The 144,179-nt window shown below is 38.4% G+C and overlaps 2 protein-coding genes across 6 annotated transcripts; both read right to left on the reverse strand.

Moving 5' to 3' along the window:
* Positions 1 to 2,932: 2,932 nt before the first annotated feature.
* Positions 2,933 to 46,630, reverse strand: LOC129730142 (neither inactivation nor afterpotential protein C). Its single transcript, XM_055689225.1, has 13 exons — positions 45,961 to 46,630; positions 31,511 to 31,861; positions 31,150 to 31,453; positions 30,810 to 31,090; positions 30,479 to 30,754; positions 30,030 to 30,418; positions 29,408 to 29,956; positions 5,737 to 5,887; positions 4,668 to 5,679; positions 4,360 to 4,610; positions 3,931 to 4,304; positions 3,485 to 3,875; positions 2,933 to 3,431 (listed from the first exon to the last, which is right to left on the reverse strand). The coding sequence occupies exons 2-13, from the start codon at positions 31,799 to 31,801 to the stop codon at positions 3,063 to 3,065; spliced, it is 4,638 nt and encodes a 1,545-aa protein (XP_055545200.1). The 5' UTR covers positions 31,802 to 31,861; positions 45,961 to 46,630; the 3' UTR covers positions 2,933 to 3,062.
* Positions 46,631 to 59,417: 12,787 nt separating this feature from the next.
* LOC129731716 (protein Wnt-10b) lies at positions 59,418 to 106,184 on the reverse strand. Of its 5 annotated transcripts, none has more exons than XM_055691939.1 (6): positions 106,087 to 106,184; positions 94,774 to 95,020; positions 85,335 to 85,561; positions 60,862 to 61,241; positions 60,440 to 60,800; positions 59,418 to 60,374 (listed from the first exon to the last, which is right to left on the reverse strand). In XM_055691939.1, exons 2-6 carry the CDS (start codon positions 94,836 to 94,838, stop codon positions 60,187 to 60,189), a joined length of 1,221 nt encoding a protein of 406 aa, XP_055547914.1. In that variant the 5' UTR covers positions 94,839 to 95,020; positions 106,087 to 106,184; the 3' UTR covers positions 59,418 to 60,186. The 5 variants fall into 5 exon arrangements, with proteins under 5 accessions (XP_055547914.1, XP_055547912.1, XP_055547913.1 ...); XM_055691937.1 differs by having other exon boundaries at positions 94,774 to 95,133; positions 106,087 to 106,179; XM_055691938.1 differs by having other exon boundaries at positions 94,774 to 95,206; positions 106,087 to 106,175.
* Positions 106,185 to 144,179: the final 37,995 nt, after the last annotated feature.

Genomic DNA, 144,179 nt, shown 5'->3' on the forward strand with positions numbered 1-144,179 from the left:
AACTGTAATTTGGCGATATTGGTAGGATAGAAAAGAGGCTCGGTGTAGTAGAGCAGTAAGCTTGAAATGAAAAGGGTAAACTCTCACACACAAGCACGGATATAAATGAAAAGCGTATCATTCATTTCAATAGTGATACTGCCAGTAATATGAAGTGCGGAATACAGAAAACACCTGGGCAATATCACAATAGATCAAAATGTCTCTGGTCGCAGTGATGAGTCCACACAGAGAAGAAAAAAAACTAATGAAATAATATGAGTTTTTTTATTTCGGTTGACCCGCTGAGTTTCTATCAGGATAACCGCTAGCCTCTGCAAAAAATAGCGTTTCGGGGAAACGGCCATTACTCCAGTAATTATTGGTATATCTCAAAATAAAACGTATTTTTTTGTTGTTAATAAACTGTACTTTCAGAAAAATACCGCTTTGATGCAATGTAAATGGTGCTATGTACTTAAAAATAAGTTCAAACTTCTCTCATTTTTCTCTACCAAAAAGGTATATAACCCCTTAAAAGTTCAATTTACAGCAAGAAAATATAAACAGGCCATTTTAATCTGAAACTTTCCTTCAGTGTTATTTTTTCGCGAGCGCCAATATCACAACTACATCATAAGAGTACACCTTGGATTCTCTTGGAATGACACACATAAACACACCATTTGAATCGAACCAGCGCGCATGGGAGGTAAAGCAGAGAAAGAAAATAACCCACAAGTTTTTTTTAATGCATTGCTGCTTAGGGGTGGGCGAAACGGCCCTTTTGCAAGAGCGGCTCAGAACCGCTCACTCACGGTTCTGAACCGACTCATATGAACGGCTCAAAGTTCACAATTATTCACGAGCGTTGGCAGTTCGTGTTGTCTCGGTAAACCTCGGGTTCGCGCGAACCAAACAGTTTTGGTGCGCTCAAAGAACCGTGGTTGTTTTTCGTGAGCCGTTCGTTCTTTCGCTTTTTTTTAAGAACCGGTTCATATGAACGGCTCGTGAGCCGTTCGCCCATCCCTATTGCTGCTGCCCGAATAAGGGATACCAGATGTGCTTTGCAAAATGCAGATTTTCAGAGTCCGTGTGCAGATTTTATTGACCTGCCGATATGTCTAGTTTTTTCCCAGTTTCTGTAGATTATTGTCAGGGTAGCCTTTTATTTACGCGGTGTTTCTCTAATCTGTATCTGTCTAATATCTCTTAAGTTTTAACCAATTTTTTGGTAACTTTTCAATAACAATTAAATGTTTTTAACTCGTTCGAAAAAAAAAACGGTTTTGTTTAATTTTGGGGCCCCCACTAAAAACTGGGCCCCGGGCCCCCACAATCGTAAATCCGGCTCTGGTTAAACGCATGTTTCAAAAAAACATCTCCAAAACCAGACAAACTTTCGATTTCGAAATGCGGTTGTATTACTGATGAAAAACAACTTCCAACTGTTACAATTCACTTGCTTCTAGTTGCTTTTTTTCTTCCCAGCTTCGGGTCGTTACTTTGGTCTCCTGTAGAAAATTCAATTGGGCGGACTTTCAACCCACCTCAACCGTTGGGAGCGAAATTCACACATTATACACTAATACTAAGCGGAAACAAGTCAAAAGGACTCACAATTATTTTAACAAAGAACAGCTTGAAAATTACGAGACCATACAATAGTTTTATTATAATTATTTCCGCGGGAAGGAAGGGTTAGTAGGAATAATTTTACTTGCGCTCTTTTTCTTTTTTCATGGTAAAACGTCCGTCGGGCACTCCGCTCGCTGGGGGTGTAGATGCTGATTGGGTGGCTTGGCTGCGTTGCTGTTTTAGAGATGCGGTGGTTTCGCTGGTCGGATCCGGTCTTCTGGCCAACTGGGCGTTATCGTATCGGACGCAGCGGCGTCGGTGGTCACCGGTGGGGCGTCTCAAGGGTAGCACCGGCTTGTCGATCGCGCGGGTAACCCGTGTCACTGTTGCACTATGGATGACTTCAACTGGCTTCAACTCGCCTTTCACCACGACCGCGGTTTTCAACGACGCGCCAAAACTTAGCGTGCAAAATGGCCTTCTAATTTGGCCACAAAAGGTCTCACTTAGGGCTTTATTCCGCCAAAACTTCAACACTGAATCTTTAACGCGCGACTACACTCCTCCGGGTTATAATCAAAAATTCTCCCGCATATTTGCTATCCGACCTTTTTATTTACAACCTATCCGCTTTCCATCGTAGACCCTCCCTGCCGCGTAGCGCACCACCCCGTTGTTTGTACCCGACGACTCGAAGCTTTTATAAACTTATCGTTTAGTATGGTGCCAGGGTTTCATTTATCATTATTTGATTTTTTTAATACAATTTATTGATTTGACCTAATCTACGACTTGTTTTCTCCTAAATATAAATTTTATATGCATGCAAAATACAACAAAATAGTTTAAATAAATAATTCATATAAACAAACAATAGAAATACTTTATATACAAAAACTAAGCAAATGATCTTTGGCACATGGCCTTTCAACTTCCGCGTGTCCACCGTCATTCCAACTGCGGCTTGATGTGGATTAAATAGCAGGTACATCTCCTCCCCCCCCCCCACTCCGTGCATAATGTATCGTGATTGAGTTCAATTTAACCGAGCTTCATATCTTGCGTCATTCATTCCGTCAATTGAAACAGTCATCAGTTTCATTTGAAATGAACCAATGAACACTACGCGACTACGGAAAAGAAACCCTCAATCGAAACACGTTTTAATGCGAAAATGATCATCTATCCATGTAGTCCTAGTAATTTCGCATTTCTTGTCATTTAGCTTTATAAGGGACCTCGAATAGGTTTGAAAAAGTGTTAGAGTGCAAAGTGTTAGAGTGCACTCCCCATAACCTTGACTTCCGCAATAGAAGCCAAAATAAATGAAAATTAGTTCAATATTTAAATCTCGAAATACCAGTGAAAACTCATATTGGCGAAACAAACAAAGAGCTTTAATCTTGCGAAACAACTACAAACTAGTTAGCTTTTGACAATATATGAAGCACGCAGCGCATCTTGATTTCAAAGTGAGAGAAAAATACCTCTCCACTAAGGCACAATTACAGATCGGCCACGTATCCTTCCACGAAAAGTCCCGGAGCGATTTCCTCCTGCACGTAGTTGTTTCTGTTCACGTCGAAGGTCATATTGGAGGGGCCCTTGGACGGTCCGGCTACAGGCTCATTAAACACTGTCTTCGAGCTGCTTTCCTTTGCCTTACTCTGGTATACGACGTTTCCTTCCGATCGGTGACCATTGTCCATGTAATAATTGCTACTAACACTGTTGCTGTTGGTGTCCTCAAAGTTGATGTTAGTCGTGGACATACGGTTATCGCTTCCGGCACGCTTCATGGATGCACGATTGTAGTTCGTCTTTCTTAACATTCCCTGGAAGTTGAATGGCGGTTCGTCATCTGAATTATCATTCTGAAAAGTAAAATCGGTTACTGCTGTGTAAAACTAAAATAAAAACATTCAACCTCGTCATAATTTTTTCTCCCCATCATCTGCATCTCTTTTATCGGATTGATTTTGGAAGGCGTCATTTTGCCTTCGAATCCGTACTCATGTCCGGACCTTGGTTCCCACGATTTGGCAGGCTGCGGTGCGGGACGCTTCTTATACTGTTTATTGTCAAAGGGTGGGGACGACTCTTTAGCCATTCCACCGGGGGCCTTCGGTGCTGGCCGCTTCTTATAAACAGCGGTTTTGGTGGTCATATCACCCGGACTGGGAGAGTTGAACCTATTTCTAGTGTCGTCTACGTTCTGCCTACCGTACGAGACAGGGGAGTAGAGGGAATAATTACTACTAGGCGAAGAAACTTGACCCCTTCGAACCGCGAAATCGTTATTCTGGTGAGGTGATATCCTGGTAGAAGCAAATTTATTATCGAAAATATGTTATTGCATGCCTGACTTCCTACCTTCTGATAGGCAGAGTAGGGTCACGATGGAATGGTTCATTGGCTAGGCTATGATTTGCGGAATTGTTCTGAAAACCACGGTGTGCCGACCGAGCGATATCTGTGGAAACAGTTTTCCTCCTACGTAGCGGTGCATCCCAGTCTTCCGTTTCCGAATCGTTCCCGGTATAATTGAACGTCGCAACCGACGGATCGCACATGTAAGTCGTATTGAAGAACGGAATATCGTCCAGCCGGAATGGTAACTTCCAAACTGACGGCTTGATGGGACCCAGCAAAGCTCGATTCCGCTGGTTGGGATCAATTTTCTCCAACAAAATACAGTTACTACAAGTCGTTGCGCCAGCGGCGAAACGTTGATTAAAAATGTGAACCTGATAAATTACCGATATTTAAATGTCTGCTAAGGTCAATGAAAAATCGACAAACCTGTTGCGAAAAATTCACGAGATCTTGGTAGCGAGCAGCCCGATATCTCAATAATATCTGATAAATCGATTTTTTTCTCCAACGATAGGCAAATGGTCTCAGGAAACTAGCTGTTTCCGGATCCAATTTTCCGGTTTTTTCGTTTATCAAGGGACTGTATTTTCTACGAGCCAAGTGTCCCCGAAACGCTGTTTGAATTTTAGTCGCGGCCTGCTCCTGATTCGGAGCCGGCTCTTGCTGTTGCTTGCGAACTGGAAAAAAAAAGAATTCTTCATGAGATCACGCCTTTATACACAAGCAAAACTCACCAGACTGACGGTGGAGATTCTTCAATTTCGATGCAATATTCCGTTTGGCAAGAAAAGCTCGCATCATTGCCTGCACTTTGACAATCTTCTTGACCTGTGTTTCGTACAATCGTGACAAGTATTCCACATTGTAGTATTTGAGAAAAACTTTAGTTTTTCCGATAACCCAACCCTCCAACTTCAGGCGGATCAACAGCAACCGACAGTTATCCCTAGTCAGTTCGACATTCTCGTCAAACTCGAACGCCAAGAATTGATATCTTCTAAGGAACTCTTGGAATGGAATCCTGTGCGAATATCCTTTCTGGCGTGCCTTTGCCGTATCCAGGATAGCCATCGCACGGACCTGCTGACGTACCATCTCTTTAGATAATCCGTTCGGTTGGTATTCTAAATCCGAACGGATGCAGCGAACAAAATGAGTTCCACCACTGTTTGGCCCAATAGCTAAGGTACGAATCAATTCCAAGCTGGTTGCTCGGAACACATTTGCAATAGTTCGCATCTTGTGTACCTGAGAGTACATTCCGCGTGACAATGTGTTCATCATTTTTTTAGCCTTACTTTTTTCCGCAACCAGAGCGGCACCCCAACGTTTCTTATTACTCGGTTGAGCCGACTGCGTTCCCGAGCTCTCCTCACTGGCCATTGTTAAGTTTCCTGTTTTTGTCAACTGATTGGAGAACATTATTTTTATCATCGATTCGCCGGAGTTTCGCAGCGTTTCAATCATTTCCGGTGGAATAAAATCCCGATTCCTGTCCGGCATATCCCGCGCATCGTAGGCAATCCGGCCGGTGTAGTGAGCTACGGTGAATTCATGCGCACTGGCACGCTTGATGAACGGACTGTTGTTACCGTGGATGGAGTCGATTATGTAACTCTGGCTGTGCCGGCCTCGACTGGCGTCATCTAGGAAGCTGAAGACGCCCTTCGGTTTGCTCATAAGGTGGTCCACGGCTAGCTTGTTATCGTAGAAGTGCAGCTGAACTTCCGGGACTTGTTCCTCTTCCTAGGGGAAAAATGCGAACGTACAGTTATTGTATAATAGATGTGCTTCGTACAATACCTGTTCAATCATTTCGTACACAAAGATGCGTTGATTGTACACATACTGCATCTGTTCATTCAATGAGTTGACGATCAACTGGTCGATGTGGTTACGATGGAAACATTCAAATCCGAAGTGGTCGGTGATGGTTGTTGAGTGCTGATCACCGCTGAAAAATGAAGATGGGTCTAGTATTATTTCAATCTTCACACAATATGCAATAAAATTCGAATGAATAACTATTTTCTTTTTTATATTTATAAACAAATCAAAAAAATTCAATTCGTTTTTGTAAACCTAAATTAAAATTCGCAGCTTTAACCATTTAACTATTTTTTTCGCCAATAATTTACCGTTCAGTGTCACGCTATGGACTCTAAAATATTTAACATATAATCCCAATACAAATACTTTGAACTTCAATTTATTTAAGGCAGACAAAATATGATATTTATATATGAATATAAATTGTATGAAGCCGCCAGTGGCAGCAATATTGGTGGGATCTGAAATCTTAATGCGATGAATCATTAATTTTTAGTATACTCTTAACAAGCGCCAATGTCAGTGGTCTAAAAATGCTTCGCGCTAATGACATAGTTCCTCTGCCAAAGATCATTACCTATTATGATAATTGGTCGGCTATGCTTATAGAGGTACCGAAAAAGATCTCTTACAAGACATTCCGTGACCACCAAATCAATTTTATCATTATATTTTATTCGAGTTTTAATTGAGAAGAACAAAAAAGTGATTTTTTATAAAAGATGGAACTGCAACTGTTTTCGGTAGTGTTACATGTAATAACTTTGAGTAGTATAAATTAACTAGACCTAATATTTTCAGGTATGATAGGCCATAACGGTTATAATTCATGTTTGAAGTGCGTCGTCGAAGGAAAAACTTATACGCATTTAAAACTATGTTGTTCCCTGAAATCAATGCCACTCTGAGAAATGATGCAGACTTCCGTTCCAGAACCTACGAAGGACACCACAAGGTCGATAGTGTTTAGGAGTCAATTCGTGATCTGGACACTCAATAGATTTAGATATAACCAAGCGGTTGCACAACGGATGTAAGTTGAATCTCTGAATGACTACAATGCCAAATGGTCAGCCAAACGAGTAACAAGTATAAGCATATTACTGAAATTATGTAAATTACCGAGAGAGTTTCAACGTCCTGTTAGAGGATTAAACGAACTTCCCCGTTGGAAAGGTACCGAATTTGGAACGTTTTGTTGTGTTCCGGCGTGCTACTACTGAAGAAATTTTTCGAGTCAAGAGAGATTGTTGAGTACTTTTTAAATTTTTTCTGTGCAATCCAAATTTGTATTAAGGTATGTTTAGACTATCTGATTTTTTCATCTGATTCGAGCTGATTGCTCGAAAATATATCGAATGCAATGCTGGTTTACGTTTACACGTATTCGATATTGTGATTCGATACGCCGTTCGATATGTCGAATGGAGTAGGAACGTTTCTATTTTCGCTCGAATCCAAGAACATAGCAACCTTTGTTTTTTTTCGGTTTTTTGTTTTGGCTTTCTATAACGTACATCATTTTCGTTTTTTTGTGTGCTGGCAACTATTGAAATGGAGAAAACAAAGGACCAGACTGGAGCTGTAATCAGCAATAAGCTAAGTTCTCTGACTTTCCATGCAATTATCATTATCATTGTTTTGGACGTAGGACTACGTTTAACCGCCAGGGCTGCTGAATATCACTTCGTTGCATTCGTATTCATTCATTATTGCCGAAGCACAACAGCACGTGGCAACAGTGTATTCACTCGGGAATGGAAACAACGCCTATGGTGAACTGAACTGTTACGAGTGGCTTGTGGGCGATGAATAAATATTAAAACGTAATGTGATTACCTTCGTGTTTGACTCGTATTGGCTACGATTTACTCAAGTCATCCGAAGGGATATTGAGCGATCGGATGGGAATACATCGTTTCAGAAGCCTTGTCACTCAGATCAATTCCGATTAGTATTCACTGTGAATGGTATTACCAATCGCAATGATGCTTCGGGGCGAATCCAAACGAAAAATAAAAATTGCCGAGGAAGAAACCTATACCGTCGTGGGCTAGGATTTTGAATTAAGCGCCAAAAGCACAAAATCGCTACAGAAGCGATTTAATCTGAATCGTTCGCAAATTAACAGAAGCGCTTTGTTACACAATCTGATCTCATATAATCTGAGTAAATATGATGAAAAACGTACCCCATTGCTTTAACACGTTTATTTATGTAAATGCATTGAGTTCTAATGCCAACGTCACTTCTCTTGCAAAAGCGCAAAAACATTTCAACGTTTTGCACTAAAAGTGACGTTGGTACGCCTGAATAGCCTAGTTTGCCATGCGTAGGGGAGAACTGTACAAAACGCACCAGTTGGGTAAAATGGCCCATGCTATTGAAACCCTAACATACTTACAAATGTGGCTTTAAAAGGTGAATTTATTCGTTTATTTCATATAAACCCCGCTCTCCTAAAGTTCTCATATGAAAAAGTACACCATAATGACTAAAATACTGGAAAAATTGTAGAAACGTGTGGGGCACTGCCTAACCTGTAATTATTCATGATTTTTATTTAAGCTTTTACCACTAACTGACCTGCAATATATAATGAAACTGAGGTTCCTCTAACTCTAACAATTATGGAGTTTATAAAACTATAAATGTTTCAATCTATTTCACTAATTTTTTATAAAATTTACCTAAAACTAGTCAAAATTAAAAATGGGGTAGAATGCACTATGATGCGCTGTAACGATTGCTTGACAACTTACTCAAAAAGGCGCATTCATAATTCTACACATGTGTTATTTGAAACAATATTGCGTAAATTTCCATGTCAGAATACGATACAATTATTGTATTACAAGATTATCAAAAAATGAAACTTAAATTAATGAACCGGTCCCTAATATGACATAAACCAATATAAAATACAATATAAAATATATTCAATTTTCATGCCTCCTCCCTCTTCGTCATATAGTCGAGACACAAAAACAATCGAGAAACGCAAATTTCAGAAACCAAAAAGCTTCCTCTGGTAGGGATGAGCGATTCCAAGTATCGACTGATGGAGTTTCGATACTTGTAGTACTATTGGTACTCGGTTTGCACTTTTTTCAAATTTTAGTAAAAAATAACAAAGCAGCTCTCGTTCCTGGTGCAATGCCACGCGATGTGAGATTCGACATGTTCAATATTGCGTGACCAACATTCAAAGCCAAAACGAACTCAACACGGAATAATGCGCATTCATGTGCATATTCATTTCAAGATGTAAATAATGTACAAAACAATAGCATGAAAACTGAGTAAATGCAGCAAAATAGTATTTAATACTAGGGGCAGGACACTGATGGTATAAATTGAAATATTTCCAATATTCAATAATACGATAAATATCGTTACATTTTTGGCACCTCTCTGTCTATATCAAAACTTCTTGACATCACATTTCCGTCGATGTGAAGTCAATGTGATCAATATATATCAACTAATATCGTATATAACCGAAATATTTTTCATGAAAATAAAATTTTCTATTTCCTAGATTAAATATATGAGGTGGTTGACGGCATCCCAACAAATAAATTTTGTTAGATATCGGCTTGTTAGGCTATAGTTCACCGAAATTCACTAAATAGGCGCTTACTTAGCTGCAAATCAACAAAATTGTTTGTTGGGTAGTCTCTCGTAACGAATATCGATGCTGCAAACGAAAGTATCGAGACCATCAGTATCGATACGAGTATTGCCCATTCCTTTCATCTAGCTGTTGGTTTTGTTTTTCTCAGTGATATATTTATTTTCGTTTGAGAAGAAGTTAATTAAAATTGAAAATGAGATACGTGCGGAAGACTACGCGGCAGTCGTGGACAAAAACAAGCTTAATAGCGGATATCAATGCAGTCAAATTGGGTGCATCAATCCCTGCTTCAGCTAAGCTGCATGCTATACCTAGAAGAACGTTGCTCCGCTATTTGGACACACAAAACGAAATTGGGAGACTGGAACTCTGTCAGATGGACCGGTTTAAACCCGTATTTACCGAAAACCAGGAATAGGATTTTGTGATTCACATCGTTCATATCTCAAATTGTGGATTTGGACTAACACATAGACATCCGAAGAAGAACATACCAAAAGGCCGAGAAACACCACATTGCACATCCTTTCAACCGAGAGGAAAACTAAGCTGGTTGGTTACGATCTTTCCTTGGAAGGCATTCGGGTCTCAGCCTACGAAAGGCGGAAAATACATCGCTAGCTCGCATTAAAGGGTTTAATAAAAAAGCGGTCGACTCGTTCAATCAGCTCCTACGAAAGATGTATACGGAATATAATTATTCCTAGGAGAAAATTTGTAATATTAAAGAAACTGGCTTTAGCACAGTATGTTTAATACAGAAAAAATGAAAAATAAATCATAATCAAATTTGTATTTTTAGGTTCAAAACAAATCCGTCAGAGTGTTCGCTGAAAACAAAAACATCAGATAGCGGGAATTTCATCTGTGTTTTGTGTTTGCTCGAGCCAGAATGAACAAATACTTCAAAATTGGAGCCCACGAGAACTCCTTGTTTATGTGCCATCCCATCGGCTGGAGCAACTCCTATACCCGTAGTTTGTAGTTTGAGCACTTTCTGGAGTTTGTAAAACAAACAGCTGATGCTGTTAATGATATTTTTTGTTTCACTTGTGGAGATTTGTTCAGTTCATCTGGAAATGGCAATGGATGGAATAGATGCCTCCGTTGCTATTCTTGGTTCTATCAGGTTACCTTGAAACACAGTACATGTTACTGAAATATGAAATGTTTCTTCGCTAAGAAATAAAATATTGTTTTTTTTTCATGGAATAAATTGATTTTGATATGACATAACTCTCGATACTTGTTTAGTTTTGAAATTTGATCGTAATCATAGACATCTTGCTAAAATTGAAAAAAAAAATAGATGAAACTATAAGTTCAATTCAGACACTTAAGGTCCGAGTAGACACACGGCGTAATGACACCTTCTCCATACGAATTAGAAAGCGTAATCGTGGCTTCCGTTGGGATGCTTCGCTTGCCTGGATGGTTGCCCGCCGTCTTCTACTGCGCACTTGATTGCCTTCCGTGCAAACGCGACGTGCTTTCACACGGCCTTGCGCTGCTTTCAATTGGCGAAGGCGATAGCAACGCCGTGTTGTATCATTTTCCGCCTGCTGGTGTTTTAGGAAGTATGTTGTATTATTTTGGAATGGTCCCCGTGGCTCTGTGGTTAGCGATGTCGTTCGGCTAGCCCTCCCACATGCTTGTGACGTCGGGTTCGATAACCGATCGAGTCTAGGATCTTTTCGAGCTGGAAATTTTCTCGACTCAGCACTGGGGCACGGTGTATCGTTGTACTTATCTTACACATGCAAAATGTGCCGAAAGCAATATTGATAACGAATTCTCTCAACTAATCTAGTTGATCGAGACCGCTATTAGCCCCCAGGCTAAGCGTGCGATATTGTTTGTTGTTTTAATTTTTCCTCCAATAAACATGAATAAACATAATTTAGGAAGCACGCCAACAAGAAAGTGTGCACACAGCGGAGCTCAAGAAAGTGCGATTGTGCCTTTCTGAGTAGACGAGTGGAAGTAGGCAGTAGCTAGAAGGCACATTGGGAGGTTTTAAGAAGGTACTGACAATTTTCGTCAGGAAGGCGTTGAGTAGTCGGGCCTTTACTCTCACATGGATTAACTCTTGGTACAACTCAATAACGAATAATGATTCATTATCTTTGATTGCCAATGAATTCTTACACTTTAAATTGACTCGTCACCAGAGAAAATTAATTATGAATTGGATTTTGATCCAACTATCTTTATTAGGGCATAATGATGTTCAGGAAAATATGGTTGAAGTTCTGTGGTTGCGTGGATTGCTTTGTCTCTATTAGCATAAAAAATGCTGTTTGCTTCGATTTGTCCTAAAATTGTTTACATTAACAGACTTAATGTTTATTTGAAGGTTGTTGTTTATGATTGGGTGCATTTTACCCATTTGTTTTGATTCGTTCTACCCTTTTGTTGTGGTGCGTATTGGCAACGATTTTGGGCATTTTGCCCAATGGTAGGTTTTGAAGCAATGGTACTTTTTATCAAAAATAACATTGATATCGAGTATTTTAGAATGAAATTTAGTCCTAAACATGAATTATAAAGATCCTTCGAGCATCCTACACGTTCAACGGTGCTTAAAAAAGATTAGAAGCACTGTAAATTGCGTAAATGCTTAACTGGTGCGTTTTGTACAATTCTCCCCTACTGGTCGGTAGTCAGCAGCAAGGATATGAATAAAATTATGCACTCCACAAGCATGATGCACTATCGTATCCGTAAATCGACGTCACTTCTATGCAAAGTGGCGCTAACATCACTTCTTATTTTTGATATTTCTCAGTTATTTATCAAAATTTTTGGAAACGACAACAAGCATTCTGAAGGTGGTTACATATACACTGGGGTCTTTTTTACGCGGGTTATTTTTATGCGGTTTTTTTATACGCGACTTTTTTTACGCGATTTTTTACAGTAACGCGGATTATTTTTACACGGTTTTTTTTAAATAACGCGGATTATTTTTACGTGATTTGGAAGATTATTTTGGTGGTATTGAATAAGTTTAGTATAAGTAAATCCAATAAAGAAAAAATCAATCGTATGGTTCATGACAATAAGATATTCTGTTTTATTAATCTAAATAATGCATATTTTTAATATATTTGCTGTTATCAAAAAATAGGTAATTTCCGTTAATTCGGGAAGAAGGAACAATAATACATTAATAATTGTACAACGATACGAGTCAGGGTCGTTGCGATTTACTTCCGTTTAAGAAACGAAAGCTCAAACATGTAGCAAAATTATTATAAAAAAGTTATTGTCATGTTCTTCAATGAATTTTTATTTCAGAAGCACTAAATGTTTTCAAGCGACACAAAGAAACAATCTTTTGTATTTTTTTAAACGTAACTTTAGAGGTGAGAAAAAAACGAAGAAACATACAAAATGGCGACCATGTTCACAAATTCGTAATGATGCAATTCATAATCATTGTGAAAATCTGTCTGTCTGTTCGCTACTTTCTAGCAGTAAAAGTATTGAACGTTGAAATATTTTTTTCCCAACTGTGGTAAAATCCCGTCCCCGTGGTGCTGTGGTTAGCGATGTCGGTCGGCTAGCTCTCCCACACGGTTGTTATATCGGGTTCGATTCCCGATCAGGTCGAGGATCTTTTCGAGCTGGAAATTTTCTCGACTCAGCACTGGGGCACGGTGTATCGTTGTACTTATCCTACACATGCAAAATGTGCCAAAAACAATATCGATAACGAATTCTCTCAACTAATCTAGTTGATCGAGACCGCATAAGCCCCCCAGGCTTGTGTGCGATATTGTTGTTTGTTGGTAAAATTAATATGTACTTCAATTGTCTTTGCAACAAATGTAAATTTGTGTAAATAACTTAAGTAATTTTGCTATACACAAAGTCGCTTTTTACGCGGGGGATACGTGCCGCCGAAAAAAACCGCGTAAATTCCGGAATTCGCGTAAAAAAAAACCCGCGTACAAAAATGCGTAAAAAGCGACCTTAGTGTATTTATGCACGCCAATCCAGCACACAAGATTGTTAATATATGACATTTTGCGTTTTTCTTAATCAACTAGTTGGCCCGTAGTGGCTAGCCACTTTCAAATGTATTTTAAACAATAGATGAAGAAAAAAAATGCATTTTAAACTCTTAAAAGTTGGTATTTAATCTAAAATGAAAATTTTATTTAAATATCGAGTTGAAGTTCAAGATGTAACTATGACACTATCGACAATTCGATTCAGATGGCCAGCGCTGGTTTAAAACTTAGTTTCTAACGATTTTTTTTTTCTAACGATTTTTTTTTTAAATTTCATAACATAAATATTATTTTATTTTCTCAATTGTTTGATATTACATAAGTTATATTCAAACTAAACTTACAAAATAACTAAAAGTGAATGTGATTGAAAAAAAAAACAATTTACAAAAACCATAGCTCATGAAAAAATACTGAATTGCTAAAAAAACATTCACACATGCAAAAGTTTGTCCCTGCAATTTGTTATTAATAATAGCAAAGCTTGGAATAGCGAAGTACTGTCCTCTTTTAATCATTGATGGGTAGTTCAAACCCCTCTCTAACACTCCGATATATCTTAGCACATGATAAATGACGCGCATCTGTCATCTGCGTTCCATCACAGAAACCTTTTATAGTGTTGCGTAACAACATAACAATCCCATCACCACCACCTTTGTCTACTTCTTTGTTCTGCGTCTTCTTATACATAAGCAAACAAATATTATTTGATAAAAAATAGAAAAAAGTTGGCTTACTGTAGCGCATTTGCAGGATAGTTGATAAACCTATGTTTAATTTTTAAAACTTTGAAAATTTTATGTCGATATATCAAAATATCTTAAATCAAAACTGTTGATTAGATTTTACATAATGTTCAAAAATAATGGCCAATAGCTTAACCCGATCCAGGTCTCTCCGCCATCAGTTTTTACCTTAAAAAAATGAACTTCGAACTCTTATTACTCATCAACTATAAACATAATTATCACAAACTGTATTGCAAATTAAAGATCAATCTGTACCTTACTGAATAATTTCCTCGTGAAAATTTTCAAGCATAATTGTTGAACTTGAATCAAAGTTTGAATGTCACTCGTCGGGAATGGGTTTATCTTATACTCTAAGATTTTTTGAAACAGCTAAAATTTTCACGTATTAGCAAAATAATTATCCCTTTCTCCATACATCTTGAACGTCGCAGTATACTTAAAGAATTAATTTGGGGTACAATATGTGCAGCATGTCTAGTGTAGGTTAAATGTCTTTTATATTTTTGAAAATATCGAAAAAAATCAAGTGCGGCTTGTCACGCGCCATAAGCTAAACTTGAAACTCGATATGATGTTTTGCATAAAATGGCTTTGCTTATTTTCTCGAGCAAAAAGGTTTATAATCCCCATTACTTTCTTGACTTTTTCATAGTCTATCCTAAATGAACTACAACAGGTACTGCCTTATTCCATCACCTGACAACCTAATTTTGATGGTAATGCCATGGCCCATGACATTACAGAACTTATTGAACATGTAACTATGAAACAACGTTCATAATCAACCGACAGTGGTTTGGCTAACTTTAGACTTCATTTACATGTTTTATATCTTTGGTACTATGTCTTTCTTACATCTTAAAATTGCCTTCCACTCTTTATAACGTTTTGGCGGTTTTTGTCGATGCACCTGCATCAGAACCTATAGCCATGTGCTAATTTAACACGTGTGCCGAATATTAGTTAAAACGCAGTTAGCTTTGATTTCCTTACGACTAGTTTCATACCAGGCGAGAGGAGGTGCGTGGAGGACTAAAAGCAAAGGTAACTTGTAGTCAGAACAAGAGTGTTTGCGTTGGTACCCACAAAAAAATAACAAACTTTAGTGTACCTCAGCTTCAGAGTTTGCTTAGGAAAAAGGCAATTTGAGTAACATTCGTTTGTCGTGCGCGTGACTGAAAGACAAGCAAACTATAATGTACCAATCACATCCGAGCACGTCTGGCACAGACTTTATGAGTAGACACCAACTGCCTGCTGTGATATCCTGATGATATGACGATGGCAAAAAATGGTAGAATCTCCCCGTCCCAACGTTTTGACGTCTTGATGGTAAAACTTTTCCGGAAAGTTCGTAACCACCTCCGCTTTCAGACAGTTTTGCGTTCTGCTGTTAGAATGTTATTAAAACTGACGTCTTGCAGAAAAACATGCTGGCACAGGCAACAATACTTCACCGAGCAATGTCTGAATAGAGCGCTGGTCACTCGTCGTCTATCAGTGCAGAAACTCGATATACATTTGTGTGCTGCCAAGCCAAGTGAAGACTACAAAGCCGCCGTGGTTTCCGCGGTCCGAACCGGCCGCCGACTCGCCGTCAAACAGGTTTTCTTTCCCTTAGTTAAGTCCGAACGAGCGGTGCCTCTACAATATTCTGCCTTTCGTTATTCTGCTTTTTGTGATTCCGCCTTATGGTTTTCCGCCTTTCTTAGGAGACTCCGTTTTAACGATTCTGGTCATCCGCTTCGGCAAAATAAAGAACCAAAATACCTTTCCTCTGGAGGATATTGAGCTCAAATCTGAACATATAAAAATGCAGCTCTGTCTGTCTGTCTGATTTATATAGGCTTGAAAACTACCGAATCGATCGGCGTGAAATTTTGTATATAGAGGTTTTAGGGGCCGGGAAAGGTGATTAAGATTTTGCAAGGGAGAGGTCCCATACAAATGAAACACAAATTTCTGCACATCTCGAAAACTAGTTTTTAGGAGTAACAAATATGTCCATGTTGATTCGACACCCTTCCCTATTTTGGAAGGGAGGGGTCTCATACAAATGAAATACAAATTTCTGCACATCTCAAAAACTAACCAAGTAAGTTGAACCAAATTTGGCAGGTGGATGTTTTTACGGGTAACAAATATATCCATAATGGTTTGACACCCCTCTCTCTTCTACATGGAAGGAGTCCTATACAAATGAAATACAACTTTCGAACAGCTCGAGAACCAATCAACCAAATACAACCAAATTTAGCATGAGAATATTTTTAGAGGTAACAAATATGTCCATAATGGTTCGGCATCCCTTCCTCATCTGTAAAGGAGGGGTTCCAAACAAATGAAACACAAATATCTGCACATCTGGAGAACCAACCGAATAAATGAAACCATATTTGGCAGGTGAATGTTTTTTTGGGGTAACAAACATGTCCATAATGTTGTACACCCCTCCTTCTTCTGGAAGTGAGAGGAAGAAAAAATTTCATGGAGGTTCGGCACCCCTCCCTTTTTTCGGAGAGAAGGCTCATGAAAATGAAACTCAAATTTCTTCACAACTCAAGAACTAATCAGGTAAATGGAACCAAATTTGGCATGTGGAAGCGAAAAATATTTTCATGATGGTTCGACACACCTACCACTTCTGGATGGGAGGGCTATTATATATATCAAACACAATTAATTTTTGATACTTTTCAATAAGCGCTTTATTATATTTAACAACTTTGTAGAAGAAAATTTTTCTCTAAATATTGCTATAGAGCTCTCGACCCAAATTTCCCCCAAAATTTGGTTTCTGGACCATTGATGAATACCTTTCATTCTGATACAGCGAATTTCTTTAATACGCGAAAAGGCAACCTTCTATAAAATATTTATTTGAGTACGATTTAGTAGAAATTAAACTTCCTTCTATATGGGTCATTCCATGTCAAGTGATCAGGCAAATGCAACGACCCTCTCCGATTCGCTTCAAAATGAATAAAACGACTTGTTTTAGGTCGAAACTGAAAAATCCAGAGTTTTGGGTCAATCGGACAACCCACCTCCAATTGCGGGGCCCTTCATTTTTGTATTTTTTGACAAAAAATCATTTTTCATATTTGTGAAAAACATCATATCTCAGAGACCGTAAGAGCTACAGACAATATTAGACACTCTTTTAAAGGTTATGGCATCATCAGATTTTGTAAACAGTGTTGCCAATATTGATATTTTTACGTTTAAAAACTAAAACTTTGTTTATCTCAAAACACCCCCAATTTTTTTTTTAAATCTGATGTCACCAATGTGTTCAGCGGAAAATTTTAGATAAGAATCACCTACCCACAAATGCAATATGCGCCGTTGTGGAGATATTCAACTTTTAAGATAACGAGTTCGTTAAATTCACACAACAAATGTGACAAAATGTTGAAACTCACTCGAAACAAAAGCACTATTTCACATCCTAAGTATGGGTTTCTCATGGCCTTTTTGGTGATTTATTCCTTTGCTTTCATAAAGTGGTTTCTTTCAAAACATACGCAGGTTGATTTGAGTTTTCACGACAGTGAAAAAAATGGTGTGTTCAATAGGTTGGAAAGTGTACAGCTGAAAATCACCATCGATCGCACTTAACGCGTGCTGAGATACGGGAACACAATAGAGGGTGATTCGACTTTGGTTTAGAACTTGTTATACCTTTCCCAGTAGTTTAAATGGCAAAAAACACCTTGCCGGAGACAACGGAGATTGCGGGTTCGAGTCCCGTCTGGACGAGGGAAAATTTTTTCTGAGCCTAAAAGTCACACCTTCTATTCCCGTTCATTTTCGCATCCTCGCAAACTGCATACATTGCCCGCTTTACTAAACTTAAAATGTAAGGCATATGACAAAAATGAAATTAGTTCGTAAAGTTTAAAAAAATCTCTTGAGGCTGTTTCTAGTCAGCAGAATGAAGGTCTAGAAAGTGCTGGAAAGGAAATGGTTCGGTAACTCAAAGAAAAATTTCATTTTTTAATAAAACGAGCGATGAAATCCGCCAGTTGTCAGTGTTGCCAGCTTCGATTCAGTTAAATCTGTTCCAGGAATCCGAGGAATGCATTCGGCGACACCTCAAGCGGACGCTACCATTCTAATGAAGACATTGTCAAGCTCTGATCGGGTATTTATTTCAGTTTAACTCCAGAAGTTAAACAAAAATCAAACGTTAATTTCTGACAAACTTGTTAAATAAATATATTTTATGAGACGCACGTTATACTCTAATGGCAATTCAGGTACCATCAAGTAGAATGTGAGAAACCAGTTTTTGAGATTTGAAGCGGTGATTTAGTTTGGGATGCGTTTTAACAAGGCTTATCGCATTTGTAGGCGTATTGTTGGAATTTAACGAACTCGTTATATTAAAAGTTGAATATCTCCGCAACGGCTTATATTGCATTTTGTGGATAGGTGATTCTTAAGTAAAATGATCCGCTGAACACAAACGTTTAAACGTAAAAAATTCAATACTGGCAACACTGTTTACAAAATCTGATGATGCCATTCGATTGTAAATTTAATAACCTTCAAAAAGAGTGTCCAATATTGCCTGTAGCTCTTACGGTCTCTGAGATATGATGTTTTTCCAAAACACGGAAAATGATTTTTTGTCAAAAATACAAAAATAGAGGACCCCGCAATTGGAGGTGGGTTGTCCGATTGACCCAAAACTCTGGATTTTTCAGTTTCGACCTAAAACAAAGCAGTTTATTCATTATAAAGTGAATCGGAGAGGGTCGTTGCATTTGCCTGATCACTTGACATGGAATGACCCATATCTATTTGCCTTGTTGAAGTTGGTTCACTCACCGATCACAAAAAGGCAAAGATGTCACATAAATTTTTTTCCTGCAGTTACAAGCTCGTGGAAAAATATCGATGACGAATTACAGTCTTAGTAGAAAATGTATATTCACAGAAAATTTGTAATTGAAAGTAAAGCACTTAGGCACTATAGAATTAAGTTCGCGACATTGCTATTTTAAACCACTGTGCCATGAGTTACATTCTACGAGGGCGTATGCCTTTTGGCATAGGTTTTGACGTTGGACTAACGTCTATATCGAAGTTAGGCACCTGAATTTGAAAATCTAATAATTCAACCAGGGAAAACCAGGAAAAAGTGGTCAGGTTTTGAGCGCTTATATATCAGTCATTTCTTTTCAGAATTTCGAGGTTTTGGCATCAACCGATCAGAAATTCTTTTACGGTTGAATTAATGTAACAAAAATAACCTATTGTTCGAGATACACTATTGAAAAATTGATAAATCACATCGATTGTCTAAATCATACCGAGCAACCAATCACCACCTCTCTTCACAAGCACAGTCGACACTAACGGATACAACCGATCTGACTTTGTAAACAGTCTCGCAGCTTTCAACCAATAACGAGCTCGCTTTCGGTAGCTGCAACAGGTGTTTCAACACCATTTTAAAATGCTTCTTTTATCATTACCACTGAACAGATTCTAAACAGGAATGGCTTGATTGATAGGGAAAATATTGCGCAAGATTGTCATATACTAATTTAAATATGTTTTCGATACTAAACTAGCTAAAAGTTGTGGTAAAAGTCGTGCACATTCAACCAATCACAAGCTCGCTTCCCCTTTGCTCGCGAATGGATTCTTGCTTTGGGCTATATAATAACCTGCGTCGTCTCATAGTAGTCATCAGTTAACAAGTGGAAGGCCACTAGAACGGTCTTGAATAATCAGCAGCGGTGGCTGATTCCAGTGGCGAAACTGAGCTGCAGCAGAACCAGAGCGGTGGTATCAGGCAGCAGCGGCGGAGGTAGTGGGCAGCTGCATTTCTTCATTCTGTTCGATAGCTAGAGCTGTTGCGTGTATATCTTCGGCGTGTGTACGGATAGTTATAGCGTGTGTGTGGATAGCTGCTGCGTGTGTAATGATTACTTATGGCGTATGTATGGATAGTAATAGCACATGGTTGGATAGCTTATGCGTGTTTATAGATAGTTGTATCGGATGTATGGATAGGAATAGCGTGTGTATGGATAACTTTGGCATGTGTGTATAAAAAACTGTAGCTACAGCGTGTGTATGAATAGTTTTAACGTGTGTATAGATAGTTATAGCATGTGTGTGGATACCTATAGCGGGTGTTTATCGAAGATTATTATTGTCATTAAAAATATTAAAACGTCTTAACGAACACAGTTGTGAATTTGATTTTACAGCAGCGATTTTAACTTCTTCAGCCAGTCTTTATTCATCGAGAAAAAATTACTGCCTATGAATGATCAACACTTATTTACTAAAAATTTCATTTAGATCAAAACAGGTTCTTTTGAGTGTCATAAATTATTGGTAAAAAGAGTTGCAAGTTTTCTCAAAAAGCATTCATTAAATTTTCATTTTTGTTTCTCGGTCCGCGGTTTTGATTTTGTTTCTTGCACACAGAGAAAGAAACAAACTTGTCGCTATCGTGAAAAATAACAAAACAATTAGAAATGCTCTAAATCACAATTGAAGAAGTTAAGATATTTTCCTGTCACTCGCCAAAACCTTAATAACAACTACCGAAAAACGTGTAATCGAGCTCTTGCTGTATTAAGTTATTGAAATAAACGTATTTTTTGTTTAAATACATGAAGTTATATGCTGGGCTGGAGCTAACCGAGTATGAGTTTTATCAATTTAATGTCAAACAATTTTTAAATTTAAAATTTTCGTTTGAATCGTTCTGGGCTCCAATTTCAGATAGTTTCGTTAAGTTTGCTTTTTGCTTAGATAGGAAAATTTTACCAATTCGCTCAATTAAATGATTGTCTTGCTGGTGCAGCTACGAACAAAGGTTTGATTCGAATATGTATGAAATGACAGCGATTAAATAAAAAATATCCATTCTTCTAGTAGGGTAGGGAACATATTCTAAGCAGCTTTAGGAACCGCCTGTGTATTCAGACGAAATACTCGAAATGTGCTGGGTGAAACTCAAACAGTAGTATATCAATCTGCTCTCTATCGTTTCCTCTGTCAGAACTTGTTTTCGGATTGTAAAACTAAGTTAGCAAACTTTGACAATCATCAATCAAATTAACCAATCGAGGGACACTATTCCAATCACCCCGAACCTATTTTAAGCAGTTTCCATCTGTTTTGCAGGCGTTTTTTTTTTTCAGCACCTGAAGTGGCTCCTGAATGGCTGCAATATAGGTCGATTTGTTTCAATTGCAATTGTTCACAGATTTCTTTGTGATTAACGGTATTTCTTATATTCGTAAGACAGCTAGACTATCAAAGTTTTCGTTTCCATCATTGAAATTGTCGATATTGGTCGAAATGCAGGAGTTTGAGGCCTGTTTCCTTCGACTGATTAAAATAGGTGCTACTGCTTAAGCCGTTCCCTACCCTATATATTATTATTCATAACGTTTTAACGTCTCAGCATTCAGAAATGCACTAGATAAAATTGCAGCAAATACTAGAATTGCAATTCTCTCTATTATTTGTTTTAATGGAAAATAAGAATACCGTAGTCCAACGTCATGCGGTCGTGTCTTGAATACCACCAATACCATTTTTTTATTCGAAGCATTGTAGCCCAGAAACCGTTGGTTGTATAGAAAAACTGTCTGGGAATGAGTTGTAGCGAATCAAAAATGCACCATAAAAAAAATATACACTGTACAAAAAAAATTTTTTTTCACCAAAAAAAATTAAAAATAAACATTAAATTTCAATTTAAAATAAAAGAGTTGATTTTTTTTATTTTTTTAAAAGAAACTTAATGTTAATACGCAACTTTTAAAAAAAAGTCCAGGACGGAGAAATGAAAAATATTTTTTTTATGGTAGATTGATTTTTTTTATGAAAATTCTAATTCAAACATTTTTCAAAATATTTCTATTCTAATGATTTTAAAAGATGCAGAGAGTCATTTTGAATCAAAAAGGTCTTGTTAGTAAACATTCTAAAGGCATTGGTTTTCGAGTTATTTCTAATTTAAGCTCGAAAAATTATTAATAACTCGAAAACCAATGCGTTTAGAATGTTTACTATCAAGAGCTTTTTGATTCAAAATGACTCTCTGCATCTTTTAAAATCATCAGAATACAAATATTTTGAAAAATGTTTTAATTAGAATTTTCATGAAAACAAATAATCTACCATAAAAAAATCATTTTTCATTTCTTCATCCTGGACTTTTTTTTAAGTTGACGTTAAGTCAAGTTTCTTTAAAAAAAAAAATAAAAATAAAATTCAACTCTTTTTTTTTAAATTGAAATTTAATGTTTATTTTTAATTTTTTTTGGTCAAAAAAATTTTTTTTTGTACAGTGTATATTTTTTTATGGTGCATTTTTGATTCGCTACAACTCATTCTCAGACAGTTTTTCTATACAACCAACGGTTTCTAGGCTACAATGCTTCGAATAAAACCTAGGCCAAATGGCATACGCCCTTTTAGAATGTAACTCATGAGTGTGAAAAATCTCTCCATCTGTGAAAAATGCTCAGTTTACTAAGCCAAATACGTGTGCAAAGTTTCATTCAAATCAAAAATGGTCGATCAAATTTTCGCGTATTTCCAGGCGATTTGAAATGATTTTGCTCTAATGTCAGAACTCTCATATCAAGATGAAATGAATTTGGTTTTTCTTTTAAACCGCCACCGCGGGATTCAACTAGTATTGTCATATTGGACTAAATTCATTTGGCTAGTAAAATAAAAATCATCAGTACAGCTCGTTTAACTACCTATTCAAAGATCTGTACGGAGCATTTTGGTTTTCTATTGTCTTTCAAATACCCTATATTCAGTTATTTAAATAAATCTGGAAAAAGCTGAGTGTAGAGTTCAAAAATAAACAACGTATTTTGTTATCCCCGGCGGTGCAGCGTATTTTGCGGCACCCGAAAAATCATATTGAATTCTATATTTGCTGCTATACGAAACAAGAAGAAGAAGAAGAAGAAGACAATTCAAACGGCAATTCGATTGTATTCTACGCCCCACTGTGCGTCAACAGCGGCAATGTAGTTTTAACTTGGCTTGACTGCACAAAAATGAATATCGAGTTTTTCTGCACTGATAGACGACGAGTCACCAGCGCTCTGTTCATACATAGCTCGGTGCAGTACTATTGCCTGTGTCATCATATTTTCCTTCAAGACAACAGTTTTAATAACATTAACATATTTGTTGACAGCAGAACGTAATACTGTCTGATGGTGGAGGTGGTTACGAACTTTCCGAAAAAGCCAAGACACCTAGGCTCATGGAAGCTAACATTTGTTGACCTATTGGGACGGGGAGATTCTGTCAATTTTTTTTTGCCACTGCTATACAGGATATCACAGCAGGCAGTTGGTGTCTATTCATGAAGTCTGTGCCAGGCGTGCTCGCATATGATTGGTACATTGTTGGTGAAAATTCGACCTTGAAACTTTTATTCAATTTTCACTGTTTAACAATGAAGTGATAATGAAAATTGGAGAATCACAAAACTGTCCATTATTTTATCAATCCAACGACATATTGATTATTGTGATCCATCATTTGGTTACAGCAGTATAACCGTTTGAAATCTTTCATTCCAACGTTACATCTTGGTTTTAGTTTTCGCGGAATGTATCTCGATATAGTGCGGTTAGACGTAGTCCTACGTGCAGCTACAAAACAATATTTCCACAGCATTTTAAAAAAATACTTTTTTTATGCGGTGGATAGGGACTGCATAAAAAAAACCTGAATTAATCCACCTAGCGGTCAGACCCAGCCTTTCTCATTCAAACTTTTATTTTTAAAAATAGATTTACATGAACGCTTCAATCCAATATATGTATATTCACTCTTAAAGTTCTAAAATATTGATGTTGTAATCTATACATATAAAAATGCAGTCCGGTCTGTTTGTCTGATCCATATAATCGAAAACTACCGAACCGATCGACGTAAAAATTTGTATGTAGGGGTTTTTGGTGCCAATAAAGGTTCCCCTCTCTCTTCTGGAAGAAAGGGGTCCCACACAAATGAAACGTAAATTTCTGCACATCTCGAGAACTATTCAACTAAATGAAACCAAATTTGGCAGGTAAATGTTTTTAGGGGTAAAAAGTATGTCCATAATGTTTTGACACCCATCCTTTTTTTGGAAGGGCGGGGTGCCATACAAATGAAACACAAATTTATGCACATCTCGAGAACTAACCGAGTAAGTGGAACCAAATTGAGAATGTGAATGTTTTTTGGGGTAACAAATATGTCCATAATGGTTCTCTTCTATAAGGGAGGGGTCCCATACAACGCGCGAACTAATCAATTAAATGGAACCATATTTGGCAGGTGAATGTTTTCAGCGGTAACAAATATGTTCCATAATCGACCTCAGGCAACATTTTGGGTTGTAAGATGGCAACTTCCGGTTTCTGGAAAACATCCAAAAATGGCCGTTTTCCACCGAATATAATAATAATAGAATCTAGGATGATACACAGGAGCTAAAATCGACCACAGATACCATTTTGAATTCTAAGATGGCGACTTCCGTTTTCTGAAAACAGCTGAAAATGACTAAATACCACCCAATATGAGTATTTCTTTCACCAGAATGACGCTTAAAGGCCAGAAATTGTATCCAAATGCCATTTTGAAATCCAAAATGGCGACTTCCGGTTTCTGAAAAACAGCGGAAAGTGAGCAAATACCACCCAACATGGGTATCTCCGGAATCGTAATGATGCACTGGAGCCACAAATCGACTTCAGACAACATTTTGAATTGTAAGATGGCAATTTCCGGTTTCTGGAAAACAGCCTGAAATGGACGATTCCCATTGAATATGAGCATCTACGGAACCAGAATATTGCAAGAAGCTAAAAATTGACCTCAGACACCATTACGAATTGTAGGGTGGCCACTTCTGGTTTCTGGAAAACAGCCAAAAATGACCGAATTCCGTCTAACAGGAGTATCTCCGGATCTAGAATGATACACAGCAGCTGAAATCGACCACAGACCCCATTTAAAATTCTAGGTTGACGACTTACGATTCCTGGGAAACAGCCGTAATGATCGAATAACACCTAATATGAGTATTTTTGGTGTCAGATTGATGCCTGAAAAACAGCTGAAAATGACCGAATACCACCCAATATGAATATATTCAGAATTAAGGCGATGTACAGAACCCAAAAGTCGAGGATTTGTTATTTGACTTTGATCATATCCTATGGCCGATTCGTCGTGCATTTGCAGATTTTAAACACATCGCAAGGCATCAAAGAATTTGGAACGTTCAAATAGTATGATACCACATTTAAATTATGTTGAGGCCACATACATCGATCAAAGCAGGTATAGTTTTAAATAGTCTTTGAATTTTTTTTCTTTCCATAACTTTTGAGCCACAAATCAAATTTGTTATGAATTTGTTATTTGTAGGTTTGAGAGATGACTCGTTCGTATGACACTAGTTATGTTCAAATAAGTCATGTAATCTTTGAGATAATAGACTTTCGTTGCTTTATTAACAATTTAATACATAACGGTTGCTTAAGTTCAATTATAATCAAATGAAATGGGAACGTATAGGGCAGCCAAACTTTGAAACCACGTGTTGAATCATAATTCATCAGTTGACCCTTAACTAGCCCGCTCATCTGATAATAATATTTATCAAATCGGTTGTGTAGTTTCTGAGATAATGAAGTTTCGTGATTTTCATATTTCGGTACATTACAGACGAAGTTACAGTTCGATTACAGTAAAATTCAATAGGGTGTTATGAGGCAGCTAGACTCATTAATTGACACTAATTTTGTTAAAATCGGGTCAACCATCTCTGAGAAAAGTGAGTGAGGCAAAGTAATAGTCCGATTGCAAAACAAATCATTAGGGTCTTATGGGGCAACTAGACCTTCCATTTGACACTGATTTTATAAAAATCGCATCAGCCATCTCTGAGAAACATGAGTGAGATTGAACAGTCTTCAGAACACGTTTCTTTTCATAACTTTTGAACCACAAGTTCAATCTATATGAAATTCAAAAGTTAAGGGTATTTCAGGTAGCCTGTTTATTTGAAACCAATTTTGTTTAAATCGGTTGTGTAGTATTCGAGATAATGATGTTTCAAGGTTTTTACATTTTGGTACATAACCTTCAAACTGAAAATCCGATTACAATAAAATTGAATAGGGCCTTATGGGACAACAAGACCTTTCTTTTGCAATTAATTTCATGAAAATCGGACTAGCTATCTCTGAGAAAAGTGAGTGAGAATAAAAATCTGCACATACACCCACACACACACACACACACACACACACACACACACATACACACACACATACACACACACATACACACACACATACAGAAAATGCTCAGCTCGTCGAGCTGAGTCGAGTGATATATGCCATTCGGCCCTTTGGAGCACTTTTATACTTTCGGTTTTGCAAGTGATTACTATACCTTTCTAGGAGAAAGGCAAAAAGTTGCTGATTCTGTATTAGAATACCTATGAGAACAATTTTAAAACATCGGATTGATAAACGAAACTTTTTTAAACATGCTAATCCTATCAACCGCTTTCCTTCGTAGGCAGGCAATTCGTGACTTCTCCTACGTAAAACTGGTTCAAATAGTAATTTTTGGACGCAACACTTCTGTAATGCGTTGGAATTCATTCCAATAATCGGAAAAACTAAATGGTTAAAAATGTTGTCGGAAGTGGTCCTTTTTCATATGCCGCACAAAAAAAAAATCGCACAAAAACAGTCGCACAAAATAATAATCACATAAAAAAAGTCGCACAAAATAAATTTCGCACAAAAAGAGTCGCACAAAAAAAAGGTTTAACTGTACATTGTCCACATTAATGAACTAAATATGTAGTCATAAGACAAAAAATTGAATAAGTTCGTAAAGTTACAGTCATGGAGAAAAAAATAAATACACTTGCAGTTTTGGTTAATATTCCATGTTTTGGGCACTGATTTTAGTTGTTCTATGATGTTATGTTACGTCATTACGATCTGCAGACACTCTTTTTGAAAGAGGAACGGAGAAATAACTGGAATTTTTCTGTGTCGGTGATTCCGAAAAATATTTGTTTTTAAGGTGGCGAAAAAAATAAATACACTATTGAAATATATGTATATATACAAAACCTTCCAAATAAGCTTTATTTCTCTACATTTCGTTAGCAAAGTGACCTTTTACGTTACAAAACTCACTTTCAATGTTTCGTGGTCTGTCCTTTGTTTTGTAAAACCATATTTATTATTCGTGGTTTGCACGTTCCATAAGTCTGTTTCATTCTTCAGATGATGCTTTGCAACGTAGGACTTAACAATCTTCCATAGATATTTGATATGGTTTAATTTAGGAGACTATGCTGGCCAATCCAACAATTTGATATTTTCCTCTGAAAACCATCTTCAAGTTTTCAATGCTGTATGAATAATGTTATAAAATGAATGGGTCCCACACCAGCATCAGAAAACAGCACCACACCATTTTGTAGTCAAATTTTACTATTTTCTTGGTTGATTGTGCGTTGAAGGCAGTATTTACCGGTCTTCTCACCAGCTGCTGGCTGTTTAGATTAAAAAGGTTCAATTTAGACTCATCCGACCAAGACACAATGTGTCATTTAGTTGCACCCTAGTCTAAGAACTTTTTAAGAAAATTTAGTTCTTGCCAACATGTGTCGCTTTTGAAGTAGAGTAAAGTTTCCTTTGTACCTAGGCAGAATGGAAGATTCTACGGAAGATTGTGAAAGTCTAGGTTGCAAAGCATCATCCAAAGAATTAAACAGACTTATGGAACGTCGTAAATACACCGTAAAATGCTAGCCCAGCTTCTACTCGTGAAAACCTAGTGGTAAACATAGGGTAACAACGGGCAAGCCGGTCACCCTAAGAAAATCATTCATTATTCTGCTCAGAGCACAACATTTCAACCAACGATATTCATAATAATCGACATTGACTAGTGCTTTTTAATTAATAATGCAAACCTTTCCTTTTAAGAGTGATTTTATATTAGTTTTCACTAAAATAAAAACAGTCTCGAAAAACCACTATTTCACAACGTGCATATGAAACGGACCGGCTGTGCTGGTAAGACAGACCTATGAAAGACTATAGCAAATTTCTTTTCTATACGGGACGACGCGCTGCGCAAAAAAGCACGTGTTTAAAGCTTACCGTCCGCTGCGCCGATGGAATCATTCACATCATTTACATGTAGTATATTTACAGGTTTTAACAACGTTTCTAATGATGATTTTTATTTCAAATGAGAGTTAATGACTCTAGGTCTCATCTCGCATGCTAAGAATGCTGAAAAAAAATAATAAATGGTGCTATCGTCGTTTTTTTAGACTGCCCTCTTTGCCCACACAACAACTGACCGTTTTGCCCAGGAGGTAAACTATTTTTTGATTCGATGTGATTTCCAAAAAAATAATATTTTTACTAAACTATCTTCACCCACGTGTCTCAAATATGCTTAATTAATCCAATGCCATTGAAAACTATATTTTTCTGATGTTTTACCGCAGCAGAAGCTTAAATTCGGCACGGCAAAAACTACATCACATTGCTTTGCTGTTAAGAGTGAGCTTATTTTTATTTTTTCTAAATAACTAACTATTGTTTCAATCTACATAATATCTCGAAACTCCCAGAATCCTATTGATATGTAACTGGCCTAAATGATTTGTGTTAATTTCGAGGGTTATATATAGAAATGAGCAACGGTTCATCTTGCCCACCCTGTCCGTGTTGCCCGTTGTTCCCCTACCACGAAAATTGAATATGGTTTTACAGAACAAAGGGCAAGCCACAAAATATTGAAAGTGAGTTCTGTAACGTGAAAGGTCGCTTTGCTAACGATATGTAGAGAAATAAAGCTTATTTGGAATGTTTTGTATATATATTTCAATAGTGTATTCATTTTTTCGCCACCCTCACGCAAAAAACTTTCGGAATTACCGACACAGAAAAATTCCAGTTAGGTATTTCTCCTCTTTGAAAGAGAGTATCTGCAGATCGTAATGGTGTAATATAACATCATATAACAACTTAAATCAGAGCGCAAATATGGAAAATTTACCAAAACTGCAAGTGTATTTTCTCCATGACTGTATTTCTACATGTCCTACTTATGCAAAAATTCAACCCTTATTCGATAACCAAATTAACATTTATAACAAAATCGGTACTTACTAAATAGCTCTGCCAAACGAAAGCTTCTGATTGATGGTGTTTATCAGCCAGTCCACCAGCCGGTTGTAGATGGTTGCCGCCAGCACATCTCTGGCATCCCGAGCCTCATCCGGCGTTTGGCGCCGCTTCTGCGCTGATCCTTTCATGATAACGCAGTAATTCAGCAATGCCCATTGAAATTTCTTCTCGTCCAGCTTCAGCAACGAAGCCACCTTACTGGGAGTAACGAAATCTTCCAATTCGGTGCCATTATCAGCATCCCTAAACCGAACCTCTCCAAGCAACAATATTGCCGCTAGCGTCCGGTACACTGTTTCGAGCAACTCGGGCGAAAATTCCAACAGAAGCAGCAGCTGCTCGAATTCTCTAAACGCCTGAATGTTTCCCTGCACGTTGTCACGGTTGTATTTCAGTTTGGTTCCACTGTAGGACTCCGGTATGCGCAGATAGCGATACTTTCGCCCTCTCTCAAGCGAAAAGTCTCGCAGACGTTCTTCCGCCTCCATCGTATCGTAGAAGTAGTAGAATATGTGAAAGTTCGATTGGTTCCTGTTTTGGTGGGAGAAAAAAGCGTTAGTGTGAGCAGAAAGCTTTCACTTCATCCGTCAGAGCTTTCGCTTACATGTTAGTGGAGGATATGCGAAACTTTTCCAACAAATACACCCAGAAAATAGCACCGGAAAGCTTGCCGGATGGACCAAACGTCATCTGGACCTGCATGATGCTTCGCGTGGAGTCCGGGTTGAGCGGACTACCCGCGTTAACCAACGCCGTTATTATTTTGTAACTGGATTCAATCCGATTGTACACCCCCGGATTGCCTTCACCGAGAATGGAGAGGTGCTTCATGCTGAGCTTCACGTTGGTTGTCTTTCCCGAAAAACTTTCTCCCGCCATGATGATATGCTGCGGCTCCTCGTGGTGCAGCATATCCTGATAGGCGCTGTCCACGATGGCAAAGATGTGCGGAGCGTTGTCCGAGCGCGATTTGAACATATACTTGGTGTGGAACTAATTGGAAGGAACAAATTCAAATTGAACAATCATTAAAGAAATGAAAACTAATCTCACCGTTTTAGGATATTCCGGCACTTGTTCATTCGTGTTCATTGAAACTAGTACGTCACCAACAAACGTGTAGCTGGAGCCGCGTTTGTAGCGATGGATCAACTCTTCCAACACTGTTTCCTCGGTAATATTTTCCAATGCTGCCAAATCTTCGACGTACATTTTTTCTGTTCTGTTATCCGGTTTCTGCAGTGCGCCCTTTATGACTTTAACCTCTTCTTTCGGCGGTACTGTAGAGTTCATGACCGAAGCAGCCAGCATCTTCAACTCTTGGGTTAACTAGAAGAGTTCAAAATAAAATATCACGAATACAAAAAACACAAAAAAAACTTACGTGATAATCATTCTCCGGCAGCTGTGTGAAAAACGGATGCTCGATGATTTCCATCATGAAAGGACGATGGTCGGCGTTCTTCTCCAAACACTCGGCAATAAAATCGTTGTAGTTCTGGGTCCAGTTGGCAGGCCGATACAGCGTGGGAGGTGGATTACGCACAATTTGAAACATTGTTCTCGTCGGATGCATATCGGCAAACGGGGGTTTACCATCACCTAGCTCGATTGCGGTAATTCCAAGAGCCCACACATCAGCTCTGCTGTCGTAGGATTCGGAATCTGATACAGACAGATCTTTAAAATAAGACTTTTATGATGGAAGAAACAGAAATACTAACCACTTTTAGAGCTCGTGATAACTTCCGGTGCCATCCAGCAGGGTGAACCAATGCAGGTTCCTCGTTTGCCCAGCGTGGACTTGATTTCTCGTGAAATTCCAAAATCGCAAAGCTTTACCTCTCCCTCTTTGGTGAGCAAGATGTTGCTACCTCGAACGTCGCGATGAATAACATGATTTTCATGCAAATAAACCAAAGCTTTTGCCGCTTCTCTTAATATATACGCAATGTGATCCTCGATTACACGCCGATTGCTGTTGTGTATCTTCCGAATTATGTCAATGACCGGTCCGTTATCGCAATACTAGTAAATTTAAAAAAATAAAAGTCTGGTCAATGAATCACTTACTGAAGATCTTACCTCCAGGATAAACCAAATCTCATCCACGTCTCCGGAAGTCTTCTTCCGATAGACTCCATAGAAATCCAACAGATTAGCGGGATTAGAATAATCCCGCAGCACCCTGTACTCCTCCTGGATAGCGATTCTCGTGTCGCCATCGTACTTCTGAATCTTAACCGCTACATTTTTGTTGCTTGCGTTGGTGTCTACGGCTTTGTAAACCTTACCGTAGACTCCGTTCCCAATGATCTCACCCAGCCGATAGCGGGTGCCTGGATCGGGTAGAGTATCGATTTTCAAGTGCGTCATAGTGCTGGTTACTTTTTTATTGTTTCGAAAGTTCCATAGGCCAGTTTATCAAGTAGTATTCTGATAATAATGAAGAGAAAAGAATATTATTTCAATAGAGGGAAACACATAGTCGTACTTCTTATTTCATTTTTCGCTTATAAAATAGAGTTATCCTGCATTAAGATCGAGAGCACGCGGGGCCTGCGAACCGCATACCTGCAGCTGCACTCAAATCAATGCGTGATGTTTACATTCCAATCGCCACCTTCGCCTACAGGCTATCGGGCGGTTGTCACGCCAGTAAAGTAACAGAGAGCTCTCAAGGTCTAGAAGTGTTGCGGTCAATCAAAACTAATTGCTTGCACACATTGCGAACATTCGTCACGTGCGGCGGCAGTGCGTAATCCGAGATGTGTTTCAGCTGGGTTCAGCAGGAATGGAGGACTAGCACGGGGGTCGGCTGTGCGGTTTTGGGTAGTGCTCGTGCAAATATGCGCGCTGTCCCACTTCCGAGGTTAACCACAGGAATTGATGGTCGAAGAGCACTTATTTTGTGCTCGAATAGGTTTTGTGTAGTAAATTTGATTTAGATACCTTTCAGAGGTGGTGATAATTATAGGGAGCGATGGAGTAAACATTAAAATAGTCAGTGCTGGGAACTGATAGTCAAAAATTAACCGTGGCTAACTACGTAACAACAAACTCAGAAACTTAACGACGTGATTGATTAGGGTAGCAAATGACGATGTCGTTAGAACTAAACACAGATGAAGCCCAGGATTAAATTAGAGAACGGCTAAGCTCGAATGCGACTGGGACTGAAACTTTAATTCAGTGAATCTGAAGTGAGATAAGATCAGCGTTACATAACAAAAAAAAAAATCCGGGGAAGCTACTGCGTTACGTCATTTTTATGAGGGAGTAGGTGGCGGCGATACGTTTTGCGGTCGAAAAATTAGGTTATTTTGCGTTACGTAATTCATGGATGTCGCTTAAACTACAAACATATCCTTTGAAGATGAACGAGTGTGATTTTTATACCGGAAGCCGGAAAACGGAAAAAGATACTTCCAGTCTGTTCAGTTCAACATCTTATGAAAAAATTTTCATACGTGTCACCACGGAAATAATTATCAATTATAATGCGTGCATGGGCGCAACTAAGGGGGGGCTAGGGGGGGCTGACGCCCCCCTTGGAACGTGTTTAGCCCCCCCTAGAATTTCCCAGAGAATGATTGTATTCAATATATATACACCCCATACTACTTATCAGAGCATCAAAATCCACACAAATTGAGATGTCGTCATTCATTGGCTAAGAACTAGTTCTGCACCCAGGATCGATTCTCAACCCTTGCTCTCTTACTCACCTTACCAGTCAGACGAGAGCTGTAGTAACTCGTGCTGTATCAAGTAGTCGCCAGTTTACTCGGTTTTGGGCTGTGTTTCACCAGTTCCCCAGACGTCTCATCACTCGCAAGTCTCTTTCAATCTGGTCGAGCCATCATGCACGCTGCGCCCCTTAATTTCTTGTGCCGGTAGGGTTGCTGAAGAGAAGTGATTTCACATGGTTGTCGTCCGGCATTCTTACGATGTGACCGGCCCACCTTAAACTAATGTCTTTCGCCAGATGTGCAATGGGGTTCTCTCCAAGCAGCGCTTGTAGCTCATGGTTCATGCGCTGTAGCCATTATCCGTCGTCCGCTTGTGCTCCACCGTAGATAGTCACCTTCTGTTCGCCGATAGGCACCTTCTGTTCGAAAATATCAAAAGGACTTCCGTAGAGGACTACCGGTTATCAGGGTTTTGTAGTTTTTTGTATCGAAGTGGTCATGTCCGATCATCACCGTGATTGGTGCGTACGTTTGTAATGTCTGAGAAGAACGGGCCGTCGTTGAGAACGTGGTCAATTTGTTTTGCTGTACGTTGGTCGAGGTAAGAAGGGACTTTTGACTGCTAATCCGCGGGAAGCTGCGAAGTTGGTGCAGAGCAGGCTGTGCGGGCCGATAACCGGCTTATATAAGTCTATCCTTCCGTTCATGTCCCCAACGACGATCTTGATATCTCTACGCGAGCAGCTATCGTAGAGTTTCTCCAGCTGTGCGTAGAACGCTTCTTTCCCTGTATCAGGTCTTCCTTCGTGAGGGCAGTGCACATTGGGAATAGTGTAGATGTGGAACCGGCCTTTAATTCTCAACAAACACAACCTGTCGCTGATTGCCTGCCGCTTTGGTGGTACTGTGCCTCGCGGCCACAAATCCACCGTACCTTCTCTCCTTTCAGGCAAAGCTCCTGGAGCGCAACGATGTCGAAGTGGCGGGGTTCTAGCTGATCTAGCAGAATCCGGTCGACATCCGGGTCATTAAGCGATCTACTGTTACATGTACTGAGCTTCTTATCGTCGTCCTTATTTCGTCGGCTGGGTCATTACCTATGTATGTTTATTTCAGTATGCTGCCTTACTAGGGCTGCGATGCCTAGTCTTGCGACGGAGCTGCCGCCATGGATGTAGCCGGCGAGACACCGCATTTCATAGTTCAACCGTCCGGTCCGGATCAGTCGCTGTTTGAGCCGCCCCTAGCCTGTGGGGTAGACGCGCAGACAACCTGCTCTCTAAGGAGAACAACTACCCCACCGGGTAACCGGTTTTTCCTTGGTTGCTCGTATCCCAGTCGGTACCACGTGGAGGTAGGAATAGGGCATTATGCCTTGAACCACAGTGGGGTCTATTTTATTCTAACTAGTACGGGTGAACTGTGAAAAAGCACTGCCCAGCCGTTTACCAAATCTAGCTCTCCTCAATATCGAATCATTGTTGCTAAAAGAGCTTGGCGTTGACGATGTGTTCAAGATATTCAGTACATCTTCGGAGATTCTATCCCGAAGTGATTTTTTCTGCTTTTACGATACTATTTTAAGCGTCATTAAAAAAGCATATTCAAACTCTTTTTTCTCTTTTTTAAAATGACATACATGAAAACAAGCCCCCCCCCCCCTAGAAATTTTCCTTAGTTGCGCCCATGAATGCGTGTTATCCTTAAGAGATGACACCAACAAAAGTTATAAACATTTCCTCCCATTGGTTGCAAGATAATTTTATTGTAACCTAGGCGGTTGACACCCAAATTTTCCACATGACAACGCCGACGATTGTTAACGGCGTCAAAACGTGTCTGGTATGGAAATACTGAAATGGGACGTCCTACCTAACCCTCTGTATTCTACTGGCATCGCTCAATTCGATTGCCACCTCTTCCGATCAACGACGCGTCGCTTTGCTGGCCTAAAACTGAAAGTAATAACAGACAGTGTCAAATAACAAGCAGTTCTCCCTATACGGAACTCAAAAGACAAAAGATGGAAAAAGTTGTGCCTAGCGATGGACAAAATTTTCACACATAAGAAACCCCATGTACTCTCGATTCACAATAAAGTCTCTAATTATGGAAAACACGGCGGTTTTAAATTTGTTCACATGCTAAAAAGTTGCGATCAGCAAAGCTGTTATTATATTTTGTTCATACGACCACTTAAAAAGTTGTCGCCTTTAGCAGAAAGTCGTCTGGTTTTATTTGGTGCACAGTTCGTTTCCAAATTCAACCACAACGCAAAGTTAGTGTGCATGTTGTTTTGATTATTAATAATTCAATTAATATTAGGAGTATAAATTATCTCGTGAATCGAACCACTCAGAAAGCTGCGTTTTGCAAGAAAGATGTTCAAAACATCTAGGGCTTTTGGTGAGCTATTCAGTTCTGTCGCAACCTGGTGCTAGGGCTCATGAAGTTTCCGTATTTCCTAGTTACTCTATTTCGTGAATTTAACTGCTTAGAAAGTTGTGGTTTTTGGCAAAGTTGTTCAGGAGATCAAGAATTTTTGGTTTATGGACAGTTTGGTTGGAAATAAGATCGCTTTGGGCGCTAGTATTAATGTTAAGAGAAAAAATTTATCTCGAAAACCCAAATACTTAGTAAAGTTGCAGCACTGATTGAAATCACTTTTTTTTCAATTTTCACTTACAATTAACACAGCACCCTTCCAGATACACAAGAATTAGCCTGCTTGTATACAGAGTGGCACCATGTCATCTAAGGTAACGCTGGTAATACTGGTAACACCACATGTGTTCAACTGAATAACCAAAAACGAGACAAAATCTCTTTATTTTAGGTATCGACATCTAGCGGTGGAGAGAATGCATTTTACACTCGAAATTTCATTACGCTTATATTCCATTCATTCAACAAAAGGACTGTATGAGCTCTCGCCGCTTTGTCATCGAGAGAATCCTTTGTTCTTCCCGGTACTGGTATAGCGAGGGTGCCTTTTCATGATAAACGTACAGTACCACCCGCATACGTGCAACGGTTTTTATGTAGATATATTTTTAATGAATTTCATTGTTGCCCAAGTTGAAAACTGAATATCTTGACTAACGACAATATTTTTTTACATTGTACCTAATGTCGTAAGCAGTGCTGGTACAGCGCGTCTGATATGCATTTCTAGCAATGTTAGGTATGAAAAACGGTTCGAGAAAAAAATATTGTTGATCGAGAAATTCGGTTTCCAAGTTTAACGAAAATATTCAAGTAAATCAACTAACAGGTTAAAATAGTTTTAACAGTCGTGAAGTGTACGATCCAAGAAAATTTGTTAGACAATGTTTGAATGGTTGAAAGATTTTTAGTTTAATTTGTTTTATTGACGTTGATTGTGAATTGTTACTGAATTTCCACTTTAGAGATCTCTCGAATGCGATCCTGTCTTAACTTGATTTTGATAGATTCAACTATTCAAGATTACCTTTTTGTCTGGTCATTGAAGCAAAAAAAAATAATTTTTTAGTGCATGTTTAAACTATTGGAGCGAATTGTTCGAACGATGCACTGTAAAATCAATGTAGGATGGAACAGCAAAAAATGAATGCGAAAGCTTGGGCACCGATTTGCTGCAGAGTTTTGTTCGAAGTTGCATATCTGTTCTGTGGTAACACTGAATATCCCTTCTCTTTTCTTCGCATGAGTTCAATAGGTTGTTTACTCGTTTGGAATGACATTGACAGATAATTTTTGTTCCAATTTTGACAGTGTCGCCACTCTATATACAAGCAGTCCAACTGGAATTACAGTCACGGTTTTTTTTATGCGGATTTTCGGATTGACGAGGTTTTTTCACGGGGTATTTATCCACTCGTAAAAAATCTGACTGTACATCTTGGTTTAGAGCGGATGGTGATAAAAAAATAACTAAGACAGATAATTGATATTTTACGCTTCGGGTTTGCCCAGAAATCCATGATGGGACGCAACTTCGGGACGTTGGGCGGGTTCGCCAACTTGGGTACCGCATCGATATTGAGCCACTCCATCTCCTCCAACGAACGCTTCGAATGATGGGCCGACGCCAGATCCGGCCAAAACACCGCGTTTTCGGCCCTATGTTACTTTTTGATGAACGACTCCACTTCCGGCAAGCACTATAAATCGTATTATAAATTTCCCCGTTCATGGCTAGTCCGGAGGGAAAGAAGAGCGGTTTTGACATCCCCTACTCGCTGATTGTCAGCCACATCAACACCTTCTTGGTGAACGCGGTGTGTGAAATGAATTTTTCCTCGATGCCTACTCCTTTCGTGGGGGGACGAAATACCCTGCCAGTCTTCGCCATTCAAGGTTAGACTGGTCTCGTCGTCCATCACCATCGCCGCGTCACGATTTGCCGGGAAACTCGACTTGATCATTTTATTTAGGCGCCATTGCCTGCAGCCCGAGACCAGCGGACGGGACTGCTGCCTCCTGGCATGTATGTTCATGTTCGCCACGTACTTTTTCACTGTTTTTCCGGTTGCACCGACCTCCTGGCTAAGCGTACGCAGCAGCGATGTAGCCACTTTTTCCTCGGTCTCGGCCTCTTCAGCATCCTCAGGGTCGTTGGCTGTCTGGAACCGGGCTTTCTTTCAAAATTCTGATTATTGGGGAGGGTTGGGGGGGGGGTGTGTACTGTTTATTCAACACGCAAACTTCTGAACGTAGTAGCTTAACCGTTTTCGCCATCATGGTTAGAGTTCGACTGATAAAACTGTCAAAAACTCATGAGTTACTATGATTGATGCTAAATGGGTATTGTCCATTTTATTCACCGCAAACGTTAGTATTTTTCCCGTATCTTACCAATCGCGTAATGCCACTGTACAGTACACAAATTGAATTTAAAAAATTACAGTTCACACGACAAAACTCAGAGTAATAAGTTTTTACTGTGACTAACACGTTTTTACTGTGGCTAATGAAAGACTTGACGTTCTTCTTTTAAGATTAATAAAAGAGGAATGAAGAAAGAATGAACCTTGCATGATAGTTAAATAATTCCTCGCCATGGTAACACTCTAAACAGAAAAATAAAAATACCCAAATATGCGTATTTTTTTACGTAAATCAGCCCGTCTGTGCGGGAAAGTACTTTTAGGTAAAAGTGATTTACTTACTTCAGTGCAGGTGCACGGAAGTCATCTTTTAGGTAAAATTGAATAACTTGAATCATCAATATCAAGATCTCCATACAAATTTTTACCCAAAATCAGGTATTCGCATTAATTAAGCTATTGCATTTTTTTCACCATTTTTTATGCGTATTATTTACCTAACAAGTGAAACATTCAAGTTTAAGTAAATTTACGTTGTTTTACGTGATCATCAAAATTGGACCTTCCTTGTGCCTTAACAGGTATGTACCAAATTTTATCCAGAACATATTCAAAAATACAATTAACTTCCTGCTACACGCACAGCCGTTTCCACTCCTTGCGCACTTTCGGAAATCGATATTAGTGATGATCCAAACGGGATCTTTTACTTTGGTATTTGTACGCTTCTCAATTTATTTTGAATGTTCACCTGAGAATTTTATATAATTACAAATGAAATCATAAATAAACCATAAATTAAAACCACAAAAACATATTGTTCAGCAGTTGCCAAATAAAATTTAACGCACTGGTGGCTTTCAATTTCAACCAATCAGCGAATGGTTCCCAAAGTGGATGCAAATCTATACCCAGCTGTCTCCCGTTAGGTAACACTGACGCAAAAGCGCTAAAAAACATCAGCCCTGCTGGGCACACGCTGAGTAAGTTTTTCGAGCTTTTCTTATGCAAGTCTGTAGCAAGCACTTCCACAAATGGGACCCTTCCCAATCGATTAAGTGAAAAGTTGTCTTCAATACTGCATATCGCATGACACATCTGTTTGCAGGCCAAAATATTCAATCTCGATTTCGTCAATGTTTCTTCACTGTGCATTGAAGGGTGTGTAGGCTGACCAGACGTGCCGTTTTCTTGACCATTTTGTATGCTCCTTAAAATAAATTCAATAAAAACTCAGCGTTAAAATTATCAATGAATTTGAACCAGTGTTATGCTCTCCTTGCTGGCCGCTTGCACCTCATACACAACATTTGAAGCGCATTTTAGTCACAATTGGGTCCTAAAGTTTTACACGGTTTTCTGATTTTTATGTATTAGGTGAAAGAGCGTAATTTTATAATCGAAATGTGATTTAAAAAAATGTTTAGCATCATCCTTCGGTTTTTAAGTGAAAATAAAGAACTACTCGAAATGCCTAAAACGACAGTTCGTCTATATACCGTGCATGGGCTTAATGTCATTTAAGACATTTCGAGCAGTTTTAATTATTCATTTAAAAATCGATAGATAATGATATTTTTTTTTAAATCAAGTTTTGCTCAGAAAATGCAGTTTTTTTTTCAAATGATTTATAAAAATTGGTATAGCTTTAGGACCCTTCTGATATAATTGAGGAAACTGTTTTTTTCCAAAAGTAAACACATTCAGATGCGTGCGATGGTCTATGGAAGAGCTTTTTAACGATACACTACATTCTGATTCTGATGAAATTCAGAAAGATTCTTTTTTTCAAACGATTACCAAATTTTACGACACAACAACAATATAGCTTTCCACGAGCGGGAATGGCGGACAGGGCACGCATCTCATTTAAAGAGATGAATCTTCTTAAGTGTCCCGTTTTTCACCCGAGAAAATCAGGTCAGCCAACTTGTGTGTGTGTGTGTGTTTATTTTGAATAATTATGAATCTTCATTTGAGCAGGGTACAATATTTAGCATGAAACTGTATCAAAAAATAAACTATAAATCGCGGAATAAGTTAAAGTTATAATACTACTAATTGTGTGCCCGCTAGCATCACGTAGCCTTGACCTTTGGAACAAGTTTGCTGAAGACTGGGTGTTGCAATACTCAGTTAGGCGATTCAAAATTATGGCAGGTACTATACACCCACATATTGAACCTGTGTATTGAAGTACTCCGTCAAAAGCTTTTTTTCTTTGTATGGACCTATTACCGCGACCACAAACAATTAGTCTATTGTGCTATTAACCAGGTGTAATCTGTGTTTTACACTTCATAAATATGATTGGAGTGTAAGTGACATGCTTATCATTTTATCTGTGTATGTGTGTAAATTTTTACCATTCCGTTACAAGCTTACTACTAAAACTGCTTTAACTATTGATCCATTATTGGGTTATAGTAATTGAAGTTTTAAATGAAGATAGCTTAGCGTGTATTTGGACACTTGGTAGGTAAAGCGGAGCTAGCAATGGGCGATCTTAAAAAAAAATCGATTCTCCTGCATCGATTAATCAAAGTTGTTAAAATCGATTCATAAGGAAATCGAGCCTGAAAAATCGATTCAACAAAAAATCGATTTTTGTTCGGTATAAGCTTTTTACCAAGTTTTTTGGCTATATTTATGGAGATTTTGTTTTGTTTGCGTTTTCTGATTTATCAATCATGTTCAACGAGTTTTCGTCCACAACATCTACTAACGATACGGCTTTTTTAGTTTATTGCCATCTTCTTTTACCGCGTGTACTCTTTTGGCGGTTTTTTTCTACTAAGAGTTTTTGTTGTCGCTCATCCCATAGACCATTTCACGAGACGTTTGTGAACTTGATTCATGAACGAAATTTTGACAGAAAGTTTGGAACCGCTGACATAATGCACGTGAAAGCATCATCAACATCAGCAGGAACCATGACACCTGTCAGTTCGTGAAATGGTCTATTGTTTCGGATGCACTAAGAGCAATCCAAACCTGTATAATTGGGTTGTTTAGCTATTCACGGATTTCCGATTTTTATATATCATCCAAAAGAGTGTAACTTTCTAAGTAAAACGTGATTTTTTTAAAACTTTATATCATTTTCCTTCGGTTTTTAAATAAAAAACAAAAATTCGCTCTAAATCGCTACAATGACAGTTGGTAGATGGGCGAACTGTCATTGTAGCGGTTTCGAGCAAATTTCAAGCAGTTTCAAATCGTAATTTAAAAAGCGAAGGACAATGATAGAATTTTTTTAAATCACGTTTTACTTAGGAAATTCAGATCTTTCAGGGATAGAAAAAGCTGATATAGCTGAACAACCCAATTCATAAAACATCCGCAGCACAAACTCAAATAAACAAAAATGGCGAGCGCGACACCCTGCAGAACAGAATGCTGCACGGTATATACATGAACATTTAATTCAACCTTTGCAATATTTTTGTTTAACGAATACCCCGCTACTCATAGTTGAAAAATAAGCGCATATGCATTTTCTACCGAAATCAAAAAATTGGTGCTTGATAGTAAACACCCACAACGATAGTGAACAACGTCCCTACGTAAGCCAATTTTCAAAAAGTGCACTTGCAGAGGTAGCAAATATGAAATAATGTTGGCTAATATCCAAAATGGTAAATTAAATATCCAATGCTATGCAAAATTTCAGCTCAATCGGAATTCAGGAGTATTTGGTCTAAATTTCACTTTCTCGACTTTTGAAGAAAAGCACAGTTTGTAATAGTTTTTTTTTTGTGCCAAATGTCTTATGCCTTGTTCACTCTATAGCAGATATCACGTGATATCGCGTATCTTGAATCATACAAACATCTAGTTTTCACGGAAAATTTGGAGTATGGGATTTGAAATCAAGATGAGCAATATTACATCATATGAACGGGTTATTAGAAATGTATAAAACGTCGAGGTCGGGTGTTATCCAAAAAATCGAAATTTTGCTAACTGTTCGTGAGGGCGAAACATTGCCATTGCCACCCCAATACACACCAATCAGTTAGTAATGATTGTATACATTATACACTAAAGTCGCTTTTTACGCGGGGGATACGTGCCGCGTAAAAAAACCGCGTAAATTCCGGAGTCCGCGTAAAAAAAACCGCGTAAATTCCGGAATCCGCGTAAAAAAAACCATCGTTAATTTTCAGATGATAGAAAAAACTGATAAAAAATTCCGGAATCCGCGTAAGAAAAACCGCGTAAATTCCGGAATCCGCGTAAAAAAAACCGCGTAAATTCCGGAATCCGCGTAAAAAACCGCTTAAATTCCGGAATCCGCGTAAAACCGTGTAAAAAACCGCGTAAAAGCAACCTTAGTGTATGTCAAACTTTTGAGGCGGTCTTGTGGTCGGTAATTTATATTCAGTTCGAGGTGCAAACTTGTCTCGTCATTCTTTTTATCCTCGCTAGGGATGGGCGAACGGCTCACGAGCCGTTCATATGAACCGGTTCTTAGAAAAGAGCGAAAGAACGAACGGCTCACGAAAAAAAAAAACCACGGTTCTTTGGGCGCAGCAGAACTGTTTGGTTCGCGCGAACCCGAAGTTTACCGAGACAACATGAACTGTCAACGCTCGTGAATCATTGTGAACCATGAGTCAGTTCAGAGCCGGTCTTGCAAAAGAGTCGTTTCACCCACCCCTAATCCTTGATATATTTCACAACGCATGCGTATTAGCCAAATTTCATACGGGTTTGTCTATTGATGTCGCGTTTACAAAGGCAAAAAATGGTTACTGCGTTAAAAATACTAGATGGACTTAATTTGGCTGCGGATTGTTCTTTTTCAACTCGACGACAAGGTTATCCAGCTTCCCTGACCTACAGAAAACGTCTAAATGGGCAGCGTGCCCTATCCGCCATTATCGTTCGTGGAAAGCTGGATATTCTGGAACCTTGTGGGGGTGGTGACATACTCATGAAAAAAGTTGTCATGGACGTAGACAATTGTTTGAACCAACAAAAACATTTGAAATGCGTTTTTCTCGGTTTCATGTCTATTGAACTTTAGCTCATTCTTCAACTATGGTCATCCCGGTAAAAAATTGACACATTTTTCAGATCAGTGTCCGAGTTCCGAGCACACACTTCTTCGGAGAGAAGAAAAAAAATTTGTATACTATCAATGAAGAAATTTTCTTCTCTTCAAAAAAAGTGTTCTCGGAATTCGGCCGCAGATTACGTTAGCAACAATAGATGCAATCACTATTGTCTTCAATCCGTTTTGCACACATTTATTTTCTCAGGCGAAAAAAAACGATCTTGCCATCCAAAGGATCGATTCAGTAGAAGATCGAGCGCAAGAAATCGATTCAAAAAATCGATGAATCGACACGAAAAGATTGATTTTGCAAAAATCGGATCGATCTTGCCCATTGCTAAGCGGAGCATTTGTCCGAGATGTGGCGAAAAAAAGCTTCATCTGAGAGTAACTTTCGTGCAGGATGCCTGAACTTGAGCTAGATTTCAGGTATATAAGGTTTTTTTATTCTCGCTTATTTCACGTCGGTCTAGTTCCGCCTCTGTTTTTGCGCCAACCACCGACGCCCGGGGAGGCGACTGACGAGACCACACTCCTGCCCAATGAACGGCGAAACTTATATTAAGGCAGACTTCAAACAGATTACAGGGAGACTGTATTTCACTGCCAAGGAAAAGTTTGATTCACCAGAGAACTTCCGAGCACAGAAGATGTCCAAGTTTGCTAAGAAGTTCTCGATTTGGTAGGCAATTTATACCTCCGGAGGGCGGAGTGTACCTATCGCTACCTCAAGCACTATGGAAAGATGTATTTGAAAGAGTGTTTTCAAAGGCGGCTTCTTCCTCTTCTTAAGGCTCACAACAGTTTAACTATCTCGCCCAATTAAGAAATAATGAGCTGTTATGAAGGAGCATCTTCTGAAAGATTCTAAAGTAAAGAGTGAAGTTGAAAACGAGCGGTTTCGCATACTCGATCTGTACTTCGTCAGCGACGAACTTTGTGTGGTCTGCACGGTTTCTTAAACTCCATCACTGATGGTTAAACTGTAGACCCACAACATCGTTTGCGTGATACTACCTACAGCGTCTTCTACGATTTCAATGGGGCTGATTTTGATGGTACGAATGACTTCCTTCTGCATGTTTGGTGGAATGATGTTCTTCGAAGCTACGATGTTAACCTTGCTGCGTCAACTGTCTCCGCTATCTTTCTATATGCTATCGACCATTTTTGTCCATGATGACCAAGCGTGTGCCACCCAAACCAGCTTAGGCAAACGCCGATTTTGAATACCTCAAAAAGATGAAACGCGCAGCCCTCCAACGACATAGCAAGTATTGTACGGATTCTACCTGGGCCAGCTACATGTTAGCAAACGCTGAATATAAGCATTTGAACGATGGTCTTTACAACGCTCATCAGCACCATCTGGAAAATAACCTCAACAATAACTCCGAAGGTTTTTGTTGGTACGTCAACAGCCAACGGAAGGAAACTGGATTGTCCTCTACGGTGACTGATGATTTGTTTGAAGCTGAATCGACTACAGATATTGCCGATTTTTTCGATCACAGTTTAGCAGCGTTTTAACCAACGAGCTTCTAGATCCGCAAGACGTGACTACCGCTACCAGAAATGTTCTCCGACAGACGGCAAATCGTTATCACCGGTGATATGGTTAGGGCAGCAGGTATGGATCTGAAGCGTTCCACCGGATGCGGTCCAGACGGGTTCCCTTCGCTTGTCTTGAAACGCTGTGTACATACAGTTGTAACACCGCTAACCACAGTATTCAATCGCTCTCTGCGCACAGGGGTGCTAACTACTAGCTAGAAATACCCGGTCTTCAAAAAAGGCTGTAAGCCAAATCGTCTCGAATTATCGCGGTATAGCCGCGTTGAGTGATGTTTGAGCTGACATTGCTTCGCTTACTGGCTCAGAGATATGTACAATATATATCACCAGATCAGCACGGTTTTATGGCTAAACGTTCGATAACGACCAACTTCACCTGCTTCACAAATTTGACAAATTTGGCATGAATGATAATTTGCTTGTCTGGCTCAAACCGTATCTAACTGGCAGAAATATGTCCATCAAATTCAATGACCACATTTCATCACCCTTTCCTGTTTGGTCCGGTGTTCCCCAGAGAAGTCATCTTGGACCATTTGAAGTTGTATCACAGAATAAAACAACCAAAGGACGCATTGTTCCTGTTGACAGTGAAGGGCCCGGGGATCCTGCTCGATACCAAACTAAACTTAAAAATCCTGTTGCATACATCGTTTCGAAAGTTTCGTCGCAGCTAGGATTCCTGCTTCGCTTTACCAAGAAATTTAAAAGCGTCTACTGTGTGAAAGTGCCATATTGTGCAATTGTTCGGCCGTTATCAAAATATGCTTTGTGGCTGGGCTCATAAACTTTAATCTTCACTAAAAGTAGTTTGTGGAGGATAATTGAAGTGTTTGAGATACAATTTTCTGAAGATTTCGTATACTAAAACACACACACACGTACGTTTGAAACTTGTTTTTATCACCGTTTGTTTTATTTCGCGGGTTTGAATTGATTCTTTTCGGTGATACTAAAAAACCTTTTATTTATTTCTTCACGTTTCGACATACTTTATTTCTTTCGGTCATCTTCATAAATAGTTCGCGCACCTTGATGGAATAACGCAAGGCAGCGAACTATTTCTGCAGATGACCGAAAGAAATAAAGTAGGTCGAAACGTAAAGAAATAAATAAAAGGTTTTTTAGTATCACCGAAAAGAATCAATTCAAACCCGGAAAAAAAAACACACACACACACATAAAAGTAACGCTTAAGAACGGTCCATCGACCTGTGGAAAAATTATGTGTTCTTTAGTCAAAATCAAATGATAAGTTTTACCAGCGCCAAATATATTCTGTTTCTAAAAACCAGGCAACATTTATTTCAATCTGTTTGACTGATTCTTAAAATAAATTAATTTTAGGCTGAATTTGACTTTAACCGCTATCAATTCGATTACAAAGCTACTTACCCAGCAGTTCCAAACAATATTTAACTCTAACTAAACTGTTTGCACCCTCTCAAGCTGATAACTCTGTGCACTAACTGATAACTCGTTTCGATAACCACCGGCCCAACCTTGGCACTTTTGCTTCCTGCCACACTCGGGAATGCAGTAAGACTAGATTATACCACTCGAGGATCCGCGCTAACATGCATCGATCGCATTTGATTGGCTTTTAGTAACTTCATTGGTTTGAATCCTATTACCGGTATCGATTTTCTCACCCACGTCTAGGCGTTGTATCTTCCTCAGGGTTGCCACTTAATAATATCTTGAGGTGAACTTTTAAACGGTTTACCGGATAGGCATAGGTAGTATGTAGTAACGCCACGTAAGATATTGTATTTGCTCAATCCAAGAATCGATTTTCTTCACTTTAATTGAATTATTCGCTTGGAAAGTGCACTGGTTACGTTTTTTTTTTCAAACCCGTTACGAATGGTTTGCTTCCTTATTCAACAAAAGAACTAATTGTTTGAGTGATAATTTCCAACACTTTTAATTCAAAATCCAAGCAACACACGATTAAATTGTAATAAAACACCACAATTTTGGATGATAATTTGATCCAAAAATGAGCTTAAACTATACTAGTTCAAATCAATGAAATTTTCCGACCGAACTGCTCAACAAAAAAACCGCAACTGGCATTTTCCTTCCAGTCCTACTTACCAGGAAAACTAGATTTTCCGATGGAAGAAACCTGTGAAGTGCCTCGTCGTAATCTAATTGTCCCGACAGTGGCCGAACTGGCAGCGAAAGTGAGCCGATGTTCTCTCTAGCTACAGTATGACAAAATGCATTTCCGAAGGTTGACTATTTCGAGTAGTTTCAAGTGAAAAACCTCTATGATGGCATTGTGAATAAGCTGTGGACCTGATAAACGGTTCCATAACCTTGTTACAGCTTCGGTAACTTATTTGCACTTAAAATTTTATCACTTCCGTTTCGAAAGCCTGGGCATTCCAATGTTCCGCAGTTGAAAACACGTTCCGTTTTTCGTTAGTTACTCGTGCATGACGAGCTGCTAGAATGTGCAAACAAATGTGTACGACATGTGACTTATGTAATTAGGTTTAGATTCCCACGCGGTTTTGCCTCATCCCTTGTTTAGTCGTCTGAGCCGTAGATTTAATGTAAGCCGAGCCAGCGGAATCGAACTGTCCTAACAATCAACTTCTGACCCTCGTGCGTAGCGGGGTAGCGAATGTGTGTCCTGATGTATGTCAAACGACAGCTGTTACGGTAGGACAGGGAAACTCACTGTCCGTTAAATCTTTTCCTGTCGATCAAAAAAAAAATCATTTCACGAAAGAGCAGGGAACAGTTTCAATGTTATATCTGGCAGTCGGTCAGAGCAGTCATTTCAAAAGACGATGTTAACAAGTTTGTTAAAGATAATAGCAAAACAATAAAAAAAAATCATGAAGAGATACCAATCACACAACGAAACGTAAGCCGAAGCGAAAAAAAGGACGAAGATGATGTTAATTTCTAAGTGCGTGCAATCAAGCGAATAATTCGATGATCAGCTTAGTTTAGACGTTTGTCGGCATTGTTCTTTTGTTTGACGTCAAATTCCTAATCCGATTCCCGGCGCATCCATTGGAAACATCAAAGCTGTGTGAATCGGTGGAGTAGATCTTGTACATCAGAATGTCGCAGCGGATGATGCGTTCTGGTAGATTGCATACTAATTGTGTTGGATTGGCACAGAAAGTGAGACTCATTCATAACACGTTATCGGTATCAAAACTTGGATGAAGTTCAGTAATAATGAGAGTCCTTTTTCCCGTCTAAAGGATTTGATGATACTATTGATACATCTATTTGTTCGATTTTCGTGCAGTTCTTAAGAAGATATTTCGGATCTCTCTCTCTCTCTCTTTATGTAACTTTCAACTCAACAATCATTCTTATGTTTTGTTTTGTGTTTCCGGAATTTGTTTTGAGAAGGGCAATTTCACACAACTATTTTTGATCTTGTTGGAATTTTGCACAGAGAGCTAAAGGTGTCTTTTTTGCTATTAGTAATTAATTTTTTTAATCGCTACTTATTTTTGAAAAGCTCTTATGTAATATTATTGATGATAACGAGTAGTTTTAGAGTTCAAAACCATTCTGATTTGTTTTACTGCTGTGACGTCTCCAGCAATGTTGTTGATAATAATTTTGTCTTTCCAAAAAAAAAAACACATACAAAGGAAAAAAAAATTTTTTTAGAAGAAAATATAAAAAAAATTGAAAATGTTTAATTAAAAAAAAATATCAACGTTTTTTACTATTTAATTTTCCAATTTTTTTTTATTTATTTTTTTTAAGACAAAATAACTATCTACAACTTCGCCGAGGATCAAACAAACCGTCCTTACTTTCAAAATATTTGTAACCTGAATACTTTCTTTACATAAATCCTTTTAATAATTAGTCGAGACTCAAAATATAGCAATAGCACAGTTAAGACATGTTAACATAACAAAACAGAAATCAACGCAGTTTTTTCTAGAATGTAGATTCTTTATGTCCAAATTCAGATGCTTCATGTGGGCATCCAATTCAAGCTAAGATAAAAAATAATACTCGTATTTATTTGATAAAGAGGTAACTTAGGAAAACAGTACGAGATTAGATTAACTAGGATTCACAGACAGAGCAAGTAAGATAGAGTCCGGTCCAGTCCAAAAGCAGTAGAACTTTCCCAGACCTCTTGTACTTGAACCACTGCTACGTGGCACTGCGACATCGCCATAATCTCGGACCCCTACCGTATTCCTTCCTGGAATGGTAACTTCCTAGTTCAGGAGGTAGTGTCAACCTCAAACAAAGGATTCGCGGTTGCCAGTGTGAACGGAGTGTACTACTGCAGCTGATATGCTCCGCTTTGTTGGTCTATCGAGCAGTTCGCAAGGATGGTCGCCCGAGCCACCATGGCAGCTGACCGTTCTAACACCGTTGGTGGTGGCGACCTCAACGCATGGGCAACCGAGTGGGGAAGTCGACGCAAAAACCAAAGAGGTCGGTTCTTGTTGGAGGCTTTGGCAAACCTCAACAACAACATAGATCTGGCCAACGTCTGCCTGAAGAGACCTTCAGTAGAAACGGCACGGATTCTACCATCGATGTGACGTTTTGTAATCCAGGATCATGGACCGGGGATAGACGATGGCTACACTTATTTTGACCACCTGGCGGTCTGCTATAGTGTAAACACTAACACGAGCCAGCATGCGGCGAGTAGAATTAACATTTCAGCCTCCCGTGGATTTCGATGCTGTAGTATTTGCGGAAGCAATTAGACGAGAGTGAGAGCCGAGCAGAATTCGTTGCCAGAACGCGTATCAACTTGTTGCCATACTTTCGTGGGCGTGTGACGCCACTATACCTAGAAACCGCCTGACTGGGCATGGCAGGCCACCAGTCTATTGGACGAAATGAGGAACTCATCGTGATGACTACTCGCTAAAACTGGCTATGAAGAAGGCCATTAAAGAGACCCCCGGACTATTTCGGGAAGTCATGCAGAAGTGTTTAGATAACTGTACATTCCCAGAGAGATGAAAGTGACAGAAGCAGGTCTTACAGCCGAAGGCAGTTAAACCATCTGGGTATCCGTCGGCTTACAGACCGATATGTCTGCTCGATACGGCAGGTAAGGTGCTCGAGAAAGTTATTCTCAATAGACTGGTTAGGTACACCGAAAGTGCCAACGGTCTGTCGAGTAACCAGTTCGGCTTCCGGGAAGGTAAGTCGACGGTGGATGCTATCCTGTCCGTCACCAAAACAGCAGAGATAGCACTTCAGCGTAAACGTTGAACGTGAAAAATGCATTCAGTAGTGTTCGCTGGGGTGCCATATCCGACTCGCTTCGGAAACTAGCCATCTCGATGTCGTTATACAAGATTCCGGAGCTGGTGCATCATAAGATGGAATTCATAGTTGTTAATAACCGCAAGTCGAAGAATTGCACCATCGCCTCTGAGCGCTCGCTGAAGCTGCTGGGGGTGATGGTCGACGACTAGCTCACCTTCGGGAGTCTTATCGATATGACTGTATGATGTCCAACAGCAGTGTATGGCAACAAGCGAAAACTTCTAGCTAGTGTGATTTCGTCCATACTGAGTTACGTGGGTCAGCGTGGTCCAAAAGACTAAGTACTAGTAAATACCAAAATAAGTTGGAAAGTACCTGCAGGCTCATGTGCCTGAGAGTTGCGAGCGCGTATCGCACAGTGTCGTACGAGGCAATATGCGTCCTTGCTTGCGTGATGCCTATTAGCACCATCATAAAGGAGTACGTAGAGTGTTTCGGTTTACGCCGCACGAGGGGTATACGACGTAGACTAAGACCATCCACGACCACGACGGCAGAGTGGCAGCAGGAGTGGCCCGCTTACACGAAGGGGAGATGGACGCACCGCCGGATTCCGGTGCTATCCTAATGGATCGAAAGACCCCATGGAGAGGTCAGCTTCCACCTAATTCTGCTTTAGACAGGCACATGGAATCCTTTATGTGTCCCGAATGTGTAGACACGGAGGAGACCGCTGAGCAAGTCTTCTTCGTATGCCCTCGTTTCGCACGCGAGAATCGACATGACGGCAGTAAACGGGATGGACACTACCCCGGACAACCTAGTGCTAAGGATGTGCTAAGATCCTAACACATGAAGTGCTGTAAAGGCCCAAATACACACGCGGCATAATGACGCCTTCTCCATACAAATTATAAGGCGTGATCGTGCCTTTCGTTTTGACCGAGCAGTATGTTCTTCTTTATTTTCCTCCAACAAACATAAATTCAAAGCCATGACGACAAGAGAGTGTGCACACGGCGGAGCCCAAGACAGTGCCATTGCGCTTTCCATGTAGACGAGCGGAAGGTGGGCGATGCTAGAATGTGCATTGGAGGGTTTTAAGAAGGAACTGACGATTTTCGTCAGGAAGTCGTTGTCACGCCGTGTGTGTATTCTTGCCTAAAGTTCTTCCGCCTCCCAAATAGTTTAAGAGCTGCAACACAGGCGTCAGGTTAACCACCAAAACGCTGGCGTTAGCTTACTGCCAGTCTCGAGGCAGTTAGCTGAGAGGCTTGAAAGTACCAGGATGATGCTCAGAGCATAAAAGCCGCTTTCCGAAGTAATACCTATCGGTGATACTGGGGATTATTATGGACTGGAGACTGGAGAAGTTTTAGTTGGTCGAACTTCACACTGTTTGAGGCTGGTTGCTCATTCGTCACAAAACTACCTCTTGTAATTTAAGGGTACAACTTAAAAAACTTCTTCTTCTAAACTTCTTCCATCCATCCAATAATTCATGGTTTTGACAGCTGGTTGTTTACTATTGACACGAACATAATTTACGAAGCAGTTTAGTCAACTTTCCGTTTGTGGTGACATGTTTTTGAAGCTTCCGGAAAATAGGTGGAAACTTAATCTCAACTCAAGTTCAAAATATGATTCTATGAAGTGAGCCGTGGTGCGATCCAGCTGGTCATTTGAACGCATCGGATGCTCAGCAGCGACCGGAAAGAGGACCAACATGTAAGACTGGTGCGAGAACGGAGACTCTAACTATTCGGGAAAAGCAGAAAAACCCACAAACAACAATTCGGACGATTAAAGAACGACGTTTGTAGAAAGGGACTTGAAGAACTACTTCCACAAAACAGCGACCGACGATCGGAAAAAAACCAACGAAAAAAGCGACTTTTTTGCCAACTAGCCGCTGGAGTTCTGAAAACGCGTTATTTAATCGAAAGTGTCCAAGTTCAAAAAAGGCGACTCCAAGTGTGGCGTAAGCGTGACAAGGGCCGCCAAGACTGGCATCTATAACCGACTATAAATGATGATGTGGGGCTGTTTCTTATGGGCTGGGGTGGGGTACTTAATGCTGGTGAATGGTATTTCAACTTCCGATGGTTAGATCGACATTTTGTGCGAGAACCTAAAATAATCCAAGTAATTCTATCAACAGCACTGCGAAACTATAAATTGAATAATGTTTCTACACAAAAATAAGGAAAAATATATTAGGTGCGCAACTAAATTCTCGCTATTTTTCAATAGATGACATAACCATTAGGTGCTGGTCGTTTTTGACATATGTAAAACGTGATGAACCAAACTGAAGCATATGTCAAACTAACCGCTTTGACACGTTAGAGATTTCATTGTGGCGTTATTTACTTTTAGTGGTGTGAACATTTTTGATTTTGCGCCGTTATTTCCGGGAAGTGTTACTCTTTAAAAAAAAAAAAACGGCGACGCATAGAGAGTTAAAACCAGTTACGAAAATGTTGCTTTAAGTGAAACAATTTACTGTTTCATAGACGTTAAATTCTATGTTGATTGGGCGCGTAGAGAAAGGCCAAAGCCTTCGAAGATGCTGAATTTAAGGAAATGCTCAATTGCTGTATCCATGCCCAATGCAAGAACAGCTTGCTTCGATCTTAGGAGTTATCTGCCAAGCCATGTCCAAGCAATTACATTTTATTAAAAATGACCACAAAACGACCAGAGGCCCCAAAGAGTGATTTTAATGCATGACAACGGTTGGCCTCATGCTGCCAAAGTTTTTAAAACTTACATAGAAACACCAGAAAGATGGGACAAAGTTCTCGCTAGCGATGAGGAGTACTTTGAATGAATTGCCAGTTGCAATGCCTGGGGAAGGAGTTGATTACCAATCCCCTTCCTTTCGAGCCATTGATCCTAAATTTTTATTTCAATATTAGAATTCTTCGGCACAGCGGTCAAAGCATCACTTTCACGACCAATGAAAATATGCACAGATATTGGTTATAGTGAAATTCAATTGTTTTTCTTGAAATAATCGAAATCGATCTTTTTAACCCAAATGTCTTAGAAAAACGATTTTTTTTTAAAATAATCGACTTTCTAGGAGAGTCATCCATCTCGAATGCACAACTTTTAGGACAATCTGCTTCCGGAAGTCCGATTGCAAAAGCCATGTTAATCTTTCAGACCTCTGCCTTTGATTTTGTTTCGGTTTTTTCTTTCTGTTTCTCCTGCTTTATATATCTTGGTTTTGTCTCTGTCACCTATAGTTACCAAGGAAAAAAATCTATATTTACTCTACTGCCATGCGATCGTCGTTGTTTCTCTCACGGGAAACAAGGTGTTCAGTATCAGCACTTTATTCCGACGAAGAAATGTCAGGAAAATATACTATTCCAGACTATACAACGATTGCATCAAATGTCTGTCTGTCTATCTATCTGTGTTTAGTATCAGCTAGCCTTTTGAAAAGTACTGTCTTTCCGTGACAGCAAATTTTGAACTAATTTAGCTCCCATTGTATTGTGCTGCTCTCCATGTTTCTCATACGTACTCATTCCTACAGCCACTGACGACAGCGCACTTATGCAATGCCAAACGGGCTGTTATTGTTCATGTCCTTATGTGTGGTTCTTCTAAGCTTCGGCACAAATCCGAGCGGGCTGTCAGGTGATTATAATTTACGATAGTAAGGCCGATGCTATAATGAAAGCGAGGTGGTACGAAAAAACGTTATTTTTTCTGACGTGAAGAATAATGTCAACAATGAGATAACGACGGTGATACACCGTCCCGGACTACACTTTGCAGCTTGAAAACAGCTAAACGAAACTACATTCAGCTGTCGTTTTTTTCGTACGGATATTTGACAGCTTTTGTTTTTGTTGTTGGTGTTTTCAAACTACACCCTGTTGCTTTCAAGTGTAGTCCGGAACAGAAAAAATTTGGAAAGTGAAAAAAACAGCTACAGGGCAACCTCGTTGAGCTACACCGCAAAAATGTATTCGGCATAAGAAAAAGGAGAAACCAAGGAGTGCAAGTTCAATATCGTCGATGACGGTCGCAGCCGATCAGCAGGCTGTCAACAGTGCGGGCCAAACCAACAGGACATCTTCAAACAAAAAACAAAAAACTAGGCAGTCATGTCCAAATGAACAAAATATACCGTTTTGATTTAAATTTCGGACAGTCTCAAACTTCGAACACTTCACAATGAAAGTCGAATTATTAGAGCTAGTTCAATAAAAAGCATGATTATTATAGGGGCCATCCACATACCACGTGGACAGAATTTTAACGATTTTGAAAGCCTCCCCCCCCATCCTCCCTTGGACAACTGCCCATATAAATTCTAAAAATTTTGTATGGTCCGTGGACATCACACAACCCCCCCCCCCCCCCCCTAAAACTGTTCACGTGGTATGTGGATGGCCCAATACACCATTTCGTTCCTTGGAATGTCTTTCACCCAGTGATGTATGGTGCTTTATTATAGGGCCACTTCTAGGGAATCAGCAGGCGTTGAAAAAAGCGACAGTCAGTATTCAGACGGTTTGCCTATCTTTCTATCTCTTAGCGATTACGTTGAAGTGTTCGGAGTTTGAATCAAAGCCGATTTCTAAATTCTACTTGTTTTCGTGTACAAAATGTGTTTAATCTATATAAATAGCACTTAATTGCAACAACATTAAAATAACAAACATGCTAAGCCTTGATCTTAAAGATCGATGAAAAAGTTCATTTTTTGTTGGTTTTTTAGTGCATGAAGTTACATCATAGCTTAAGGGGTTATATACCTTTTCAGTTTTCAAAAAACCGAAAATTTTTTTATTGCGTTTTCTTCAAATACAACATCTTGAGAACATTTCCACAAATTTTCATAAAGATCTGAGCAATAGGAAGAAAGTTAGAGCGATTTGCAGCGCGACTCGCCACAGCCGCATAAGCTAAACTTGAAACTTTACACGCGATTATCTCGGAATAGTGTTTTCCGGAAAATGACTTTGCCGTGATCCTGATTGCGGGAAAACTACTGAACCGATTTCCTCCATCTTTTTTTTTTAATTTTCTTTATTAAATTCGACGGTTCTTAGACGATCGCTTTTTGAAACATACAGTTACATTTTGCCGCAAAAAATATTTAATGCAATTTTTAGTGCTCAAAACGTGCATTTTTTGGAAAAAACGTTCCCGTTTGCAGTGAAAACAAAATACTCATAAAAGCGATCGTTCAAGGACACGGCACAATTCTAAACTAATGAAATAATATGAGTTTTTTTATTTCAGTTGATCCGCTGATTCTCTATCAGGATCACCGCAAGCCAGTGGCGTAGCTACGGTATGGTGGGCCTGGTGCGGTAACAAAAACGTGGGCCCCCAATGAAAATGACTGGGCAGTTTTTACTTCAATAAAAGGAATTAAGACAAACAAAAAACTTAGATTTTTCTACTTATTTATTCCGTTGTCCGCAAAATCAATAATTAGGCATTTAGATACTCATTTTCCGAGCCGTTTGGTTGGCAAAATGAGAAATTACAGATCCAAAATTAATGGAATCAGTGATTTCACGTTCGATTGATAAAATGGCAAGGTTTGTTAATCTCAAGTTACTCATCGTTGACCTCAAATAGTTCTTGTTCAACTTTAACTTAAAGAAACTTGATCAACTTTAACTTAGAGCCAACTGTTTTCAGGTGCATATAGTCTCGCGTGAACGCAGATTATTTCCCTCGCTCTGTTTCATGTTTTCAAGTTAGCCACACAGAAACACAGATAGACAGCGTTTTCCAGACTGGGTAAAAGCACCGCTCCGAGCCGCTCGGTGACATCGCCAAATTATAGACACCAAGCACCACGAGCGTATTATCGTCTTATGTGACATTCGTAGCAAGCACCAGCTCGGCGCAAGAGCTAAAAAAGCTACGAATGCAGTGCGAGAATCTTGTGTTCGTCACCTGGAGGCACGTTGAGCGTTTTTTTTTCTTTTCGTTTTGTTTTGATCCGTGAAGAGATATTTGCTGTGTGATGCTTTTCTTAATTTGTTGCGCCTCAAGCTGAAGACCAAAGCACCTAGCCAAGTGCGTGTGAGTTATGAAGCTAGAGCTACAATCAAGCTCCGCTTGAGATGCTGTGCGTACTTTAACAAGTTTGATTAGGAATTTTGTAATATTTTTTTTAAATATAAACTCGTTTTTTGAATAAAGATTGATGATTATGCTTCCTGAAACGACGGAAAGTGTCAAAATAGTGTCTTGATTATATTCCACTGTATTTTCTGGCTGGAGGCTCAAACATATAAAGCAATTTAAACCTCATATTACAGGGAATATTTACCGAAACGCATGCTTTCTTTAAACGAAACAAACGAACTCAAGTAATTGCAACTGTTGCAAAAGTTGTAAAAAATTTTCACTGTTCAATGTTCTTTTGAAACTTTTACACAAAGCATTATTTTACTGCTTCATTACATTGAATCTCATTTCATTGAATTCATGACATTTAATTTCAAAAACAGCACAAATTTATAGTCACTCACTCACCCGCATGCTTCGTCAGCGTTCACCCTCTGTACTAGCTGTAAGATGTAGTATACATAGCAAAGATAAGCAGAGTATAAGGAGACGGAGATGCCACGAAGCAAAAAAAGCAAGCAAAATGATTCGGGGCTGCACCGTGCGCTCTATGTAACTTTAGAAAAACACCAACGAAGAGATATCCGCTCTGTGGTTGTTTTCTTCATTCTTCGTGGGTCGAATCATCGACCGAAGCACCCAGCTCAAGTGCGTGATACCTAGCAAGCAAGAGCTCAAGCTTTGTTCTGCCTCTAGTGCGGTGCGTGCTTTACCAAGTCTGGTTTTCAGCATTGCAATAAATTGCTCCTTCGTTGCGTGTTTCAACGTTGCATCGAATGTTTTTTGCGATCGCAAAACATTCAACTTCGGCATCAGTCGAATCACGAATCATGGTAAAAATGAACATCGGTATCACGTAAACTTTGTCCGTGTGGATCACGAGTGCAGAGTGGCGAGCACAGATACATGAGAATAAGTTCAGATGGGCATGATGACCGGTTCGGTGTTCACAAGATTTTGGGGCCCCCTTGAGTGGTGGGCCTGGTGCGGACCGCACCAACCGCACCCCCTAGCTACGCTACTGCCGCAAGCCTCTGCAAGAAATAGCGTTTCGGGGAAACGGCCATTACTCCAGTAATAATTGGTATATCTCAAAATCAAACGTATTTTTTTGTTGTTGATAAACTGTACTTTCAGAAAAACACCACTTTGATGCAATGAAAATGGTGCTATGCACTTAAAAATTAATTCAAACTTCCCTCATTTTTCTCGACCAAAAAGGTATATAACCCCTTAAGTGTTCGAAATTTGATGCATTACGGTACCTATGCGCAAGAATGAGTTGTTGTGTGCTACACAGGACTTCGTTGCCTGTGTATTCTTTAGCTGTATGTGAGCTCTCATGAATAGCCTACTTATCAGACTGTAATAGTAAAAAGAGTACTAAGTCGTCTTCATAGTGTCGCACCGCCTGGTATCAGCACTTTATTCCGGCGAAGCAAGTTCGGGAAAATATACTATTTCAGACTATGCAACGAAAGCTTGCATCGAAGATCTGCATGTCTATCTGTGTGAAAAAAATGTTGTGTCTTTACCTGATTCTGGGAAAGAGGCTGTTGCATGGTTGAGCTGAAATTTTGAATGGGAGCTTTTTCGAGGAGACAAAACTATTGAGATCTACCACCAAACGAAATTCGAAAGGTCGATTTTCATTGGCACTCTGCTGTTGATGTCATGCGATGGACAATAATTGGAACGTTGTTCTCAAGTTGAATGACGCAATGGATTATTTAAACAGGAAGTGTGTTGCACGGTAAGCGGAATCGCGTATAATAGCAGGAAAGCACTTCATCATTTACGTTGTTCTCTCCTATCCTTTCTCTTCAGTATTCATCTGCATTCATATCTACAACGCAACTACAATTGATATATTGATATATAACAAAAGTTCACATCGATGGACATCTCCAATCCCCTGACAAAATACTACAATCTATACAGCCCTAGGGCTTGTATGAAATAGCTTGGAATGTGGAACCCAATACTGTAATTAAAAGAATTTGTCGATATTGTGCCTGTAATGTTTTGTTTTTGTTTGAAAACATTCATTTACCACGACATCGTTGTTGTTTAATAAGCACCAAGAATTTCTCCTTATGCGTTTAAATCAGAATCAATTCTATATCCTAAATTGAAGAATAATGACATAGTGACAAGGGATTTTTTTTATGGACCCCACGGCGACCAGTATAGTTTTTTGATCTTTTGTGGCATTATCCGGACATTTTTGCTGTTCACATTTTTGTTTTATTTTTAATTTTTTTATTTTTACCCTTTTGCAGTGATACTTATTTAGAAGTAACCTGCTCCGTGTTGTTTGTGCTTTTGGCCTTCTTATTCAGACTTAATAACCTACTGCCTTCCTTATCGACTCTATCATATCCTCCTGCAAGTTATAACTCTAACAGCGTATAACGTGCTATAGTGCCTATAATATAATCGAAGCTTTAGACCAGTGACCAGTGTTAAGTCTGAAGAGAAGATTTTTTTTGTGGAAGAGCCTGAGAATAAACCCATACTTGAAGTTCTTTTTGCCAACGAATGGCTTGGTTCTACTAATATTCGAACCTATGACCATTCGCTTGTCAAAGCGGACACTGTAACCTTGCAGCTACGAAGCTCTACAAAGGGATGCTGCAGTCATGAAGAGATCGAGGAATGAAATGGTCACTGAGAAAGCTCAAGCTCTAATGGAGGCTATCCAAAGAAGAGGTATAATGAATCATCTCCTTTTCAATATAGAAACATTTTTGTCCTATCAACCCGGCTAACCTGAGATACAAATTTGGGATTGCAGATTCTAAATGAACCAGACTTTAGGAGCGCTGCTGTAAAATAACAGTGCGTCCAGATATTGAATGGCTCGAGCTTTACACACACCGACACAAAAAGTGTGTAAAGTTTTAAAACAGTTTCAGTTTTATGAGCAAACTAGCACAAACATGTAGAATAATATATTTATGGAGTACGATTTTAGAAATGAAAACATTATGTAACAAAAATTAGGCAACAGATATTGCTTAAATTTCCCGGTAACAGTGCCTTCACACGTTGATATTGACTCTTTTAGGCTGAACAACTATTTCCAATCATGTGAAATTTTGTCTATTATCTATACTTTTCGATTTTATTTGTGGAACAACAGTTTTCTTGTGGAATAAGCAACAATAAACACAAGAAGTTTGTTGTTAAACAAACGTTTGTTTCGGCTCGACACAATAAAGGAATTTGAAGTTGAAGTTAAAAGTGTCCGTTGATTAAATCAAAGCTCGACTTTAGATCCTTCAAAGTTTCATTAACAATACATGTTATTTAAAGACGCACTATTGCAACAACAAACAACCAAGATGTTAAACCTGTTAGATTTATTTTTCTGTTGCTTACTGTTACTGTTCGAAATGCAGTACGGTATACAATCTTTGTCCACACAGGCACAGGATGTCATCAAACGATTGGAATCACCTTCCTAACTTTTCTTGTTATTGATTCATCTAATCATTCGTTTATTCAATAAATTAAAGTGTGATCAATAATGCAACTGGGCAGCGTGTATGTCTAAGCTAAACAATTCCTTTAGGTCACTTCGCAACATTACTCGAAATTAGTGGTTTAGTATACTTCAAGCGACTATTATTGTGATCTGTTTGTATTACGAAACAGAGGTAAGTTTCAATCCGTTTCGCCTTCTGTCATCTTACAGCAATCTGTCCAATCTATCGGCTTATACGAGTCCTAAATTTACTGCGAACATTATATACAGGTACAGCGAAACAAATAAATTAAACTAACTTACTTAAAATAAAAACTTCAATGAAATACACGATGGAGGTTAATCAATGTACAATAATTACGATTAGCTACGATTAGTAGTTGGTGGTTGTCGGTAAATCTATTACACTTTGTATAGGTAATACTGTCGTCGAGAGAACATGCCGTGTCCTGAATCGCTCATGTTTGGTCGAAATAGTTTATTCCAACATTAATTAAAGTCACTCGATTGCTTTCCGCTAGCTCGTTTGTGTCAACGGTAAACACAATCCGTTCACTTCGCTGGATGGCGGTGGCGGCTCGCGGGCACTACTCTTGCATCCTTCGATTTCAATCTTCAGTATTCGACGCACGCGGTTGCAATTAAATTTTTATCTCACTCTAGATTTGTTACCACTTGATGGAGTTAGCTGAGGTCCGCTCCAATGCATCGTTGCGTAACTAGATAACTTGAAGTGGCGTACGGGCGAGGGAAAAAGGGTCGAAAACAATTTGTCCTCAATTGCAAACACTAATCCACTCTTCGATTTCACAATCGTCGCACTCTACATAGCAACACCAGTGGAATTTGCAGTTGCAACGGTCCACCCGCTTTTCCCGGATTAGATTGTAGCCTCGGCCGCAGCACATCGATCCACAACCGTCGCTTCCGTTGCTCGTTCGGTTGCACCGACGGCCAACAGTTCCTGACAAAAAATGAAACAGTGAACAATTAGCTGAGCCGTTACTGTAACAGTAGCAGGACACTTACCAGGAATGTCAGAAATGTGATCACGTTCGCAGAAATTCGGCGATCTTTGGTAGTAGAACAAGGCGTTCTCCATCTTGCGATTGGCTCGATTGATCGGAACCATCTGATGGGGCTTGTCCTTGGTACGTCGCGGTGGCCGAAGATTGAGGGCGTGTTTTCGCTTCTTTGGTTTATGGTAGACGATCATCGGAGGACCGTTGCCAAAGTTCGATTGATCTACCAGAACCGCCCGACGGTACTGCTGTTTGAGAACTTTTCCAACGACTCGGAAATCGGGAGCCGATTTCCAGCATGTCTTCAGTTGACAGCTACCGGACATTCCGTGACATTTGCAACGAACCTGCATGTTGTTGGAAACGGCCTGGAATGGACGCGAGAGAAAATTATTTCTGGTTCACATTGCGCTAAGCGAAAGTACTCACCCTTCGGCCAGCGTTGTTATTGTGCAGGTTAATTTGCGACTGAATATCGCCTCCTTTCTCCCGGGTGTCCAAGAACAGCTCGGAAAATTCTACCCCGAAGGCCATGTTATGCGAGCAGCCGCCCCACTTCCATCGGCTGGCTTGTTTATTTTTGAGCTTCTTTAAGCTGTCATCCACCAGGATACTGTTCACGTTGATTGCATCCAGAAACCGCAGCTTCTCCTTCGCCAGGCTTTCCCTCAGCGATTTGCTCATTCCTTTTCGATTGACTGCCGGATCGCAACCGCAGGAAATCAACCGTCCCTGGGCACAGGCCCGCGCCACGCTGTGTGTCACTCCGGCCGCAGCAATCGCGTACGCAAATGCACTCTCACGGTAGCCTGATGAAAGAAAACACAGAAATCAAATGCGGTAACGGTAATGTTAGAGAAACGTGTTCCCAATTGCGACTATTGGTGCAGCCACACTCGGAGGTCTCTGGTGTTGAACCCTCATCCGAGTGATAGTTAATTAAATAATTTATTTACAGCATTATTTATTGGAAGTTTGTTTGTGGTCACGAATACGAATCGACACACAATGGACGTCTCCGCTGGATGTGAAATGACGAAGGCAAAGGAAAATCGATGAATATTATTTGCTTTTCCAGCACCCAGCTCCCAATCCAGGGAGCATCCAGGGGGAACCGGGTGATCTACGACCGATCAGATCCCACAACTTTTGCTGCCATGTTGGCATTGGCTGCCGCTGTCTGCCAAGTGTCGTCAAACGCCGGCTGTCAAACGGTCCGTTTAGGCTGCGCACTGCCGGGGGATCGTCTCTGACGAGATGCAAGGACCTGGGGACTGGGGATGCGGTCCCGTGATCGTGATGCAGCACGAGACAGCCGGGATCGCTGTTCTACAGCAGCTCTCGTATCGAGCAGAGCATAAATGCAACCGAACGGACGGAAAACAATCAGCCAATAAATTTTGCCGCATTTGTATGGAAATTAAATTGAAAACTGCACTGCCTGGTGCCTGGTGATTTTTGAATTATTTATTACGCTTTTCAGCCCCCGGTGAGCTGCGGTTGATAAGATTGTTGGCAACTATTGACTGTCAGCTCGAAGCACTTTATTTGTTGTTCGCTGCTCAGCGTCCCAGTGCATCTTTTGTAGATGGGTTGGTTTCGCAATGGATTGGAATTTTTGGTACCAATTTTCTTTGTAACATGCCTAAATATTCCAAAGAAATAATTACATGCATGCGATGAACGGCAATTTTCGTCTCATTTAATTGTTTAGCAATCTAAAAATTAAATTCTGATTTGATTAAAACGAGCAAAACACATTGAAAACTTGATGTGTGATACTATTCAGAAAGACTAGTTTTTGTACCGCAGCGATTGAAAATTCTTTAAAATTAACTATTGCTTCTGGAAAGGCTCAAATTGATATTTGGAGTCATATATTATAAATATAACTATTTTAGAACTCAGTATAATAAAAGAAGGATTTTTGAATCGGATTTGATTGCCTTTTTTGCACTAAAGTTACTGTTACATGATTTTCACGTCGTTTGCGAAATTCAAGCGTATTTTTCAGAGTGCGAAAAGTTTTTGTTGATTTTTCTATTTTCAAATCATTTATTCTGATTAACAATTTCCCATATTTTCATCTTGATTCATAGCTGGAATTAGTTCCGCTTGTTAGGCTTTTTCAAGAGTATTTACCCGATGTCATTAAAAACTTTTTTATGCTGCTTTCGAAATTATTGCGATCTCGAGTTACGGAATTTACTCGGTTATTATGCGTTTTTTATACATCACTTATTCCTCGCCTTTGAAGTGCCATGATTTGAGTGTTCAGTAATATATTTTACTGGTTTATTTTAAAATTTACCTAAATACTGATTTTACAGATTTTTAAAATTTCAAAAAACAAAACACACTAATTAGTGACATTTTCGTAAACTAAAATGATATTGAAAACTGATGAGTTTGGAAATATTTTTACAGATATTATTCGTCAATCACTTTGTCTTATTGAAAGTAAGCAAAATCAAAAAACATTACTTAATCCTCCAGTATTTGAAGCAGGTGGTGTTTAGTGTAACAACTACAACTTTTTCTAATTTTTCTGGCAGAGCGACGTTACGATAAAAGTTTAAGACTATCCACGAGTCAATCGATTTTTCGAAGTCTTCATAAACAGAACTCTGCCTGACCATGTGCTATCGATCGTAATATTCGAACGGCGCAATATCTGCGGAATTAAGGCCGAGCACGTTGTTTCACTTAGAGCAGTACTTTCGCAAACGTTTTCTTTAACTCTCGATACACATCAGTTACCGTTTCTTTTGAACGAAATGAGAAAAATAATACTTCCTGCAAATGACGATTAATCGACACAAAATCAAACATTTTCAGCATATGACGCCATACTAAGATAACTAACGTACCAAAGCAATTTGTTTAGAATATGACCCCTATTGCAGAAGACGAGGCGAGCCTCACGAGCAGTCGTTATTTTAGAGAACATTTGGCTGGTGACAGCTGAGTGGCAGACGAGCTACTCGTCCAAAATCCAGTCGACTCGCCATCTGCAGTACCAAAATTAGTCGGACGAATAACTCGCCGCTCGCATCGTCTTCTGTAATAGGGGCCTATGTCACAGATTGGTTCATCACTTTTCAGTACCTATGTCAAAATCGACCAGCACTCACTGCTGGTGCCATCTTTTAACAAGTAGCGAGAACATAGCTGTGCACCCTATACTACACGAAAACTATTTGCTTATAACGTTTGCAGTAAGAAAAGGTCAACAATTGCGATTTTTCATGGGTTTACACGCACTGATGAAACTACCCATGCGGCATCAGTCATAGTAACCCGTGAGTCAGCAGAAAAAAAATAGACAGCTTTATCAGCCGAACTCTAATCGTGATGGCGAAAACGGTGAAGTGTGTGCGTTCATAGAACGGTACCCAGTCGTGTCGAAAACAGACATCGTGCGGCAGTTCAAGAACACCGGATACGCCCGTTCCGGCATCCACAACATCTTGGCACTATTGGACTACAATCGGAACATCGAAAGAAAGCCCGGTGCCGGACGACCGACGACCCTGAGCGACAAGAAGCTCCTAATGATACTGCAGAGAAAGACCGAGTGGCTACATCGCTGTGTGCGCTTGACCAGGAGGCCGGTGCAAACGACCAAACAGTGAAAAAGTACCTGGCAAACATGGACCTACATGTCAGGAAGCGGCAGTCCCGTCCACTGGTCTCGGAACTGCAGGCATTGACGCAGCGACAGCGCCTGAATAAGATGAAGGCGATTTTCTCGGCAAATCGCAACGTGGCGGTGGTGATGGACGACGAGCCCTGTCTCACCCTGAATTGTAACGACTGACCGGGCACTTCGTATTGTACTTCTCCCACGAAGGAAGTGAGCTCCAAGGTGAAGTTCATTTCACACACCAAGTTCCCCAAGAAAGTACTGCGTGGCTGAAAATCAGCGAGAAGAAGATGTCTAAGCCGCTCTTCTTTCGCTCCGGACTGACCGTGAACAGGGAAATTTATAGAACGAAGTGCCTGTCGGAAGTTGCGTCGTTCATCAAGAAATACTATAAGACCAAAGACATCGTGTTTTGGCTGGATCTGGCATCGGTCACTACTTGGAGCGATCGTTGGAGGAGTTGGAGCGGCTGCACATCGATGTGGTTCCCAAGTTGGCGAACCTTCCCAACGTCCCCAAGTTGCGTCCCATCGAGGATTTCTGGGCAAACTTGAAGTCGCGAAAACTGAAGAGGAATTGATAAACAAAACGAATAAAGAACGTAAAAACATGCCTACGCGCCTGTTTTCGTCCGCCATCGCAAATGTTTCGGTTAACTGCCGGAAGGTTGTTCGCAAGGGCGTAGAAATTTTTTGCAAGTAAGCTAACATAATTACCTTCCTTAGCAAATCAACCAAACTAAATAATTTGTCTGAGTTATTTTCTACCACCATCCAAATGTCCATTTTTTAACCGCAAACGTTACCGTAAATAAATAAATAAGTAAAGTATCAACACAGACTGTGGTATATTTGACACTTGTTTTAAGCTTCTACATCTCCTATTTATTCGATGTACATGTATTAGTTTGTTCGTCGTACGCATATGGGAAAGAGAAATTATGTGTTTTCTCCCTACATGTAAATGTTAGTGATCTCAAAGCATTCATATAATTCATGAAATCACATCACCTTCTCGCGCTACGTGAGTAACTAGTATAAAGATCGGGTAACCAACCCCGGTGGGACTGCTGGTTACATGCTGACAGGAGGCGGGGCTTCCTTTCTTGGGAAAGAGTTTCTTGGGGGTGATACCAACGGAAGCGCTCTAAGTAACGCAGTGTTCATCCCAAGTCCTTGTAGGGCCCGGGACTCCTGAAGGATAGTGGGAAACAAAGCGCCGCCAAGACGAGGAGGAATGCGATAAACTTGAGCAGTTGCACTGCACACACGAAAAACGAAAATTCTACCAAAAACTCAACCCATACCGTAGAGACTTTGTCCCACGAGCCGAGATGTGTAGGGTTAAGGATGGATACATTTCAACGGTGATCGAAGTTGGAAGCAGCACTACAATGAACGCTAGAATGGCGTGCACGCAGGAGAACATAACAGGAGAGGAGACGACGTGATCGATGACCAATTTTTTGAATCACGGCAGATCTTTCAAAACACCACGAGCTAAGAGTTTCTTCACATAATGTTTTCGTCAATTTTGACGAAGCCGCAATTTTGACGAGCCGCATACAACACAATAAACCGACAATAGTTATGAAAAATCCTCGACGATAACGACTTTCCGGGAAATCCTTCAAATCACGCGGTAGCAATCGACGAGGATTAGCTCGAGGTAGTCGACCAGTTTGTGTACCTCGGCTCTCTGGTAAGTGAGAACAACGATTCCAGCCGGGATATTTGAAAGCTTATTATCGGAAGAAGTCGTGCCAACTATGAACTCCATAAAAACTACGGTCGCAAAATCTGAGTCTCCACACTAGATCGTTCTATACGGCCATGAGACGTAGACAATGCTCGAGGGGGACTTGTTGGTGCTCGGAGTTTTTTCACGTCGGGTGCTAAGAACCATCTTTGACGGCGTGCAGGAGAACGGAATCTGGAGCATGGGATGAACCACAATCTTACACGTTTTTTCGGCGAACCCAGTTCATATTCAGCAAGTGGCTAAAGCTGAAGGAATGCGCTGGGCAGGGCATGAAGCTAGAGTGCCGGATAGCTACCCAGCAAAATTGGTGCTCGCTTTAAATTCTGTAGGAACAAGAAGAGCAAGATTGATGGACCAGATGGAGCACCACAAGCAGACCACGGGGTACCCACGGAATTTGAGGCAGATAGCCATGGACCGGGGCTTTTGAATGGTAAGTTGACAATCTGGAAGGAGCGTCAAACATAGCTCCGGCCCCCACAAGTTCCCATCTCACACCTCCATGAGTCATATGATTACACTAGACTGACGGTTGAAACATGGGCACAACTGGTTGGTGTTGCCTGGGCAATGTTGTCATCCGACTATAGCTAAGTGAGAATGTGCGACGCGATCATTGACGCGTGAACCATACTCCGGTGGTAGAGGAAATGCTTCGCCAATCCGAGCGTCTGTTCACCAAGATGGTGCGGCTCAAAACAGCGGCTGATCAACGTCCTGGTGTCAGCGTGGGACTCTAAACAGAGCTGACAAGATGGTCCACTAGCTAGACAGGGGAGGCCCAATGAATGCTTCGGAAAACAATATGTTGCAAACAACGTAAGAGATAATACGGATCGGAACAACCGGCATGGATTTGGGCAAAGAAATAACGACTACGATTAGAACCTTGGGACATTGAACTGCACATTGCTCTGCTTTCCATGATGCAACAGGATTTCTAGATTGGCGGGTTGCAGTGGGCTGGACATGTCGTAAGGATGTCGGACAAAAGCCCGCTAATGGTGGTTCTTGAGACCAACCCGTCAGGGACGATACGGAGAGATGCACAGCGGGTAAGGTGGATCGATCAGGTGGTAGACGACCTACGGACCCTACGCAGACTGCAGAGATGGCGGTCTCAGCTATGGACCGAGTGGAATGGAGACGACTCTTACGTACAGCAAAGTCCACATCACGGCTTGGGGCTTTTTGGTACTGGCCCCCATCATCCACATACCACGTGGACAGCTTTGAAGGAGGGGGGGGGGTTGAGTAATGTCCACGGTCCATACAATTTTTTTAGAATTTATATGGGTAGATGTCCGCGGAGGGGGAGGGGGGGGGGCAAAATCGTTAAAAATCTGTCCACGTGGTATGTGGATGGCCCCTAAGGTAAGGTAGCCATGAACCAAGTAATTCGGTGGAACTACGTTATGCAGGCCATGTCTTTGGACGTAAAGCCGTTTAAGTAAGTAAGTTGCTTTCTTAAAAGTGGATGCAAACCATGTTGAAAACACAAATTGTCGCTGTATGGGAACCAAACGGATTGGAAGTTTCGCAAATAAAAGAGAAGTACTCGCTACCCTGTGAATAAGGGTTTGGTGTGCAACGTTAGTGTGTACATAGGGTGACCCTTCTGTTACAGTCAGTGAAAACTTGATTTGTAAATCGTGTATATTCAACCGATTAAAAGTTTGCTTTCCTTTTGATCACTTTCGGCTACTTGCTGGCTTTCAATACGAAGAGAATGTGCGAAAATTAATTGCTAATATCGTTTTGGTGGCTATGACGTGTAGACGGCATTCAAACTGCATCCTCAATGTTTGTATTATTTCCATATTGTAAAAATAAATGCACCTTTTGAAGTGTTTAAGAGTTCAAGCGTTGTGCAATGCTTAAATAAAAGATGTCATTCATTGTTATGCTCTGTATTCTTTCACAGTCATTCTGTTCTGAACGCTCATGAAGTTGTTCATGATCAATATTTGTGGCATCTCTGCTTGGCAGTTGTGAGAAGCAGACAGACATAGAGCTAGCAATAAAATTCAGCAAATGAACCATCTTTCTCAAGACGATTAAATATACCATTTACCAAAATGTATTCAATAAAGATCTGCGAAATCCAAAACAAACTACATATTCTGAACCTATTAAGTAATAAGAACCTATGCCAACTCTTAATTTCTCTCTACGGTTGAAAATTAATTGTATTCAAATTTTCAATGCATATTTTTTTATGGATCTGTTGTTCAAATAAAAATTTCATAGGTAAAGGGTTTACTATATTCGTCCATCACTTGTTTGTATCAACTATTCAGACCGAGCAAAAATTTGTAATAATATTTTTGTTATTCATATCCGATAAGAAAACAGTTTTTCATGCGAGATGATTCAAAATGTTTTATAGTAACAGCTTATTATAATATGAAAGAGTAATTTACTGAAATCATTCATCTCTGTTACTAGACCGAAACAAAAAAAAACTCTAGAATATTATTCTTTTCTGTGTCGCTAGACGCTTCGGTCTAGGTGTAATAAAAAAGTCGGCAAGTTGAGTGACAATCACGGTTATAAATTTCAAGCATCGTAGCTTCGCCGTCACGATCCTGGTTACCGCGAGTCAGCTTACCGCGAGACTGACGTCGCGTATGAGTTCCTCCCTATTTATTGTCCATCGATAGTGAGTAAATTGATTTCTCCTCCGCTGACCTCCGTGGGAGCGCGCTGCAAACATTCGGCTGCTCTAACAAAGCAAATAAATCTGCTGCCCTCGCGGATCGGATCGGAACCACGAGTAAGTCGGGCCGCACGACGTTCATCAGATCAAACCAAATCTGATACAGCAAAGCGCGCGCGGGCAGAAGATGCTGTGCAAGCTACCGGGAAGCGTCGCCAGCCCGGCAAGATCGATACCCGGGAGGCCTGTCAGTGTAATATGTGTGCGGTGCGGGTCGTCGTTCCTTCTCCAGCACGGCCGGGATTTGCTATCCGATGCCCAACAGATCGACATTCTCTCGTCGTCGTATTCAAGCTTATTTATGTTGCCTCATTTTGCATTCAAAGTCGTACACAGAATGACATTTATTTACAATCAACAAAGGATGTAAGTGTTCCCGGTCGGATTTAGCGTTCGATCGGACAAAATCAGTTTGATCGCTTCGGTTAACTTAACTGCTATGAAATTTTGAACTCCACGATGGATTCAGATGTTTCGAAATTCCTTTTGGAAGTTATTCTTTCTTATTAGCAATCAATTATTAGTAGAATGTAACCTGAGAAGATAGGATGAACAGAAAAGTTCACTTCGTTTGCAATGATCGAATGAAACTGCCAGTTACTACTGCTGAGACTGCAGAAGCTTTGTTTCATTTTAAAAACTTACTACAGTGAACGAGATCATTATCGTTAATCGAGTTAATCAAGCTGTGGAATGCGCACATTACGTGCTGGCACCAAGCGCCAAGCTTTGCGCAGTGTCAAACATGAACACCAAGCAAAAAGTGCAATATTAAATTAAATTGAATTTAATTTGAAACATTTCTTAGATTGTACTTCGGCAGCTTGGTCCCAGCGCCAGTCTGATTCTCTTGTACCATAGCGGAGATAATCCTCAAATGGGCAGTACTTTTTCACCTCTCTGCGGCCTCATTATTATTTCCCCCCGTTGCCACCTAAACAGCAATTTATGCGAAGAAATGTGGATAATCGATTAAATCTCCAGCTTCGTTCGATAAGAGAATGGGGAGGAGGAAAATCAAATCCATTATTGCGGCCCCGCGTCCAGTGTCCATTTACTAGAGGAACGTTGCTTTGGAACAGTGTTTCCAGCTAAATTGGCTCGCGTGATTGGTCCGCTGGCTGTTGCTTTTCCACCGAGCAAGTCCGATTCGAATCGATCAAGTAAATTATTATTGAATTTAATGTCGGAAAGTGTCCGCTCGCAGACATTTATCGATCGATCGATCATTTTTCATGCTTCGCAATATGGCGCAACAAATCGCTTGCAGAGACTAGCCATCTGAAACGGACTGAAAACGCTCGTTTACAGAATACTCAACGGCTTGCTTGAAATTGATTAATCTAGACTCCAAGTAGCACAAAAAAAAACAATCTTTATCCACCTATCAGAAAAAAACGATTACGTTCGAAAAATCAATGCACAAACATTTGTTTAGTTTTCGAAACAGAACCGATTGATATATGGACTGCGAGCCCTAATCAGGAAACTCATTTTTGGATCAAAATTATAGCCTTTCCCCGCACGGGAAGGCAAAACTGAAGGTGGATAAAATCCCACTCGTCCAGTTCCGTTAGTAGGAGCTAGCATTATCGATTTGATCCGGTTATTTCATGTCAATTACCCAAATTATTCCAACACTTCATCCTCATCAATGTTTGATTCGTATTCCTTCCTGCCTTCAAATGTGGCCGCCGCAATCGAGAAAACGGGCATAATTTGATGTAAATTTCATTCGATTCGCATATGTAAATATCGATCATGTCATTCCACGACTGACCCGCACCGAGTCAAGAACGAACGGGGCAGATTTATATGTGCAGAAAACATAATTTGTCATGGCATATACATATGTCAGTCAGTCAGTGAGTCGATTACGAATTGCGTCACACTAACTACCAGTTTTGCCGTCATTCACTCAGTCAGTCAGTCAGTCAGTCAGCCAGTTCAACCAGTCAACCCCTGGCCTGGTGGCCATTTGGTGGCAAACCTTCGAGTACGGAACCCCTTTTTTTCTTACCACAGTTGGTTGGTCGCGCCCGCGTATGATTCGGTTGTTTATTTACTCACTCTATCCTACGCGGTGACATTTCCCTCTTCTCCGCTAACCTTTTCCGATTGTGAGGGAGCCGGGAGAAGTAGGGGAGTAAGCTAACCACAACTTTGGAAGTTACCGCGCCGTATGAATGAATGGCAATTCGACGAATTGATTTCCCTGCCCGATGGAACCACGGTGAGGTGACTTTTCTCCTCTTTGCATTTCGGTGCAATCGATCAATCCGAAAGCAACTCAACTCAAGACGCGTTGCGATGTGATGTCATGGTTAAGTCATTCGTCCATCCATCAGATTGATGCTGGGCCGTGCCGTCCTCGCGAGTGTGTTCTCCTCAGTGACAACAAGACGAACGACGAACCCGACATCGACGACGCTACAGAAATTATTCACCTATCCGCTGACTCACCGCCGCACAGAACAATTGATTTGTATGTTGACTGATATGCGATGGGAAATCGATGGAGGGATCCTTTCCGGAGGCGAAACCACCAACCATATGTGTCGTGAGGCTGATGGATTGCATTCGCTTCCATGCCGGTTGACGATGGCCCTTCTGTGTTATGCTCATTCAAATGAATTTATTTGAATACACTTATGGCCACTTGCTTTGATGTATGTGACGCAATAAACGATGTGCCAGTGCAGGGCGCTTCAATTGCATCATGGAGAATCGGTTTCAAGGGTAAATCGATTGCACGTGCCCTTGGCTGCGGGGGCCCGTCGTCGCGGTCGGATATCAAGTGAAGCTAATCCCTTCGACAACCGTCTTGTCAGCTTGGTTGGTACGTACTTACACGCTGTTGGCAAATTGAGCCTCGCTGGAGATGAAAAGGTCGATACTAGTCGTAAACAATTATAGTTTGAATGTAAAAAAATTAAAAAATGCATATATTTAATCTAAAATTTGAAACAGCTATTCGAATTGAATATAGCTTTCGACTTTGAATTTCACACTTGAACCATTTTGATCATCCTCGGCTGAGTCCAGTTCCAAGAAGATAGAGAAAAAATATCAGTTGTACCCAGTTCTATGTCCTGCGCCCGGGAAGCTCGTCTACAAGTAGAAAAGAATCTGCTCGAGGTGCAGGAGCGAATTGGAGAGGAAAACGACGGAAGAAGCTGTTCGTTCACTTGAGTAAAAGAAGGCGCTTATGGAAGAAGAAGTTATCATACGGCAGTGGCAACTCCAGGAAGGAAAGATCTTTCAGCACCAGACTCAACAGGAGTCGCTGGAGGAAATGCAGTCAATTACCTGACAAATGAGTGAGTGTGTCAGCCGAGCTGAATCGATGTGTTCGATACTGGATTGGATTGCCGAGCCCAATCGACCAAGCGCCCATTTCTTCAGCAACGCCTTGAACTAAAGCCAGCTCCATCTAGAGCATTAATACCGTTGAAACCATCTCCTACACCAAAAGGCCTGTCGCCTATATCAGAGGTAGCAGACAACCTGATTTCGAGTGATCAACCAACCACTACGTCGGGCCAACCAGAACTACTGACGCAATTCCAACGAGGACAGATCTTCCTAAATGTTCCGAACCCATCGCAACCGCAAATAAATCCTTAATCACCTGAACAGCCTGTTGCATGAGCTGAGATTTCATGGTATCCGCCAGGGTATTCGCTTTTCAAAAGTTATCCATGGTGATCATCTAGGCTCATTATGCCATTTGTACAAACAGGACGGATGTTCCACTTGCTGTTCCCATTCCATCAGGACAGCAAAAAGATTTGGTGTCAAACAATCTACCGTCCATTTAACCGGGTCCATCTGGATACCCAGTGTCAACTGGTCTATCACCGATTCCGTGAATAACGCCTAAAAGCCTGACCAATAGCCTGACGTTTGCTTCTGGTGCTTTGAGAGGTGACATTAAAACCCTGATCGATTGAAGGGCCCGACAGATCCAATTTATTTTGGCGTTGCGGTGGTGTAAGCCATAAAACGCGGGACTACCCAAGTGTACTAGAAAACGGGACGCTAAGCTCGCCACGGAAGGCCCCAAGTGTAAGCCGGCTACTAAACCGCAAGCGTGAGGGCAACGCAAAAACTGAACCACTGTTGCGAGGCGCAGTAGCAGTTATACCAAGGTGGTTCCGAATCCAGATGGATTTCCGAACCTGGCTATTAAGACAGCCATAAAGGCAGCCTCCGGGTTGTTCAGGGCAGTTATGTAGAAATGCTTAGACGACTGTCCCTTCCCGGACAAGTGGAAGCGACAGTAACTAGTACTACTAGTAATAACAACTACTTGGATGATTATTAAGACAGCTTAATGACCATTAAAGTGGCGATTGAAGCTGTCTAGGACGTGATACTGGTCAACGCAAAAGCTGCAAGTTTCCATACAATTCTACTCAACTTATGTGAGACATTGGTAAAACTTCGACGGACAAGCCGAAGAAACTGGTACTGGAACGAACGGGCACAATCGAATCCATGCTTGGAGTGAAGGAGCAGGACTGCTTCATATACACGGTAAAACTACGAGAAGATCTTCAATTTACCGAAAAGCGAGAGGTGTTAGAAGTCGTCATGAATTTGTTTGATCTTTCATCTCTCATTTTCCCATCCTCAGAAAAGCGACATTCCAAAAAACCTGGGCATCAAAAACGGGATAGGATGAACCGATCAACGAGGATCTTCATCAGGCGTAGCGTCAATGGATCGAATTCTTTTCGAAACTAGACCGGCTGATGATTCTGAGCTGCTACTTCTCCCCGTTTTCAGACAGTAGTTGTCCTGGTTGGAGCAAAAAGCAAGGTGGCTTCTCTGAAGACTGTCTCCATTCCAAGGCTCGAGCCCAGGGCTGCTCAGGGCTTGATACGATCCTACAGTATCACACATAACCGGTGGCTCAACGCTTCTTCTGGAGTGATTCTGCGACGGTGTTGCCGCGGATTCGTTCTGACCATCTTAGTTTCCACAAATTTGTATCGGTCCGAATTGGTGAAATCCTAACCCTCTGCAATCATTAAGGGTGGAGGTGGGTTCAATCGCAGAACAATGTGGCGGACGATACCACGAAATGGAAGAGCGATTCAAAACTAAAATCGGAATATCGCTGATTGCGAATATGCAGGTTTCTATACTATGGTGAGCAATCTTGGCCATAGCAGACGACAACAGAGACGACCCACGAAGAAATCCGAAGAGTGCAGATACACTGGAATGGTGCACCGCTCATAGAATACTCGAGATTCAGCCGATGAACCAGGCTACAGCAGAGGACGGCTTCGGTATTATGCTTCATCGACACCTTTCCACGGAGGAAAGTTGCGCAACATCTTCAGGCGAGGGTGCTTACCCAAGCAGATTTTAAGAAGACAGAAGAGCTGCTATGAAGGATGGCGCAAGAAGAGACATTTCCAGACAAACGAAATGCCCGTCTATAAAACCTGACCGTACATGGGTGAACAAGGGATGCTTCAGATGCGGAAATCATATGTTTTACGACCACCCTAACCAAATCACAGTACAATTGAATTCAAACATAAACAACAAAAGGTCGACTACCAGACATCTCACTCTAGCAATAAGAATGAACATTATAAACAATTTACGTGAAGAAGAAAGAATGCAAATCGATTTTGTAGCGCAACATTCGATTGGCCATTTGAAGCTACGATTTTCAAATAAACGCTGAATTCGGTCTGGAGAAGTCTCCAGTAAAAGTCTAAACTGACTCTTTAAGATTGCGAACCGTTCAACGGACACCGCACCTAAAGAAAGCCCTTGAGCGATCCCGAAAAGGACACAGCTCCTAAAAACCTAGTCCGCTCGCCGTGAAACTCCGCCTGTTTGGAATAATAACAAAGTTATTACACGGGGCCATACCGGAGTAGCCACTACGGAGACAGCGCGTTCTACAAGATTTTCAATATCATCCATCTCATAGTTTTTCTAGCACCATCCATCTAATAGTTTTTCTACGAGGGCGGGGGCCTAGCGTGCTTGGTAACGTCTTCGCCAACCACGCTCGACGCCTAGGTTCGAATCCCACCGCCAACATAGGTGTCGATGGTTGTGAGGTGGCGTGATCCACTCACAACCAACCCAACTGGTCTAGATTCAATCCTAGCCGACATTGAAGATTCTTTGAGGCGAAAAATCTCTGGGATCACGCCTTTCATCGCATGAGGAGGAAGAAAGGCGGTGGCGCCGGTCCGTTAATCAACGGGTCGTGAGTTAGGGTCCTGGTTGGAGTCGCCTCCCCGGGCGTCAGTGATTGGCACAAAAAAAATGGCGGAACTAGACCGACGGAAAATAAGCGAGAATAAAAAAAAATAGTTTTTCTACGGACTCGTGCGTTTTTGGAGGTACTCCCAGTTCGCCAGCAACCTCAAGAGGAGACCGCGGCATCGAACGATGTCATAGCAACTACTTTCATGAACGCAAGAACTGCTTGGAAATTTAAACCTCACACAGCTTCACACATGGGCAGAGTGTGAGAGCGCCTCGTCAAGTCAGTAAAAGTAACAGTTGGTCCAGCCCTGGAGCCCTGGACGAAAGCCCGACGATGAGGCCCTGAAGACCATCATCTACGAAGCCAAAAGCTTTGGTCAACTCCTGGTCGCTATCAAACATGTACAGTCAGGTTTTTTTTACGCGGATTTTTTACGAGGTTATTTTTACGCGGATTTTTGAATTAACGCGTTTTTTATGCGATACCGCGCTAATTCAAAAAAAAAATTTCGCGAATTTCTGAATTAACGTGGGTTTGGAACCAGAAACGTTGAGGTGTTTATCTAGTAAAAGACTTAGTCCAAAAAATACTCTCCGGCCACCGAAAGATCCGGAATGACCGTCAAAGAGGACAATTTTAAATACTGGTTTGAATTAACGCGGTTATTTTACGCGGATTTTCGAATTAACGCGGTTTTTTCTACACGGTTTTTCGAATGAATTCACGCCCTTTTTGCTTTGCCCATCATCTTCTGCACAGTGAAACATATGTAAAAATGGATTTTGCGCAGCTCCCTGGACAAAAATTCTATACGTCCAAGCGCAAGGATCATGTCACTAAGCAGTTCAAATTCGTATTCACTGACAAGTTCGCTCGGAAGCTGATGATGGTGTGGCAGGGAATCTGCAGCTGTGGCAAAAAAACAAGGTTGTCATCACCAGGCCAGCCATGAATGGCCAGGTGTACAAGAAGCAGTGCCTACAGATGCGAATTATGCCATTCATCCAATCAAATGATAGCCCGGTGAAGTTCTGGCCTGACTTTCCCAGCTGCCACTACAGCCGGGAAGTCGTGGACTGGTACAAGGAGAATGGAATTGATATCATCGAAAAAGCTATCATTTCATGCCCAGATTTTCGTCCAATTGCAAAATAATGGGCGATAGTCAAGAGCAAGCTGAATAAAAGTGGCAAAACGATAAAAAACTAGCTGATTTACATAGATGGTGGAAGAAAATGGCGAAACGAGTTGACAGTTTCAGTGCGTCTTGAACTGTCCTACAGATCAGACGTGTTTTCGGTTGCTTGTGAACTGGTCTTTGACTGCCTATAGCTTCAAAGTTTGAGTTTTGTCAGTGTGTCTTTTAAAGACTACCTGAAAATTATTTTCCATCAGTCTTTCTCAAGACTACCTACTTTTGAATTTAACATTTGTTTTAACTTTTTTCGTATCACCTGAAATGGCTGGACGAAAAAAGAAACCACGCATCGCTGCGGGGAGGAAAAGAGAGGCATCACTTTCTGACACTTCGAGTGTCTGTAGTGACAATCCTTTTGATATTTTGCCTGAGCAAGAAGCTGGTGAAATGGAAGTTATTAATAATGAAACTATACAAAATGTAAAATCTTTAAAAAAGGAGAAAGTTCCACCTATTGTGGTAACTATTTCTTCTGAATTTAATATATTCAAAAAGGAACTTTCAACGTTTGTTTCTGACGTTAAAGTTACCTAACAAATTGGCCGTAGAGGTGAATTCCGCTTATTAGCCGACTCAATAAAGGGTCGTGATTGTCTTGTTCAGTATTTAACTGACAAGATGTACAAATTTTTTACATATGACACCAAGAACGATCAAACCGTTGATGAGATCAAACTTACTTTAACAGAATTACCTGGCATAGCCCCTAGCAATTCTAATGAAACAAAAATCACGAGGCGAAAACAGTCAGCGAACTGGAATTTCCCTTGTAAACTATTTAATTCATTTTAACCGCAGTGAGGTTAATAACTTAAAATTTTTCGAAAAAGCACATGCTTTATATAACGTGCGTGTAAAATGGGAAGCTTATAGGAAGTTTGGCGGAGGTGAAAAGCATATCACCCAATGCCGTATTTGCCAACGTTATGGCCATGGTTCAAAGTTCTGTAACATGGACCAAAAATGCCTGATTTGTGGAGACTCTTCTCACAAAAAGGACACATGTCCTGTGAAAGAGAGTAAAAATTTTCGCTGTGCGAATTGTAACGGCAACCACATGTCGAATTTTTATCAATACCCAGTCCGTTTAGCAATTTTAAGGCAAGGCAAGGTAGACAAAATTCAATTTCCCAATTAAAACAAGCTTCAAAACAAAATTCTCCAAGCGTACCAGTGACGCATAGTTTACCTACTCCTTTGCATACCCGTTTAACTTATGCACAGGTTACAGGTAGTAACATTATACCGCCTATTGTTGGTAGTTCGAAAACGACCGTTAATATGGGTAAGCGAAACACGCTAGAAAATAATTGTACACCTATTACCCCAGCTAATATTACTACCGAAAATATTTTTTCTAATGTCAACTGCCTGGGGCCTATTACAGCAGGTAAACTTTCTTTTCTGCAACAGGCAATGTTCGATCTCATGAACGCCATGTTGCAGGCAAAATCAATGTTTGAAGCCATTCAAATAGGTACCAATTTTACAATTAAAATGGTTTCTAATTTAAAATTTAGCAATGATTTTAAATAAACCGATCAAAATTTCAAATTGGAATGCTCGCTCATTGAAGGCCAATGAGAATGAGCTTTTTAATTTTTTAATAGTAAATGATGTGCATATTGCAATTACTACTGAAACATTTTTGAAACCTAACATGAAATTAAAATATGATCCCAATTACGTGGTTCATAGATATGATAGGATTCAGGGTTCCGGCGGTGGAGTTGCAATTGTTATTCATCGCCAAATCAAACATCGTGCTCTTCCCCATCTTGAGACGAAAGTTATTGAAACTTTGGGAATTGAAGTTCAAGCTGAACTTGGGATTTTATTTATTGCCGCAGCATATTTACCATTTCAATGCACACGCGAGCACAAAAATTATTTTAAAGGTGATTTACAAAAACTCACCAGAAATCGTTCGAAATTTTTTATAATCGGCGATTTAAACGCTAAACATCGATCATGGAATAATTCTCAAAGTAATTCCAATGGCAAAATTTTATTCAATGATTGATACTATTATATTTTGTCTCTGAATAGTCCTACATGCTTTTCTTCTGTAAGAAACCCTTCAACAATTGATTAGGTGTTAACAGATCAAAGTCACGTATGTAGTGATTTGATCACACAAGCTGAATTTGATTCTGACCATCTTCCAATAACTTTTTCTTTATCACATGAATCAGTTTTAAACGCTATGAGCTCTGTTTTTAATTATAACAAGGCTAATTGGGAAAGATACAAAACTCATATTGAGAGAAATTTCAATATTGATCTTGATTTTCAGAACGATGTAAATATTGATTCCGCTTTGGAAACATTAAATTGTACAATTGTTGATGCCAGGAATTATTCTGTTCCAAAGGCTCAAGTGAAATTTGATTCACCAATAATTGACGAAAATCTTCAACTTCTAATTCGTTTGAAATGGTCCGCAGACGTCAATATCAACGTTCTCGTGACCCTGTTTTTGAAACTATTTTTAAAGATTTACAGAAAGAGATTAAACATAATTGTAATTGTAATTGTAATGGTAATTGTAATTGTTATTGTAATTGTAATTGTAATTGTAATTGTAATTGTAATTGTAATTGTAATTGTAATTGTAATTGTAATTGTAATTGTAATTGTAATTGTAATTGTAATTGTAATTGTAATTGTAATTGTAATTGTAATTGTAATTGTAATTGTAATTGTAATTGTAATTGTAATTGTAATTGTAATTGTAATTGTAATTGTAATTGTAATTGTAATTGTAATTGTAATTGTAATTGTAATTGTAATTGTAATTGTAATTGTAATTGTAATTGTAATTGTAATTGTAATTGTAATTGTAATGGTAATTGTAATTGTAATTGTAATTGTAATTGTAATTGTAATTGTAATTGTAATTGTAATTGTAATTGTAATTGTAATTGTAATTGTAATTGTAATTGTAATCGTAATTGTAATTGTAATTGTAATTGTAATTGTAATGGTAATTGTAATTGTAATTGTAATTGTAATTGTAATTGTAATTGTAATTGTAATTGTAATTGTAATTGTAATTGTAATTGTAATTGTAATTGTAATTGTAATTGTAATTGTAATTGTAATTGTAATTGTAATCGTAATTGTAATTGTAATTGTAATTGTAATTGTAATTGTAATTGTAATTGTAATTGTAATTGTAATTGTGATTGTAATTGTAATTGTAATTGTAATTGTTTATTGGACATAGGCTGTTAGCCCGTTACCCCTCTTAAATCTAGAAACAATACATGTTTGCGTTTAAGTATATTGCTGATTTCTTAAGTATAATTTGAGTCTTCTTCGAATTACTTCTGGAGTCATATTTACAGAGATTACGTCCTGCAGTTCATTGAACTCGTTCATAAATCTGCTGGTGAGTTCGTGTTGTGTGTAGTTCCTCGTTCTCAATGGAGGATCAAAGACCCTCCGACGACGAAGAGAAACCGGGCTTTCGTTGAAATTTAGTCGGTCAACGGGTAAGAGCTTTCAATCCGTCCACTGAGTAAAAAACACAATATCTGCGATCTTATGTCTGCTACTGATTGTTTCAAAATCTACTAGACAGCAAAGGTTTTCGTATTCGGGTAGTTCGTCATTCCATCCAAGGTGTCTTAAAGCGAATTTCACGAATTAACGCTGAACTGATTCAAGTCGTTGTTTTTGCATGCCATACTTTGGTCGCCAAACCACACTCGCGAAATCCAGTTTTGTTCTGACAAGACTGCCGTAGATTGCAAGAATTGCATGAGGGTCCGTAAACTCGCATCCAAATCGTCGTGTGAGAGCAAAAAGTTGCATCGATTCCTTCACTACTCTATCGAAATGATCGTTGAATGTGAGAGACTAATCCATGGTCACGCCCAGGTCTCGAACATTCCGTACGCGTTGTAAAATGGAAGGTCCTAGCATATAGTCAAACAATATCGGACGAACTATCCTGGTGTACGTTATGACAAAGCATTTACTCGCATTTATACTTAGTCCATTTTCTTCAACGAATCTCCCAAAATTATTCAGATCCTCTTGAAGCAAATCGCAATCTTCGGCGATTTTAATCGGTAGAAAAATTTCACATCACCTGCGTAAATTATTACTATTGCTCGGCTCATGAAGGTTGGCAATTCATTCATAACCATTACAAATAACAATGGACCTAGGTGGCTACCCTGTGGGACACCTGACTGAACACCAAAGGTACTGGATGTTTTGTTGAATATTTTGACGTATTGCATTCTGTCTTCAAGGTATGTCTTAATCCATGCCAACAACTTCCCATTAATATTAAAATGGGCTGCGGCTCGTAAAATGCAATCTATTCCAACCACATCAAAGGCCTTGCTCATGTCCGTATATGCACAGTCGACTTGATACCCTTTAGACATATAACTGTGAACATAGAGGAGAATTCACAAAGATTCGTCACAACCGATTCTCCTTTCAAGAATCCGTGTTGTGCAGTTGAAACGCGCTCTCGGATTCGTTCGTAGAGATGTGAGTAGACTAATCGTTCGAATAACTTAGAAACCACGGACTGAATCGCTACCCCCTGTAGTTCTCCGCATTCGAACGAGAGCCTTTTTTATGAATTGGGGTTATATGAGAGATCTTCCAAAGAGGTGGAAAATGACCGGATGACAACGAGAAGTTGAAAAGAAAAGATAGAGGTTCAACGAGTTCATCCTTGAGTTCTTTAACCAACTTTGCTGGAAGTCTGTCCGGTCCAGCTGACTTACCAGATCCAGCTCAGACAGCGCTTGTCTTATTTCTTCACGACGTAACTCCAGCAGATCGGTGGCAGGTTCAACTGGATTGTTCACTTACTCGTTGTTGTCAATTCGATAAACATTTTTGAAATATTCAGCGAAAAGTTCGGCGGTTTCCTGTCCGTTGTGTGAAAATCGATTCCCATACCTCATCACTTCCGGTATTCCGTTGACTCTACGCCTACTATTTACAAATTTCCAGAACGATTTAGGGTTTTCATTCACTCCATTCTGTATTCCATCGATGTAAACTTGATAGGCTTCTCTGTGCAACACTTTGAAGATCCGAAGAAGTTCTTTGTAGGCTGCGACATTCTCTATGGTTCGGTTTCGATGCATTCTTTTCAGAGCTCTCCGTTTGTCTTTAAGAACTTGAATTACTATCGGCGAAAACCATTCCGGGTACGGATTTTCCCCATTCGAGCGTTCCTTAGTCAAGGGGGCAAACCTTGCGAAAACAGTGAAGATAACAAAGTAAAACGACAAGACATTGAAGTCTAGGCAGTTGCTAATGATCACTTAACATTCAAGTCCACAATTCAAGACATCGAAAGAGTTTAGAAATTCTAACATCGATGCCGCATACTGTTGATAACAATCTTTTTCACGTTCAAAATTGTCTTGAGAGATGAAAATAATACTCCACGTAACGTCCGTTAATGCTGCTTTCACGGACGCCGTGTCCAATAATTCAAGGTTGAGGTGCTTTTTGGACATCCCAACTTCCAGTTCGCGTAGCGCAGCAGTGTTTATTGTCAATTGCATTGCGTAGTGGTGAATCTCGTTCGCTATTACCGGATACATAGATTTACTCTTCTGAGAAATCAAAATTTTGAGACTAAAGTTGAAAAATTAAAACCATATTCAAAACCCTTTTGGAAGCTGTCGAAGATTCTTAAGAAACCTTCGAAGCCTATTCCAGTTTTAAAAGATGGTGAACGTTTTCTTGTATCCAATGAACAAAAGGCTCAAAGACTTGCTCAGCAGTTTGAGAGTGTTCATAACTCAAATTTGAAAATGAAGTCACTCGCCAATTTGATTTAATTTCATCCCAGATTTTTTTACCTGCAGAAATAATTGAAACTAATTTGAATGAGATTGAATCAAATATTAAAAAATTCAAAAATATGAAAGCACCTGGTGACGATGGAATCTTTAATATACTAATCAAATATCTCCCTGAGAGCACAATGGAATTTTTAGTGAAAATTTTCAATTGCTGCTTCAAAATTGCATATTTTCCCAAATTATGGACAAATGCAAAAATTACTCCAATTTTAAAGCCGGATAAGAATCCAGCTGAAGTTTCAAGTTACCGACCAATCAGTTTGCTTTCTTTAATAAGTAAACTGATTGAGAGAATTATTCTTAACAGAATGATGTCACACATCAACGAAAATTCAATTTTTGCAAATGAACAGTTTGGATTTTGCCATGGGCATTCCACAACTCATCAATTGCTCAGAGTTACTAATATGATACGAGCTAACAAATCTGAAGGTTATTCCACTGGAGCTGCTCTTTTAGACATAGAAAAAGCATTCGACAGTGTTTGGCATAAAGGTTTGATTGCGAAATTACAAACTTTTAATTTTCCAATTTTCCTAATCAAAATTTTGAAAAATTATTTTACTGATCGAACTCTGCAGGTTGTCTATCAGAATTCAAAATCTGATAGATTTCCTGTCAGAGCAGGTGTGCCTCAAGGTTCAGTCTTGGGCACAGTCCTGTATAACATATTCACTTCAGATCTTACTGATTTGCCTCCAGGATGCACAACGTCATTGTTCTGCGATGACACAAGCATTTCCGTAAAAGGAAAAAGCCTTCGTGTCATATGCAGTCGATTGCAGAAAAGTTTAGATATTTTTTCTTTCTACTTGCAAAAGTGGAAAATCTCTCCCAATGCTTCTAAAACTCAAATGATAATTTTTCCTCATAAGCCTAGGGCTTCTTTTCTCAAGCCAAACAATAATAACGTTGTCAAGATGAATGGGGTTTTTTTAAGTTGGTCTGACAAGGTTAAGTACTTGGGACTAATTTACGATAAAAAACTAATTTTAAAAGAGCACATTGAGAGTATACAAGCCAAGTGCATCAAATATACGAGATGTTTATATTCTCTCATTAACAGGAATTCTAAACTTTGTTTAAAGAACAAACTTTTGATTTACAAACAAATTTTTAGACCAGCAATGCTTTATGCTGTACCGATCTGGTCAAGTTGCTGTTCAACAAGGAAAAAAACGCTCCAAAGGATTCAGAATAAAATTCTGAAAATGATTTTGATGCGTCCTCCTTGGTTTGGTACACTCGAATTACATAGACTTACTGGTGTTGAACCATTAGAAGCTATGTCAAATAAAATTATTAACAATTTTCGTCAAAAATCGTTGCAATCCTCAATTGCTACGATAAGCTCTCTTTATAGCCAATAAGTTAGCATTTAAGTTAGTTGTAAGTTTACTTTCCTTTCTTGACAAGTAGGTTTAAATCCCTACGAATGATAAGTCCTAACAGTGTTGAGAAGTCACCATTTGTGATTGGACACACATACTCTTTATTTACTAATATTTATCATAAATACTTAAGCTACTAACAAATCCCCCTATTAAAAAAAAAAAAGAGTTGACAGTTTCACTGTGCAGAAGATGATGGGCGAAAAATGCGTGAATTCATCTGAAACTCAGACGAATATTTTTTTTGTATTTTTCTTTTAAAGGTCAATTAATTTGCTGCAAAAGGATATCTCAAGATATTGTTACTTACGTGTTGATTTAACGGAGATATGTCTCATTTTGTGCCACCAAATAATAAATGGATCAAACTTTGGTGAAAAATACAAAATTCAACATTGCGGATAGTGATGAACCTCAACTTTATCCAAAGAATTACAGAAGGTTATTATTTCTTCACATGTATCAAAATTTGATTTAAATCTACTTATTACATGATTTGTGGTTCACCTTTTACGTCTCTTTTAGCCTTAATACTCAATAGACCCAAACAGGTTCAATGAGAATGGGATGTTTTAAATTTTCGTGAAAATTTGAATGATCCTTTCCAACGATTATTTTCAAACCAGTTTTTCTCGAAATAATGAATTATGAGTGGTCCAGGTTTTGACCGAAAAAAGAATATTCGTGCCGCATTTGACAGCTCGAAGAAATCATCGATGTAGTTCTTCTAGTTGAGCGCCCCTCGTTCTAGTGTTGACAAATGCAGACGCAAATTCAGTCGTTTGTTGTCCATCCAAATCCAATCCAAAACTAATCCATATCCATTGCCAATCCAATCCAAATCCAATTTAAAACCAATCTAAATCCAATCCAACTGTCCTGTCAACTGTCTTCTATTTAAAGTTATAAATTTTCAATTTTGTCAATCTTAACAAACCATTCTCATAAGTCAACAATCAGATATGCTTTCGTATACATATGTTGACATATCTACTTTGTATTGCAATTAACATTTAGATGAAGAAAAAAAATTGCAATTAACATTTTTGACATCTTTGATATTTTTGACATTTTGGTTATTTTGGGCATTTTTGAGAAAAATCTAAATATATCACATTTTCAAAATTATTGAAATGTGTAACAATTTTTACTTTTTTGTCATTTTTGTTAATATTTAATATATTCCACATTTTTAACAATATGTGTGGATAGTGTTTTAAAATGCAAATAATGGAAATGTAAAACTACTTTTACTAATGTGCGTATCATTAACTCAGTCAAAACCAGTTGATGGGTTTTTATATTTTCATCACCGTTTGTGGAATTTCGGTGTCGTTGATTTGCATATATATCAACGTTTGTTTTAATGAATTAAAATGTCTGGAGCTAGCTGATTCATCCTTTTTATACAAATATATGTCAAAAATTTTCCTCCTTCATTGGGGAGATTATTTATTGAGCAAAATTATAGTAACATTGTGCATGTACCAACAGAAAAAACGACAAAAAAAATCAAGCTGCATTACGGAAAAGGAATTCCATCTTTAATCTTTTCCATTTCATCATTACTTCGAATACCTTCCTAATTAAAATAACCGTAAACTTTGACATATATCTTCCATTCAACTAATAATACCCTAAAATCGAAATGTCATTCTTTTCACGCTCTCAGCTGTACAGAACTTCACTGCGGACAGGATATGCAGCTACAAATGATGGACCGCATGAGGCGGAAATTAGTCACACGTACTTAAGGTCCAACATTCCGAACAGCAGACACCACAGCAGCCGGCCCATTGCGAGTCGGATAAGAAAGGAAACGATTTAGACATCATCATCGCCGGTCCCTCTGCTAGGCAGCAGCAACGGCAGCAGCTAAAGGTGAGAAATAAAATTGGAACTCTTCGCGCTAATGAACTTCTTCGAGTGTGGTCTCAGCCATGCCACCCCGGAGACTATCTAATTTTATATTTCTAATAATTCCCTCCTATCTAATTCGATCCTCTACCACCACCACGACCATCGTCTCCTGCGTTTTGCCATTAGCCACCTCAGAAGCAGACGGTCGAAAATTCTCGATAAACTTACCTCTTTTTAACATACTGGACGTGTGCGGATTCCGACTTTTCGTGCTCAACGCCGAGCAATTCCACCGGTGCCACTGAAACTGATGCTGACACTCGCGAACGCCAAGTTCGAGTCCTTCGATGGCTGCGGCCGTAACATCGCTTGCTCGGTAACAGAGTTCCAGCTGTTCGCGCGTCAGTCCCGGGACCGTTCGGCATGTGGCTCGAACATCCGGCATGCAAACAATCCTGGTACGTACCGGAAAAGAGAGAACAGAAACAATAAGAGACACCTCCTTCACAAGGGGAGAAAAATCACATCGCACACAACTTTACGCTTCATCAGGTTCGTTATCGCTTTATGCATACTGCTAATTTTGGATCATTAACTTGATGGGATGTAATTAATTCATTGGAATAAATTAGCAGCGCGCATGTGGCGCATGTGGAGTGGGGAGGAAACAGTGTGTCGCACTTGATGGCGTCTCGAAGATATCTACTCGGTTGGGTAGAGATCAAGGAGACGCCTTATTTTTACTTTAAAATGATGAATAAAGAATGGAAAAATGCTGATATTTCAATAGTCGAAGGGGGAGCCTGCTAGCAACTAATAAACAAACAAATTTTACATATATTTCGCCATCAAATCTCAGTCTGGCAATCTGGAGCCTGGCGCTACCGGCCGTTCTTCATGTCGCTTATCATGTGATTTATTTCCACTCGCTGACCTGCTGCCAGCAAACTTCCCAAGCACTTTAGATGTTAACCCAGTCACTAAGCCGGGGCAATTCGGCCAGTGGTTCCACTGCGAAGACGTAAATCAAATTTATTAAATCCGTAAAACATTTCACTCGAAGTTGATCTCTCATCAAAAATTCCGTCCGTTTGGCACGAACGCCAACCGGGTCGAGAGCGAAAGCTTATCTGCAGAGATGTTTGCGAGCTCGAGAGCTCATGAAATGAATACAAATTTGTGAATTAAATTCTTGTTCCGTTTGGCTTCTTCGGGCAAACATTTCAGACAACTTCCATTAATCTCAAACGACCGAGCAGCCTCTCGGCTCCTCCTGACGAAAGCTTACCGCCACAAGTCCTGCGCTATCCGTCTTATGCACTCGGCTGTCAGCTTCCCAGCAGATCGAAGGCTAGCGATAAGAGGATGCATTTATTCTGTTGTTTTGCTGTTGCAGAAGGGCAACTTAACATCGAATAAACTACTCTACTTCCTCATGAAAAATATCCCATTCAAAAAAGTTTTGCATCACGTAACCCCTGCAGCCCTCCTGCCAGCCTGCCGACAGTGAACGCAACACATGTCGAACCCTGCCTGGCGTAAAACGGTCGTATTGTGATAGTTTCCTACCGTCACAATCGGTGGATAGTGATCTGTTGGCATGAATGAGACCCTCTGCATCCAGATCAAGATAAGCGAACCAGAGATCGTTTGGCCAGTTGCGCTTGATGAAGCTGATACTCGATGGATTACCGCGAGTGATCCAATCGACCGGATTACGTCTGAGCTCGAAAAGAAAAAAAAACCGGACATCTGGACGGTGTCATTGGGAGAGCAGATTTATACTCCATTCTGTAGTTGATTAACGCGAAGGAATCATACTTCTCACTGTTGTCAGTTTCATTGCAAAGAAACACCAAACATCAAACAACATTTTATGAATACTCGAAATAAATGGTTTGCATGCAGAACTAAATTATTGCAATATTTTCTCGGATGCCATGTAACGTAACAAAAACTATTACCCCATTAGCACCGCTGCTTAATGCTGAAACCTGGAATTTTCCAGCTTCGAGCACTCCGGAATTTCCTATTGCAGCAAAGCAGGAGGTATGGTTTTAATTGTCGTACAAATTTGTTTGCCCTTCTTCGAGAGTGTCATTCGAGCCGGTCTTCTTGAATGTTGTACTTTGCATACTGAACCGAATACGAGATACCACAGGTCCCTGTCAGCAATGCACGGTTCAGCTGGAAAAGTCCATGCCCCTGGACTGTGTGTGTGTCAGTGTGTATGAAAATCGATTGCTTCATCTGTAGCTTGGATAACCCAGTCAACCATGCGATCACTGGTCGCTGCCCAAGCCCGAGAGGATCTGCGGGAAACATCCTTGGAATTTGTTCCATTAGCCCTTCGGACTGGCGACTGTGTGAGCAAAGTTTGTCGTTGAACGGAAAGTACGGTGAGCAAAGGGAATATCATAAAAATAACTTCGCAAAGTTCTCACGGCCTCTAGCGAAAGATTTCTGTCGCGTTTTTCAATACAGAGCGGCCCAAATGCCATCCGCTGGTTTCCCCCTGTCGCCTTCCACTACGGGGAGTTGGAAGTTTTGAGATTACCTTCGCGCTTCTCCTGCGCACAGAATGAAGCTGCACTGCTGACTCTGCACTCTGCGAGTCCGGAGAGATCCAAAAGGAATCTAGTGCGAGACTTTGCAACAATTATGACGAATGATTCGTCCAAGTGGAATGGAGCTCGGAGTTTGATGGTTTCTTCTTGGAATTGTGGCAAACCAAAATGGATACCGTTTGCCCGGAAGCGTGGGAAACTACGTTTTTTTTTTGTCATAAAATGCAGCAAATAACAGTACATATTTTGTATCAATCGGCGTTGTTTTGCATATGACGAAAAACAATGGCATGATTTAAGATGAATTTTGGCTCTCAATAATTTAAAATTTGTTGCTGAAATTTGTCGAATCTTTTGCTAGCGTGTATACATTTGTGACTGATTCTTTAATCACGGGTTCTTCGAATACGGTTATCTTGTTATATAATATTACGAATCAATACGAAACCGTTAGAAAGAGTTTTAAGCTTTGAATTGAAGTTTTTAATATGCCTTTTCCAAAGGTGTTTTGTCATTGAGTTTTTACGTAACTCGATTTTCACGACAAAATCATTTCATGTTCTACGTAGAAATGATTCCTTTTTAATATGCGCGTGGAAGAATATTTGAAATCACTTTGAATGAACTCTAATTAGTAGATATCGAAGAATCTGTACGTATATTAACACCATTCATGATATATTGTGTTCCAAGATTAAAAGTCTTGGATTTTTTTCCATTTAGTTATTTGTCGTCGGAATTACTAATGTGTTAAAACAAATGATGATCAGCTTGTTAGACAAGCAGACAAGTTGAGAAGAGCATTCTTGAACTCTAGAGAATTTCTAGTTATCCACCATCCACACATCAAATGCAGATCAATTGAGGAAGGGATTTTACGAATGTTAGTTAAATTTTTGCTACTACAGGTCAGGCTGGATTATCTGGAAAATCTATATTTTTTACTCCGGTTAATCGAATCACAAAAAAAAATCATTAATTTTCTATTGTTATTTTACTTCTAAAATGCAGTAACGTAGTCAGAAATTATTTATGTCAGAAAACGGGGTGAAGTTTATGGCAGCAAGAAAAAAAAATTAGACATTGATAAGTTTCACTTAACTCGGATTCGTCTCAAACAGGCCTGAAGGGCCAGATATGTTAACAAACATGCCAGAAGGGATAGAAATGGTAACATAAAAATTACAGCAAATAAATATAACTCCGGATAATCGGCTCCAAAATTCCGAATAATCGAGTCTGACCTGTACTAGAAACCGAGAAATTTGGGAAGAGTCTAGATCCACCAAGGTTGGTAATGCGCTATTTATTACACAAATTAACGCCCAGTATTAGTACGTTATTGAGGTATCCGGCCACCTAGAGAGAATATATATTTGAAACTGTGTCATAACCGATCCGTATGTAAAGCGCAGTATGCAGTTCAAAAAGGAATTCGTTTTCCTATCTCAATCCCATGTAAAATTCAGGCACTGAAACAGGCAATGAAATTTCTTCTGGTAGCTAGTACGCAGCTAAAAAGAAATCATAAACCGAAATGGAAAACAAAGTTCACTTGCTGTGAACACTGCTGTGAAGCAAAATGTCACTTTTTCTTGCACGGAATAATTGGCACTGCCATTGTTCAGGTACTGAAAGTGTCAGGCAGTTGGTTGGTCGTCTCACACCCAGCGATGCCAGATTGGATGACATTAGCCTACATTCAAAATATTTTTCACGTTATAGTTACCGGAAAAATTACGTGAATATTTTCCACTATCGTTTTCTAGTAGATTCTACGTGATTGTCATTTGAGTTCATGAAATCAAAAAAAATAATTATCGGTTTCCGTTAGACTCTACTAGAAATTTGGGAAATAAATATTGAAATTCAGTCCGCGCCCAAATTAGAGTTCATCATGACCTGGTGAGATGAATTATCCTTTGAAACTTTCAGTAGATCCATGCATTTCATGTGAGTTTCATGTAGAACTCATCTACTGGTAAACGACGAATTTGCATATCTGATCTATTAGATTTATTAGAGAAATAGATGAAAATTGTACATTTCGTAAAACGTAATTGCTATCAGATATCACTCAGGTATGCAAATTCGTGAATGAATTAAACATAAAAAAAACTGATAAATTTTACGACATTCCCGGGGATTGTTATTATCCGCTGCAGCTGTTTTCGTTCAGGTAACTCTTTCACCTTTGAACTGAAGCTGTGTGAAACCTTTAAGCTCAAGTCTCGAGTTTATCAGGATTTTTCGAAAATTCACTCATTTGCAAGCCATCCAGAAATTCTATTTTATGTTCAGAGTCAGACAACAGCTTCGCCATTTCAATTTCTGGTTAATTTCGCACTGAGAATTCACGTGATACATCCTTTTTGACGTTGTCAAGCTTACGTAGATGGTACGTGATTAACCATGATATGCATGAGATTTTCACGTAGATGTTATGTTTGTCACATAAATCATGCAAAATGACAGGACATGAACAAGTATAGGAACTTTCACGTAACAATCACGTGAAAAATATTTTCAGTGTACGATGAAGACATCCATTTTTGTGACGACAACGTGAAGACATTGGAGAAAACATTCGGGTAGGAAAACATTTTTTCGCGGACCAGACTTTTGAAAAAATTACCTGGCATCCCTGCTCTCACACCAGATCGCGGTAAACAAGTGTGTTCGAGTGTTCTAGGAAAAAGGGGAAAAACATCACGTCAACAAAAAACAAAACGTCAGATATCGTTACTGTGAAGCATTCTCAGCTGTCAAAATTCCGTTTGGTAAAAAGGGCAAAATTTCGTGAACCTCTTTTCTTTTCAACTGCGTACCACGCTTAAGAAGGAATATTATTCGTTGGGAGTGACAAAGCTAAGAAAGTACACTCCTTTGTTGACCAATCTCCTGGGATGGAACATAGGTACTAACTCTAGTCCTAGCATATTTAGCTTATGGCACCCTCACTCGCTCTCTTAAAGAAATATTGATTAGTAAATAAGAATTAAGATAATGTTTCTTGTTATCTGAAATGGAAAAACTGTCACAGCCACATTCAAAGTGCTGCTAAATATCGAAAACACACACACACACACACACACACACACACACACACAAACACACACACGTAAACACACACACACACACACCTAAAACTTAATCTCTAACCAGCATTACCTAATCGTCTTAGGTAATAGACAGTTTTGTGTAACCATATCTTGTGATTCCGACAACCTAGAGAGCTGTGGTCTTAAGTAAAGTTGTTCTGGAGGTCACGGAATTGTGGTCAGCAGAAAGTAAGGTTTGAAATTTAACCGAAACGTGGCACTAGCGCATGTTTTTTTTTGAGTATTTTGATCTCAAGTTATCACGTAGTTTGACCAGTTAGGAAAGTGCCGTCTTCAACAAAGGTGTTCAGAAGTATAATGTATTAGGGATTTTCGGCTCATCAGTCAGCAAGCATTGGGAAAACGAAAGTGTCGCTACTTCTTCTCCAACGTTTCGACAATTTATTTTGTCTTTAACAAGGAGTCTGTAATACAGTGTACGTACAGAGGTGTGGTTTTGTCTTCAAGTTATACTTATTGCGTTACTTACATTAGCTCTACGTTTTGTTGTCATGTTATTGTCTATGTTTAAATTGAAAAAAGTCACTGTTGTAGCAGATATTGTCCTTAGTGTCACTGAAAAACCGTTCTATTCGGAGGAATTTTCATGTTATAATAATTTGCACGTCTTTTTGAAAAAAAAAATTGTTTTAGATTGCGCTGTTTGGTTTTCGTCGTGTACGTCTAAAAATCTTATTGCATTACAGTATCCCGCCTAAACGTTCAGCCAATATGGCTACCCTGAAAGCTCTTCTGCTATATTCGTGCAGTTCGTGTTGTCTGCAACCTGACGTCTATGCGTTTCATGATGTTTGTGATTGTTTGTTGTGGTACGAAATAAACCAGCATATATGCAACTAAGTCCGTCGATATCTGGGCTGCCAAGTATTCAGATTTTTCTGTATTATACAGATTTTTTGACCACGATACAGAAATGATATAGAATACAGAATTCATACAGAATTTCGATTTTCAATACAGATGTGTACAGAATTTCAGCAGCCGATTTTTTTTTAATTTTCGGTTTGAAGTTGTAATGTTTCATAAAGTGTTCGAACTAAAGAACTGGTAGGTCGGCCTCACAGACATTTCATCCAAACAGATCCGAGCATCAAGGCCCAAACACAATGGATACGTTTGCGTTGCATTGACGTTAATTTGAGAGAAAATGTATTGGCTAACTGTCGAATTGCCGCAAACACAGCCGCTACGTATTCATTGTGTTTAGGCCTTCAGTTTTCAGTTTTTCAAATGCGTTTCCCAAATAGCCGCCAAATTGGCCGATTCGCATAAGACAATCCACGGGTGGCGTTTCTGCTTATACGTTTATTATTGTTGCTGTTTTTCAAGTTGCAAAGCCCCACCGACCGAACACAATATCTTTTAATGTTGGAGAAAAAAATCTGAAGTAATATTTTATTGTTGTTTAAAGGATTGCCACTGCAATACTAGAGCAACTGATTGGGCGAGCTTCTGGATTTGGATTGCATCCAAGTTGCGATCGCACAGCCCGAGGATTGGTAATGTTTTATAGAAAAAGTCATTGTATAGTTGTACCGATGGGAATAAGAAGGGTAATTTATAAATAATTTTAAGACAACGATTTTGTATGGTCTGAATTTTTTTTTATTTCGACTTACTAGCTCTACCCCATACAATGATCAAATGTCTCAGATGAGAATGTATATGAGCAAAGTAAAAAAGCAGTATAGCCTTTCGGGGAAGAAAGGAACTACCACGTCCTAATAACCCACACATGGATTTTTTTTATGTGAAGATCCCAAGATAAAGTAGAGTTTACTGCAGGTTTAACGACAGGAGGTTATTAGAAAAAGAATCTGTTAGCAATAGTAAATCTAGCTATATTCTTTAAATTCATGTGAGGATAAAAAATAGCTGTATCATCATCGAATAATCTAGGTGTACCAACCAGGTTGATTTTACTGATATCGTTGATGTAGAGAAGAAAAAGTAAAAGGCCATTGTTACTCCCCTGTGGGACTCCAGTACTTATGTCTCTTTTGGAGCTTGTTTCGCCAGCATAAGCAACCTATTGAGCTCTATTGCTTAAGTAACAACGAATGATGCTGTTTGCGGTGCCTCTTATACCATATTGATGCATTTTTTTTTTATTAAAATGTCGTGGGTGAGCGTGTCGAACGCTTTTTTTTTTAAATCAAGGAATAGCGCTCCCACCATTTTCTTTGTGTCAGTTTCTTCTAATATCTTGTCGACAAGCTCAGCTACCGCCATCGTAGTGCTACTTCCGATACGAAAACTAATCAAGCGTTTCATTAGTAACTTCTCGAATATTTCGTTGAATACTGATAACGTTGATATGGGACGATAATTTCCTGTTTGACTGGAGTCCCCAGTTTGGAATATAGGCACTACTTTGGCAGTTTTGAGGCAATTAGGATAAGACCCAGTTACAATCATCGAATTAAATGATTCAGACAAAATTCGTGAGAAATGAAGAACGTTAGTTTTTACTATTCTGCCGGTATATTATCAGGACCTGAACTCTTGAAAGTTTTGAGATCATTGATCAACAGTATAACCTCATTGATTGATGACGGGTGGAGAAAAATAGAATCAGAAACTGGATTTATGTAACGTAACGGACTCCCATTGGTAGCATTTATTTCAGAAGCTAATTTGGAACCAACCGTCGAAAAATGTTCATTGAATGCTTCACAGATGGTTTTGCTGTCAGTAGTTAGCGTGCCGTTCATTGACAGCGTTAATTTTGAGTTATTAGAAGACTTCCCTAGTATTGCGCCAATGTTTTTCCATAACTGTGTATTGTTCTGAAGGTTTTAGTGGCATTTATGTTCCGAACATAAATTTGAATCACTTGAATTACACTACATCATTAGAATATGAGCAATTGACAAAATAAACATAGACGTTGGAAAAAGTTTGTTTTCGTCGTTGACTTTACCTACACTATAAGTTTTAACCTCAAGATTGAACAAGAAACTGCAAAGAAAATATTCCTTCATTTTGAAATTTTTTTATGAAAAAATATATCAGTATGCGAAGCACTATGTACAATCAAAGGTATTTAAGTAATAATGCTTTGAATGAAGTATACTAAAATACTAAAATGCGCACATCCATTGAGAATATTACTCTTCGGCAAATTTTTTCCTTCCACGGAAACTTCTCAGTTTATTAAGTCAAATACATTCAAAGTGGAAACACTCACAATGTATTCGGCTGTATTCTGCAAACATTTGTTTTAATAATTGAAATCCTGCCATTAAACTCAGGACATGTATCCTACACTTATAGTGGATAGTAAGCTTTAATGTGTAATATAAAACGATTTCGAAAAAGATGAAAAAAAAAACAAATATATTGCCATGAAATAGGCGATTTTAGAACTACTTAAGCGGGTTTAATAGTGAACACACATTGAAATTGAATTCCTCAGTGGTCTTTTCACTGGTTTGAATAGAATTAGTTGATTAAAAAATCATACGATACATCATCATGCACAAAATATCATCAACTTAATTGAAGCTGGTTTTGCAAGTAATTAAGAAAATGTACCGATAAATTTCAAAGAACACACAACCGAGATGAATTCAGATTACTCCTGGTGATCGCCTGGTTGGCTGCGAGTTACGAGTTAGATATACTCAATCAGTATCGGGATTCTGGCAATAATCCCACAATTTTTTGATATACCAACACTACAGGCTCCACGAAGATTACCTTGATAAACAAGAGTTTTTTTCAAATATGATTGAATTTGAGTTGTTTGAAGTTAAGGCATTCTTCGTTCTTTTATTTTCTCTATTTTTGACATCGTTTGTATCTACATTGACGAACCTGTCTATAAAATTGTATTTGATTGAAAAACTACTATATTTTATTCTTTCACAGGTTGAAAGACCTTAACAATTCAAATGTGCAAATGTGTCCTTTAAAAAATATAGGTTATCCAACTGAAATGCATTACTCAAAGAAAACAATTTTATCACAACTTACCTCTCAGCGACTTTCAAAACAAACCAAACGATGATAACATTGCAGAGCCTTCTCAAACTGCTCATTGCTTAGAGGCCACTTCCCGCAGCGGTCGACAGTATTGTTCGGTTCCGAACCACTAGCACTAGCACTATTCGATCGGCACATTCAGCAGCGACATCAATCCATTGTTTTGTGTTCCGATTATTCACCAACAACGCGGGATGTATTTTTCGCATTGCAAACAGCGAGTGATTTCCCGGAAAAACTTCGACAAAAAAAACAACGAACAAAAATTCAGAAATCGTAAAACCAACTCACTGATGCGTCACACCGGTTCACCGAACACATCCGTCATCCCATGTGGCACACTTCCGGATCCTAAAGCAATGTAATTATTACTAGACTCGTGTCAGCTTGGATCATTGACGGGCACAAACATTGTCCGGGTTGGCTGCGATTGGAAGAAAATATCGAATTTTTTTGCCCCTCGCAGTCGATACTTTTCTTTTTCCACCCCACGGTGCGCAAACACTCACACTCACTCACACTGGTTTTCCTCTCGCGCTCGTTCTTCCTCCCAGCGCAGCGCAACCGATCCGGCAGTCGCTGCTGCGAGTCGAAAATTTGTTATTTTTCTTCGATTTCTCCACTCGATTATCTTCGTTTTTAGACTTTTCCACACTTCCACCTGGGTCCGGTGGCAGCAGAAGCAACGACAGCAGCATCAGCAGCAGCAGCAGCAACAACAACAAAACCACCAACACAACGTGGAATACACGCAAAGGTGTGATCTTTTTAGGCCATTAGAGGCAATCGAATTGTGAGTGAGATAGCAAGAGGCAGGAGAGACTTGTTGCGATGATAGAAGTAACACAACAGACGATGAACCTCTTGTGGCTTGTGTCGGGTGGACACTCAATTCGCGGCCTCCGGTGAAGCAACCGGAGGAATTTCAGAGAGAGAGTAGGACACTGGACTGGACCGACTGTGGATGAAGTATTTTTTTTATTATATATTCTTCCTATGGTTTTGACGAGTCCCAGACAGCACCGCTCAAAAATGTTGTTGTTGGCAGCAGCGACTCTCGACGGTCACTGATGGGCGCCGCCGCGAAGGGAACCTGGTGAAAGATCATCCAAGCACTAGCGAACCCTGATGATGACGATGAGGAGAGGGACTTCGAGGGACTAACAATGTTGAAAAGAGATAAAGTACAATCGCACCATCAATTATATTAAAATTGAAGGGAAGCGAATAGATAGGCTGTGGGTTTTTTTTTGCGTCGCACTTTGGAAGCGAACGAAGGCTGGGAAACCAGACGATGGCTTCTACGGGTTACCGCTTAGAAAAGGGGTAACCAAAGGGGGGATCCACTACTATAGAGAGCCACACGCGTTGAAATGTGCGTAATAGAGTGCTTTATCGCCAGTGAATGGGGCAGCTCACCCCGAACGAACGGTCCAGCGCACGGGTGACCGAGGGGATTAGCTTCTTGGAAACGATGTTGAAAAACCCGATTTATTTCAACTTATGAAGAAGGAAACCTTTGTTATACTATCGAATTACTTCGTTGTCTTGTATTTTGGCAGATAGCAGTCAGTGACTTATAATTTTATTCATGGGAGCTTTTATACTAGCATTTATAGTTAAAAAAATGTCTAGATGTTTTTTACATGCATGTGGTTGTAGAAGCTGCCTCATGATTCTTGTAGGCAATAATGATTTTAAGATGTGTTAACATTGTACAATGACTACATATATTCTTCCCATACAATACCGTATTGATTATTATAGGGAGAGCTGTAAAAGCAACCCAATCGAAAACTAGTTATTCGTTGAAAATACAAAATATACAGGTTCTCAACAAATTGCATTTGAAATGTGTGAGATAAGCATCAGTTTAAGAAAATAAAATGCCTTTAGGAGGAAGTAACTTCAATGGAATGCCTATAAAAAAAGATTGTTCGTTGCTGTTGGCGTTTATCATGAAAGATGAAAACTTTGAGAAACCCTAACTAGGTAACTAGGCTTGCCCGAATAAAGGAATCAGAAAAGTCCATCAAATTGCTGATGTTTGATCGTACTTCAAACGTTTTCCAGGTGTGCTCGGTTATATGCCAACAACGCCGAATCTAACACTCAATTCAACCTGCGGACAGCACTATTTGTTCATTTATAAATCATTTTTAAATAGAAATATATAAGCTTATTACATGTTTGTAGAACTTTCAAACTATGATATAAAGAATTCCACCTTGCCAGTCCAAACTCCAATTCAGTGGAGTTTCCTATTTGATCAGTTTTAGCCGATATGACCGTTTTCCGGAATTGTTTTGATAATTTATGCAATTGAAACCGGTTTGTTTCATTCAGTGCAATTTATCTATATTACAGAGCAGTAATTTGTATCTCGAAGACTTTATTCTCTACTTAAATGTTATTGTTAAACTTCAACAATAATGAATTAAAGTTCCCAATCGAGGGACACTATTCCAATCACCCCGAACCTATTCTAAGCAGTTTGCTCTGTTTTGCAGGGACTCGAAGTGGCGCCTGAATGGCTGCAATTTTGGTAGAATTTTTCAAATGATGTTTATTCAAAGATTTTTCTGTGTTAAGCGGTATTTTATGTATTCGTGAGACAGCTAAGTAATCGAAATGTTGGCTCTAGTCATTTAAATTGTCGATAATGATCAAAGTCCAGGAGTTTGAGAGCCGTTGCCCTTGACCGATTAAAATAGGCGCCACTGCTTGAGCCGTTCCTTACCCTATGTACAAACATTAGGATTTCAAAAAATTTCAAAAATAATTTTTGCTCCAATTTTGCGACAAGTCCCGAAAGTTTCTTAATGATATAAAAAGGCCGTGAATCATCTATGAAGCACTTTCACACTTCCTCACAGTGACATGCTCAAACACTATTCAATTGTGTTGGTGCTACCGACTAATCTTTTTGTTGTGAATTAAGTTCATATCTAACTCTCTAGTGCATTATGCATCATAACATGCTTCTTTTCAAATTTTTGTTTATTTCGAAGAATTGCTTTTTTTCTGTTTATATATTTTTCAGGCCAATAAATCGATTTTATACAGCTCGTCCATAGACAACATTTAAAAACATCAAAAACAAATGTAGGAAATTTTGTTACTTTTGAGCAACATTTTATTACCGCGTATTAGACAAAAATGTAACAACCTAAATGTGACAAAAATAAATGACGGCAACGCGCTTGTATGTGTTTCTGCGGGGGAACATACAACCCAGTGCCGCAATGCATGTGTTAGAGAGACTTTTGCATTTGTATTGATACAACGATCAGGTTTCTTTCTGTCCACTTCATTCACATGCATACAGAATCTCTCCCGTAGCGTCCCAGCCTCAAATCTCTAATTAGAAACGCCAATGTTTTGTTTCCTACATCAGCTTACTATTGGAAATGAGAAAGTGTGACCAGAGTTGCTAGAGATGTGATATGAGTTTCCTAGATTGGCCTAAGATTGTTATCACCAAATAGGTCTAAATGAGTTTTCATGAAGCGATGAGTGGCTTGCATCCATTTGCAAAAAAGCGAATAATTATATTTTTCTCTAACGCAGTTTACAGATTGTAGTGTGATTTAAAAAAGCATTTGGAATGTTTGAAATCATCAGTATTTGCATTAGGGTGGGACAAAAAAAAATGTTAGCTCCCATGCACTTCTCGTGTTCCTTATGGGTCCCATAACAACTGTGTAACTTTTCAGATCGATCGGTGAAACGCCTGATTTGCGCCCGATTTTTAAAGTTTTCATACGATTTTATATGAGAAAATCCACTTTTTCAATACTTATTCTCTAGAGATGTCAAGTTGGCTCTTAAAAAATAACAATACATGATATTTGTAGGAAATTTTCCTGTAAAAAACTCTTCTGAAGACCGTAAGGCGCTACGATGCTTGTAGAAACAGCTATTCACCCCAAACTGATTGAATGTCTGACGGACGGCTCACCATTGAAATTTTCCAGCAACACTGCTACAGCATGCTGCTATAACAAACTTGCTTAAGTGTGAGAAATAATTGCGCGTGGAAATAATTCTCAAAGTGTGATTTTTGCTCATGGATTTTCGGGGAAGCCTCCAAGATAAATTTTAGCGATATCATTTCTCATCACATGGTTGAATTTGCAACAGCAGCATGCTGCAGCAGTATTGCTAGTAAAATTCAATGGTGAGCCGTTCTTCAGATATTCAATCAGTCTGGGGTGAATATCTTTTTTCACAAGCAAGGTAGCGCCTTGCGGTCTTCACAAGAGTTTTTTCCAGGAAAATTTCCTATAAATATCATATATTGATTTATTTTTAAGAGCCAACTGGACATCTCAATAGAAAAAGTTTTGAAACAGTGGTTTTCCCATATAAAATCGTATTGAAGCTTTAAAAATCGGGCGCAAATCAGGCGTTTCACCGATCGATCTGAAAAGTTACACAGTTGCTATAGGACCCATAAGGAACACGAAAAGTGCATGGGAGCGAAAAAATAACACCATCGCTTTTTCCCCATATAACCGTGTCCCAGTCTAATTTGCCTACCGCATGACTAAAGCGTCCACAGGTAGTTAATAGAAATCGAAACATTGTTTTTGATGCCAAATGGCTTAGAAATATATGAAACGTCGAGATCTGTGTCATCTCTAAAAATATCTTTTCTCCTATTTAATAAAATCCAAACTGAATAAATTACCACGTTTTAGCTTTTTTGCATTTTTTCTTAATTCCCGGGATTTGTCGAAAAATCAAATTTTTATTTCCGAATCCCGAGAGCTAAAAACCGTTGGGAAGTGGACACTCTACGTACCACGCAGTACACTAAATTGGCAGCTCTTGTCATATTTTTCTATACTCCGTATGCGTACGAAGAACAAACCAATACACGTACACAGGACGAATTGAAAATGAAAGAGGCCAGGAACAGCCGCATAAGATGCTCTAATATAGTTTTGAATACAGTAAATAGTTTTGAAGTAACAAATATGTTACAAAAAGAAGAAATTTTCGTTGTTGCTTTTAAAGTAACAACACAGATTAACCGACGTATCACTCTATACAAAATTCTAAAAAAAATATGGTTCCGAATAACTTGTGCGACACTTACTGGACATATTCTGCAGAAGCTAAATTTTCAAATTTTCTGCTATTTTTGGCAGCACGGCGCGCAACTGAGTTCAAAAAGAAAACGCAAATCAGCGCCACCACCGCTTCGGTGGGAGTATTCCGCATAACTGAAACTCATTTGAATAGTCGTGATCTCGTAATATGTGCAAAATATATTTCAATACAGTAAGGTCGCTTTTTACGCGGTTTTTTTTTACGCGGGTGGCTTTCCTCCATTACTCAAAAACGGTACAAGATATCGACCTCATTTCAATCACGTTTTCCGTTTTAGGCCACGAGTGATCATATATCAGTTTTCAAAAAAATTCACAATTTTTAGTGTAAATACTCAAAATTTAAAATATTGAATTTTGGTCTCTAGATTGGCAACTATCATATTCAAACTAGGTTTAAACGTTTTGGGACGGTTTTCTTTGTTATATTTGCAACTCAAAAAAGTCGTTTTTACGAGGGCCCATACAAAATGGAACGCATCCCCCGCGTAAAAAACGACCTTAGTATATGTGTTGTTACTGGAGTAGACTATTATTGCCTTTTAAGTAATAAATTTGTTGCAAAAAGGAGAATTTTTCGTCGAGTTACTTTCAAAGTAATTAATAAATTTAATTTAAATAACTTTTCATAAAATTCACGTCGTTCTCAAAAGGAGGTCACGAAAGCAAAACCAAGCAAAAAAAAAGAAAATACCGAAAATTTTAATCGGCTGTATTTGATTCGAATGAAACATTGCACACGTATGTGAAAATTAGACACTTGCCCACAGGACCACATTGTATTTCCACAGCGTATATTTTTACGAGGACGCATTCGTTTCCTACAATTCATTCTCATACAGTTTTTCTGTACAATCAAAGGTTTCAGAGCTACAATGCACGTTGTTTCCAAACCTGCTGAAACGTGATCTAAATTATGTTGACCCCAAAAAAAACAATTTTGACGCCGCGTCTTTAGTGTCTTCAGCAAGGTTGTTCCATTAATTATTCTGCAGTTTTGTTTTAAATCCACCTAAAATGGAGAAACGAATGATACTTTTCTGATTTATGCATATAAAAATTCATTTTGTTCGTCAAAGTTATAGCACCACTTCTTCAATTTTTCAAAACTTTACAATATTATTTGCTATAACAAAACAAACAATTTCTTTGAAGAAAGCTTATTTTTAACTCACGTTTTTCCTCGGTAAAGATACTTGTCTCTGCGCAAAAATAGCTCTGTAGTAGCCGCAAATTCTGTTTTTACCATTTATGAGGCTGATATACAGTAGCAGCTATTATTGTCTTCGCGCAAACAACAAACTGATGCTCGAGCTGCGTAGACTGAAAAGTTTTTCGAAAGCTGCAGAAATGTGATCGATTTTAGTTTTACTCAAAAAATGTCTGTAGAGCCGTAGGGTTTTCAACAAAGTTGTTTTATTAATTGTTTTTTATTTTACAGAACTTGGAATTTTGTGATTAATCTATTTACAAGCGCTCGACATGCGACCAGACCGAATCGCAAGAAATGAAGTTGGCTACGATGGCCGTACACATCTGGATGGGTTAATAGGGAAACCCATGCATATACGAAAGGGTACTGCTTGCCTGTTGCAACTAATGTTGCGTTAGAGAAATAAAATGTATTTTTTGAAATAGGTTTAAAATACTTTCGATTTGGTGTGAAGCGGTAAATTTCTACAAAAAATGGCTTTCAAATCTCTTATGTATTAAGTGATTGGTAATCTTAAATAAAGGTGTTGTTTAACCCGTAAAGACCCGGGACGGAACTTTTTTTTTCAAAATGCTCGTTCTCAGCACTGGAACGGCCGATTTGGGAAAACTTGAACTTTTATTCAAGGGGAATAGTTGCTCTAAGTTTTGGTAAAGGTGTCACCCCTCTGGATCCTCCCCGTTTTTGTGAAACGCAAATATGTCTGTGTTTTTCTCTAATTTTTCAAACAGATTGAGCAAACACTGGTAATTTTCATACGTATCAATTGCTCCATGTATCAAATCATGTCAGGTGGATGAAATATGGTATGTAAGAGTGAATTTCGGAGTTTTCAAATTATTTCAGTACAAAATCACAAAACTATGTATTTTCATAAAAAATCAAATAAGAATATTGTTCTTCAAATTTTAAGCTCTACATTTTTGAAGTAAGGTCTCCTGAATCAATACGCGATGAAATATTCATTTTAGCATGCAAATATTTTGAGAAAAACGAGCTCAAATTCACCAAAGTACGTATTTTCATGGAAACCTGATTTTCTCAGTCTCCCACAGTTGGTTTCAACTTGGCTCTTAAATTTTCAAGCTCTATATTTCTAGAGTAACGTCTTCTGAATCCAAAGATGCTGAAAGATTTATTCTAGCATGCACAGATTTAGAGAAAAACGAGTTTGAATTCACTAAAGTACGAGTTCTTATGAAAACTTGATTTGATTGACATGATTTGATACGTGGAGCAATTGATATGTATGAAAATCACCAGTGTTTGCTCAATCTGTTTGAAAAACTAGAAAAAACACAGACATATTTGCGTCTCACAATAACGGGGAGGGGTCCAGAGGGGTGGCACCTCCACCAAAACTTAGAACAACTATTCCCCTTGAATAAAAGTCCAAGTTTTCCCAAATCGGCCGTTCCAGTGCTGAGAACGAGCATTTTCAAAAAATAAGCTCCGTCCCGGGTCTTTACGAGTTAATTTCATTTAAAATTCATTTAAAAACAATGTCAAAAGTTGCTGGAACACGGTTGTAGGTAGAGTGTAGGAAGTAAATCCTGCTCGATTAAAATGTTTTATCAAACTTTATTTAGAAGCAAAAACTCGTGTTTTAATTGAAAATATATGAACGTCCTTAAAGGATGGTTGGTTTTAATTTTTACAAAACTGTAAATTATTCGAATGATACCTTCTTGTCCGTTTTCTTTAGGATCAGAAAAGTCTGGATAATCGACCTGAACACCTAAGATATAGTGATCTTGGATACAAGCTTGTTGAATGCCTCGTCATGTCGGATTACCAACTATAAATGATGCAGAATTATTCTCGTTTTATTATCTCTGAAACGTGATGCGCCAATTCCAACATTTCTGCAGGAAAGCAGACAAAAAAATAACACCGGGAGTCAAAACCCAGCACGAGATGAACGGAACTCTTTGTTTCTCCCATGACTTTTTGATTGCAAATCCGATTATACGAAAAAGCGATGTTAAAACTGCTAATTATATGATAAAAAACCCGTGTGATTATCTTAAATACCTACGGTGAGGACTAACAACACAACAAAGCGACGCCGTGAAAGTGATAAAATAAAGGAATAAGAAAAAAGGGACGGACTACACTGCACACTGTTAGTATGTATACAAACAAACGTTGTGCGCAAAGTATTTACATTAGGTTTTCGTCAACGGTATAATCTTCAAGAATCATATCTTGAAAAAGGGACCAAAAACAAGCGGCAAAGCATCCAAGAGCCGAGTTCCGTACGTATGCCGTTGCCAGGTGAGCTATCCAAGCACGCTGGGACCAAAGCTAAAACTAAACAAAAGTTGTTACGAAATACACCAGCTTGAAGTAAATTGTATAATCTTCGTGCCAAGTACAAATTACAATCGGCCTTTCTCAGAGCCACAAACACCTTCTTGAAGCGATTTTGAATTAGACACAGATTAAACCACCAGTTGCAACGGTGATACAGGTCGAACTCGATTATCCTGAATATCGAAAAGATTTTCACTCCGGATAATCAAATTATCCGTCATAAAAAAAAATCGAATTCGTAATCAACGAACCCCCGTTTTCTTTAGTTATTTTTGTATGATTTTACTACTTTGTAAAATGGTTTGATAATCAAATAAAAAGTAATAACAAGAAAATGAGAACTATACCGCGTCATATGCAAATGGTAATTCACAATGACCAGAAAATAAACCAGAGACACCAAAGACACTTTTAGCGCTCGAAATCATTTATTTGAAGTTGTAAAATCATATTCGAGAAACTAAATTTTGCTTCGAAACAGTTAATATTTCCAAAAATAACTCTATCGAGACGCTAAAATGTGCTACTGGCGTGTCACAATAGTTTGTTCAATTTATAGTCATTGCGGGTTTCCATCCGCTGATGAAACGGAATGATTCAAGTTCTCTTATTATTAACGCAGCAGATCCGGAAAGAATGACTAACATGTCGGACATTTCCAGCAATTCTGCAGATCTGCCTGTAGGGCGGTGCTTTCCACACAGACGGAAGATCCAGAATCTGACACAGGTTATTTTCCAATCACCACTCACTCTTTTACACTTTTTTTAATTCTGTTAGGTTCCTACATTTTTCCATATATATATTTTTTTAATTTTCGTGGGGTTGTTTTTTAATATTTTACATGGTTCAGTTCAGCACTGCATTCAGTTGTTTGACTCACAGAGCCCATTGAACATCACAAAAATATTATTTTTTCCCATAATTCTTAGATAAAACACAAATAAAAACATTTTGACCAAGAACTAAAATTTTCATTGCAAAGCGGGATTTATGATGAAAATTTACATGAAGAATTATCCTTGATATCTTATCGGGAGACTGAGATATTGGCATTTTTATATGTGATGGAAAACTATGCATTTTCACAAATTTATTAAATAACTGTTTTATTTAGGGAGATAAAAAATAACAATGTTCAGAAAACAAATGCATTTTTGAATGGCTGATAATTTAGTAGAAGGTTCAAAAATTCGGAAAAATCTGTGAAAAAAGTTAGAACAAAAAGTGGGATTTTTAGTTCGTTCTAATAGAAAACTTTATGTTGCTCGTAATATGTAAGAGATAGAAACATGATGTCTTCGATAAAGCTTCTTGTTTTAGGATAACCTTAAATTTTGTCGAAGACACCTTGCGTCTATCTTATTCTGATTAAAAAGTAAATTTTTAATCTCACTCATTGGTGTATTGATCACTCATCTGTTTACATTAAAAAAATGCATTTTTGAATATACTGAAACTTCTCCGAACACACCTTATGGCTATAATCAACATTTGAATCACTTTTCAAATAATCGCACAAAAACGGCAAAATAAAACACTGTGCAATGGCGATATTGAGCTCTAGTGGTATTTTTGTGAAAATGTATATTTTTCCATTACATGTAAAAACGCCAATATCTCAGCTCCCGATAAGATATCAAGGATCTTCTTTCATGTAAATTTTCGTCTTGAATCTCGCTTTTCAGTAAAAATTTCAGTTCTAGATCAAAAAAAAATTATATGTGTCGTAAAATTTTTTTATAGGGTTTTATCTACAAATTATGAGAAAAATTCACTTTTTTGTGCTGTTTAATGGGCTCTTTGAGTCGAATAAATGAATGCGATGCTGAACTAAACCATGCAAAATATTCAAAAACAACCCCACAAAAATAAAAAAATATATGGGAAAATGTAGGAATCGAACATATTTAAAAAAAGTTGAAAAAGTCATTTTTTTATAAATCACGTTCGGGCAACCTGAAAACAATTTTTTAGAAAGCTGCAAAAACAGGAAACTGAACAGGAGAAAAGGTTATAATTGGGGTGAACAGATTTAAGTACTGAGTATTTGCTGATTTATTTTCGTGATCAACGTTCTGATAAATTTTGAAATTCACTTTTTGAACATTTCTTTAGATGCGTATGTCTGTAAAACATCAGAACTCGCAGTGGAATCGTGTTTTTCAATTTTCTGATATTTTTTCAGGACGTTGATTTCATGAAAATATGTGTAACAATTCGTATGAATCAGAATTGTGCCATATTTCTGATAATACACAGGTAATTGAATAACCTTCAAAGTCTTGCAGATATTCAACGATGAGCACGGCATTTTGCAACTTTTTATCAAAAATCACAGGAACTTTAGTCCTTTTTTAAATGAAAGGACGTTACTGAATTGCATTTTGATGACCATGGTTATGATCCTAACGGCGGTTGCGTTAAAAAAAAAAAAAAAAAAAAAAACAATGATATCTCAAAACTCAACAAAAATAGACTGTCACTTCATTTATCCGCAATGCTTAACACGCACACATCATGAGTTCAAATTACATATGAGCATTCCAGCAAGCCGCTACGCGCAAAATACTTGACTGCAAACATTCTTCGCACACAACATCACCACCCAACAACTATTGCGTTCCCCGGCCTTCACTAAATCGTACACTTCCTCACCAGAGCATTTGGAAAACGGAAGAACACCCGGTACACTATGTATGTACACCACAAACCGGAACAGAAGTGCACCTCGTCCCGACAAACGCGCGGAATAAACTAAAAATAAAAAGAAATCCACCCAACTGATCTGCTGCTCTTATTCGTGCCGTGCCGATGATTGGCGCTTTGATGACGGTGCGGTGTCCCTTCTTGACGACAAACACAGAGCACTACCCACTGACTGACTGACTGGCTCTGGCTGGCTGGCTGGCTGGGGGAGGTGGCAGAAGTATGTGTAGTACGTACCTACGGACCGCGCATTGCTGTTTCCGTTGCGCCAATAAACGCGTCAGCACCGTGTATCGCAGTGTATTTTGCGCCAAGTGCAGTCGTGTCACGCTAACAACCGTTGTACTGCTGTCATCATCATAATCATCATCGTCATCGTCATCAGTCAATTCAACTAACCAACCAACCAACGGAACACGGATTTGCATAATCTGTCGGTGACACAGAGGGTATTAAGCGTGTAATCCGAACAACCGCGTGCGCACATCCCGAAACGATTCGGAAACAGCGGTAGGACGGTTTCATTCACAAGGATTCTGCGACCGAACGGTGTGTGACTTTGCTGATTTTACTGGAAAATAATTGTTATTCATCACATTCAGGAGATTTACTGGATTGTTTAACAATAAATTCATATGCTAACAGAGAGAGGAAGAGAGAAACATGAGTTTACAAAATGACAGATATTAGTTACACTATTGCATCACCGCATCCAACACGAGTTATAGCGTTAGCTGCGCATGACCTTCGTCAGATAAAAGCAGTAATTTTCAGTTACAGGTTTGATGCAGTTTTTCAGAGTTGCAGAATGTATTTTATGCGAAACACAATACATACATTTTTAATAAAGTTAAAATTTAAAAACATTTTCTCAATCACAGCCTCTTCACCCCAGTGATATTCATCCAAATAAAACTTCAATTAAGCTCGATTATTTACAGGACATATTCGACACTGATTGAATTATGTTGACAAGTCCGGATATCATTAAACAACCAACTGCACAACGATTAATCTTCATCTAATAAAATAATGTACTACATATCCGCACCCTTCAACCATTGAATAAACACTGTCATCTTTAACCCCGCGAATCGCTCATACCAAAAACACCAGCCAGTCAGTGCACCATTCTTGACCATAATTTGCATAACAACAGCGTGTACTTTCCGATCCATTGCTTATGAATCGGTTTCCGGACGATGTCATTGTCGAGTATCCCACCCCACTGTCGTGTACCATCGAGGACTTACCCTCTGGTTGTGCTAATAATTACCCACTCTCGCCCGGCCTCCCTCGTTCTTGGTGCATTTTTTCCGCTCTGATGGTGATCATCGCTGGGCTGATATCCTTACTGTTGGTTGGTTTTCGGCCTAGGACCAGATTGGTTGAACGCTGGGAACGTGCTCTGTAATTCATACCCATAGCCGCTGCTGATGCCGCTGCTGCTGAGAGGAATGCAGAATTGGAATCCTTATTTCGGCAAGGGCTGACGTAGGGTGCATATATTTCCCTCAGATGAGATGATAATTCTCGCGGAGACAACAATTAATCCATTACTCGTAGTTCCTGCTTATGCAGGGTTCCTTTTTAACCTTTGTTGTTGTTAACAAAGACTTCATAATCGGTTCTAATTTTGGTAGCTTTGTCGTGCTTGGGTGCGAGGAATACGCCAGTGAAAAACAAAAAAATCTCAAGGTTATTATAAATCTTTGCATCAAACAAAAAATGAGAAGACTTGTGAAATTGTACATTCAACCGGTTTTAGATTTCGTTGGTGAATAAAATTGTGATTGGAACTTTGACATACCTACATTAGGATCTTGTTTTTCTCACCTAACAACTTTTAACTTCAATACATTTAATACTCATAGAATTCCGTTATAGTGTCAATGCTACCATTACTCAAGCCTACAATTTCTCGTTACTTTGAAGAGTTCAAGTTCATATGAACAAAAATTTCTCATGTTTTGACATTACGAACGAACAAAATTTGGCCTTTGAAACGCTAAGCAGTAAACAACTTAGTTTGCAAGATATGCAACAAAACCATTGCACTAAAATCACTTTTCACAATTTTATTTTCCACCCGGATCTCGGAATTTACGCTTTTTTTACACGTATTATGAAATTTACGTAGTGTTTATTACACAGAACTCGGAATTTACACGGAATTTTTAACTTAATTTTGCAGCAAAGTCTTTTTTCACGTGGTTTTTCTGTTTTTTAATCGTTTGTTCAGAGTGAAGGACCAATTTCTTAAATAAAATTCTCGTTCTCAGGGGGAATGAACTCTACTCTTTATGTTTCTCGGCAGTATTTAGCAAACTAACTAATGCCTTTTACAAATAAATTTTTTCACGCAGATTTTGGAATTTCATATTTTTCACAGTTTTTACGCGTTTTTCATCACATATCTCCCGCGTACAAATCGACTGGTGTATTTACAAATTTAAATTTCGAATCGTCTGTTTCGTTCAAGCGCCGTTCAGTTGTGTGGAAGCTGTTCAAGATTTCTCTATTGCACTTTTAGTTTACTCCATTGATTTCAAAATAGAATTGCGTCCTACGACAAAATTCTAGGATAGAAGTGCAAATTGCAGTACAGAAAACATCGAGAATGCCACGAAAATTGTGCAGTTTCAAATGCTTAAAACTCAGTCAGTTTTCAACGGATTTATTTCACTCATGCAGCAATGGATTGGAAAATTAGCTACGTATCTATCGAAATGCGGAAAATTATTACTAACAAAAATTAGTAAACCTGGAGATGTCGACCAATCAGAGCGGAAAACAAGGCTAAGTACCATCCAATATGAGCATTTTGACGTTGGACTAACGTCTATATCGAAGTTAGGCTCCTGAATTTGAAAATCTCGTAATTCAACCAGGGAAAACCAGGGAAAAGTGGTCAGGTTTTGAGCGTTTATATATCAGCCATTTCTTTTCAGAATTTCGAGGTTTTGGCATCAACCGATCAGAAATTCTTTTACGGTTGAATTTATGTAACAAAAATAACCTTTTGTTCGAGATACACTATTGAAAAATTGATAAATCACATCGATTGTCTGAATCATACCGAGCAACCAATCACTACCTCTCATCACAAGCACAGTCGACACTAACGGATACAACCGATCTGACTTTGTAAACAGTCTGCAGCTTTCAACCAATAACGAGCTCGCTTTCGGCAGCTGCAACAGGTGTTTCAACACCGTTTTAAAATGCTTCTTTTATCATTACCACTGAACAGATTCTAAACACCAATGGCTTGATTGATAGGGGAAATATTGCGCAAGATTGTCATATAATAATTTAAATATGTTTTCGATACTAAACTAGATAAAAGTTGTGTTAAAAGTCGTGCACATTCAACCAATCACAAGCTCGCTTGTCCTTTGCTCGCGGATGGATTCAGTGATGGCATGAACTCGTGCAATGTTGAACTGAGTAACACTTTTTCAGATTTGAATCCAACTTGAATCTGCTTCCTCTCGATAGTTTGAGTTTTTTGCACCGCACACTTTGATCGATTGAGTTTAAATGCGTGCAATGCATGCAGTGCACGATGTATCCAGCGATGCAGGCGATGATGTAACGCGATGAGTTTTGTTTTTAGATCGTATTTATGCTTTCAAAGGACAATGCAACAAACTGTTGCAGCAGACGCGGCGCGCGAATTTCATCGCATTTCAATTTTTATGCAATTGTTGTTATGCAGGATTGAAACTCAAATGCACTGTTAGTAGGGTTTACGTGCAGAACGAAAATAAATGTGCAAGCAAGTTTTAAAACTCACTTGGATACGAGGGCAAAGTCACACTGCCTACTCTGGATGGATTTTTGCTTTTGGCTATATAATAGCCTGCGTCGTCTCATAGCAGTCATCAGTTAACAAGTGGAAGGCCACTAGAACGGTCCTGAATAATCAGCCGCGGTGGCTGATTCCAGTGGCGAAACTGAGCTGCAACAGAACCAGAGCGGTGGTATCTGGTAGCAGCGGCGGAGGTAGTGGGCAGCTGCATTTCTTCATTTAGTTCGGTTCCCCTTCGATCTGAGTTGGACCCCACCTATCAATTCAGATATCGTTGGGTGAAAACAGCCAGAAACTGCACGAGCCAGCACCGCCACTAGGAAAGCTACCGCCATTTAGTGTGTGTGCAGTGTGCACATATAGCGTATGTGCATCTGCATTGCTATGACATTTGCGATGATAGGGATGGCGCTGTTGCGTGTGTATGGCTAGCTATAGCGTGTGTAAGACATTAGCATGTGTAGCATATTATGGCTATTGCGTGTATATCTTCAGCGTGTGTACAGATAGTTATAGCGTGTGTGTGGATAGCTGCTGCGTGTGTAATGATTAGTTATAGCGTATGTATGGATGGAGATAGCATGTGTGTATAAAAAACTATAACTACAGCGTGTGTATGAATAGTTTAACCGTGTGTATAAATAGTTATAGCATGTGTGTGGATAACTATAGCGGGTGTTTATCAAAGATTATTATTGTTATAAGAAATATTAAAACGTCTTAACGAACACGGTTGTGAATTTGATTTTACAGCAGCGATTTTAACTTCTTCAGCCAGTCTTTATTGGTCGAGGAAAAATTACTGCCTATGAATGAACACTTATTTACTAGAAATTTCATTTAGATCAAAACAGGTTCTTTTTAGTATCATAAATTATTGATAAAAAAAGTTGCAAGTTTTCTTAATGAGCATTCATTAAATTTTCGTTTTTGTTTCTCGGTGCGCGGTTTTGATTTTGATTCTCGCACACAGAAAAAGAAACTTGTCGCTATCGTGAAAAATAACAAAACAATTAGAAATGCTCTAAATCACAATTGAAGAAGTTAAGCTATTTTCCTGTCACTCACCAAAACCTTGATAACAACTACCGAAAAACGTGTAAATGAGCTCTTGATATATTAAGTTATTGAAATAAACCTATTTTTTTTTAAATACATGCTACCCTAACATGAGTTCTATCGATTTAATGTCAAACAATTTTTAAATTTAAAATTTTCGTTTGAATCGTTCTGGGCTCCAATTTCAGATAGTTTCGTTAAGTTTGCTTTTTGCTTAGATAGGAAAATTTTACCAATTCGCTCTATTAAATGATTGTCTTAATAGTGCAGCTACGAACAAAGGTTTGATTCGAATATGTATGAAATGACAGCGATTAAATAAAAGGTATCCATTCTTTTAGTATATATTATTATTTATAACGTTTCAACGTCTCAGCGTTCAGAAATGCACTGTTAGATAAAATTGCAGCAAATACTAGAGTTGCAATTCACTCTATTATTTGTTTAATGGAATATAAGAATACCGTAGTCCAACGTCATGCGGTCGTGTCTTGAATGCCACCCTCCTACTTTTTGGAACAGAGATGATATCCAGAAGCCGAAAACCGACCCCTGATACCATTTTAAACTCCAAGATGACGACTTTTTAAAATAGTAAAAATAGTCAGAAAAATGGTCTGATCCCACTCGATATGAATTTTTTTTCGAAATCAAAATGGTGCCCAGGAATCGAAAACAGCTCTAAGTGGTAGTTTAATCGATTTCCGGAAACAGTCTGAAATGATTTGATTTATTTTTTTTTATAGCCACAGCATTATTTCTAGAGGTTTGTTTCATTACTGTTGGATGGAAGTTATTGACATAAGCAAATTGAAATTGCTGATTGCCCACCATCCAGTAGTAGAATGTTTGGTTTGAGCAGAAGCAGAAATTTTTTTAGCTCAAAGAGCTTAGATTTTCATTTCACACCCCTGTGTAGCGAAACTTCCTGAGAGATGTAGCTCTACGCCAAATAGGAAAACAGTAAAAATTGGAAAACCTTTGAGCTATTCGAGCAAACTGGGAGAATATAATGAATACCTGGTACAAATATGGTGAAGATGAACAAACGCCTCAAAAATTTTAAAGGTTCTTATTTAGGTTATAGGTCAAATGCAAATAAGATCATAGCATTTTGAATTTGGAAGAAACTTTGTAAACGGCATCAGTTTTAGAGTCTTCGAATTTTTTCGAGTAAGCAGATTATTCTTGTTTTTGAGGTTTTTCGACGTTTGTGTACAGGTGTTAAAATTCACATAAAGAAATTTTATCATGATTCTGTCAGCTTTGAGTATTATTTTGTTAATATTTCTGCTAGTTCGCATAGTCGCAATTTTCAATAATTTTGCTCTCAAATGTAACAAAATAGTCTATCATTATCTTATCGTATATAATTCAAAGATTTGAAAAAGAAAGGTTTGCTTTGAACTTATCACCCTCAAACGTAATAATGCAAGTAATGTAACTAACCGCCCTATGCAGTTCTTCGTTTGTTCTTTTGACAGTGAATCACCTTTACCAAAAACTGTGTTCTAAGCAATATTCAACAACATTTTAATTTTCAAGCCAATTAAACACCAAAAAACTTCAATGGAATGTATTCCATAAACTATTGTAACTAATGATAACTGATAGAAGACATGCTGTCGTAACTCTACGTAAACCGTGCGGCCGTGCCTCATACACAACCTATTCATTTTTTTTATTATATTTATCAGCTCAATCTCAAATCTAAACTCTTAACTCTAGAACTATAAATAATGAAAAATGAAAAAAACTGCAATGTTAAAACTGCAACCTTAGTTAAGAATCATCTTTTAGAAATTTGACTGTTATTTTTTCATTCTAACTACAAATTTCTACCAGTAGAGAAAATTGTTCAATCTTCAATCTCTTTGCTTGGTTGTCCTAAAAAGCGAAGTTTGTTGTTCAATTTTAAATCTGATATAATGTAGATCGCATCTCGTGCGATCGTGCTTCTCGTTATTGCCACTCGCAGCTACTGAATTATATCCGACGGTCGCAACATCCAAATGTTAAATGATTGATTTGAACAGAAGCAGGCTCTTATGTAGCCCATGTTGATGTTGAGAGATGCCATGCCTATTTTGTAACTAACTCCTTCTTTATGTTAGGTTTCGTCTTCTTCTAATGGATCTCATTTCATGTTGGAGACCAGCGGAAATCGGCCGATCGTCGGTTGGAAACAGATAGCCAAATATGCAGCGCGCTCTCAGTTACGCAACTTTCAAAATTTTGTGCAAAAGAGAAGTTGAACTGTTACCGAATTTCTATTTGCATATAGAAATACGAAATCACTGAACATGAGTGGAATGACATGAGTGGCGCAAACAAGTTTTAGACAATTTTTGTTCAATTTAAAATCAGATATGATACTGATCGCATCTCTTTGCTACCCCACATTGATTGGAAACCTGTTTTAACGCCGAAAATTGATTGCCAGGATTCAGAAAGCTTGTATTGTTGTCAAACCAAGTCTAAGCTTCACCGGAGGAAGTGGCCATCTGTTTTTTACCATCTGCTAATATAATGGTTTGTTTGCTACCACTACCTCTGTTGTACCCGCTACTGCTACTTGCAGCTCCAAGAGCCGTATTGCCCACCATCCAGTAATAAAATATTCTGTTTGAGCAAATTTTTTTTTTTAATAGGGGGGGGGGGAGTTTGTAATGATTTATTTATGTACTAAAATATCTATTCAGAACTAATATTGTGTGTTTTGCCACAAATGGTGACATTTCAACACTATTATATATATATATATATATATATATATATATATATATATATATATATATATATATATATATATATATATATATATATATATATATATATATATATATTTGCACGCTTTTTATAAATTATTGAATGTTATTAGCTTTCGCAGTTAAGTTAATGTAATTGTAGGAAAATTATTAAACCTACTTGTCAAGGAGAAAACAAAGGAATAAAACAAAACTTAAAATAAACTTAAAACTATCTTACTGACTATACAGTGAGCTAATCGTTGCAATTGAGGATTGCAACGATTTTTGTCGGAGATGTAGGCATTTATTTAGCTCAAAGAGCTTAGATTTTCATTGCACACCCCTGTGTAGCGAAACTTCCTGAGAGATGTAGCTCTACGCCAAATAGGAAAATAACAAAGCAAACTGGGAGAATATAATTAATACCTGTTACAAATATGGTGATGATGAACAAACGCCTCAAAAATTTTAAAGGTAGGGGAACTGCTCCATTATTCATCTCAGCCCGTATATTCATCGCATTCAACATGTAAACACAATTGAAAACAGGAAAAAACGCATATTTTCTTTTTAAACCAATCTGCTAATCCATGAAATGGATTCTTCTTAGTTCACTTTCGATTTCTCATTAAGTAGAATCCTCAAAAACTCACTTAAAAGCTCTAAATTTGATATAATAGTCAGGCATCTGCACTCGAAAACTCATTTATTTCAATCACCTACCTCAGAAAACGAAATCCGCGCATTGTTCTGTACGGCTACAACGGGATTTAAATCATTAAACAAAATCGCTCACTACACTAATAATACTTTAATCTTTGAAACGTTCACCTCAAATTTCCAAAAACCAGCTTGAATTAGCAGAAATATATGAGATGAATTTCTGCAATTCCTGAATTTCAACTGTATGTATTTTTATCTGTTTTCACTGCCTTGAAGAAAATAAAAAGTTACCAAATCGGTTTCTGTTAATACTAACGAATCATACTGAAAATGTTGAATTATTCCGACATAATTGACATAAATGGACAGCACTGCAGTGGTTACCTAGGTTACCATATTTGCACTTAAACAACTACAGCGGATATCTAGATAACTTACTACGACGGGCTGCGACTACGTTTATTCATGATAATGTGATTCATTCATAATTAATAGTGCACTGCAGTTCGATGAATATGGGGGCGTCGTGAGATGAATAATTGAGCAGTGTTTATGTTTTGAGATGGATATGGAAGCGTTGTGCAAAATGATTTGTTTTACAAATTTAGGATGAATCTAGCTAAGTTTACTAATTATACAATACTGAACGATTCTATAAGAGCACGTAAGCGTATTTTGTTTATTTGTTCAATGATTTCATGAAAATTTGTTTTTTAATCCGTGCATTCTTCGTGAAAACCGGCATAATGGGATGAATAATGGAACAGTTCTCCTACTTATTTAGGTTATACTGCCTATAATCGCATCAGTCCCACCAAATGTTTTTCCTGAGTATGGCCACATTTTTTTCTTCAATCCATATAATAAATATTTGGTGCTGGTTTTCAAGCTTTTCACTGTTTAAATAATTAATAATTGCAAGATTACTTCAAATAAATTCCACACAAAAGATAATTGTAAGTAGACACTGAAACTGTAACTTTTTCTGAAAGGTCGTTCCCGAAAGGTTATTGGTTTCATCAATCAGAGGGATAATAGCTTTGAGCAATGCTGCTTTCTGTGAAGGGTTAATTTCCTGTGGATGATCTGCTCACTTCAAAAAATTATTCAAATTGAAATTGTCAGAACTCAGATATTTTTAGTTACTTATCTAAAAACAGCTCTTTTCATCGTTGTCTTCCGTCAAGTCACTGTTGTTATGAAATTGGAAACTTCCCTTTTTCAATACCATCTTTCCTCAATTGCAACGATTAGCTCACTGTATAGTCAGTAAGATAGTTTTAAGTTTATTTTAAGTTTTGTTTTATTCCTTTGTTTTCTCCCTGACAAGTAGGTTTAATAATTTTCCTACAATTACATTAACTTAACTGCGAAAGCTAATAACATTCAATAATTTAAAAAAAGCGTGCAAATATATATATATATATATATATATATATATATATATATATATATATATATATATATATATATATATATATATATATATATATATATATATATATATATATATATATATATATATATATATATATATATATATATATATATATATATATATATATATATATATATATATATATATATATATATATATATATATATATATATTAGGATCTGCTCACTTCAAAAAATTATTCAAATTGAAATTGTCAGAACTCAGATATTTTTAGTTACTTATCTAAAAACAGCTCTTTTCATCGTTGTCTTCCGTCAAGTCACTGTTGTAATGAAATTGGAAACTTCCCTTTTTCAATACCATCTTTCCAATATGCTAAATGCACGGGCTAGAAGGTGTCTGCGGCCATAAACGTCTGGCCATATTCAAAATACTTGAGAAAAACATGAGTACTCCTACTACACCGAGTGGTTGAAAGTGAGACTGGTATGCGATTATTTTGCTACTCGATGGCATAAATAATCGCATATTAGTCTCTTCTTTATTTTTCATTGTAATTTTCACGACAAAGGCAATTCTTCAATGAAAAAGTTATTAAAAAATGTTGTTCTTTTGAAATATGTAAGCGAAAATGAAAGCTGGATGTTCTGCTGTTGGGGTTTGTTTTCTAGAAATAGGAATTTTGATACTGGTATTGTGGCCGGGGCGCATCAAACAGATTTCCAGAAAGCATGTATTCAAGTATATTGCATGCAAGCTTTCATGTAATATAGGGCTTCGTAAGTGGTTTTCTTTGGCGGGTTCCTGCATAAGATCGCTGTAGAAAACCTGCCGAAGAAAACCACTGACGAAGCCGTTCGCTACCCTACATGAAATACATGCAAGATTGAGATTTTAATTGTCTTATAGTTTGGAGGTTTCAACCAAGAAATGCATTAGAGAATTATCGAGTGAATAGTTTGATACTTTCTATACTTTATACTTTAAGAGTCCAATTTTACATCATTGAGAGATAAATCTTTAGAGTATGGCATCATTGTATGTCATTGATTCAATGTTGAATGTATTGCAAAAATTGCAGCTTAAAACTATTGAACTGAAAAAAAATCGGTGAGAGAATTTTCGTCTTCAGGAAACGAAAATTTTCAGTATTGATTCTCCTGAAATTATCATTAACGGTTCTTTTTCATTTCATTTGTAACTTAGCAGCCGTATCATTGTTGATAAATTAAAATCAACAAAACGATTCCACGCGATAAAAAAACGGAAGTGATTCTTCGAGTGAGTGATTTTTTCCATCCTTGAACCCACCCCAAACAGGAGAAATACCCAAAACAAGAAAAATATCTTCAAGCGCTGTTCTCTCAACTTGATGATTTTCAAGATGGAACTAATATGCGATTACAGGCAGTATAGGTCAAATGCAATTTAGATCATAGCATTTTGAATTTGAAAGAAACTTTGTAAACGGCATCAGTCTTAGAGTCTTCGTTTTTTTTTTTTTCGAGTAAGCAGATTATTCTTGTTTATGAATTTTTTCGACGTTTGTGTACAGGTGCAAAAATTTACATAAAGAAATTATATCCTGATTCCGTCAGCTTTGAGTAATATTTTGTTAATATTTTTGTTAGTTCGCATAGTCGTAATTTTCAATAATCTTGCTCTCAAATGTAATATTTTGAATCTAATTTTAATTACCTGCTGAAAACATATCAAGTTAAAACTACACCTAAAGACGAAGTTTTTAATTATTTAATATTTCTTTTAGTAAAAATGTCGGCTCTTAAAGAGTATTGGTGCCTTGGTGCTACATTCCGTATCGGAACTCGACCTTCTGTTTATCATACACAGACTTCGCAGCCAACTGTCAAGTGTACAGGACAATTGCGGGGCTAGCGCTACGATCCTACTGACGCTAACAGTCTCTCCCGAGCCAAGACTCGAACCTACGACGACTGGCTTGTTGGGCCAGCATCGTACCTCGAGACCAGCTGGGAGTCAGTCTTCAAGAGTATGGGTCACAAAACTCCTTGGCCATGAACACAATGAACACTCAGTTGCGATTAGCTTTCGATATAATGCTAGAATAGTGGTTCTAGAAGGTAAGCTTTGAATCAAGTTTCATCCTTGATCTCGTCAAAAATTCGTCAGGTAGGTATGTAACCAATTAACAAAACCGTCAGAAGCACCAAGTCGGCTAAGCTTTAGTAACAATATGCGGTGGTCAAAGCAGGCTTAAGATCTGTGTACAAGGAGTTGATTGGAGCATTGAGTTGTGATTTCACTTTATTAAATAGAAGGTCACCCACGAGAATCTCTAACTATTTTGACCCGGTACACAGGTTATGCCATCGTAATTCATAATGCTGAATTTATCTCCTTTTTTTGTAGACTGAAAAGATATATGATTTCTTCTAAGATTCAGGGAACTTATTCTGTAAAAGCGACATACTTCAATATTTTTTATAATGGCTTGCATAACACTTTCACATTTTTCGCTGATGGTATCCCGGCCGAGCCCGCCTTATTATACGTTTTAAGCTTTAGAAGACCGGCTTTGATATAGGCTTCGCTTAACTGCCGGTACCCGGATAACTGTCCCATAATGAAAAACAACATGTTGAGAAAACGGCGATTTCATATTATCCGTAAACTGTCTGATTTCCAGCTATTACATCCAAAACCAATGACCCGAACAGTTTCATGGCACCACAAGTTTAACGTTGAGAACAAAAAAACATTGGTGGAATTGGCTTTACGTTATATAACCTGAAAAAAACAATATGGGACAAAATATGCGGGTACATTTCAAAAGTACTCGCATATTTTGTCTCATCCCATATAAATTCAATCAGCAACCGGTAGTACCACTGGCAACGTAGATTGTACTACAGAAAAACAACATTAGCCTAGTTAATTGAATGACATACTTCTATATGCCTAAAGTATCCGATATACACTAATCTGGAGCAAGATTATATGTTCTCAGTATGTACCACTATGCAGTGGGACTGTAATGCGGGTACTTTCAATATGGGACAAATACAACTTGGTATTTTCTCCATGTTTTTCCATACAAAAGTATCAATTTTAGATTTTTTTTAAAAAAATATGATAACAATTAAGTCGATTCCCGATGATAACTCAAAAGTGACAAAAATCAGTATGGGACAGTTATGCGGGTACCGACAGTTAAGTGAAGTTCAGCTCGAAAACATTCTCAGTAACATTGCTCATGGCGTCATCATTTTGGAAATCTGAAGCTACGCTAGGACTAACACATGTTTATGTCTACAAAAACAAAGTACTTCCTCCAAAATACTATGTGCATGCCAGCGAACAAAAACTCTCCCATATTATTTCGCCCAAATTTCCAAATTTGGACTCCGGTATCAACTTTATAAACAAACAAAAAGAATAGGTACCTATGAGAAATCCACTTTCATTAGCAGAACAAATTGCAATGAAACTGAATTAATTTACTAATTTAGGGGATTAATGAATGGACTTACTCTACAAAAACCGAAAGTTTCCATCTCGTATTTCCAGTAACAGGAATCCCCTTCTCAAAACATGCTTGTTAATTGACCTCTCTTATGTTATTTTGCTTCGGTTTGCGCCTTAAGACTCCAGTATTATTTTTATAAACAAACCAGCAGAATACCTATAGCAAATCCACGATCTGTATAGCAGAACAAATTTTAACCTGATTGAATTAACTTACTTATGTATAAAACATGTAAAATTTAAAAACAATGCTTGAATTTCAAAAAAATTGCTGTTAAACTGGAATCCATACGAAGTTTACGCTGAATTTTCTGCTCAAACGTGAACGTATCCAACGTACAAAGCTTAGAGGTATAACATCAAGGAACGCTGCCTAGAATCCAACTGCTGGACTCAGAGTATATCAACAAAATGGACTTCGGACCACAATACCAAATAAGACCATGGTAGTATTGTGTCCCGTAAAACCTACCTCTGAATAGAAAGAGTATGTAAAATAATTTATAACAGTTGGAGATTTGCTAGATTTGCGTAAGCATTAGTTCGAAAGAAATTGTTACGATTTATTACTTTTCAAATAATGAAAAGAAGAGAATCCGAAAAAAAACATGTAGAACAAAACGAAGTCCTGTTCCTGTACTTTTTATAAATGCTACCAACTTGAAAGAAAATTTCGAAACTCCAAAAAAGGCTTTTGAGTACGTTGAATTGTTGATTTATAAATTAATAAATAATGAATAATAAATAATCATTTACCTGCCTTCGTCCAGCAAACATCAAACTGAGATTATTTTTTTCTATTTTCTCATGAAGCTAGTTTTCAGTCGCCAGGTGGTTCGCCACGGTATAACAACTGAAACGGTTGTCGTTATCACATATGCGTGCATTTTTCTGATTCCTTAGTTATGAACGATCGTGTGATGTTTAGAAAAATTTAAAATGATGTGCAAACATAAAGTGTACTTTGTGTTCTTATGACACTCCTGAACCGGGATATTTTTTGTCTAAAAATCGAATCAACAAATGTATAACAATTTTTTACAGTAGCTCAAGTGAACGTCAATACCCGATCAGTTACTTGTGATAAAAAAAGTCTAATCATTGATGGCAGATATGTTGATGTTATTGCCCAAGTGAATAAATATTGCTAAAAACAACGCTAAACAGATTCCTTCGCATCAACCGCTTGTCCAAATAGGTTCTGATAGAATAAGTGGTTTCCCCCCGTGGATTACTATCCATATTTAAATATCACTTCCCAGGCCACATCGATTCAGATTACCGGCTCTGCAATCATCTCGAACCGAAGCCACCCCGGCGCAGATCACAAATTAATTTCTAATCCGTCCGCCCCGGTACCGCCTTGCTGTGCCGTTACTGCGGCCAGCCGCCAGTGTGCCATTCTATGGCGTGGAAAATCATGCTTTTTTCGCGCTCCATCAGACGCGAAACGACGACGGCAGGCACGGCTGCCGTACCCCGTACGAGCACAACTCGTTGAATGATTAACCCCAACACGAACCCGACAGACGGGGAACCTGTCACGGAATAAATCCACTTATAATCGCACTTGACGAAACATCAAAAGAATTTTAAATTTTTCAACTTGCACACAGAGCTACCGGCTGGTTACGACGGCTGATATGCCACTGCAGGCATGCTGATGAGTCGTTTTCCAACCCCAGCTCCGCGGAAAACATCCTTGGACGGTTGATGTCTCACTCCGCGCGCGCGCTGGTTTTCTTCCACTGCGGGGCACTCTGTGATCTACGAGCTCGATGAGTCGTGATATGGTTTATTTATACGATTATTACGGCTTTTATGCTGTCTCTATGGCTAATCAGATGAGCTCGTAGTTTTGAGTTTAACCGGCCAAGCACGGTTACTTCGTACTCTGTGTTCTGCACTCGAAAGACTCATGCCAGCATCAGTATTGCACCGAGTGGAGGTTGCAAAAGTGTCAGAGTTTTTATTTAAGACATCTCTTGGCTATTAAATAAAAACACATGAAAGCTACACATTCTACGGCATCGTAGAATGTGCCTTCCGAGTTGTGAAATACAAAGTTGCGAAACGAATCGAGTACGAGGTAGAGCCATATGAGGATATAATTATGTGCTAAACATATCTTTTCTTACCCAATCTTATTTCTTCGAACTCGCAGCTGAGAAAGACATTCCACTTGTCATCGGCTGTAGATACAAGAACTTTTCCATCAATGACTAGTTTGTTTGCGTAACCCATTACTGGTGGTGAGATACATTTTTCTGAGCTATTAACACCGGAACAACGGTATTGACGGATCGAGGGAGAAGGCAAATGTTTTACTTTCCAACGTCTAAGACCCCCGCACGTAGAACTAGCCTTAGCGGTCGTGGAAAATGATGACCAAGTATCGTCGTGTGTAATTTGTTTACGTTTCGCATTAACCGGACTGGACGGAGCTAGAACATGGCGCGGGCAGCAATGGTGGTACCACCACGATAGACGCAGTTCCGGTCGGTGATAATTTCCACGTCTAGCCTTTGAACAGTGACGCTATCCGTTCGGGGCATGGCTTTGTTTGATCCGTCGAAAATAAAGATATCCCATGTTCAATGAAACGGTTGAACGGAACCGTAAGCTGAGCGGTACCCGCTTTCGGCGTTTACCGTGGGAAGTGTTAATTGGGATGGGCGTGTAATTGCTTTTGGGTGTTTGTTTACACCTCGGATGCGGTACCATTTCGGGAAGAACGGCGCTGGTCGGAGTTGGAAACCTACGGCAGGTTAGATGGTAGTATGACAGAGCTATTGGTGAAATAGCTGGTATATCGCGTCATCAAATTCCATTCTAGGGGACGTGATTAATATGGATAAATTGACTAGAAGTATAAACAAGTTTACTAAATTGGCCATCCACAGTTATTCTTTTGATTAGCAAGACTTTGCAAACCTTGTTTAAGTTTTTATCGCGTGCTAAAACATTGTTAAAGTTGATGCCGATACAAAGACAATGGTTCCACAGTATTGACTGTGAAATACCATCATGCGGTTTAGTGGCCTAAATTTGTATAATACGCGCGATAACTGTTGATGGTAAATATATTTTAGTTTCGGGGCGGCCGAAGAGATGCGTAAAACTTTAATTTCGCTAAAAGTGTTGTTGAGTCAATGCGTTCGTTAACCTCCAAATACAGAAGAGGTCCTAAATAAAAGCTTTGAAATACATGTCCTGGCCATTTTTTTCAAACTTGAATAATAGTACTAGTATAAATGCCTTGCTAAAGTCCGTATAAACAGAAACCGTTTATAGTATCCCCCGCACTTTTTTCTAATATAAAGAGTAATTAATGAAATGTAATTATAAACTACGACGAACTCTTCCTGCAAAGATCTTTCAATTTGGAGAATGAGCGAATACAGCAAGCTAAGGGGTCGTTAAATCCGAATTAAATACGGTAAAAACTAGGTTGTAGCAATTTAGTAGATCGAAGAAGACGTTGTGATGCTAGGAAATTCAATTTTGAAAGGATTCTTGGCGAGTTGATTTTGAAGTATAGAAGTTTTGCTACAAACATCGCTTGTTGAACTACTCTGCGCCGTTGCAATGTATCAATCCCAAGTAGACGACATCGGGCCACGCCACGGGAGATTTCTTAACGCAATCCGCACGAATCTTTTCTGCACTCGCTCGAGTCGCAAATTCCAGACCAGTTGTTGGGGACACTACACCAAGCTAGCATTTGAAATAAAAGCTATCTCGTGGCTTTAGCGGTCATGTTAGTTCGATATAGAATGATCATAAGTTTAGTATCAATCAAAACTCCAAGGTCACTTAGTCAACGTTTGCTAGGTTTTAATCAGTAATTTGATAATTGAATACAACAGGATTCTTTTTGCGGTGAAAGATCCTCACTTGACACTTACCAACACTTACCGCACCAATAAACAAACTTATCCAAAAGCCCTTGTAGTCATCGACAGTCGTCGATAGAGCGTATTATCAAATACAGCTTAAAATCGTCTGCTCATTTACAGTCAACATCTACCAGTAAGCAAGCGTCGTTGAAGAACAGCGTAAACAGCAAAGGTCCTAAATTACTACAGTGTGGAACGTCATAGGTGGTTGAACACTGTGACAGAATTATACGGAATAAAATTTCTTCGCGTCTTGTGAAATTAAGGAGAAGAAGAAACTTAAAATAGGTGGAGCCAATTATAAAAAACCTTAATTAATCCACCTAGCGGTCAGACCCAGCCTTTCTCATTCAAACTTATTATTTGTCAAAATAGATTTACATGAACGTTTCAATCCAATAAATGTGTTTTCACTTTTTGAGTTCTAAAATAATGATGTTGTAATAGAAGTATAAAATATGAAATTTGACGTAATGTAAATGCTCAAGAAATAGCGAAATAAAAGAAATGACTCTTAATTTCGAACAACTCAATCACGAGCGATACCGGGAACATTCAAATGGTACGATACCACATCTAAATTATATTGTGGCCACATATATTGATCAAAGCAGGTATGGTTTATAATAGCCTTTGAATTTCTTTTCTTTCCATATATTTTGAACCACATATCAAATTGTTATGAAGTTTGTTATTTGTAAGTTTGAGAGATGACTCATTCGTATGACACTAGTTATGTTCAAAAAGGTCGTGTAATCTTTGAGATAATAGAATTTCGTTATTTTATTTACAATTTAATACATAACGGTTGCTTAGTTCGATTATAATCCAATGAAACGGGAACGTATAGGGCAGCCAAACTTTGAAACCACGTGTTCAATCATAATTCATCAATTAACCCTTGATTAGCCCGTTCATTTGATACTTGATTAGCCCGTTCATTTGATATCGTTCAAATCGGTTGTGTACTTTCGGAGATAATGAAGTTTCGTGATTTTCATATTTTGATACATTACAGACAAAGTAACAGATCGATTACATTGAAATTCAATAGGGTGTTATGAGGCAGCTAGACCTTTCATTTGACACTAATTTCGTGGAAATCGGCTCTGCCATCTCTGAGAAAAAGTGAGTGAGTTTAAGTAGTCTTCGGAATATGTTTCTTTTCAAAGCTGGATTTCACATTTTTAAACATAACAGGCAAAGTAATAGTCCGATTGCAAAAAAAATCAGTAGGGTCTTATGGGGTAACTAGACCTTCCAAATGACACTGATTATGTGGAAATCGGTTCAGCCATCTCTAAGAAGCATGAGTGAGATTGAACACTCTCCAGAACACGTTTCTTCAAATAACTTCTGAACCACACGTTCAATTTTCATTAAACTCAAAAGTTAAGGGTTTTTTAAGTAGATCGTTCATTCAAAACCAATTTTGTTTAAATCGGTCGAGTAGTTTCTGAGATAATGATGTTTCGTGATTTTCACATTTTTAAACATAACCTCTAAACTAAAAATCCGATTGCAATGAAATTCAATAGTGTCATATGGAGCAACTAGATCTTTCATTTGCAATTAATTTCATGAAGATCGGTCCAGCCATCTCTGAGAAAATCGAGTGAGATTGGGAGAGCGTTACACACACACACATACACACACATACGCACACACACCTACAGAAAATGCTCAGCTCGTCAAACTAAGTCGATTGATATACGAGATTCGACCCTTCGGAGCACTTTTATACTTTTGGTTTTTCCAGTGATTGCTATACCTTTCTAGGAGAAAGGCAAAAAAGATTTGATCTCCTACAGTAAGTCTTCAAAATAAATTTCGGGGCAGGAAGTAAACTGCCTTTTCCATTTATATTTTCTCTGTCGAATAGTCATCCGCTGTTATTCTCATTCATGTTCAGCTAGCAACAACAAGTGCGGCAGAAGAAAACCCATTTACAATAATTTAAGATAAAAATGCGCTCGCTTAGCATGTTAGAGGATCTCCAACGCATATCTTTTCTTTGTCAAGTCCAATAATATAATCAAATTATATCAGAAGTTAGAACTAATCCGATTTAATCAAAAGTTCAGCGAGTTCTGCTAAGAATGCTGAATTGGTTTCAGAAAATTTATTACCCTTCATTCAACATGTTGGAATGTCATTAAAAGACAGTTAATTCGACTTTACAGCAGCATTTCGACCTGCATTCTCATATCTACCAGTTAACGTCAGCACCAACAGATTTTTTTTTCTCCCAGTCGCATAGCTGCAATATGCAACACGCAACATCCGTTTGCTTCCATCCGACAAGAGAGAAATTTGGTAGTCTTCCTTCCAAGACGATACAGCGTGTTATTTTGTTGCGTAACTGGGAGTTCCTTCATTCCGGTTCCACAGGTTGCTTATACTAAATGGGGTTTATTCTTCTTACATTTGTATTTTTGAAAACTATGAAAATGGCAAAATTTGTAAAAAGGGTTGAAGTTAAAAGACGATTTTTATAAAGAGTGAATGTACCTCAAATGTTTTTCCGAAGGATCGTAGTTTTAGCCTTCCAGTTTCAAAATATGAAAATCTGAAAAGATTTTATCGGCAAAAATTTGCTCGATCCTCGAGTTTTGATTTCATATTTGATTAAATTATACCGTTTTGTTTTTAAAATAATATAGAAACATCTGAAATTAACATTTTTTTTCGCCTAACATAACTAAATGAAGTGTTTTGGTCTCATTACAAGGTGGTTTAATGCAGATGTTTTTCACAAAAATTTCAGTAATTATAAGCAGAGAAAATTTTGTTTTCAGATTAAGGATAACTTGTTCCAATATTTTTTTTTAAATCAAAAGGTATAATTTTATTAAACATAATACCGTCGTGTAGAGCTTCTTTCGAAACTTTGTCCAATTTTCCAAGTTCATGTAACTGTGACTCCTATTTTAGTTAATAGTACTCAACGATTTTTACTTTTATTGCATTTTTATTGCAACATGTTACCTGAGCAGTAATGGCCGTTTCCCTGAAACGCTTTTATTTGGCAGAGGTTTGCGGTGTTTACGATAGCGACGCAGCAGATCAACTGAAATAAAAAAAAACTCATATTATATCATTAGTTTGGAAGTGTGCCGGGTATCTGAACGATCGTTTTTATGAGTATTTGATTTTTAGTGAAAATGGGAACGTTTTTCCCGAAAAAAAAAACATGAATCGAGCGCTGAAAATTGCAAAAAAATCGTTTTTTTTCGGAAAAGTTAAACTTCGTGATCGTTCAACGACCGGGGAAATCAACAACGAACATAAAAAACCTAAATTAATCCACCTAGCGATCAGACCCAGCCTTTCTCATTTAAACTTTTATTTGTAAAAATAGATTTACATGAACGCTTCAATCCAATGAATGTATTCACTTTCAAAAAATATTGATGTTGTAATCCATACATATAAACCTAAATTAATCCACCTAGCGGTCAGACCCAGCCTTTCTCATTCAATTTTTTATTTGTAAAAATAGATTTATAGATTTTCAATCCAATAAATGTATATTCACTCTTTAGGTTCTAAAATATTGATGTTGTAATCTTTACATATAAAAATGCAGTCAAGTCTGTCTGTCCGCTGATCCATATAGGCCCGAAAACTACCGAACCGATCGACGTGAACATTTGTATGTAGGTACCGTATGTAGGTGTATGTAGGTATGTATGGTGCCGAAAAAGGTTCCTATGATAGTTTGAGACCCCTCCCTCTTCTGGAAGGGAGGGGTCCCATACAAATAAAACATAAATTTCTGCAATTTGGCATGTGGATGTTTTAAGGGGTAACTAATATGTCCATAATAGTTGGATGAAACACAAATTTGTGCACATCTCGAGAACTAATCAACCAAATGGAACAAAATTTGGCAGGTAAATGTTTTTAGTGGTAACAAATATGTAAATAATGGTTTGAAACCCGACTCCCTCTTCTATGAGGGAGGGATCCCATGAAAATGAAACACAAATTTCACACAGCTCAAGAACCAATCAAAAAAATACAACCAAATTTGGCAGGTGGATGTTTTTAGAGGTATCAAATATGTCCATAATGGTTTGACGCCCCTCCCTCTTCTGGAAGTACATGTTTCTTCACAAATTTCTGCACATCTCGCGAACTAATCAACTAATTGCAACCATATTGGCAGGTGAATGTTTTTAGTGGTAACAAATATGTTCCATGATCGACCTCAGACATCATTTTGGATTGTAAGATGGCAACTTCCGGTTTCTGGAAAACAGCCGAAAATGGCATATTTCCACCCAATATAATAATATCCGGATCTACAATAATACACAGGAGCTAAAATCGACCACAGATAGCATTTTAAATTCAAAGATGGCGACTTCCGGTTTCTGAAAACAGCAGAAAATGACCAAATACCACCCAATATGAGTTTTTCTTTAACCAGTATGCCGTTCAAAATCCAGAAATTGTCTCCAAATGCCATTATGAAATCCAAAATGGCGACTTCCGGTGTCAGAAAAACAGCGGCAAATGACCAAATACCACCCAATATGGGTATTTCAGGAACCGTAATGATGCACTGGAGCCACAAATCGACTTCAGACAACATTTTGAATTGTAAGATGGCAACTTCCGGTTTCTGGAAACCAGCCTGAAATGGACGATTCCCATTAAATATTAGTAGTTCTGGAACCAGGAAGATGCACAGAAGCTAAAAATTGATCACAGACACAATCTTGAATTTTAAGATGGTGAGTTCCGGTGTCTGGCAAACATCCGGAAATGACCAAATACCATTCAATATGAATGTTTTCGGACCCATAATTACGCCCAGATGACAGAAATTGATTTCACAGGCAATTTTAAAGTCCAAAATGACGACTTTCGGCTTCTGAAAAACCAGTATCCTAAATACCATTTTGAAATCCAAGATGGCGACTACCGGTTTGTGAAAAACAGCCTAAAATAAATACTATCCAATATGAGTAGCTCTGGAACCAGAATGATGCAAGGAGCTAACAATTGACCTCAGGCACCATTTTGAATTGCTAAATGGCAACTTATAAGCAATAGTCGGAAATGACCGAATAATACTTAATATGGATATTTCCGTAATTGAGATGATGCATAGAAACCAAACATTGACCCTGGACACTATTTTGAATTTGAAGACGACCACTTTTAGTTTCTGGAAAACAACCAAAAATACCTCCCACTATGGGTATTTCCGGTGTCAGATTGATGCCAGAAAGTCTGCTGATAATGACAGAATACCACCCAATATGAATATATTCAGAATTAAGGCGATGCACAGTGCGTTGAATGTAGGGTAAGACGGGACAAAAATCAAAACTACACAATTTCGTCGATAAAACATGTTAATGTAACAAGGAAAGTTGTTCGTTACTTTCAGAGCTACTAAATGCATAAAAGTCTTATGTTATACACTAAATCACAAAACTGTACCCAAACGCCAACGCACTCATCCTATACCAGAAACCATTAATCTCTTTGTAAAAGTTGTACATTGTAACGAAAACTGCGGTTTCTATGTTTAACTTACTTTTACATAATTTCAAAAGTGACTTATGCGCAATTATAACAAAAAACAATTTTTTTTTAGGTATTCTTTTACGTATAATTTTTATTATTTTTTGTATATTTAATTACCAGAGTAACAAACAATTTAAAATTCTTCATGATGCATATTATATTATCTAGTCAAGTTTTGGGTCATCTTTAGACGAATTGGAATAGTTGTTCGAAACGGTAGCAGCAAGAACTAATTCTTTTGGGGAGTTATTTTCAACGAGCTCTGCAACTCGCCGTCTTTTAATTCTGGTTGAACAGCTTTCAAGAAGTTTCTGAGGACGCTCACGAGAAGAAATGTGGTTGTATTCATAATTATTCTCACCGAATCGAGGAAGAGCAAGCGGTGACTCCAACAAAATTTCATGCTCTTTCATAAAATACTTTTTTTTTCTATTGCATTTCTTCCATTTCGAGTTCAATTTCGGACAATATACAGCAGAAAACTTGTGCAAATTTTCATAAACATGCTCAACTGTGTCTTCTGGTAGAAACAATATCGAAATAAACATGATGTTCTTTTGCTTGCATTGCAGTTAAACCAGTTTTCGAATATCTGCCGCTTCACGAGCGATCGGCATTGACATACGAAAAATAAAAAATCTCTCAGAGTTGCATGAAGTTGCAGCTAATTTTTATATATTTTGTAGAGGACACTTCAAGCAAACTTTTGATGTATGTTTTAGAGAAGCTCGGTGGAACTTTTTTTAAAACGCTAACGAAAGTTTGAGTTCGCGTTTTTTTAAGGGTGAATACCTTCACCAACTCATCATACCGATTAATCATACACGCAATCGAAACCAAGTCTCTCTATCAATGAAATATATTGCACTTACCTTGATTGTTATTTTCCATTTCATGTTATTGGAATACACGAAGTAATTAAGTTTTACCAACGTTTAGAAAACGCGCGACAATTTAGCACGAAATGTGAAACTAATGATTGCTCTGGACGCTAACGCTTGCTATCCTTGTATTAGTATTTGTGATGCTTCCCAAAGCTCACCAATACTTGTTCACAACCCAAGAGATATCTGTGAACACTTCTGGGTACTTGGTGCATCCAAATAAAAAAGAAAGAAAAACGGTTTTTGTCTATGGCTCAACGCACTGTGCGATGTACAGAAGCCAAAAGACGAAGATGTTGTAATTTCGATAAAACCAATCATTTCAAACGATTTGTTATTTGACTTTGATCATATCCTATGGCCGATTCGTCGTGCATTTGCAGACTTCAAACAAACCGCAAGGAATCAATGAACTTGGAACGTTCAAATAGTACGACACCACATTTAAATTATGTTGAGGCCACATATATCGATCAAAGCAGATATTGTTTTAAATAGTCTTTGAATTTCTCTTCGTTCCATAACTTTTGAACCGCATATTAAATTGTTATGAAGTTTGTTATTTGTAAGTTTGAGAGATGACTCGTTCGTATGACACTAGTTATGTTCAAATAAGTCATGTAATCTTTGAGATAATACACTTTCGTTGTTTTATTAAAAATTTAATACATAACGGTTGCTTAAGTTCGATTATAATCAAATGAAATGGGAACGTGTATGGCAGCCAAACTTTGAAACCACGTGTTCAATCATAAATCATCAGTTAACCCTTAACTAGCCCGCTTATCTAATAATAATAATCAAATCGGTTGTGTAGTTTCTGAGATAATGAAGTTTCGTGATTCTTACAAGTCGGCACATTACAAATGAAGTTATAGTTCGATTACAGTAAAATTCACTAGGGTGTTATGAGGCAGCTAGACCATTCATTTGACACTAATTTTGTGGAATTCGGGTCAGCCCTCTCTGAGAAAAGTGAGTGAGTTCAAGTAGTCTTCGAAATATGTTCCTTTTCAAAGCTGGATTTCACATTTTTAAACACAACAGGCAAAGTAATAGTCCGATTGCAAAACAAATCAATAGGGGCTTATGGGGCAACAAAACCTTCCATTTGACACTGATTTTATGAAAATCGGTTTAGCCATCTCTGAGAAACATGAGTGAGATTAAGTAGTCTTCAAAACACGTTTCTTGTCATAACTTTTGAACTACAAGTTCAATCTCCATGAAACTCAAAACTTAAAAGTTTTCTATGTAGCCCGTTCTTTTGAGACCAATTATGTTCAAATCGGTTGTGTAGTTTCTGAGATATTGATGTTTCATGATTTTCACATTTTTAAACATAACCTCTAAACTAAAAATCCGATAACAATAAAATTCAATAGTGTCACATGGGGCAATAATACCTTTCATTTGCAATTAATTTCATGAAAATCGGTCCAGCCATCACTGAGAAAAGTGAGTGAGAATAAAAATCTGCACATACACACACACACACATACAGAAAATGCTCAGCTCGTTGAGCTGAGTCGAGTGATAAATGCCATTCGGCCCTTTGGAGCACTTTTATACTTTCGGTTTTGCAAGTGATTGCTATACCTTTCTAGGAGAAAGGCAAAAAAGATGAAGAAAATCGGTTCAGTAGTTTCACCGCAATCGTAAACCCTGCAAAGTCATATTTTAAGAAACACCATTCCGAAATTAACACGTATAAAGTTTCAAGTTTAGCTTATACGGCCGTAGTGAGGCGTGCTGCATATCGTTCTAATTTTCTCCTTATTGCTCAGATCTTTATGCAAATTTGTAAAAATGTTCTCAAGATGTTGTGCTTCAAGATGATGCAATAAAAAAATGCGATTTTTTGAAAATTAAATAGATATATACCCCTTAAGACTCCAGTATTACTTTTATAAACAAACCAACAGGATACCTATGGGACATCCACGTTCTGTAGCAGAACAAATTTTGACCTAATTGAATTTACTTACTTATGTATAAAACGTGTAACATTCAAAAACAGAAGTTGTAGTAACCAAATAAAAAAAGAAAAACTATTTTTGTTAAGAAAACAGGCGACTTTTTCGAATAAAATCATTTAAAAATAATAAATATTGCTTGAAAGAAAAAACAGATTTAGGATCATTAAAGAATTCGTTTGAAGAATTAATTGCGTCGGGGGTCGCTTTCCAGCCTCTGAGCACTATCTTGGTACCAGAAATCCACATTTAGAATGGTATTTGGCCATTTTAGGCTGCTTTCCAGAAATCGTAAATCACCATCTTGGATTACAAACTGGGGTCTGGGGTAGATTTCCGGCTTCTAGTTCTCACCTCGTTTCCGGATAATAGCTATTAATACTATTTTTCCAACCGATTGCTACTAAGACTAGAAAATCCGGTAAAACCGACCAAGTTATAAGCATTTGTAATTGAACAAATTTTGTTGCATTTATATATTACCAAGGATGGAAAAAATCACTCACTCGGAGAATCACTTCCGATTTTCTATCGCATGGAATCGTATTGTTGACTTTCATTTATCAACAATGATACGGCTGCTTAGTTACAGAAATGAAATAGAATCGTTAATGATAATTTCAGGAGAATCAATACTGGAAATTTTCGATTCCTGAAGACGAAAATCCTCTTACCGATTTTTTTTTTCAGTTCAATAATTTTAGGCTGCAATATTCGCAATACATTTAACATTGAATCAACGACAAAAAATGATGCCATGCTTTGAAGATTTGTCTCAAAATGATATAAAATTTGACTCATAAAGTATAAAGTATATAAAGTAGCAAACTAGTCTCTCGTTAATTCTGTAATGTATTTTAGGTTTAGTTTTTTTACAGCAATCTTATGCAGAACCCTGCCGAAGAAAACCACTGCCGAAGCCGTTCACCACCCTATATTACATGAAAGCTTGCATGTAATACACTGGAATACATGCTTTCTGAAATTCTGTTTGATGTTATATAATATATTTCCAAAAATTATTGACATTTCGGTAGGTATGTACCATACAAACACAAATGTAACTTTGCAGAATGGCTGAAAAAAAAATTCGCCGCATTCAATATTTTTGAAAAAATAACAATTTTTACCTGAAATCCAATAATATTGATAGCCAAATTTAGAAAAGGAATAGTTTTTCGATGAAGTTTTTGGCTTACTAAAATTAAAAAAAAAAAAAAAAAAATTCTTCGAAAATTACAGCCAATCATTTTCAATTTTCACTTCCAATGATCGCAGCACTCTTTCAGATACACTAGATTTTCGTCCTTGTAACGTACTGTTATACTCAGATGAAATAGATCGCGCACATCGTTCACGATTACGGAATAAAATTTGACGACAAATCCAACCAAATGATCTTCACTTCAAAGCGAAAAAGAAAAACAAATAGTCCACTCAACCAAATTAACCTCACCGAAACACTTTTTCACTGTCACCGACCGATGCCTTGACAATCTTCGTTAACTGATAAACTGATTTTGTTGTCTTGCTTTCATCGCATGAAATGTAATGAGGTGTTTTGTCAGTTCACTTCCATGCAAGAAGCGGAAAGGGAGAACTCTGAAAGGATTGTAAAAAAATAACGTTTATGAATGCTTTTTTTCACTTTCACTCAAGAGTGTCAACAAATATCAACCCTGGTTCTGACAAGCACGAACGAGCGATTTATGAAAACAGTTTATGCAATATGGTGCAAAATATATTGTTTTATCAACATGTAGTATAAGTTTGAAATGTACTTTTGCAGTAAAACATGATAAAATTGAAGTGTCCAGAGTAGCCCCGCATGTCAAAAGAAGCCCCGCACGACTGTATCAAAAATCAAGAATAAAACAAATTTTTATAATGAAATATTTAGCAATTTATTGCACCACACTTTTTTTCTTCTGCTTTGTGCTGTACTTCTGTCGCTCGCAGAAAAAAATAACACACTTGCTATCCACACCACAGTTGAATGAAACAAGAGTGGTGAATCACTCTAGTGGGAATACACAGATATATACTAGTGCGGGGACTTTTAACCGGATATATTCGTGATCCGGTTATCCGAAACTCGGATCACGTAAACGAATACTATTCGGATATCCTGATATCCGGATACGGAAAGTCGAATAGTCGGAAATCCGGATATTTTTTTTTGTCTTTTAAGCCCGTTTGAATGAAATGTAACGCGAAAATGGCTTTTTCCACTATCCCCCATCCCCTTGTAAGTAATTATTTACATAATTCTCATTAAACTATGTTCGGATACAATATCCGGATATCCGGATATCCGACTATCCGAAAATCCGGATATCCTGTCGGATAATATCCGGATATCCGGTTGACCCGGATTTTGGATATTTGTCGGATATCCGGATATTTTAATCCGGATAGTCCCAGCCCTAGTATATTCTGCGATATAATACAACGGAAACTAGAAATATTTGGAATAATTTATGAAGAATGTTTTTTTTTTTCATATAACAAAATATGTTAATTGTGCATCAGGGATGTTACGGATGTGATTATTCAGACATCTGCAGATGCGGATGCGGATGTGTGATTACGGATGCAGATGTAGATGCGGATGTCAATTTTCATGCGGATGATTCGCATCCACGGATGCGAATGCTGATAGCCGTAGCATCCCTTACGTTTTATTTTGTTTATTTCATATGACCATGTCCCTCCCCAGTGCAAAAGTTATTTACGCGAGCAGTAAATACACCCAGGAAAATTTGTCTACAAAATTTTATTAGGCAATATTTTTTTTCAATGTTCGCATGGTATGATGCGGATGCGAGTGCGAATGCGGATGTTAATTTTCATGCGGATGTTCCGCATTTCCGTAAATAGTTTGTTACAACGCAAATATAAATTCGAAATTGAATAGCATACAAAGAGAAAACATGCGCCTGAACTCAGTTTTTGACGTAGAATTACGTCTTACGGCAACATAAATATGGGGGTACAAATTAAAGAACCGAAAACATCGAGAACGTCACAAAAATTGTCCACATTCAAATGCTTAAAACTACAGTTTAAAACTACATCGAATGGAAAATTAGCTCTGCGTTATGTTAAAGGCTCAACAGGATTTGTTTTTCAATTTTTATTTCGAAAAAATGTCGAAATGAGGTTGTCGAAACTGAACTTTCTGTCTTCCAGTTGGAAAACCTACTGACTCGACAATTCATTCATTACTACAACATCTGACACAAACAAATTTGTCGATGTCAAACGTGCTTTTTTTTATCGGCCAACAGAGTAAATCTTCAACCGCTTTGTGGCACGAATTCGATTGCAAGGGACTTGTAATACAAAATTCTCCGTACGCTCGGAGAAAATAAGGACCGCCCGGGTTAAAGACTGTTGCTCGATTGATTTTCTTTAATAAATTCTACTGAAACTCCGGAGAGAAAGAGTTTTATTCTCCAAATTTTCCGCCTGTTCTGTTATTGCTTTTTTTCTTGGCTTTGAAAACTTTATAGCTATTTTTTGTTGTTGTCTTCTTAATGTGCTGCCATGTGATCGTCACTGTTTCTCCCGTAGAAAATAAGGTGACTAGTAGCAGCACTTTATTCTGGCGAAGGAATGTCAGGAACATATGTTTTTTTGGATATACAATGCGGTTTTAGAATACAATCAGTTATCAAAGAATTATAAAAACCAAACTAAGTGACAAGCTACGAAAATTCTACACATAAGGAAAATAAACAAAATCAAAGCTAAAATTGAATAGAAGCAAAACTAAAGCAACGAACGTCGAAACAAAAATAAATCTAATTAAATACAACTGAAGCAGGAATAAATCAATATTTATTTAAAACATTTAGAATGAAACTAGAATATTGTCAAAAAAACATGCTCTAATATGGTTATTTTTTCAGAGCTAGTTTACTTATTTCAAGTGAACATTCTATCTTTGAGATTCATTTTTAACTAGTTACAGACTATTTTGATGATAGAGTTATTTTATGAAATCAGAGTTCTGATTACAGAATGTAGCACAGAATCTTTCGCGACCTTTATAAGGAAACTAGTATCTATGACAAATTCACGATAAAAAATGGGCAATAATCGAAATTCTGGAAAAAATTACCCATTCAAAGCAGCCTTAAATTTTTTTTGGCGCAATGAACAATACTCTATCAATCCTTGCCTTACAGGGGGTAATCCCAAAGAATTGCTCTGGTTAAAATAAGTTTTCTCTTAGAGCTCAAACAGAAAAAAAGGTAAGATTATTGCTTTTTAATTATTCCTGTGAAATTTGGTACACCTAGAACGGATAACTTTTTCAGAGATTTCAATGAGTTTTCTCATAAACATAACGTTGGAGCAACGAACCCGGCGAGCGAATACTATGCGACACTCTGATGCACTTTGGTGCACTTCTGCATACACTAGGGACTCCAAAATTCACAGGAATGGTTGAAAATCTATAATCCTTCTAGAACAACTCTTTTGTGCTTTAGGGCTGCATATTTTTTATCTTTTGTCGTTCAATGTTACTGGGGCGTATCGGATACACATACAGAATAGCCCTTCAACCAAGTTGATCCTATTCGCATCCCGTATGCTGAAAATCAATTAACATACAGGTTAAACTCATGCGAAAGCATCAATCCTAAACTCGCCAACAACTCGGCCAAACAAGCGGTTCGCAACCCCCGCCAGAGCGCTAGAAATTATCTCGAACCCACATGATGCAACACGTTTCCAGCACACATCACGATCGAATCATAAATTCCTCACCGGTCAATGCGCTCACCTCCCCGAAAGCAGTGTGAATTATTAACAATCCACAATCTTGCGGCCAAGCTAATAATTTTGCACACCCTTTCGAACAATCAAATTCTTTATTCTGACGAGAGGCACCAGAGCGAGCAAAGCAAGGTAAGTCAAGGCTAATTCCGAACGGTCACTGCCCATACACTCGCGTCGCTGGCCGTACTCTCCAGAGGGGCATAAATTATTAAATTGCCCTGAATGGCCGCGAGCAGCGAAATCCGCCGTAGCAGCCACACTGGGGGTTAGAAAAAACGACTCGGAACGGACCCCCCCGCACATTGTGGGCGTGAAGCAGGAAAAAATATTGACTAACCAAACTATGCGGCCAGTTTGTGGTAAGTTGCTCCCAAGTATCCTTCGACGGCTTGTTCAGATAATGGTCTTTTTTTTTAGGGCGCAAATTTTGTGGTCCATTTTGGATTTTGTTATTATCTTTCCCCACCGAGCAAATGTGTCAAAATGTAAATGAGCAAAACATCCAGAGACCTCCAGAGCGTACGGAATTGGCCGCAGGTTTCACTGTTGAAAACGTTGCTTGATCCGACAAGGCGTGATAACCTGCAATCAAGTCCATCTTCATCGGCTCGGATCGTTGAATATTTTGCTGTGATTTTGGTGGTGCCCATAGGGTGTTGGGATGTGGAGGAAGCAGCCATTCCATTCCAAAGGACAGGCTATTTTGCCATTGGGTAAAACGATGGCCGTGTTGATTCTGCAGCAAGTGCCTGCAGGCTGAATTCTATCACGACGAGCTGAGATTGGTTTTCGGACCACACAAGTGGGAAAGATCCCGTGAAGATTTGAAAATTAACACAATGATTGGTTGTGTTCCGACGACCTTGGCGCAGTCTTAAGCATAATCTTCGCTTTGGAGGCTAAAATTAGCCAGTTTGCGAAATTTGATAGCGACAAACATGGGTTAATGCTGACGATTTACTTTAAAACAGAGAATTGTAATATCGTCCCATAATTCAATCAATTGAGGGAATTCTTCCAGAAGATACAATACTTCACTACTAAACTGATTTTAATTTTGTAACTATTCAAAATTCTGCCACTGATGAGGCATCAGTAGAACTTGAAGAGAGAACGAAATCGAAAATGTAACGCACGCACCTGAGTTAACATGTTTAATGACCACCATCAAACTAATCTCAGACGACCTCTCAAATTCCCCTGTTGGAATGAATTATCAATATTCAACTTCCCCACGATCCACTCACTACAACACATAAACGTGAGCTCACTTTCATCGCCCTGTTTGGGCTCCGGCTGAGGCAGAATCTCTCTTGCGCTCTCGCATCCCACACAGAGTGCCGGCGCGTTTAATTTGTACGAGAGCGAATTCAATTTTTTTTTCTTTCAGTGGGTGCAAGCCTGATCATTACCAGAGGGGTGGAGCCTAATTAGGCTCGCAGAAAGCAATCAGCAGCAGCAGCTTGTTCCGGCGATGCCGAGGAGAAAAAGAAGTGCGAGGCTCACCCCCGGTCGTCGGTCGGGAGGTTGAAAATCTTCCGTCCGTCCATCGTGTGTGTTCTTATTCCCAAGCTAGCTGCGCTGCGCAGTTGGTTTTTACGCTTCGCGCCTATCTGCGGCAATGAAAACTCACGATAATCATAACGTTTTGCGTTCACTTTTAGGCTCTATAGGCAATTTAGATTTACAGCGGAATTTATTTGCCGCTCATTTACAAGTCTTATCAGTCTAGAGCAAATAAGCCCCCATGATCGATAGTAATCCCTTTGGGTGATGTAGTGTCATTAGTAGGTCGTTTATCTAGTTCAAGTATTCCAATCGTATTAAAAAGGGTAATATGTTATTCAAATTCAGGTGAAATTCAAGCAGAATTCGAGATTTTAGAAAGGCAAGAAACTCGAGTTTCGTAGATTTTAATAAATACGACATCTTAACTTGTCTTGAAAATTAAATTTTGCGGAATTGAATTTATTACGCATGCGCACAATGCTGACTAATTCTGTATTTCTAGAAAAGGATATGATTTTCAAAGCATCAATTGACGTTTGTACGAAGTGCAAATATTCAACCCGATATAAGACATTATCAGACAACGACGGTAAAGTTTTGTGAATTACTACAAGTGTATCAGTATAACAGTGTTGATAAAAAGAATTCTGGACAAGGCAATATTCGAATCTGAGCCTGCAGCATTGTATCTTATATCAACTCCTGAGGAATTTAGCTTTGAAGTACTTCATGAAACAAGTTAAACTGAAGGAATGTTATTAGAGTTTCATTTCACGAACCGTTCGTTTGTATTTTTAATCAGTACGTGATAATACGTGAACAATGCTACGCGGCAGAAGAAACTAAAATAACTTCATTCAACATGTGCTCGTAAATTGACTTTTTGTAAGTTACTTATTGTTCATGAAATTGTCATAAAAAACATGTATCGTATTATGAGGAAATTTCTAGGCAATAATAACATTTCCGGAGCAGTTTCCAATATTTCAAGACTGATGAATAGGAAGTAGGTATCGGATCTGCTATTAGAAAAGAAAGACAGGTCAATCAGCGTTGAAAATCGATTACTAAGTAGAAAGTCATTTTGAGGAAAAAACATTCAACTGGACAGGTCATGGAGGGTACCAGTTTCTCTTCAGTTGATCGACGTTCAATTCTGAATCTGAAATAAAAATAAAGTTATCCTAATCCACTCATATTAGAGTACGGTGAGCATATGTTACAGTAAGTTTTCATATTTTTACTAACATTTTAGTGCTAAGAGGTAGAGGAATAGTTTATTTGGCAACATTTTAGAACCTGTAAAAATATAAAACTTTGATGAATAAACGAAATTCCTACAGAGAGAGGTACATTGTTGATATAAATTTGCAAGGGAAAGTTCACTGACGTTCCAAGAAAAGCTATACAATAGAAATAAAAGCAAAATAAAACATGAATAAAGCGTATTTTCTTATCTGTATGCGAGGTAAAATGAGAAAGAGAGAAGGAATGAAAAAAAACTGTGTAAATAAGAAAGTACAGAGAACGAATTAAAGAAGAGAGAAGTTAACACAAACGAGAAAGAAAGAATAGGAAAAAAAAGCGGAACAGAACGCAAAAAATTGAGAGCACATGGTAAAAAAGGAAAAAAAGGGGACGGCATAAATGGGATGAAGAGTAGAGAACATGCTCCAATGGAAGAAAATTATTATATTATTGTGAAAAAGAAGAAATAGAGAGAAATAAAGATAAATAAGAATGCAATAAGAGAGAAATAAGTGAGAGTATGAGAGAGACAGAGGCAGAAAATATAGACAGAGAGAAAGAAAATAATACTGCGAAAAATAAGACAACAATGAGAGAGAGAGGGTGGTTGTATGCGGGTATGTGTAAGAGAAAGAAGTAGATAATGAAGAAAAACGAAGCAAAAAATTATGAATAGAATGAGCTTCGTAAAACAATACAAAAAAATACAAAACTGCAAGAAAATCAAATTACATTTTTTCCAATTGATTTGGGTGTTACAACCTTAAACACTTACTAACATTTCAGGAAAATCCTACTGTAGAAATAATAGAAAAATAATACATGAAAAAACCTGTATTTTCATATATGTATGCGAAGTAGAATAAGAAATAAAGAAGGAATGCAAACAAACTATAAAAAGAGAATGTACAGAGAGGAAAAGCAAAGAAGAAAGAGGTTTGCAAAAATGAGAGAGAAAGAGCACGAAGATGAGCCGAACAGTACGGGTAAAAATGGAAGCACATGGAAAAAAAGAAAAAAGATGGTGCCACAAGAGAGATGCATATTAGAAAACTTGTTCTGAAGATAAAAGAGTAAAATTAGAAATGGAAATAAAAAAAGAGATAGAGATAGAGATAGAGATAGAGATAGAGATAGAGATAGAGATAGAGATAGGAATAGAGATAGAGATAGAGATAGAGATAGAGATAGAGATAGAGATAGAGATAGAGATAGAGATAGAGATAGAGATAGAGATAGAGATAGAGATAGAGATAGAGATAGAGATAGAGATAGAGATAGAGATAGAGATAGAGATAGAGATAGAGATAGAGATAGAGATAGAGATAGAGATAGAGATAGAGATAGAGATAGAGATAGTAATAGAGATAGAGATAGAGATAGAGATAGAGATAGAGATAGAGATAGAGATAGAGATAGAGATAGAGATAGAGATAGAGATAGAGATAGAGATAGAGATAGAGATAGAGATAGAGATAGAGATAGAGATAGATAAGATATAGATAGAGATAGATAAGATGAGAAAGAAGTAGAAGTGCACATGATAGAAAGAAAGAGTACGAAAAAGACAGCTTAAAATAAATAAGGGAGAAAGTAACAGAGGAACTAGAGGATCAAAAGAGAGATAACAATCAAAAACGAGTACCGAAGATTAAAGAAGGGAAGAAAATGCAAAAGACTACCGAATTAGTTCAAAACGACTATCAATTTAAAAAAATACCCTCTAACAAAATAGAAAAAAAATTACTGGAAAGGAACAGAAAGTGTGAAAAGCTCAATATTACATCATAAAAGCATAATTTTAAATTTGTTTGCTGAAGAGAATGAGCAAAAGAGTAAATTAACGTGACAAAATGTGTAGGAAAGGGTAAGTACAGAGAAGGAAGACAAGGCAAAGGTGTTTCAAGTAGAGTATAGACAGAAGAAAGAGAAAGAGAAAGAGGGAGAGAGAGAGAACGAAAGAATAAAGAAAGAAGGATAATATGAGAGATAAGGAGCGAATAAGGAGAAACAATTGAGAGTTGAACATTAGAAACAAATACCGGAGAGAGAAAAAAAGAAAAATAGGAGAAGAAACAAAAAAAAAAAGAAAGGCAGGACGAGACTGAGAATTCAAGGCGGTTTCAAACAGGCTTTCAAAAGTATTCGTAAGAGACAATAAAAAAAATGAAAAAATGTTAAAAATTAAGAGAGTAAATAGGCTATTAAAACGAAAAGAAAGAAAATCAGTATATGAATAGAAAATCAACATATATGATTAAAAGAGATCACAACTAGATAAGAAGAGAACAGAGAGAGAATATAAGAAGAAAAAAATGAGAAAACTACATACAGGTACGAAGATGAAAGGAAGAATATCAAAAGAGCGGTAAAGTAAGGGAAAAAGGGAGTAGGGATCTTCGTAGCTGCAAAGTTGCAGAGTCCGCTTTGACAAGCGGGTAGTCGTGGGTTTGAATCTTAGTAGAATCAGGCCATTCGATATCCATCTGAAAACTTCTCTTCGGACTAAAAAAACTCCTCCTATCCTTCGGATACTGCAAAAAAATGCGAACAGCAAGATACTTGCGGACAATGTACCAATATTACTGGTCGGGTACATACAAAATAAGAAAGAATACGGAAGAAAAGGATACAAAGGAAGGTAACAAAAGAAAGTTGTCGAAGAAAAAAAATATAAATATAAAAAATAGACGAAGTAAAACACTGTTAAGCAGACTGTTAGAGACAAAACAAAAACCAATCCATCAAAAGGTCAACAAAAAAATAATAAAAAAGACCTATAAAGAGATTGTCAATGAGAAAAATAATGCCTTCGAAAAGGGAATCAAAGAACATGTTCAAAAGTTAAAAGATGTTTAGATTACTGCTTTCTAACAAGATAATTCTGTATAAATGTTACCATAGTGTAGATATAACCAAAGCAAATCAAGCATTTCACGATTCATTTTTCAAATAAAATTAAATCTCTTATCTTTTTTTATTTCTAAAGCTAAGAGAGATCCCGAGAGAAGGCAATTTTAAATATTTTCAATGCGAAGTATCTCATCTCTAGTGTCAATATTGACCTTATACGATACATTAGATACTCTTTAATATTCTATAAAAATGTGTTCCCTCTATCTATTGACTTAGCCCTTGTATCCGAAATTATGTTAAAAGCAAACTACAAGCACACAAGTAAACTTTTTAAATGTAATTCAGAGTACGCGTAATTGTCTAGCGAAGAAATTTTTTTTAGTAAAGCACTCTTAGGAGTGGTTTATATATATTTGAGATGTTTTTTCTCTGATTTTTCATTGCTATGTGAGTCTTGTCACAGTTTATTCATTTCTGGTTAGAAGAAAGTTCAATTCTTTACTTTGCCTGACAGTTAATAAACCTGAAAGATATTTTACGTTATTTTAATTCCTCGCTTTAAGCAATATTGCCCACATTTTTGTAGCAATGCGTTATTTTTTCTCGTTTGTTTTTCTTAATCAATAAAAAAATATTAAAAGCTCAATAAACATAGAAATATTAATAATAATTTAAGAATAAAAACTTGCAGGGTTTTTCATTTTCGAAACAAAACAATGAAACTGATATACTCGCGTTGTAATTTCGATTCGAACAGTTTCATTTTCACTTGATTTCTTTCGGCTACTGTCAACGAATCACTTTTTCTCTCTTCCCGTCTGTTGTTTATCGGATCGTTTCAAATGAAACTAATGACTATTTCAATCAACAGAAAAAGTGACGGAGTGCTTTCCTTTAGCGTCTCAATTGAAATAAGCACCGCATCGCGTCGTTTGATGGTAGTTTTCTAATACCGCAAGCCGTAGTTGAAACGGCAATGGCATCTAATAAATACGTAACGCAACTTCCGATCAATATTTTCTCCATATATATGCGTGAAGTACTGTAGGAAGCCTTCTGTCTCCGTCAGCGCTCATTGTCATTTTCGATTGAGAATCGTGATGTGAGAGTGATGGTGATAATCTCCGCTTTCTATTGAAAAGCGTTTGTATCAATTTCAAGCCCTTCAGTTGTCAGAATCACAGCAAGAGTTTTCGATGATACAAAAGCTTTTCAATTGATAGCGACGGGTCAAAGCGTCACTATAACCTAATAATTGTCAATTGAAAATGATTTTGTCAGGCTCTGATCATGATTATCTTCTTGCGCATAACTTGCCGGTTCAAGTAATTATCAAATACATGCAATGCGTTATTTTTAACTGTTGAAACTATTTACGCACAGCTTCCCGCTTTGGCAATTTACTTCGTGTGAAGATCCTCAACCACATTGTGCCACACTCCCACGATCAGTGCGATAATGATAGATTGCTCGGCCGCTACTGCGCTAGCCCAACATTGTAAGCCCTTTCAACCTGAATAGGGAAAGCACTACAAATTACCGGAACAAGCTTCCTGAGCAATTGATCACATCCATTGAACGGATGTCTTCATCCACCAGAATCATACAGTCGTCCCGGAATGAGCAGTGCCCCTTGTGAAGCGTTTCTTCCATTCACAATTCCACAGCTGGTGGGTCCAGCCTTCGAGGTAGCATCTTCCACCCATCGCATCGATCCGGCTAAACGCCAAGAATCCGAAATACACACGATGAAGGGTCCAGGCTCGGCTCGGAGAAGCCCGGCCTTTGAGAAATGTTACACAGCGGGTGTTAATTATATTAACAGCAGTCCGAACAATAGAAAGCATCTTCGGAGGTCTTCCTTTGGCGGTTCTTTTTGTGTGCGATCGGGATGCTGCCGTGTGTGGAAGCTGGAAGCACCGCATTGCACCAAAGTATTAGAAGAAAAAAAACACACACGATTCAGATCAGGTCAAAATGCGTTTGTCTGTCAGATATGGTTGAGAAATAAAATCTGATAAATGAATGTTTAATTATCAGTATTAACAAATGACCCATATTTGTATCTACTAAATCATAAAACATGCCCTGAAAAAGCTACGTTTCAAGTCATACCATCTCGTGCCAATCTCGTTGATCCATC

Source organism: Wyeomyia smithii, chromosome 3 (genome assembly GCF_029784165.1).
Source record: "Wyeomyia smithii strain HCP4-BCI-WySm-NY-G18 chromosome 3, ASM2978416v1, whole genome shotgun sequence".
Classification (NCBI taxonomy): domain Eukaryota; kingdom Metazoa; phylum Arthropoda; class Insecta; order Diptera; family Culicidae; genus Wyeomyia; species Wyeomyia smithii.

Bases quoted from the DNA above. Each gene is read 5' to 3' on its own strand.
- LOC129730142 (XM_055689225.1), bottom strand. From the start codon at position 31,801: ATGACGCACTTGAAAATCGATACTCTACCCGATCCAGGCACCCGCTAT. The intron at 3,876-3,930 runs GTAGGAAGTCAG...TGCTTCTACCAG, and splicing joins CCTACTCTGCCTATCAGAAG to GATATCACCTCACCAGAATA. The intron at 3,432-3,484 runs GTTGAATGTTTT...TTTACTTTTCAG, and splicing joins GGAGAAAAAATTATGACGAG to AATGATAATTCAGATGACGA.
- LOC129731716 (XM_055691939.1), bottom strand. From the start codon at position 94,838: ATGAGCAGTTTGAGAAGGCTCTGCAATGTTATCATCGTTTGGTTTGTT. The intron at 60,801-60,861 runs GTGAGTACTTTC...CGTCCATTCCAG, and splicing joins ATAACAACGCTGGCCGAAGG to GCCGTTTCCAACAACATGCA. The intron at 60,375-60,439 runs GTAAGTGTCCTG...ATTTTTTGTCAG, and splicing joins TCACATTTCTGACATTCCTG to GAACTGTTGGCCGTCGGTGC.